This window comes from Musca vetustissima, unplaced genomic scaffold (assembly GCF_032173495.1).
Source record: "Musca vetustissima isolate MV318-11 ecotype Yass unplaced genomic scaffold, APGP_CSIRO_Mvet_v1 utg10133, whole genome shotgun sequence".
NCBI lineage: Eukaryota > Metazoa > Arthropoda > Insecta > Diptera > Muscidae > Musca > Musca vetustissima.
Genome location: NW_026889618.1, coordinates 1 through 130,958, shown reverse-complemented (window position 1 = coordinate 130,958; position 130,958 = coordinate 1). Strand labels below are relative to the sequence as shown.

At 37.5% G+C, this 130,958-nt stretch overlaps 19 protein-coding genes and 2 pseudogenes across 22 annotated transcripts; 10 read left to right on the top strand and 11 right to left on the bottom strand.

Moving 5' to 3' along the window:
- Window positions 1-3,574: 3,574 nt before the first annotated feature.
- Window positions 3,575-7,319, bottom strand: LOC133337294 (cytochrome P450 6a9-like). The gene is made up of 2 exons (XM_061545531.1): window positions 6,218-7,319; window positions 3,575-4,011 (listed from the first exon to the last, which is right to left on the bottom strand). The coding sequence occupies exons 1-2, from the start codon at window positions 7,317-7,319 to the stop codon at window positions 3,593-3,595; spliced, it is 1,521 nt and encodes a 506-aa protein (XP_061401515.1). The 3' UTR covers window positions 3,575-3,592.
- Window positions 7,320-10,118: 2,799 nt separating this feature from the next.
- LOC133337295 (probable cytochrome P450 6a21) lies at window positions 10,119-11,705 on the top strand. Its single transcript, XM_061545532.1, has 2 exons — window positions 10,119-11,223; window positions 11,287-11,705. The coding sequence occupies exons 1-2, from the start codon at window positions 10,119-10,121 to the stop codon at window positions 11,703-11,705; spliced, it is 1,524 nt and encodes a 507-aa protein (XP_061401516.1).
- A 3,593-nt stretch (window positions 11,706-15,298) lies between these two features.
- LOC133337284 (probable cytochrome P450 6a21) lies at window positions 15,299-16,877 on the bottom strand. Its single transcript, XM_061545524.1, has 2 exons — window positions 15,779-16,877; window positions 15,299-15,717 (listed from the first exon to the last, which is right to left on the bottom strand). The coding sequence occupies exons 1-2, from the start codon at window positions 16,875-16,877 to the stop codon at window positions 15,299-15,301; spliced, it is 1,518 nt and encodes a 505-aa protein (XP_061401508.1).
- Window positions 16,878-23,238: 6,361 nt separating this feature from the next.
- LOC133337303 (cytochrome P450 6a9-like) lies at window positions 23,239-24,826 on the top strand. The gene is made up of 2 exons (XM_061545539.1): window positions 23,239-24,337; window positions 24,405-24,826. The coding sequence occupies exons 1-2, from the start codon at window positions 23,239-23,241 to the stop codon at window positions 24,824-24,826; spliced, it is 1,521 nt and encodes a 506-aa protein (XP_061401523.1).
- A 102-nt stretch (window positions 24,827-24,928) lies between these two features.
- LOC133337302 (cytochrome P450 6a9-like) lies at window positions 24,929-28,363 on the bottom strand. Its single transcript, XM_061545538.1, has 2 exons — window positions 27,304-28,363; window positions 24,929-25,350 (listed from the first exon to the last, which is right to left on the bottom strand). Exons 1-2 carry the CDS (start codon window positions 28,361-28,363, stop codon window positions 24,929-24,931), a joined length of 1,482 nt encoding a protein of 493 aa, XP_061401522.1.
- A 5,971-nt stretch (window positions 28,364-34,334) lies between these two features.
- Window positions 34,335-42,915, top strand: LOC133337300 (cytochrome P450 6a9-like). The gene is made up of 4 exons (XM_061545537.1): window positions 34,335-35,409; window positions 38,850-39,264; window positions 39,588-40,681; window positions 42,497-42,915. Exons 1-4 carry the CDS (start codon window positions 34,335-34,337, stop codon window positions 42,913-42,915), a joined length of 3,003 nt encoding a protein of 1,000 aa, XP_061401521.1.
- A 4,469-nt stretch (window positions 42,916-47,384) lies between these two features.
- Window positions 47,385-50,475, top strand: LOC133337291 (probable cytochrome P450 6a21). The gene is made up of 2 exons (XM_061545528.1): window positions 47,385-48,480; window positions 50,057-50,475. Exons 1-2 carry the CDS (start codon window positions 47,385-47,387, stop codon window positions 50,473-50,475), a joined length of 1,515 nt encoding a protein of 504 aa, XP_061401512.1.
- A 4,053-nt stretch (window positions 50,476-54,528) lies between these two features.
- On the bottom strand, window positions 54,529-56,075 carry LOC133337288 (cytochrome P450 6A1-like; annotated as a pseudogene).
- A 345-nt stretch (window positions 56,076-56,420) lies between these two features.
- On the bottom strand, window positions 56,421-57,994 carry LOC133337286 (cytochrome P450 6A1-like). The gene is made up of 2 exons (XM_061545525.1): window positions 56,911-57,994; window positions 56,421-56,839 (listed from the first exon to the last, which is right to left on the bottom strand). Exons 1-2 carry the CDS (start codon window positions 57,992-57,994, stop codon window positions 56,421-56,423), a joined length of 1,503 nt encoding a protein of 500 aa, XP_061401509.1.
- A 3,134-nt stretch (window positions 57,995-61,128) lies between these two features.
- On the bottom strand, window positions 61,129-62,694 carry LOC133337299 (cytochrome P450 6A1-like). The gene is made up of 2 exons (XM_061545536.1): window positions 61,611-62,694; window positions 61,129-61,547 (listed from the first exon to the last, which is right to left on the bottom strand). The coding sequence occupies exons 1-2, from the start codon at window positions 62,692-62,694 to the stop codon at window positions 61,129-61,131; spliced, it is 1,503 nt and encodes a 500-aa protein (XP_061401520.1).
- Window positions 62,695-69,643: 6,949 nt separating this feature from the next.
- On the bottom strand, window positions 69,644-100,228 carry LOC133337283 (probable cytochrome P450 6a21). Of its 4 annotated transcripts, none has more exons than XM_061545520.1 (2): window positions 99,127-100,228; window positions 69,644-70,059 (listed from the first exon to the last, which is right to left on the bottom strand). In XM_061545520.1, exons 1-2 carry the CDS (start codon window positions 100,226-100,228, stop codon window positions 69,644-69,646), a joined length of 1,518 nt encoding a protein of 505 aa, XP_061401504.1. The 4 variants fall into 4 exon arrangements, with proteins under 4 accessions (XP_061401504.1, XP_061401506.1, XP_061401505.1 ...); XM_061545522.1 differs by lacking the exon at window positions 99,127-100,228 and adding an exon at window positions 70,121-71,228; XM_061545521.1 differs by lacking the exon at window positions 69,644-70,059 and adding an exon at window positions 72,733-73,142.
- LOC133337279 (probable cytochrome P450 6a13) lies at window positions 76,140-78,614 on the top strand. The gene is made up of 3 exons (XM_061545517.1): window positions 76,140-77,253; window positions 77,308-77,719; window positions 78,596-78,614. Exons 1-3 carry the CDS (start codon window positions 76,140-76,142, stop codon window positions 78,612-78,614), a joined length of 1,545 nt encoding a protein of 514 aa, XP_061401501.1.
- LOC133337281 (cytochrome P450 6a9-like) lies at window positions 83,815-85,418 on the top strand. The gene is made up of 2 exons (XM_061545518.1): window positions 83,815-84,940; window positions 84,997-85,418. Exons 1-2 carry the CDS (start codon window positions 83,815-83,817, stop codon window positions 85,416-85,418), a joined length of 1,548 nt encoding a protein of 515 aa, XP_061401502.1.
- Window positions 87,486-89,048, bottom strand: LOC133337287 (probable cytochrome P450 6a21). Its single transcript, XM_061545526.1, has 2 exons — window positions 87,965-89,048; window positions 87,486-87,901 (listed from the first exon to the last, which is right to left on the bottom strand). Exons 1-2 carry the CDS (start codon window positions 89,046-89,048, stop codon window positions 87,486-87,488), a joined length of 1,500 nt encoding a protein of 499 aa, XP_061401510.1.
- LOC133337282 (cytochrome P450 6a9-like) lies at window positions 92,620-94,223 on the bottom strand. The gene is made up of 2 exons (XM_061545519.1): window positions 93,098-94,223; window positions 92,620-93,041 (listed from the first exon to the last, which is right to left on the bottom strand). Exons 1-2 carry the CDS (start codon window positions 94,221-94,223, stop codon window positions 92,620-92,622), a joined length of 1,548 nt encoding a protein of 515 aa, XP_061401503.1.
- Window positions 100,229-102,395: 2,167 nt separating the features above from the next.
- LOC133337290 (probable cytochrome P450 6a21) lies at window positions 102,396-103,982 on the top strand. Its single transcript, XM_061545527.1, has 2 exons — window positions 102,396-103,500; window positions 103,564-103,982. Exons 1-2 carry the CDS (start codon window positions 102,396-102,398, stop codon window positions 103,980-103,982), a joined length of 1,524 nt encoding a protein of 507 aa, XP_061401511.1.
- A 3,925-nt stretch (window positions 103,983-107,907) lies between these two features.
- Window positions 107,908-109,504, bottom strand: LOC133337292 (probable cytochrome P450 6a21). The gene is made up of 2 exons (XM_061545529.1): window positions 108,388-109,504; window positions 107,908-108,326 (listed from the first exon to the last, which is right to left on the bottom strand). Exons 1-2 carry the CDS (start codon window positions 109,484-109,486, stop codon window positions 107,908-107,910), a joined length of 1,518 nt encoding a protein of 505 aa, XP_061401513.1. The 5' UTR covers window positions 109,487-109,504.
- A 4,528-nt stretch (window positions 109,505-114,032) lies between these two features.
- LOC133337298 (cytochrome P450 6a9-like) lies at window positions 114,033-115,613 on the top strand. The gene is made up of 2 exons (XM_061545535.1): window positions 114,033-115,131; window positions 115,192-115,613. The coding sequence occupies exons 1-2, from the start codon at window positions 114,033-114,035 to the stop codon at window positions 115,611-115,613; spliced, it is 1,521 nt and encodes a 506-aa protein (XP_061401519.1).
- Window positions 115,614-115,708: 95 nt separating this feature from the next.
- Window positions 115,709-118,090, bottom strand: LOC133337297 (probable cytochrome P450 6a21). The gene is made up of 2 exons (XM_061545534.1): window positions 117,031-118,090; window positions 115,709-116,136 (listed from the first exon to the last, which is right to left on the bottom strand). The coding sequence occupies exons 1-2, from the start codon at window positions 118,088-118,090 to the stop codon at window positions 115,709-115,711; spliced, it is 1,488 nt and encodes a 495-aa protein (XP_061401518.1).
- Window positions 118,091-122,198: 4,108 nt separating this feature from the next.
- LOC133337296 (cytochrome P450 6a9-like) lies at window positions 122,199-125,515 on the top strand. The gene is made up of 2 exons (XM_061545533.1): window positions 122,199-123,273; window positions 125,097-125,515. The coding sequence occupies exons 1-2, from the start codon at window positions 122,199-122,201 to the stop codon at window positions 125,513-125,515; spliced, it is 1,494 nt and encodes a 497-aa protein (XP_061401517.1).
- Window positions 125,516-125,819: 304 nt separating this feature from the next.
- On the top strand, window positions 125,820-129,021 carry LOC133337289 (cytochrome P450 6a9-like; annotated as a pseudogene).
- Window positions 129,022-130,958: the final 1,937 nt, after the last annotated feature.

Sequence of the window (130,958 nt, the reverse complement as noted above, 5' to 3'; positions counted from 1 at the left end):
AAATAACGACTGATTTTTATCAAAGAAGGTATACATATTCTTTGCACCGATCTCCCTCATCATGTAAAATTTCGTTCGGGCCATAATTGCGGTCTCTGGAGCGACCAGAAAACCCGACAAAAATTAAATATTTGGTCCATTTCATCCCCCGATCCTTACTAAAAACAATAGGGGTCTTCATTGGGCAAAACCCATCCTACATGTAAAATTTCGTGAAGATTGGTCCATAACTGTTGTCTGTATCGTGTTTACAAATTATAATGGACAAACGAACGGGCGGACGCACACGCATGTCTAGATCGACTCAGCTAGTCGATATATGACGATCGGTATACTTAAAGCTGGGTCTAGGACCAATATTTCGCGGCGTTACAAACTCTTGGGGCTACAAAAAGCTATAATACCCTGACAACATAGTTGTGGAGGGTGTAAAAATCGACGCCTTCTATGGTCTTGAAAACAAAAATTTTGAAAAATCCACGCCTTCTATGGATTTGAAAAAATATTCTTTGCAAAAATCTTGAAAAAATATTTAAAAATACGTCTTTTATTGTCTTGAAAAAAATATATGAATATATATATATATTTTTTTTTTTGAATTTTGAAAATCTCTCTTCTGGACAATAATTGATCTTCTTCGTAATTGATATAGAGTTCGATTAGGTCATACCCATTCAAATAGAGAACAAAACCTAAAATTTCATGTCTTATTGTTCTCAAATATATAATAAAAGCTTTCTCTTGCTGTGTGGGAAGCTTTTTGTCTAGTAGAAAATAAATAAATAAAAACAACTATTGTTTGTATGAAATTGTTAATGAATTAACCGAATAAAACGTAACTACTAATATGGGCTATGGACTAATCAGGCGCCTTTCTGTGGGCCTCTAAAAATTCCATGGGATAGACCATAAAAAATATTCTTTCAAAAAATCCACGCCTTGGGATAGACCATAAAAAATATTCTTTCAAAAAATCCACGCCTTGGGATAGACCATAAAAAATATTCTTTCAAAAAATCCACGCCTTGGGATAGACCATAAAAAATATTCTTTCAAAAAATCCACGCCTTGGGATAGACCATAAAAAATATTCTTTCAAAAAATTCACGCCTTGGGATAGACCATAAAAATATTCTTTAAAAAAATTCACGCCTTGGGATAGGCCATAAAAATATTCTTTAAAAAAATCCACGCCTTGGGATAGACCATAAAAAATAATGTTTAAAAAATCCACGCCTTGGGATGGACCATAAAAAATATTCTTTAAAATGTTACGCCTTGGGATAGGCCATACCAAATATTCTTTAAAAAATCCACACATTGGGATAGGCCATAAAAATATTCTTTAAAAAAATCCACGCCTTGGGATAGGCCATAAAAAATATTCTTTAAAAAAATCCACGCCTTGGGATAGGCCATAAAAATATTCTTTAAAAAAATTCACGCCTCGGGATAGGCCATAAAAATATTCTTTAAAAAAATCCACGCCTTGGGATAGGCCATAAAAATAATCTTTAAAAAATCCACGCCTTGGGATAGACCATAAAAAATAATGTTTAAAAAATCCACGCCTTGGGATAGGCCATTAAAAATAATGTTTAAAAAATCCACGCCTTGGGATAGACCATAAAAAATAATGTTTAAAAAATCCACGCCTTGGGATGGACCATAAAAAATAATGTTTAAAAAATCCACGCCTTGGGATAGACCATAAAAAATAATGTTTAAAAAATCCACGCCTTGGGATAGGCCATAAAAAATAATGTTTAAAAAATCCACGCCTTGGGATAGACCATAAAAAATAATGTTTAAAAAATCCACGCCTTGGGATAGACCATAAAAAATAATGTTTAAAAAATCCACGCCTTGGGATAGACCATAAAAAAATAATGTTTAAAAAATCCACGCCTTGGGATAGGCTTAAAAAATAATGTTTAAAAAATCCACGCCTTGGGAAGGCTTCCACAAATATTCCTTTAAAAAATCCACGCCTTGGGAAGGCTTCCAAAAATATTCCTTTAAAACATCCACGCCTTGGGATAGGCCATAAAAATAATCTTTAAAAAATCCACGCCTTGGGATAGGCCATAAAAGTTTATATTTATTGTTTTGTTAAAAAAAAATTAAAGGCCCCATCATTATTAGGCCCTTTATGGTTGCCATCAGAATTGTTTATATATATCTTGTTGACCTATAGATACACATTTGAAAATTATACTCTATGTGTTATTTGATGAATAACATTAATACGCTTTGTTTACAAACATTGTCAACAATGTTGCCACAGTATTGAAAATCGCAAATGTGTATTGAAAAAAAAGAAAAAAACTTCTCAATATATGTTTCTATGGAACATGATTTCGCAGAAAATTTTGACTTTATTGATATTTTTGTTGTTGTTAATTTTTGCTGTTATTACTTTACGACCAGTTTGATTAATCGAACTAATATACATTTTGTTAACAAAATTTTGAAATGCATTGCTATCTAATCGCCAAATATATTATCTATTTGATAGGAAATAAACATTTATTTTTTTTTTGTACGGTGATTCGGCATTTAAATATCAATTACGTACGGCAACTAGATTTAGTTCAAAGAACTTGTGATAACCTTATCAACATTTTCAAGGGTCTGAAATTTACAGTCTTTGGGGGCAATGGATAATAAGTTTTTAAAAAGTCATTGAAAAATATTTTTAAAAAAACCAGGCCTTAAAAAATATTTTTAAAAGACCACGCCCGTTCTTAGGCCTTGAAAACATATTTTTAAAAAATCCACTCCTCTTTTAAGGCCTTAATCCTTGCCCTTCTAAGGCCTTGAGAAAACATTTTCTCAAAATCCAGGCCTCTCCTTAGGCCTTGAAATAATATTTTCAAAAAATCCACGCTATTTTCTTAGGCTTTGAAAAAAATATGTTGATAAGATTCACGCCTCTTCTTAGGCCTTGAGGACATATTTTCAAAAAATCCAAAATCCGCCTATTGGCTACGAAAAAATATTTAAAAAAAACCCGCCTATTGGCTATGAAAAAATATTAAAAAAACCCGCCTATTGGCTATGAAAAAATATTTTAAAAAAATCCCGCCTATTGGCTATGAAAAAATATTTTAAAAAAATCCCGCCTATTGGCTATGAAAAAATATTTTAAAAAAATCCACGCCTCTTCTAAGGCCTTGAGAATATATTTGTAAAAAATCAAAGCCTCTACTAAGGCCCTGGATTTTTTTTTGCCCCATATAAGCCCAAAAAATCCATCAGGGATTGTAAAAATATTTTCAAAAAGTCGTTTCTAAGGCCTTGAGAAAATATATTTTTTTTTTCAAAATCTACGCCTCTCCATAGGCCTTGAAATAATATTTTTTAAAAAATATAATATTTTTAAAAACTATTTTTTTCTTAATTCGGCAACCCTATTTGCTTCTACCAAGATTACTATGTAATTGGACATTGAAATCACTTAACGCTCCACCAAAACTATCTATCACCCAAAAAATGAACGACAACATTCGATTACAAAGCAATTTTACAAAATCATTAGTATTTTATTATCTAATTTTTATTGTCCATTATTTACAAAAAAAATTACGTTTTAGATTTTTTCCACCTTCAGATAAATACCCTTATCGGTACTTATTAAAAATGCCTCCTTACTATAAGTCAGGGGAATTTGTGTCTCCTTACACACAGAGAATCGGAAATTTTTCATTAGCAATGCCAATCCAACTAGGGCTTGCATTTTACCAAAACGCATTCCGATACAATTGCGTGGACCCTCACCAAATGGTAAAAATAATACTGAATCACGTTCCGCTACCTTATCCGGAGAGAAGTTGTCGGGATTAAAGGTATTCGGTTGGGGATAATATTTCTCATCACGATGTATGGCTCCGGCTGGGATTAGTATTTGCATATCCTTTTTGATGACATATTTGGGATTGCCAGGCACGACATAATCTTCCAAGGCCATGCGGTTGAGTATGGGCAGGACTGTGTAGAGGCGGAGGGTTTCTGAAAAGGAAAATGTGGAAAGAAATATTTTTAATAAATTTATTTCAACATATTCGAAGATTTCCTGAAAAAAAAATATTATTAAACCAGTGAGCGGAGCAGTATAGTCGGGCGGGACCGACCTATGATACCCTACACAACTCCCACGAAAATCTAACTTTATGTGGCACTACATTCTGAGCTATGGTAATATTTCGCGATATTTGCACCCTCTTGACGACTAGAGGTCATTTCGTGAAGATTGGTCCATAACTGTGGCCTGTATCGTGTTTACAAATTATAATGGGCAGACAGACGGACGGAGGGACACATATGTCTCGATCGACTCAGCTAGTCGAGATATGACAATCGGTATACTCAACGGATCAATATTTCGCGGCGTTACAAATTCTTGGGGCTGCAGAAAGCCACGCCCCTTCTAAGGCCTTCAAAACATATTTTTAAAAAATCCACGCCTCTTCTAAGGCCTTCAAAACATATTTTTAAAAAATCCACGCCTCTTCTAAGGCCTTCAAAACATATTTTTAAAAAATCCACGCCTCTTCTAAGGCCTTCAAAACATATTTTTAAAAAATCCACGCCTCTTCTAAGGCCTTCAAAACATATTTTTAAAAAATCCACGCCTCTTCTAAGGCCTTCAAAACATATTTTTAAAAAATCCACGCCTCTTCTAAGGCCTTCAAAACATATTTTTAAAAAATCCACGCCTCTTCTAAGGCCTTCAAAACATATTTTTAAAAAATCCACGCCTCTTCTAAGGCCTTCAAAACATATTTTTAAAAAAATCCACGCCCCTTCTAAGGCCTTCAAAGCATATTTTTAAAAAATCCAAGCCTCTTCTAAGGCCTTCAAAACATATTTTTAAAAAAATCCACGCCTCTTCTAAGGCCTTCAAAACATATTTCTAAAAAATCCATGCCTTTTCTAAGGCCTTCAAAACATATTTTTAAAAAATCCACGCCTCTTCTAAGACCTTCAAAACGTATTTAAAAAAAAATCCACGCCTCTGCTAAGGCCTTCAAAACATATTTTTAAAAAAAATCCACGCCCCTTCTAAGGCCTTCAAAGCATATTTTTAAAAAATCCACGCCCCTTCTAAGGCCTTCAAAACATATTTTTGAAAAAATCCAAGCCTCTTCTAAGGCCTTCAAAACATATTTTTAAAAAATCCACGCCTCTTCTAAGGCCTTCAAAACATATTTTTAAAAAAATCCACGCCCCTTCTAAGGCCTTCAAAGCATATTTTTAAAAATCCAAGCCTCTTCTAAAAAAATCCACGCCTCTTCTAAGGCCTTCAAAACATATTTCTAAAAAATCCATGCCTTTTCTAAGGCCTTCAAAACATATTTTTAAAAAAATCCACGCCCCTTCTAAGGCCTTCAAAGCATATTTTTAAAAAATCCACGCCCCTTCTAAGGCCTTCAAAACATATTTTTGAAAAAATCCAAGCCTCTTCTAAGGCCTTCAAAACATATTTTTAAAAAATCCACGCCTCTTCTAAGGCCTTCAAAACATATTTTTAAAAAAATCCACGCCCCTTCTAAGGCCTTCAAAGCATATTTTTAAAAAATCCCCGCCTCTTCTAAGGCCTTCAAAACATATTTTTAAAAAATCCACGCCTCTTCTAAGGCCTTCAGAAGATATTTTTAAAAAATCCCCGCCTCTTCTAAGGCCTTCAAAACATATTTTTAAAAAATCCACGCCTCTTCTAAGGCCTTCAGAAGATATTTTTAAAAAATCCACGACTCTTCTAAGGCATTCAAAACATATTTTTAAAAAATCCACGCCTCTTCTAAGGCCTTCAAAATATATTTTTAAAAAAATCCACGCCTCTTCTATGACCTTCAAAACATATTTAAAAAAATCCACGCCTCTTCTATGGCCTTCAAAACATATTTAAAAAAAAAATCCACGCCTCTTCTAAGGCCTTCAAAACATATTTTTAAAAATCCACGCCTCTTCTAAGGCCTTCAAAACATATTTTAAAAAAAATCCTCGCCTCTTCTAAGGCCTTCAAAACATATTTTTAAAAAATCCACGCCTGTAAAGCTTTGGCAACCCTTTTTTACTTCTGCCGAGATTACTATGTAATTAGACATTGAAAGCATTTAACGCTTCTAGTCGTCTGTAGAAAATAATATTTTTTTTGAAAATACACTCTGCTTTAAAAAATTATATTTTTGTAAAAATCGATTCATTCCCTTACCCGACAATATCTGCTCCAAATATTGCATCTCCTTCAGACACTCATAGCTCAGCTCTCCTTGATATTTGTCCAATTTTTCCATGACCTCTCGTCTCGCCTTATCCTGTACCTCTTGATTCTGGGCCAATTCATACAACGTAAAACCCAATGTGGTCGACGAGGTCTCAAAACCCGCATTGAAAAATACAAAAGCCTGTGCGGCAATTTCCTCCAACGACAAATTTGTCAACTCATCACCATGATCGGATTTCATGAGCTTCTTATTTTTCAAATCAATCAACATATCCATAAAATCGTTGCGACGAATATTATTCTTCTCACGATATTCTACCGTCTCGCGGACAATGCGCATAAAGAATGCCTCGATGTCATCGGGGGTCTGTTTGAAACCCAATTTCCTGGCCAAATCCACAAAACTGGCCATGAAGGCAATTATCAAACGATTGTGCCTCTGTTCGACCAACGATTTTTTACCCATCACCCGGAATTCGGCATTTGGATCTTTTAGGCTACTGCATTCAATGCCAAAGGCACAAGTTCCAATGACATCGGTTGTAAATCTGGCCAGCAGATCCTTCACCTCTACCACACTGCCATTCTGCTCTACCATTTTGCCCAAAACTTCAATGAATTCCTCACCCACTTTGGTCACTGTGGGATACATAAATTTCATTTTACCCGATGTGAAGGTGGGCGATAATTTGTTACGCATATTTTTCCATTTGGCCCCATCCAAAAGGAATAACTGACCCGACAAGGGATCATCCTTTTCGTTGTGATAAAACCCACGATCGGTAAATTTACTAAAATCTTTAATCAAAACATTTTTGATTAACTCGGGATCCAGCACAAAGACAGCAGGTCGGAAGAACCAATAGAATCCGGCAAACGGTCCGGAACCCTTAAAGCGATTATAATATTCCTCCCAGATTTGCCAAAAGCCTCGGGTTTTCTGCACACCCCATAAACTGCCAAACGGGAAGTGAGGCTCTTCACAGGGTATACCCAAAGACTGCCAATAGTTTTGCTTCTTTTTTAAAACATGGACGAGATAGGCCAGTAGGCCACACACGGTCGTGAATAAAATAAACGATAAAGACATTGTTCCACGGTAACGATGAAGCCGGTCGAACACTATCCGCCGTATGCGTTCGCTAACAAACTGATCAGTAGAACCAGTCAGCAAGCTGATTTTAATTACGAAAGCTTTCTCATTCTCTGAGAGAATATGCGGGGTTTTTATTTGGGAGTCAACGTTTTTTATTAATAATTACAGGTTCTGCAGTATTGGGCTTCATTAACCGGCACTGTTTTTACTCTTCGTACGCACACACACACCCTCAGAGATTGGTTAACAGGGGGCCAAGACACACAGCTGATGAAAGATAATAAACAGAACGATAGTGTTTTTTTTTAATGACAGTGAATTTGTTGGGGAATTTGATATGAGGTATATAGCATGACGAAGCAGGCCAGTATTAAATTTTTTTTTAGATAATCCACGCTACTTGAAAAAATATTTTTTTAAAAAATGTACGTCTCTGTTGGCGTGACAAATATTAGGAATCGGAAAAACATTAGGAATTTGGTGCACCACTAAGGTCAAATCGGACGAATATATATATATATATATATATATATGTATATGTGGGAGCTATATCGAAATCTGAATCGATTTTTCCGAAACTTATCACACATCATTCTAGACTCCATTCAGTACGCTATGCCAAATTTCTTGCAAATCGAAGGATATATAGGGACTTCCGTGGAGCACTTACATAAAATCGGAGGAAAATATATATGGGAGCTATATCTAAATCTGAAACGATGTTCACGAAATTTAACACACATTCTTCTAGACTTAATTCAGTACGTTGTACCAAATTTCTTGCAAATCGAAGGATATATAGGGACTTCGGAGCACCATTTACATAAAATCGGACGAAAATATATATGGGAGCTATATCTAAATCTGAACCGATGTTCACGAAATTTAACACACATTCTTCTAGACTTAATTCAGTACGTTGTACCAAATTTCGTGCGAAGTGAAGGATATATAGGACCTTCCGAGCACGATTTACATAAAATCGGACGAAAATATATATGGGAGCTATATCTAAATCTGAACCGATTTTCACGAAATTTAACACACATCGTTCTACACTTAATTCAGTACGCTATGCCAAATTTCGTGCAAATTTAAGGATATATAGGTACTTCCGAACACGATTTAGATAAAATCGGACGAAAATAGATATGGGAGCTATATGTAAATCTGAACCGATTTTCACGAAATTTAACCCACATCGTTCTAGACTCAAATCAGTACGCTATGTCAAATTTCGTGCAAATTGAAGGATATATAGGGTCTTTGGTGCACTATTTACCTTAAATCGGACGAAAATATATATGAGGGTAATATTTAAATCTGAACCGATTTTCACGAAATTTAACACACATCGTTCTAGACTCATTTCAGTACGTTATGCCAAATTTCGTGCAAATCGAAGGATATATAGGGACTTTGGTGCACCATTTACATAAAATCGGACGAAATATATATATATATATATATATATGGGAGCTGTATCTAAATCTGAACAGAATTTTATGAAATTGAACACACATCTTTCTAGACTTAAATTAGCACGCTGTGCCAAATTTCGTGAAAATCGAAAGATAAATTGGGACTTTGGTGCACCATTTACATAAAATCGGACGAAAATATAAATGGGAGCTATATCTAAATCTGGGCCGATTTTTATGAAACTTAACACACATCATTCTAGACTCATTTTGGTACGCTATGCCAAATTTCGCGCAAATCGAAGGATATATTGGGACTTCCGTGCAGCATTTACATAAAATCGAACGAAAATATATATGGGAGCTATATCTAAATCTGAACCGATTTTCACGAAATTTAACACACATCGTTCTAGACTCATTTCAGTACGCTATGCCAAATTTCGTGCAAATCGAAGGATATGTAGGGACTTACGAGCACCTTTTACATAAAATCGGTCGATAATATATATGGGAACTATATCTAATTCCGAACCGATTTTCACGAAATTTAACACACATCGTTCTACACTTAGTACAGTACGTGGTGCCAAATTTCGTGTAAATCGAAGGGTATATAGGGACTTACGAGCACCTTTTACATAAAATCGGTCGATAATATATATGGGAGCTATATCTAATTCCGAACCGATCTTCACGAAATTTAACACACATCGTTCTAGACTCAATTAAGTATGCTATGCCAAATTTCGTGCTAATCGAAGTATATATGGGGACTTACGAGCACCTTTTACATAAAATCGGACGACAATATTTATGGGAGCTATATCTTAATCTAAACCGATTTTCACGAAATTTAACACACATCCTTCTAGACTCAATTCAGTACGCTATGCCAAATTTCGTGCAAATCGAAGGATATATAGGGACTTCCGTGGAGCATTTACCTAAAATCGGACCAAAATATATATGGGAGCTATATCTAAATCGGGACCGATTTTTCCCAATTTCAATAGGGTTCGTCCTTAGGCCAATGACAAATATTTAAAAATAATCGACATTTGAAATCTGCGTGGATTCTCTTAAATTCCAGACTTTAAATTGGGCATATCCAATTTTTTTTCTATGTTCGCCGAATATTGTCATTGTTTAGTTGTTATTGTTTTTATTGTTTACTAAATCGTAGACCGGTTATAAATATGTATGTTTGTGCGTTTGTATTTGTTATCTAAGTTGCAATTAAATTACCATTAAAAAATCTCAAAAGTTCTAAACCAAAATTTTTTGGCAAAAAGCTTTGCCAAAAACAATGATTTAGCATTCAGTTATCAATCGGCATTGGAGAAGTTTCGATCGGGAAAAAACCAACCACATGGAGTTATCGCTAATTCTATTAACCATTCTCACCGGTCTTATCGGCTATTTTATTCATTCGTTGTATAAAAGTCGCAGCTATTGGCAGTCTCTGGGTATACCCTGCGAAGAGCCCCATTTGATTTTTGGCAATCTGAAAGGTGTCCAGTTGACTCGTGGCTTCTGGGAAATATGGGAAGACTATTATCGACGTTTTAAAGGCACGGGACCATTTGCCGGTTTCTATTGGTTCTTTAAGCCGGCGGTATTTGTACTGGACCCCGAGTTGATTAAAAACATTTTGATCAAGGATTTTCAAAATTTTCCGGATCGTGGTTTCTTTCACAATGAACAGGATGATCCGTTGTCGGGTCAATTGTTTCTGCTGGAGGGATTGAAATGGAAACAAATGCGCCAGAAGTTATCACCCACCTTCACCTCGGGTAAAATGAAATTTATGTTTCCCACTGTGACCCAAGTGGCCAAGGAGATGATAGGGGTTCTCGGAAATTTGGTGGACGAAAAGGAGGGTAGTGTTGTGGAAATAAAGGAACTAATGGCCCGATTTACCACAGATGTCATTGGAACCTGTGCCTTTGGTATTGAGTGCAGCAGTTTGAAAGATCCCAATGCAGAATTTCGTGTCATGGGCAGCAGATCCTTGGTGGAACATAAACATAATCGCCTCATAATTGGATTTATGATCAGCTGTTGTGAGCTGGCTCGCAAGCTGCATATGAAACAGACCCCTGATGATATTGAGGAATTTTTTATGCGCATCGTTCGAGAGACAGTGGAATATCGCGAGAAGAATAATATTCGTCGCAACGATTTTATGGATATGCTGATTGATTTGAAAAATAAGAAGCTCATCAAATCGGAACACGGGGATGAGTTGACCAATTTGACACTGGAGGAGATTGCGGCCCAGGCTTTTGTATTTTTCAATGCGGGCTTTGAGACCTCGTCGACTACATTGAGTTTTGCCCTTTACGAATTGGCCAAGCATCCGGAGGTACAGGATAGGGCCAGGAAGGAGGTCATGGAGAAATTGGACAAATATCAAGGAGAGCTAAGCTATGAGTGCATGAAGGAGATGACCTATTTGGAACAGATTTTGATGGGTAAGCTGACATAATTTTCAAAATTAAAGTACCTTCAATTGGCATCCCTTTTTTGCTCTACAGAAACCCTGCGTTTATATACTGTACTTCCTGTCCTGAACCGTGTCGCTTTGGAGGACTATGTGGTACCGCAAAATCCCAAATATGTTATTAAAAAGGGTATGCAAATTATAATACCCTCTGGAGCCATACACCGTGATGAACGTTATTATCCCAAACCGCAGGAATTTAATCCCGACAATTTCTCCCCCGAGAAAGTGGCCGCACGTGATTCAGTTTTGTTTTTGGGTTTCGGTGAGGGTCCTCGAAATTGCATTGGCTTGCGTTTTGGTAAAATGGAGGCCACCATTGGACTGGCTTTACTTTTGCAACATTTCAAATTCTCAGTGTGTGAAAAGACCCAGATACCCTTGACCTATGGTAAGGTTTCGTATTTGATTGGTACCGATAAGGGGGTATATTTGAAGGTGGAGAAAGTTTAATTGAAAAATAAAAATAAAATTTAATGTGTGTGTGTTTTTTTAGCTAAAACTTTGAAATTTTAATTACACTGTTTCAAGGAGGTGTGGATTGTAAAATAATATTTTTTAAGTAGACTATCAGGCGTGAATTTTTTAAAGAGTATTTTTCAAGTAGACTTTCAGGCAAGTATTTAAAAAAAATATTTTTTAAAGAGTATTTTTTGAAGCATACAAATAGGCGTGGATTTTTCAAAAGAATATTTTATGAAGCATACAAATAGGCGTGGATATTTTAAAGAGTATTTTTCAAGCATGCAAATAGGCGTGGATTTTTTAATGAATATTTTTTTAAGCATACAAATAGGCGTGGATTTCGTAAAGAAATTTTTTCCAAGGCCCAAATAGGCGTGGATTTCGTAATGAATGTTTTTTCAAGCATACAAATGGGCGTGGATTTCGTAATGAATATTTTCTCAAGCTTACAAATAGGAAGATATTTTAAAGTAAACTTTCACTCATGATTTTTTTTCAAGCATACCTGCAGGCATAGTTTTTTAAGGGGGACCTTTAGGCGGACAATTTTTTAAGAAGCCTTTTTCAGTATTTCTACTCGTGACGGTTTTAAATATTTTTTCTTTGTTTAAGTTTTATAGCCACGGTGGGAATACCCTCAACTTATAGACTTCTACTATCAGCCAGTATGACGAAATATTTGTCGGGTGTGTTGAAATCTTCCCGATAACATTGGTAAACAATTATTTAACTGATTTATTTTTTTGTGGACTTCGTAACGATTTAGAAGATATTGTTGTTATTGAAAATTAATGAGTGTTCTGGAATAGTGGTTGTTGTTGTAATAACAGCTTTTGTTGTTTTGTTTAAAAGTAAAAAATTCTATTTATGGAAGCCCAATCGAATGTATAGAAATTCTGACCAGAAATTACCTGTACGAGATCTTTTGTCTGTAGACTGCCTGTATAGATCTTTTGTCTTTAAACGTTCTTAAGAGGTTAGTCTACATAAGCCCCATGAAAGGCTTAAAATCTATACAGGACCAGTTGAAGGTTTTTGTCCAAAGATTACCAGTCTATGGGCGGCCCAGAGAAGTCTTTTGGCGTTAGAAGTCCTCCCGAGGCCTTTTAGAGGTCTTTAGAAGCTTTAGAGGGCTCTAAAGTCCCTTTTTGACGGTAAGAGGCCTCTAGAGGACTTTGGCCCAGGTATGCTGTTTTGGAAAGATGCCTTCTGTCTACAGAAGACATTTATATGGCCTATAAGAGATCCTTAGGGGTCCATAGAAAGACTTTAGAGGACATCGAAAATGATTCTGTATACAGATGACAGGCATCTTGCAATAGGAAGCTTCTAAAAATACGAAGAAATTAAAGTTTTCAGTCTGAAGAAGTGTAGAAGCCACTTGTATACAGAACGTCGTTAGAGATCTTTAGAGAGTCTTTGGAGGACGTACATCTACAGAAGACCTCAAAAATGATTCTATATATATAGGACAGGCCTCTAGAGGCATTTTGACAATAGAAAGCAAACATTTAGAGCTACTGTGTCGATAGAAGGTCTACAGAGGATTCTTTTATTTGTAAAAGGCTTATCGAATACTTCTATCAAGCGAAAGTCTTGTAACTCTGTCTAAGAGTAGCCTCTAGAGGCCTCTTTTACTATGGGAGACTTATACATGTCTTCTGTCTAGTGAATATCTTGCTATTCTGTCTCAAGAAGGCATCAAGAGGCTTCTTTATTGTGAAGAAGGCTTCTAGTGGCCTACCGCCTGGCGAAGGTCTAAAAGATGCCTCTGGAGGCTCCCTTTATTGGTAGACGACTTCCAAAGGTCTTCTGTCTAGCGATGATATTGTGTGTAGATAGCTTTCGGTTTAATGACACAAGATGCAATCCATGGAAGGCATCTTGATGTCTTTGGTCTATAGAGGTCTGATGTCTATAGAAGTTCTTGAGTTTAGAAGTTCACACAATAGAAGGTCTCTAGAAGTCCTCTGTCTATACGAACCCTCCAGACTCTTGCATATATACTCTGTATAGAAGACTTGTATGGGTCTTCGGTTTATAGAAGATCATTAGAAGGTTCTCTGTCTTGTTCGGAAGCCTATTTAGATAGTCTGTCTATAAAATTGTGGGTCTCTGGTCGTATGTCTAAATAGAGCCCTTGAAGGAATCAACTGCTATATCTGTAAACTTGAAACCTCTAGATGTCACCAGTCTAGATAAGGTTTCTATGGCTCTTCTGTCAATAGGACAGCAGAACTCCAGGAGTTCTCTACAAGTCGTCTATCTACTTAGGGCAATAGGAGGCATCTATATGTCCTATGGGTATCGCTCTGGTCACTAGTGTCCTGGAAACCTCTGGATGTCATCACCTAGAGAAGGCCTCTAGAAGATCCTCAGTATGTAGAAAGCCATTACAGGTTGTCAGTCTATATGATCCTTCTAGAAGGTTTCTATGGGTCTTGTGACAATAGGACCTTACTAGTTTTTGCAGGTATCCCGAGGTATACTGTCCAGGAGGTCTCTAGAAGTCGTCTAGCTACTTCTGTCAGTTGGAGGCGTCATATGTCCTATGGGTATCGCAGGTCTTTAAGGCCCAGAAGTTCTCCACAGGTCATCTGCCTATATGAAACCTCTAGAATGTTTCTAGAAGGCTTCTGAATAGAGGAGGTCCCTGTAGGTATTCAGGGGACACTCTACAAATGTCTATAGGAACGACAGAAAATGTGATGGTATTTTGTCTATAGAAGCCCTCCTGAAGATCTTCTGTCTGTAAAAGGCCTCTTAGGGGTCGTCCCCCCTTAGGGTAGGCCTCTAGGGAGTAAACGAACAAAACTGAAGGTCTCCCAAGTATATTGTCAATTGGAGGTAGAAGAATAATTATTTCTTTCTGTCAAAAGGTAGCATCCAGAGGTATTTTGGGTATCACAGGCATTTAAGGCGTATTCTGTCTTTAGATGGCCTTTAAGAGTTCTCGCTCGAGGGTTCTCTCTATACGGGAACTTTACAAATGTCTATAGTAGGCATCTAAAGGAATAATAGAAAAAATGTGGATCTCTGGGGGTCATGAGTCTATGGTAGACCTCTAGATGTTTCCTAGGGGTATTCTGGTAATAGGAGGACTACAATGGTGTCTTTAGGGGGCTTCTAAAAGGAAATATTAAGGCCTAATGTCTATTGAAGGCCTTTTGGACTCTTCTTTTTGTACGACACCTATAGCAGGCCTTCAGTTGGACTATACTGGTATTCTGTCATTAGAAGATTTCTGGGAGAAAAAATAAAGGCTTCCAGAGGTCTAGTGTTTATAAAAATAACTCTAGTAGGTCTTCAGGCTAGTAGGTATACAAAATAAAAACTCGTCAGACTATGAAAGCCCTCCAGAAGGTATCCAGAGGTACTATGTCAGGAGGACTACACTGGTATCCTGGAAGTCTCTAAAAGAAATAAATGCTTTCAGAAACCTATTGACTATTGGAGGCCTCTAGAAGTCTTCCGCTTATGGTACGAGTATTGCGGGTCTTCAGTCTATGTGAGGCCTCTTTACAGGATATACAAAATAAAAACACATTTAATTTTCTCCAAAAAAACGTTTCACATTTTCTTTATATTTTTGTAACCTTCAAAACGACACCCCTTTCCGGGGTAACCAACATATTTTTCTTATCGAACTGCAGCGGAATTTGTGTCCTCTCACAAATCTCAAAACGGAAATATTTCAAAAGATATGCCAATCCGATGGTGGCTTGCATTTTACCAAAACGCATGCCAATACAGTTGCGGGGACCCTCTCCAAAGGGTATATACAAGATGGAGTCGCGTTCCGCAACAGCTTGCGAGGAGAAATTCTCTGGATTAAATTCCTTCGGATTGGGAAAATATTCCGGATCATGGTGTATGGCGGAGATGGGTATTAGAACTGGCATGCCTTTCTTGATTACATATTTGGGATTTCCAGGGACCTCATAGTCCTCCAAGGCCAGGCGATTGAGTAGTGGGGCCACGGTGTAGAGGCGAAGAGTTTCTAAGAAACAACTAAAAATTATTAAATATAAAAATTAATAATAAAAATTTGAATTCCTTACCCGATATAACTTGCTCCAAATAGCTCATCTCCCGCATACTCTCATAATGGAATTCATTATTGTGTTTCTCAAACACCTTCCGGACCTCCTGCCTAGCCTTTTCTTGGATCTCTTGGTGCCTTGCCAATTCGTAGAGAGCAAAACACATGGTCGTCGATGAGGTATCGAACCCGGCATTGAAGAAAACAAAAGCCTGACCCGTTATCTCCTCCATGGTCAGATTTTTCAAATCCTCTCCATGTTCGGCGGGGATTAATTTCTTATTTTTCAAATCGATCAGCATATCCATGAAATCATTTCTCCTCACATTATTCTGCTCACGATATTCCGCAGTTTCTCGAACAATTCGCATAAAGAAATCTATGACATCTTGGGTAAATAATTTCAGACCCAATTTGGCCGCCACTTCGGGAAAACTTTGCATAAAAGCCATTACCAACAGGCTGTGACGCTGTTCACTCATCCCCTTCTTACCCATTAGCCGAAATTCGGCATTGGGATTTTTCAAACTGCAGCAATCAATGCCAAAGGCACATGATCCTATTACATCGGTTGTGAAACGGGCCAATATATCCTTCACCTCTACCTCGGGGTACTCCGACGACATCCCATCCAACACCTCTATGAACTGTTCACAAATGTCCCGAATTATGGGGAACATAAATTTCATTTTCCCCGAGGTAAAAGTGGGCGATAGCTTATTCCGCATTACCTTCCATTTTGCGCCATCAATGAGGAACAATTGACCCGTCAAAGGGTCATCTTTTTCATTGTGATAAAATCCACGATCGCTGAATTTATGGAAATCCTTAATTAAAATATTTTTTATTAGTGATGGGTCCAGTACAAACACAGCTGGTCGATAGCCCCAATAGAATCCGGCAAAGGGCCCCGAGCCCTTAAATTTCTCATAATACTCATGGGTTATGTCACGAAAACTGCGAGTCTGATTAAGTCCCTTCATGCTGCCATAAAATGAATCCGGCTCCTCACAGGCTATACCCCGCTGCTGCCAATAGGAAAATCTCTTACGCAGGGAGTATACGAAATAAAACACAATAGCCACTAAAGTGGCTAACAAAATTGTTGTAAGTGACATGACACTTCTTTTGTTGTGGGTCACCGCGTTTCGCCACCACCGTATTTTATCGTCGGGACGTTTATGTTTCAACTAAACTTCGACTGTGTAGTATGTTTGTTCTCTACACACATATATACAGCTGAAATCTAAACAATTGGTCAAGATAAATATTTGTTAGGAGAGAGAGAGAGCGAGAGATCAAAAGAGTGAGAAAAGAAGAGAGTAAAATGAAAAAGCCATATGGGTATCATAAACTATCGAACAGTAATAAACAAAATACTGATGCAATTTTCAATACTCCGTTAATGGTGAGAGAGAGAGGGCAGAGAGGTTGATCAACAGAGTGTGAGAGAGGAGGAAAATGTTGTTTTGTTGTTGTAAAATAATATACAATGACGCAATGCCATTCCGCAACGTGTAATATCGAAAAACTTACTGTATAATATCAAATAATTATTGAAGGGCTGCGAAAAATGTTCTATGTAGAGGGGACCTACAGAAGCTTCTCAGGGTACCGATCAGCTCTAATATTCATGACCTCTAAAAGCTTTCCAGCAATAAAAATCTATGGCTATAGCCTATAGAAATGTAGTCCAGAGGCAATTTTTTTTTTTTTAAACGGACTTGAATATTTTTCTAATGGCGCCCAACAAGGCAACAACTGTTTAAGGACTACTTGTGAATGACGCCCAACTAGGTTTAGAGTTATTGAAGAATATTTGTGAATGGCGCCCAACAAGATATCATTTTTTTAAAGAATATTTGTGAATGGCGCCCAACAAGGTGCCACTTTTTATATAGAGGTCTTCTATAGAAAAATTAAATTTTACACAGCAGCTATTCTAGAAACCTTCTGTAATCGGGAAAATTTCTAGAATTCCTCTAGACAGACGATTACTTAGAGGTAATCAAAATACAAAAGTACTTGTGGAGGTCGAACAAATAACGTCCAGAGGTCTTCAAAATACATAAGACCTTCAAGAAGTATCATAGGGACAAAAATTTATTAGAGGTCGTCAATAGAAATCTTTTTGTTGACAGAAGGCACTTAGAGGTCCTCTAAAGACAGAAACACTTTTGTAGGTCGTTCATAGATATTAAACCTCCTAAAGGCTAGGCACCTCAGAGATTAATCTTCTTCCAGAGGCCAGATATACATTACTTAGAGATAATCTCAACACAGACAAATTTCTGTGGCTCTTCTATTGACCGAATAGATTGCAGAAGTCTTTTACAGACATTAGATCTTCTAGGGACAGAAATCCTGGTCGTCAGGTCTAGGGATATTCAATCGGTGGAAGGACTACACCAGAGGTCTAGTGTTTAGAAAAAGGAAACTAGAAGATTTTCTGCCAATAGTAGATCTTCAGGCTATGTGAGTCCTCTATAGGGTGTACAAAGTCTATGAAAGGCGTCCAGAATGTAGCCAGAGGTCTACTACAGAGGTCAATAGGAGGACTACACTGGTGTCCTATAAAACCTTACAGAAACCTGTTGACTATTGAAGGTCTCTTGAAGTCTTCTGCTAATGGGGTGCCCATTTGCAGGTCTTCAGGCTATGGAATCCCTTTAGAGGCTATACAAAATAAAAAACCCATTTATTTGTTCCCTTTCTTTATATTTTTGTAACCTTCAAAACAACACCCCTTTCCGGGGTAACCAACATATTTTTCTTATCAAACTGAGGCCAGATATAGATTACTTAGAGATAATCTCCGCACAGACAAATTTCTGTGGCTCTTCTATTGACCGAATAGATTGCAGAAGTCTTTTACAGACATTAGATCTTCTAGGGACAGAAATCCTATAAAAGTATTCTGAAATCGAATGTATTTAAAAATTTCCTCGAAACAGAACAACTTCTAGGGGACTTCTAGAATGACTTGTTAGAGGTTTTATATAGACACAAATAAATATACCAGGTTCCTTTGAGGTAAATGATCACATAGAGGTCCTCTGAGGACAGAAATACTTTTGTTAAAAGACAAATAACCAAATAACTTCCAGAGCTATTCTACAGGTATCATAGTGACAGAAAAATATTCCAGCTTTTTAGGCAAACTACCTTCCAGTGGTCTTCTTCTAGGGGACTTTTAGGCATATGACTTTCTAGAGATTTTCTAAGGACAAAAGACCTTCTGTGGGCAAGGCCTTAATGTAGTCTTTATATAAAAAAAAGATTTTCTAGAGGTTTTCCACAGACAGAATACCTTCTATAAAGAAAATACACCCAAGACCTTTCGGAGGCCTCATAGGCTTTCCAGAGGCATCTCTGGGACAGAAAATTTTCCATACAGTTACTTACTATCTTTTGTCGGCAGAAAATATTTTATGAAACTTCTGGGAATATAATCTTTTTTACGTCTTCTATGAATCAAAGGTCTCTGCTTATATATTCTTCATAGGAAGAATAGCTTCCATGAACAAAGTATACCCTAGATCTCCTTTATAGTATTCCATGGATCTCCCACAGATTTAGGGTGTATCAGACCTTCTGGAGATATCTCAGACACGGAAAATCTTCCAGAAGACTTCTAGATAGATAATATTTAGAGGTATTTTTTTTAGACAAAGGCCTTCTTAGTTTTATATCGTCTTCCGGAGGTCTTTCACAAACATAGGAAATTCTAAAGACACATTTAGGAGGCCTGCAACTCAGAATATCGTCTAGAGACCTTTGGTAAATAGAAAATCTGTTGGTAAATTTTTAGGAAGACGATGAGGTCTCTCATAGTTAGAAGACTTTCTAGAGACCTTCTATGACAGGGGACCTTTTCAGGCCAACGAATATCTATAGACAAAATAAATTCTAGACATCTTCCATAGACAAGAAAACAACGGAATCCCATTGCCCTTCTAAAAATTCCAGTTCAAAATGGGAGTAGATTTTTTTAGCCCCAAATGTTTGTAACGCCGCGAAATATTGGTCCTTTTAAGTATACCGATTATATCTCGACTAGCTGAGTCGATCTAGACATGTGTGTCCGTCCGTCTGTCCATTATAATTTGTAAACACGATACAGGCCACAGTTATGGACCAATCTTCACGAAATTTTGCATGTAGGATGGGTTCTGGCCAATGAAGACCCCTATTGTTTTAGGAAAAGATCGGTTAATATTTAGGGGATGAAATGGACCAAATACTAAATTTTTGTCGGTTTTTCTGGTCGCTCCAGAGGCCGCAATTGTGGCCCAAACACCGCGAATTTTTGCATGGAGAAGGGGATCGGGCCAGAGAATAAGCATGCATGTTTTGATAAAGATCGGTCAATATTTAGCGGGTCAAATGGACCCTGACTTTTGTGTGAAAAATGACAAAATTTGTATTCTATGGCATATATATTTACTCCTGGAGTATGTAGACCCCAGGAGTTGATAGTATATCCAAGAGGAGTGGTTTTTCTTTAAATTGATACCAAATATAGTGATGTATCTACTCAGATGTGGGAGTTACAGTCAAATATTTACAGGTGCTTACGTATTCAGATATTATTTAGTAACCCATTGCCACATTAGAGGGGGAAATATCGCGCTGATGGCTTTGAAATTTGTCATGAAGTTCCAGTTATGGTCAAGAACAACGCCCACAATTTTCGGTGATGATCAGATTAAAATTTTGGGATGAAATGGACCGAAAATTTTTTTGTGTGTTTTAGAGTAGAGTATAATTCACAACCTACCGTGAAGGTAATGTGGACAAGTAAATAGAAGGATTGTACTGAATATTCGAAAAAAGTAAGGAAGAGGTATTGTAAACCTCTAATCGGACAAGAGGGGGCAAATATCACGAAATATTACTCAGACTCGGAATAAACATCCTCAGAAAGTTAGAGTTCGTGGTAGTTGTGTAGGGTATCGCATGGTCGGCCCCGTCCGACTATACTGCTCCGCTCACTGGTTTTTATTATACCCTTCACCACACGGTGGTACAGGGTATTATGTCTTTGTGTATATGTAACATAATCGAAATAGACCCATGGTTGCTTTAGAGAATATGCATAGAATAACTTTCAGAGTCGTATTAAGCATGTTCGTCCGTCCGTCTGTCCATGTTAAATTGTAAACAAAGTACAGGCCGCATTTATGATCCGAATTGAATGAAATTTGGCACAGCTCATTTGTTTGGCCCAAGGACGACCCCTATTGAAATTGGGAAAAATCGATTCAGATTTAGATATAGCTCCCATATATATTTTCGTCCGATTTAAGGTAAATGGTGCACCAAAGTCTCTATATATGTTTCGATTTGCACGAAATTTAGCACAGCGTAATGAATAGGGGTCTAGAATGATATGTGATAAGTTTCATGAAAATCGGTTTAGATCTATATATAGCTCCCATATATATCATCGTCCGATTTATGGTACATTGTGTACCAAGGTCCCTATATATCTTTCCATTTTCACGAAATTCGGCACAGCATAATGAATAAGGTTTAGAATGATGTGTGCAAAGTTTCGTGACAATCAGTGCAGATTTAGATATAGCTCCCATATATATTTTCATTCGATTTTAGGTAATTGGTACACCAAAGTCTCTAAAAATTATTCGATTTGCCCGATATTTGTCATAGCGTACTGGATTGAGTCTAGAATGGTGTGTGCTAAGTTTCGTGAAAATGGGTTCAGATGTAGATATAGCTCCCATATATATTTTCGTCCGATTTTAGGTAAATAGTGCACTCAAGTCCCTGGAAATCTTTTGATTTGCACGAATTTTGGCATAGCGTACTGCATTAAGTATAGAATGATGTGTGCAGAGTTTCGTGAAAATCTGTTCAGATTTAGATATAGCTCCTATATATAGTTTCGCGATTTTAGGAAAATGGTCCACTATAGTCCCTGGAAATCTTTTGATTTGTACGAAATTCGGCACACAATAATGAATAAGGTTCAGATTGATGTGTGCAAAGTTTCGTGACAATCGGTGCAGATTTAGATATGGCTCCCATATATATTTTCATCCGATTTTAGGTAATTGGTGCACTAAAGACCCTTTATATCATTCGATTTGCCCGAAATTTGTCATAGCGTACTGCATTAAGTATAGAATGATGTGTGCAGAGTTTCGTGAAAATCGGTTCAGATTTAGATATAGCTCCTATATATAGTTTCGCCCGATTTTTGGGAAATAGTCCACTAAAGTCCCTGAAAATCTTTTGACTTTCACGAAATTCGGCACAGCATATTGAATATGGTTTAGAATGACGTGCGCGAAGTTTCGTGAAAATCGGTTCAGATTTAGATATAGCTCCCATATATATTTTCGTCCGATTTTATGTAATTGGTGCACCAAAGTCCCTATATATATCATTCGATTTGCACGAATTTTGGTATAGGGTACTGAATTAAGTCTAGGATGATATTGCTAAGATTCGTGAAAAGATCCATAGCTCGGCCGATTGACACAATGGACTGATGGAATATAAATTAGTCTCTGGCAAGTTTTCCTGAAATCGGTTAAGATATAGATATATAACAAATATATAGGATATATATGTAGAATATACCCAAAGAGGTGAAGGGTATCATATAGTCGGTGCAGTCCGACTTTATTACTTTTCATTACTTTTTTTTCAGGGTAGGAGCAGTTGCAGATTTGTTAAAGGAATTTTTCTCAGGGTCAGAATATGCGTAGATTTTTATAAAAAAAAACTCTCTGGGACAGAACAGGTGCAAAATAGGCAGAGATTCTTTACCGAATATTTTAGATATTATTCGGTAAAGAATCTATGCCTATTTTGAACCAGTAACTTTTTTCTCAAGTTCAAAATAGACGCAGATTGCTTGATGATTTTTTCTGAGGATCAGCACATGAGAATTCTTTCTCAAGGTCCAAATATACACAGATTTCTTTAAGAATTTTTTTCTGAAGATCAGAACAATCGCAGATTTTTTGAGGCTTGAAGAATACTCAAAATCTCTCATTCCATTGTAAATTTGTATTCTCCTATCTGTCGTTTCGATTAAAGTAATGCTGGGCAACCATGGGAACTGGTGCCCTTGTTTTGCATGTATCAATAAGATCGTTCTCTGCGTTCTCTTTTTGTAGGACATTTCATATGGCGGTTTCCCCTTTACTCTCCTCTCTTTTTGCACACCTCTAGAGTAAAGCATTGCTGAACAGCAACGTATTCTGGCGGCAATTGTTCTCTTTACTAATTTAATTTCTATGTGCTAATAAAAACAGCGAAAATTCCCCTCTCTTGTTCGCTCTTCAAATAAAAAAACACTTCACAATTTTGTTATCTCAATCTGCCACTCTCAGAAAGTTCTGGTCACTAACATTTAGCTTTGAATTATTTTATTAGTTGCATTTCGGGCATCGAACTGGGTGTATATAAGTGTCGTTAGAGGACCGATTTGTTGTGAATTTTATCATGGCTATCTCTTCGTTCCTTATTGCCGTAATCCTTCTCCTCATTGGCTATATTGTGCATCGTGTGCGGGAGCACTATAACTATTGGAAACGTCGTGATATAGCTCACGATCCACCCCATTGGTTATTGGGAAATTTTATAGGGGTTACCGCCAATCTTTCACTTGGCGAATGTGTGCGGAAGGTATATGACAAATATAAGAATACGGGCCCATTCTTTGGTTTCTATTGGTTTAGCCAAAAGGCGGTTGTGGTCAACGATCCGGATCTAATAAAACGGATTTTAATTAAAGACTTCTGGAAATTCAGTTCTCGTGGTATGTATCACAATACCGAAGATGATCCATTGTCGGGTCAACTATTCAACTTGGATGGTGGTAAATGGAAAAATATGCGGGTCCAATTGACACCGGCATTCACGTCGGGAAAAATGAAATTAATGTTCCCGTTAATGGAAAAAATTGGTCAGGAAGTGGTCAAGGTGTTCGGGGAGGAGTTAGAACACAGCGATGTTATTGAGGTGTGGGATGTTATGGCCCGCTATACATCCGATGTCATCGGCAGCTGTGCATTTGGCATTGAAACGAATAGCTTGAAAAATTCCAAATCGGAATTTCGTCAAATGGGTCGCAAGGCAATGGTGGAAGTGCGGGGTGGCACCTTGGGTGCGGCATTTCGTTTAAATTTCCCCCAGCTGGCAAGGCGGCTACATCTCAAGGAAACCATACCGGAGGTGGAAAAATATTTCCTAGAACTGATAGGCAGTACTGTGAAATATCGTGAGGAGAATAATATTCGGCGTAATGATTTTATGGATATGTTAATCGATTTGAAAAATAAGCCTATGGTAAAATCGGAGAATGGGGAGGAATTGAAGCAGTTGACTTTTGGTGAGATTGCTGCCCAGGCATTTTTGTATTTGTTGGCGGGTTATGAGACCTCGGCATCGACATTGGCATTTACACTTTACGAATTGGCTTGTCACGAAGATATACAGGAGAGGGTGCGTTCGGAAATCATGGAAGTTTTGGATAAACATGGACAGCAATTGACCTATGAGGGGATGAAGGAATGTGTGTATTTGGAGCAGGTGATAAATGGTAAGAGGAACCTCGCACCCATAGTTTTTATTTTGGATTAACTAATTTCCAATTTTTTTTTCTTTAGAGACCCTAAGGCTCCACTCAATTGCCCCCTTCTTGAATCGCGTGGCCCAGGAAGATTACCCCATACCGGATCAGCCAAAATTCGTAATACGTAAAGGTATGACCGTTATCATACCCATCGAAGGCATACAACATGACGAACGCTATTTCCCTCAACCAAAGGAATTCAATCCGGATAATTTTTCTGCCGAACGAATGGCACAACGTGATTCGATATTACACATCCCATTTGGGGAGGGTCCACGTAATTGTATTGGTATACGATTTGCTAGAATGCAAGTTATTATCGGATTGGTATTGATTTTAAAGAATTTTAAATTTTCGATTTGCGAGGAAACACCCAGACCTATGGAATATAGTAAACAGGGTATTATATTGGTACCAGGGGCCAAAGGTATTCCGCTAAAGGTGAAGAGGTTATAAAGAAAAAATAGAAAAAAAAAATAATTTTTATTATAAATTAAGAAATTGTATTAATTGAGCAATACATAAATAAATCGATGTCAAAATCGGCATTTTTTATTTTTATTCAATTTTCTCCACCTTCAAATAAATCGATTTTTCAGGATAATTCATAAAGTTCCGCTTCTTATATACCAATGGTATTGGTGTCAAATTACAAATGGAAAATTTGAATTTCCTCAACAGCAATGATAACCCAATAAGCGTTTGCATTTTGGCAAAACGTAGGCCGATACAATTACGTGGTCCCTGACCAAAGGATAAATTCAGAATTGAATTTCGGGATTTTAAATTTTCCATATTGAAATTGTCTGGATTAAAAATAGTCGGCTGAGGGAAGTAACGCTCATCGCGATGTATGGCTCCGGCGGGTATAAAAATGGGCATGCCTTTCTTGATGAAATGTTGTGGATAATCGGGTATGCGGTAATCCTCCAGTGCTTGGCGGGTCAAAACATAACCAATGGGATATAAGCGAAGGGTTTCTGAAAGGTAAAAAAAAATATTTAAAAAAAATCCACACCTTGTGTTAGATCCATATCTGAATTTAAAAATCCACGCCTTTTGTTAGACCCTAAAAAATATTTTTAAAAATCCACGCCTTGTGTTAGACCCTAAAAAATATTTTTAACAATCCACGCCTTGTGTTAGACCCTAAAAAATATTTTTAAAAATCCACGCCTTGTGTTAGACCCTAAAAAATATTTTTAAAAAATCCACGCCTTGTGTTAGACCCTAAAAAATATTTTTAAAAAATCCACGCCTTGTGTTAGACCCTAAAAAATATTTTTAAAAAATCCACGCCTTGTGTTAGACCCTAAAAAATATTTTTAAAAAATCCACGCCTTGTGTTAGACCCTAAAAAATATTTTTAAAAAATCCACGCCTTGTGTTAGACCCTAAAAAATATTTTTAAAAAATCCACGCCTTGTGTTAGACCCTAAAAAATATTTTTAAAAAATCCACGCCTTGTGTTAGACCCTAAAAAATATTTTTAAAAAATCCACGCCTTGTGTTAGACCCTAAAAAATATTTTTAAAAATCCACGCCTTGTGTTAGACCTTAAAAAATATTTTTAAAAAATCCACGCCTTGTGTTAGACCTTAAAAAATATTTTTAAAAAATCCACGCCTTGTGTTAGACCTTAAAAAATATTTTTAAAAATCCACGCCTTGTGTTAGACCCTAAAAACTATTTTTAAAAAATCCACGCCTTGTGTTAGACCCTAAAAAATATTTTTAAAAAATCCACGCCTTGTTTGAGACCCTAAAAAATATTTTTAAAAAATCCACGCCTTGTGTTAGACCCTAAAAAATATTTTTAAAAAATCCACGCCTTGTTTGAGACCCTAAAAAATATTTTTAAAAAATCCACGCCTTGTGTTAGACCCTAAAAAATATTTTTAAAAAATCCACGCCTTGTGTTAGACCCTAAAAAATATTTTTAAAAAATCCACGCCTTGTGTTAGACCCTAAAAAATATTTTTAAAAAATCCACGCCTTGTGTTAGACCCTAAAAAATATTTTTAAAAAATCCACGCCTTGTGTTAGACCCTAAAAAATATTTTTAAAAAATCCACGCCTTGTGTTAGACCCTAAAAAATATTTTTAAAAAATCCACGCCTTGTGTTAGACCCTAAAAAATATTTTTAAAAAATCCACGCCTTGTGTTAGACCCTAAAAAATATTTTTAAAAAATCCACGCCTTGTGTTAGACCCTAAAAAATATTTTTAAAAAATCCACGCCTTGTGTTAGACCCTAAAAAATATTTTTAAAAAATCCACGCCTTGTGTTAGACCCTAAAAAATATTTTTAAAAAATCCACGCCTTGTGTTAGACCCTAAAAAATATTTTTAAAAAATCCACGCCTTGTGTTAGACCCTAAAAATATTTTTAAAAAATCCACGCCTTGTGTTAGACCCTAAAAAATATTTTTAAAAAATCCACGCCTTGTGTTAGACCCTAAAAAATATTTTTAAAAAATCCACGCCTTGTGTTAGACCCTAAAAAATATTTTTAAAAAATCCACGCCTTGTGTTAGACCCTAAAAAATATTTTTAAAAAATCCACGCCTTGTGTTAGACCCTAAAAAATATTTTTAAAAAATCCACGCCTTGTGTTAGACCCTAAAAATATTTTTAAAAAATCCACGCCTTGTGTTAGACCCTAAAAAATATTTTTAAAAAATCCACGCCTTGTGTTAGACCCTAAAAAATATTTTTAAAAAATCCACGCCTTGTGTTAGACCCTAAAAAATATTTTTAAAAAATCCACGCCTTGTGTTAGACCCTAAAAAATATTTTTAAAAAATCCACACCTTGTGTTAGATCCATATCTGAAATCAAAAATCCGCACCTGTATGAACCCTTAAAACTATGTTTAAGGAATCCACGCTCAGCTAGGAGCTATGGAAAAAATAATGATTTAATTCACCTTACCTTGCATTATTTGCTCCAAATACACCAATTCCCTCAAGCACTCATATCCCAGACTTCCATTATGCCTTCTTAAGACCTCCATGACTTCATGTCTAGCTTTTTCCTGGACCTCCTGATTTTGTGCCAATTCATAGAGAGCATAGGTCAAGGTGCTCGATGTGGATTCATAACCGGCCAACATAAACAAAAATGCCTGGGCAGCCACCTCCTTTAGACTGAGACCATCTGCACCATTTTTCAGATCGATTAGCATATCCATAAAATCATTACGCCTCACAGAATTGTTCTCCCTATATGCGACAGTATCCTTAACCAAATCTATGAAAAATCTTTCCACTTCCGGTAGGGTTTCTTTTATGTGCAGCCTGTGCGACAATTTTGGAAAACACAGACGCACAAAATAACCCAGCAAACCATAACGATGTTGACCCAAGGCCTTGTGGCACATGTTACGGAATTCACATTCCGATTGTCTCAAACTATTTATTTCCAGGCCAAAGGAACAACTGCCGGTAATGTCACTGGTAAAACGATTCATAAAATCGGGAATATTCAAAATTCCGTTAGTCTTCAGTATTTCCTCCTCTAAGACTTGAACAAATTCCGTAGCAGGTTTTCTAATTATTGGAATCATGGCCTTAATTTTTCCAGAGGTGAAATTTGGTGTCAGCTTTTGGCGCATGGTGCGCCATCTATCGCCAGTTAGATTAAATAGCTGTCCAGTTAGAGGATCATCTTTTTCATTACAGTACATCATGTGGTTGTTGAATTTCGAAAAATCGGTAATCAATATTCGTCGTATTAATTCCGGATCCACTACAAATATCGTGGGTTGACTGAAACAATAGAAACCCACAAAGGGTCCTTGCAGCTTATATTTTTCATAATAATCCGCAAATAATTGACAAAGAGATTTTGAGGTTAATGCACTGCCGAAGTTGCCGAATATCCAATTGGGTACATCGGATGGGATGGCACAACTTTGCCAATACTGGAAATGTCTTCGAAGGTAATGGAAGGCCAGCAGCAAGATGAGAACTGTTAATAATATCCAAGTCATATTCTATCTTTAGTTTTTATTTAAAATTTATTTATTTAAATTTTCATTCCGAACTGTTTTGCTGTTATCGACTGGAGCTTAAAAACTTGACTGAAATATTTAACATGAAACTGGTTTGAAAATCATAGCAACTCGCATTGATCTTGACATTGAAAACTTGCAACATTTAATGGAAAATATAGAAGGTTAGGCTTAGTGACATGTTTGAGGATGTTATATGGAATTTAATTTAGAAATTATAATATGACTGCCGAATATCTTCTATAGAAAAATAAAACAACAGTTTTATAAAAAAACCCACGCCCTGTTTTACTTACTTACTTAGCTGGCTTGTTACAGAACGGCTGTTCCATAAGCCGAGCTTAAAAAAGATTTCCAAGTGCGTCGGTCTTGTGCGCAAGTCCACCAATTTGGAAGACCACGTTCCAAGATGTTGTTTTCTACTTGGTCTTTCCATCTAATTCGTGGCCTTCCCATTCGACGGGAACCATCAGTAGGCTCATTTTTGGTACAGGGTGCCTTTGCATATGTTTGTAACAGGCAAAAGGATTTAGACACATCAATATGCATAGAATCACTTTCTGAGTCATTTATCCGTCCGTCACAACATGGTCCGTCCGTCTAGTTAAATTGTAAACAAAGTACAGGTCGCATTTATGTCCGATTTGGATGAAATTTGGCACAAGTCACTTATTTGGCCCAAGGACGAACCCTGAAATTGGGAAAAATCATATAGCTCCCATATATATTTTCGTCCGATTTAATGTAAACGGTCCCTATATATCATTCGATTTGCACGAAATTTGGCACAGCGTAATGAATTAGGTCTAGAATGATGTGTGTAAAATTTCATAAAAATCGGTTCAGATTTAGATATAGCTCCCATATATATTTTCGTCCGATTTAAGGTAATGGGGCACCAAAGTCCTTTTATATCTTTCAATTTGCATGAAATTTGGCATAGAGTACTGAATTAGGTGCAGAACGATGTATGCCAAGATTCGAGAAAATCGGTTCAGATTTAGATATAGCTCCCATATATAGGTTCGTCCGATTTAAGGTAAATGGGGCACCAAAGTCCTTCTATATCCTTCGATTTGCACGAAATTTTGCATAACGTACTGAATTAGGTCCAGAATGATGTGTGCCAAGTTTCGAGAAAATCGGTTCTGATTTAGATATAGCTCCCATATATAGTTTCGACCGATTTCATGTATATGGTGCACCAAAGTCCCTATATATCCTTCGATTTGCACGAAATTTGGCATAACGTACTGAAATGAGCCTAGAGAGATGTCTGCCAAGTTTTGAGAAAATCGGTAAGAATTGTAGCTCCCATATATAGTTTCGTCCGATTTCATGTAAATGGTGCCCCAAAGTCCCAATATATCTGTCGATTTGCACGAAATTTGGCATAACGTAATGAATTAAGCCTAGAATGCTGTCTGCCAACTTTCGAGAAAATCGGTCCAGATTTAGATATAGCTCCCATATATAGTTTCGTCCGATTTCATGTAAATGGTGCACCAAAGTCCCTATATATCTTTCCATTTGCACGAAATTTGGCATAACGTACTGAATTGAGCCTTGAAAGATGTCTGCCAAGTTTATTTCGGTGATTTCTATATAGCTCAATATATATTTCGTCCGATTTCATGTAAATGATGCACCAAAGTCCCTATATATGTTTCGATTTGCACGAAATTTGGCATAGCGTACTGAATTAGTTTCAGAATAATTTGTGCCAATTTTCGAGAAAATCGGTTCAGATTTAGATATAGCTCCCATATATAGTTTCGTCCGATTTCATGTAAATGATGCACGATTTGCACGAAATTTGGCATAACGTACTGAAAATCGGTCCAGATTTAGATATAGCTCCCTTTTATTATAGATTGATTATAAGTAATTGACGCACCAAGGATCCAATAGGCTGATAGGAACAAAACGTTCTGAAATTAGTATAACCTAACCTGTGACAAATTTGTTTGAAATCGCTTAATATTTGGATAGAGCTTCCATATATATTTTCGCCCGTAAAGTGGGCATCAAACTCCTCATGTTAGTCAGATTGACATCAAAGTTTGCACAACGTACAAAATTGAGCATAGAATTACGTAGTTGCGTCTTCTAGAAGTACAGACATAGCCCAACGGATGACCTATTTATATTTGTTTGAAGTCGATTTACATACTTTATGGATAGATCCAGGTAGATTCATATTTAGATAAATATCACATATTTTATTTCATCCAATTTCATGTTAATCGTCCTGTTTAATATACCCATAGTGGTGAAGGGTATCATATAGTCGGCCCCGTCCGACTTTACTACTTTCCTTACTGGTTTTTATATGCCTTTTGAGCTGGGGCATTTTCATTCATCCGCACAACATGGCCTAGCCACCGTAGTCGCTGCAGCTCAATACGACTGACTATGTCGATGTCCGCGTATAAATTGTAAAGCTTGTGGTTCATTCGACGCCGATATTCACCGTCGACACAGATCGGCCCGTAGATCTTTCGGATAATTTTTCTCTCAAACACCCCATGAGCTGTCTTATCTGCTTGCGCAAGTACCCATGCTTCTGATCCATATAATAGCACGAGTAGTATCAGCGTCTTGTAAAGTGTGAGTTTGGTCTGGCGGGAGGTGGCCTTGTTTCTAAACTGCTTACATAGACCATAGTAGCATCTGTTGGCCATCACAATCCTTCTCCGAATTTCAAAACTAATGTCATCCGTTTTATTTATGGCGGTAGCAAGGTATATAAAGTATTTAACTACCTCGAAGCTGTAGTTCTCAAGTTCCACAGTTGGTCCGAGTCTACTGGACGCACGAGTAGTATCAGCGTCTTGTAAAGTGTGAGTTTGGTCTGGCGGGAGGTGGCCTTGTTTCTAAACTGCTTACATAGACCATAGTAGCATCTGTTGGCCATCACAATCCTTCTCCGAATTTCAAAACTAATGTCATCCGTTTTATTTATGGCGGTAGCAAGGTATATAAAGTATTTAACTACCTCGAAGCTGTAGTTCTCAAGTTCCACAGTTGGTCCGAGTCTACTGGACGTCTTGCGCGTTGATACCATCAGCTTGGTCTTCTCGCCGTTTACTGCCAGACCCATTTTGGCAGACTCCTTTTCAATTTGTTCAAAGGTGGCTGTTACCGCTCGCAATGTTCGACCCATTATATCGATGCCATCGGCGTAGGCGATTAACATGTGTTGTTTGGTGTACAGGGTGCCATTTCTGTTCACCTTTGCGTCTCGTATGACCTTTTCCAGTAGGATGTCTGAATCCTCGTTCGGTATTGAAGGGCTCCGATAGGTCCTTTCCTACTTTAACTGCTGACCTTGTGCCACTTAAAGTTATCCTGCATAGCCGTATTAATTTTGCAGGAATGTCGAACGCAGGCATGGCTTTAAACACCTCTGAACGCAGAGGTGAAAATGTGGTCAATCGTGGACTTGCCAGGTCTGAAGCCGCATTGGTATGGTCCGATAGTGTCATTGACCATTGGCTTCAGTCGTTTACACAGCACACTGTATAGCACTTTATATGCGATGGGAAGGATACTTATTCCTCTATAGTTGGCACATATCGTCTTGTCTCCATTTTTTGTGCCCGGGACACAGGATGCTGAGGTTCCAATCATTGGACATGCATTCATCTAGCCAAATTGTGCTAATCAGCTGGTGCATGCTCCTGACCAGCATCTGGCCACCAGTCTTGAATAGTTCGGCTGGTAACCCATCGGCTCCTGCTGCTTTGTTGTTCTTGAGCCGATTAATTGCTTTTATGACCTCATCTTGGCTAGGTGGTATACACTCTATACCATCATCTCTTATTGGTTCTGGGGTATCTTCTTCATCGCCACTATTTGATGCTAGAAGCTTTTCGAAATGCTCCTTCCAGATCCTCAACACGCTGTCTGTATATGTCACCAGGTTTCCTTCTTCATCTCTACAGGAGCATGTGCCTGCACCAAAACCTTCGGTTTGGTGTTTTACTCGTTGGTAAAATTTCCGAACTTCATTCTGACTCCTGTACATCTCGATTTGCTTACGCTCACGTTTTTCTTGTTCTTTCTTCTTTTTTCTGAAAACACGTTTCTCCCCTCTCCTTTTCTCCCGATAATTCTCCATCACGTTACGTGTTGCTACTTTTTGCAGGGTTGCCCTATACGCTGTGTTTTTCACATCAGTAGCATTACGACACTCCTGGTCGCACCATGGGTTTCTTGGTGGTGGTTTTTGGTACCCAATTGTTCTTTTTGCTGCAGTTTGTAGGGAGTGGGCAATTCTTTGCCATTGTTCTTCTATACTATTATCGGGACAAGAAGTGCTTTCTTCAAGCAGATGGGTAAGTTGAGCGGAGTAGGCCTCGGCTACCTGTTGTGTTTGCAGCTTTTTGACGTCAAGTTTCCGTGTAGTATTAGATCGCACCTTTGCTGCAACATTAAGACGGGTGCGTACCTTGGCTGTCACAAGGTAATGGTCAGAATCGATATTCGCTCCTCGGATCGATCGGACGTCTAAAACACTGAATGATCAATTTGATTTCTCGTTACTTGATCAGGAGAGATCCAGGTGGCCTTGTGTATATCGAGATGCTTGAATCTGGTGCTGCTAACTACCATGTTTTTTGCTGCCGCGAAGTCAATCAACCTCATGCCGTTGTCGGATGTTTCTTCATGAAGGCTGAATTTTCCGACGGTGGGGCTAAATATATTTTCCCTTCCGATTTTTGCATTAAAATCTCCTAGCAGAATTTTAATGTCATGGCCAGGGCAACGGTCATATGCTGTTTCTAGGCGCTCGTAAAATATGTCTTTGGTCTGTTCATCTTTATCTTCGGTCGGAGCATGGGCGCAAATAAGACTGATGTAGTAGAACTTCGCTTTTATACGGATTGTAGCAATTCGCTCATCTACTGGAGTGAATCTGGAGACAACGTCTTTTATTCTCCTGTTAACCATAAATCCGCAGCCAAATTTATGTCTCGTTTCATGGCAGCTATTAAACCGGGCGTAATCGTCTGATTTGCTTACGCCTGTCCCTTTCCATTGCATTTCCTGTAAGGCAATAATATCGGCTTTGTACTTCTTGAGTTTATCCGCCAAAGCGAACACTGCGCCCATTCTAGACCTAATTCATTACGCTATGTCAAATTTCGCACTAATCGAAAGATATGTAGGTACTTTGGTACACCATTTACATTAAATCGGACGAAAATATATATGGGAGCTATATCTAAATCTGAACCGATTTTCAGGAAACTTAACACACATCAATCTAGACCTAATTCATTACGCTATGCCAAATGTCGTGCTAATCAAAAGATATATAGGGACTTTGGTACACCATTTACCTTAAATCAGACGAAAATATATATGGAAGCTATATCTAAAGCTCAACCGATTTTTCCCAATTTCAATAGGGTTCGTCCTTGGGCCAAACAAATGAGCTGTGCCAAATTTCATCCAAATCGGATCATAAATGCGACCTGTACTTTGTTTACAATTTAACATGGACAGACGGGCAGATCGACGGACATGCATAAATCGTCTTAAAAAGTAATTCTATGCATATTTACAAACATATGCAAAAGTAACCACCACAGTGAGGTGAAGGATTGAAAAAATCCATTTTTGCCTGTTACAAAAAATCATATGTTATTTTCAAAAAATAAAATACCCTGTACCACAGTGTGGTGAAGGGAATAAGAAACACTGTGCGGATCAGCATAGTATTGTAAAGATGAATGAACTGCTGAACTGCATATCGTATAACGAACTTGAAGATATCATTTTTATTATTTTTTTTTGTATAAAATTTACACTGTGTCGAAAGAATTAAAAGCTCGCCGTAAAGCTTTCTTCGATTGGGATATTTAAATCCCCACTAAGCCAGTCATATCAGTTGTATATCCACATTTCCTAAAAAGAGGAAGCATTTTTTCGCATTCACAAAATGTCTGTAAGCGGAATTTTAATATCCGTCGCTGTTGTTCTCCTTTTATATGCCTGGCGATTATTCTATAAAAATATAACCTATTGGAAATCTCGTCATATTCCCTGTGATCCACCCCATTGGTTGGTGGGAAATTTAAGAGGAGTGGTAATTCAGAGACCCTTTTCACAAGTATGGCAAGAATATTATCTGAAATATCGGAATGCAGGACCATTTGCTGGATTCTATTGGTTTACCAAACCGGGAGTATTTGTTGTGGATCCCAAGCTTATAAAGTTGATACTCATTAAAGACTTCGCGAAATTTGCCGATCGTGGTATGTATTGCAATGAGGCAGATGATCCGCTGACGGGTTCCTTGTTCAATTTATATGGTCAACATTGGCGTTTTATGCGTAATAAAATAACACCAACATTTACATCGTCCAAAATGAAGGCAATGTTTCCATTGGTTAGGCGGGAGGCCCAAGAACTTGTGAAGCTATTTCGGGAAAATATCGCCATGGATCCCATTTTAGATATAAAAGAGTTGATATCACGCTTTACCATCGATGTCATTGGCAGTTGTGCCTTTGGCATTGAAATAGATAGTATGCGTAAACCGGATGCCGAGTTTCGGAAAATGTGTCGCCGAGCCTTCGTGGAACAACGTCCAGGAATTGCCTTACGTTTTAGTTATCCTCAATTTGCACGACGTCTGCACCTCAAACAAACTATGGCCGATGTTGAGAAATATTTTATGCGAATTGTAAGAGATACAATGCAATGTCGTGAGGAGAGTTCGACAAGGCGTAATGATTTTATGGATCTATTGATTGATTTGAAGAACAATAAAGGGGAGGATGGTTTGCCGACTCTGAGTTTTGGTCAGGTTGCTGCCCAGGTATTTTCTTTTCTATTGGCTGGTTTTGAAACCTCCTCGACACTTATGGGATTTGCATTGTATGAATTGGCCCAACACGTGCAGGAGCAGGAAAAGGTTCGGCAAGAAATTAGAGGGGTACTCGACAAGTATGACCAGGAATTTAGCTATGATTGTATGAAGGAAATGGTGTATTTGCAGCAAATAATTCAGGGTAAGTTACATACAAAATTTTATATAAATCGTTTAAATCGAAAGATATAAAGGGACTTTGGCATATTTACATAAAATCGGACGACAATATATATGGGAGCTAAATCTAAATCTGAACCGATTTTCAAGAAATTGTACTCATATCATTCTTGACCTAATCCAGTACCCTACGCCAAATTTCGGTGACTTTAATGCTCATTTATCTAAAATCGGACGAAAATATCTATGGGAGCCATATCTAAATCTGAACCGATTTTCACGAAACTTAGCACACATCATTTTAGACTCAATTAGGTGCGCTATGCCAAATTTCGTGCAAATTCAAGAATATATAGGGTCTTTGGTATATCATTTACATTAAATCGGACAAAAATTTATATTATCTATATATCTAAATCTGGACCGATTTTTAGGAAACTTAACACGCATCAATCTAGGCTAAATTCAGTACGCTGTGCCAAATTTCGTGCAAATCGAAAGATATAGAGGGACTTTGGTGCACTATTTATGTTAAATCAGGCGAAAATATATATAGGAGCTATATCTAACTCTGAATCGATTTTCACGAAACTTAGCACACATCACTCTAGGCTTAATTCCGTACGCTGTGCCAAATATCATTTAAATCGAAAGATATATAGGGACTTTGGTACTCCATTTACCCAAAATCGGACGAAACTATATATGGTAGCTATATCTAAATCTGAATCGATTTTCAAAAAACTTTGCACACATCATTCTAGACCTTATTCAGTACCCTCTGCCAAATTTCGTGCAAATCGAAAGATATATAGGGACTTTGGTGCTCCATTTACCTAAAATCGGATGATACTATATATGGGAGCTATATTTAAATCTGAACCAATTTTCAAGATATTTTACACACGTGATTCTAGACTTAATTCCGTACGCTGTGCCAAATTTTGTTCAAATCGAAAGATATATGGGGACTTTGGTGCAACATTTACATTAAATCGGACGAATATATGGGACCTATATCTAAATCTGAACCGATTTTCAAGAAATTTGTTTCACATCATTCTAGACCTAATTCAGTACCCTATGCCAATTTTCGTGCAAATCGAAAGATATATAGGGACTTTGGTGCACCATTTACCTAAAATCGGACCAAACTATATATGGGAGCTATATCTAAATCGGAATCGATTTTCACGAAACTTAGCACACATCATTCTAGGCTTAATTCCGTACGCTGTGCCAAATTTCGTGCAAATCGAAGGACTTTGGTATACCATTTACAATAAATCGGTCGAACATTCTATCTAAATCTGAACCGATTTTTCCTAATTATACCCTTCACCACACTGTGGTACAGGGTATTATGTCTTTGTGCATATGTTTGTAACAGGCAAAAATAATCGAGATAGACCCATGGTTCCTTTTGAGAATATGCATAGAATCACTTTCTGACGATTTACGCATGTCCGTCTGTCCGTCCGTCCGTCCATGTTAAATTGTAAACAAAGTACAGGTCGCATTTATGATTTGGATGAAATTTGGCATAGGTCACTTATTTGAAGGACGAACCCTATTGAAATTGGGAAAAATCGGTTCAGATTTAGATATAGCTCCCATATATATATTTAACCGATTTAATGTAAACAGTCCCTATATAACTTTCGATTTGCACGAAATTTAGTACAGCCTAATCATTTAGGTCTAGAATGATGTCTGCCAAGTTTCGTGAAAATCGGTCCAGATTTAGATATAGCTCCCATATATAGTTTCGTCCGATTTCATGTAAATGGTGCCCCAAAGTCCCTATATATCTTTTGATTTGCACGAAATTTGGCATAACGTACTGAATTAAGCCTAGAGTGATGTCTGCCAAGTTTCGTGAAAATCGGTCGATTTAGATATAGCTCCCATATATAGTTTCGTCCGATTTCATGTAAATGGTACCCCAAAGTCTCTATATATCTTTCGATTTGCACGAAATTTGGCATAACGTACTGAATTGAGTCTAGAATGGTGTCTGCCCAGTTTCAAGAAAATCGGTCCAGATTTAGATATAGCTCCCATATATAGTTTCGTCCGATTTCATGTAAATGGTGCCCCAAAGTCCCTATATATCCTTCGATTTGCACGAAATTTAGCATAACGTACTTAATTGGGCCTAGAATGATGTCTGCCAAGTTTCATGAAAATCGGTCCCGATTTAGATATAGCTCACATATATAGTTTCGTCCGATTTAATGTAAATGGGGCCCCAAAGTCCCTATATATCTTTCGATTAGCACGAAATTTGGTACAGCCTAATCATTTAGGTCTAGAATGATGTCTGCCAAGCTCCGTGAAAATCAGTCCAGATTTAGATATAGCTCCCATATATAGTTTCGTCCGATTTCATGTAAATTGTGCACCTACATCCATATATATCTTTCGATTTGCTCGAAATTTTGCACAACGTACTGAATTGAGCCTAGAGTGATGTCTGCCAAGTTTCGATAAAATCGGTCCATATTTCTATATAGCTCCCACATATAGTTTCGTCCGATTTCATGTAAATGGTTCACACAGTCGCTATATATCTTTCGATTTGCACGAAATTTGGCATAACGTACTGAATTGAGCCTAGAGTGATGTCTGCCTTGTTTCGTGAAAATCGGTCCAGATTTAGATATAGCTCCATTTTATTATAGATTGATTTTATGTAATTGACGCACCAAGGAACCAATAGGAACAAAACGTTCTAAAGTTAGTATAACCTAACCTGTGACAAGTTTGTTTGAAATCGCTTAATATGTGGATATAGCTTACATATATTTTTTCGCCCGATATCAAGCAAATTGGGCATCATACTTCATGCTAGTCAGATTGACATCAAATTTTGCACAACGTACAAAATTGAGCATAGAATTAAGTTTCTATAAGTACAGACATAGTCAACCGGATGCTCTATTTATATTTGTTTGAAGTCGATTTACACACTTTATATAGGTAGATTCACATTTAGATAAATATCACATATTTTATTTCATCCAATTTCATGTTAATAGTCCTGTTTAATGTATATGGTGAAGGGTATCCTAAATCTGACCCGATTTTTACTGGTTTTAATAGGGTTCGTCCTTGGGCCAAATAAATGAGCTGTGCCAAATTTCATCCAATTCGGATCATAAATGCGGCCTGTACTTTGTTTACAATTTAACATGGACAGACGGGCGGACGGACATGCATAAATCGACTCAGAAAGTGATTCTATGCAAATTCTCAAAAGGAACTATGGGTCTATCTCGTTTAATTTTGCCCGTTACAAACATATGCACAAAGACATAATACCCTGTACCTGAGTGTGGTGAAGGGTATAAAAATTCACGCCTATTGTAACAGCTTAGATTTTTTTATCTACGCCTCTGGTTATACTTTACAAATATTTTAAAAAATCCTCCTTTATTTTTTCCACTTTTTCCCTTACAGAAACAATGCGCCTCCATACCTCCCTCTCGGTACTCAATCGCATGGCCTTGGAAGATTATGTGGTACCCGATCACCCGGACTATATTATACGCAAAGGAATGCCAATATTAATACCCTCCGCAGCCATACATCGTGATGAACGTTATTACCCCCAGCCAGAAAAATTTAATCCCGATAATTTTTCCCCGCAAAAAATCACACAACGTGATCCGATACTCTATCTACCATTTGGTGAGGGTCCACACAATTGTGTTGGTATGCGTTTTGGTAAAATGCAAGTTATCATTGGCTTGGCATTGCTCCTGCGCAATTTTCGATTTTCTATATGCGATCGAACTATGATACCCATGGAATATGATAAGCAGAGCTTTTTGACATCACCGTCAGGGGGGATATATTTAAGGGTCGATATTATGTAAATAATAAAATTATGTTTTTTTTTGCAATAATTTATATGTTTTATTCGGATAATAATCTTCCCTCAAAAATTTAATAATTCAGAATTTCCATCTCTGTCTTTTCCTAATTAATTAATTTCTCACGTTGGACTCTCTGTTATTCTCAAAAGCTCATGTTTTTGAATGAGCTTCGATATTTCTATTTTTTAAGAGAAGAGACTCTATGAATATTTCTGTTGGACCCGCTGCCTGTTAGTATTGTTTGTATAGCAGCGGCGATAAGATCATCAATTATTATTTTAATTATTTTTTAATTAATAACCATGTTTGCCTTTCCGATTCTGTTCAGTATTCTATTCACATTGTTGGTTTACATCGCTCATCTCCTACGTGAACATTTTAATTATTGGCACAATCAGGGTATACCCTGTGAGCCACCCAATTGGCTGCTGGGAAGTCTGTCCGGCCTATCCACCACTCGTTCCTTCAATCAAATCATATTGGAATATTATGAAAAATATCGCAACTTCTCGGGTCCCTTTGTGGGTTTCTATTGGCTGCATAAGAAGGCGATTTTTGTATTGGACCCGGCACTCAGCAAACAGATACTCATAAAAGATTTCAATAAATTTGCTGATCGTGGTTTCTATAACAATGAGGAGGATGATCCGCTGTCGGGGCAGTTAATTAACCTAAATGGCAACAGATGGCGCAACATGCGTAATAAATTATCGCCAGCCTTTACTTCGGGACGTATAAAGGCAATGTTCCCCTTAGTGTTGCAGCTGGGTTATGAATTGGTGGAAGTGGTTGGGGAGAGACTACTGCGGAAGGAGGAAATTATGGAAATGAGAGATCTGGCTGGCTATTTTACCACAGATGTCATTGGCACCTGTGCCTTTGGTCTGAATATGAACTGTATGAAAAATGAGGATGTTGAATTTTTGCAAATGGGTCGCAAGGCCTTAAGTGAACAACGTTATGGTAACTTGGGCATAGTAATGCGTTTTAGTTTTCCCGAGCTATGTCGCAAACTGCACATCAAGGAAACCCTACCGGAAGTGGAAAATTATTTTATGAAAATTGTCAAAGACACAGTGGATTATCGTGAGCGGGAGAAAGTTCGGCGTAATGATTTTATGGACATGTTAATTGATTTGAAAAATCAGAAATTATTTAAGGAGGAGGAGGAGGGAGAGGGTGAGTTGACGAATTTATCATTTGGTCAAATTGCTGCCCAGGCTTTTGTGTTCCTTCTGGCGGGTTTTGAGACCTCATCGACCACCATGAGTTTTGCTCTCTATGAATTGGCGCAGAATTTGGATGTGCAGGAGAAGGCAAGGGAGGAAGTTTGCCGTGTTTTGGAAAATCACAACGATGTGTTTGAGTATGAATGCCTCAAGGAAATGGTGTATTTGGAGCAGGTGATACAGGGTGAGTAGAGATACAAACAAAAAAAACCGAATAAAAAAGCGTATTTATTACCTCTATTTTAGATGTAGATGACGCTAGGGTTCTACAAAAGGCCAGCCTATTTTTAAACCATTTTTATAGGCTACTAAAATAGGCGTGGATTTTTATATCCTTCACCACACTGTGATACAGGGTATTATGTCTTTGTGCATATGTTTGTAACAGGCAACAGGAAAAGAGATGGACACATGGTTCCTTTTGAGAATGGGCATAGAATCACTTTTTAAGTCAATTTATGCATGTCCGTCCGACCGTTCGTCCGTTCGTGTGCCTGTCCATGTTAAATTGTGAACAAAGTACAGGTCGCATTTATGATCCGACTTGGATGAAATCTGGTATAGGTCTCTTATTTGGCCCAAGGACGAACCCTATTGAAATTGGAAAAAATCGGTTCAGATTTAGATATAGCTCCCATATATATTTTCGTCCGATTTTATGTAAATGGTGTACCAAAGTACCTATATAATTTTCGATTTGCACGAAAATTGGCATAGCGTACTGAATTAGGTCTAGAATGATGTGTGTTAAGTTTCCTGAAAATCGGTTCAGATTTAGATATAGCTGCCATATATATCTTCGTCCGATTTAGGGTAAATGGTGTACCAAAGTCCCTATATATCTTTCGATTTGCACGAAATTTGGCATAGAGTACTGAATTAGGTCCAGAATGACGTGTGCCAAGTTTCGAAAAAATCGGTTCAGATTTAGATATAGCTCCCATATATAGTTTCGTCCGATTTAAAGTAAATGGTGCACGAAAGTCCCTATATATCTTTTGATTTGCACGAAATTTAGCATAGAGCACTGAAATAGGTACAGAATGATGTGTGTTAAGTTTCCTGAAAATCGGTCTAGATTTAGATATAGCTTCCATATATTCGTCCGATTTAATGTAAATGGTGCACCAAAGTCCCTATATATCTTTCGATTTGCACGAAATTTGGCATAGCGCAATGAATTAGGTCTAGAATGATGTGTGTTAAGTTTCCTGAAAATCGGTCCAGATTTTGATATAGCTCCCATATATATTTTCTTCCGATTTTATGTAAATGGCGCACCAAAGTCCCTATATATCTTTCGATTTGCACGAAATTTGGCATAGCGTAATGAATTAGGTCTAGAATGATGTGTGTTAAGTTTCCTGAAAATCGGTCCAGATTTAGATATAGCTCCCATATATATTTTCGTCCGATTTTATGTAAATGGTGCACCAAAGTCCCTATATATCACTTTCGATTTGCACGAAATTTGGCACAGCGTATGAATTAGGTCTAAGAAGGAAAATATATCTTTAGACTAGGTGATTTTAGATATAGTTTCTCCCATATATATTATATATTTTCGTCTGGTTTAATGTTAATGGTGTACCAAAGTCCCTATATATCATTCGATTTGCACGAAATTTGGCACAGCGTACTGAATTGGGTCTAGAATGATGTGTGTTTAGTTTCCTGAAAATCGATCCAGATTTAGATATAGCTCCCAGATATATTTTCTTCCGATTTTATGTTATGGGTTTATGGATCCATTTTCATGTTAATGGTCCTTCAAAAATTCGACGTCTGTTAGAATTCATCTGTTGAATATGACAAAGTGGTGAAGGGTATCATAAAGTCGGCCTCGTCCGACTTTACTACTTTCCCCGTCCGACTTTACTATTTTCCTGGTTTAAAAATATTTGTTAGAGACTATCAACAATTTTTTTTCAATGTCTAATGAAAGACGTGGATTTTTCAAAGATATTTTTCAAAATTTTTTTTATTTTTATTTTTTTAGAAACTTTGCGTCTCTACACCACCATACCGACCATCAATCGCTTGGCCTCTGAGGATTATGTGGTACCGGATAATCCCAAATATGTTATCAAGAAAGGCATGTCAATTGTTATACCCGCTGCTGCCATACATCGTGATGCGCGTTATTACCCACAACCGAATGAATTTAATCCTGACCACTTTAGTCCTACCGAAGTTGCCAAACGTGATTCCGTCTTGAATTTATCCTTTGGTGATGGACCCCGCAATTGTATTGGTATGCGTTTTGGTAAAATGCAATCAATGGTCGGTTTGGCATTACTCTTGAAGAATTTCCGTTTTGCGGTTTGTGAGCAGACTCAAATTCCCATTGTGCTGGATAAGAAAAGTATTATTGTTGCCCCGGAGAAGGGGATCTATTTGAAAGTTGAGAAAATATGAAATTGTAACTAAATGATAATTTAAATAAAATCATATCATATCGAGTCTCAGGTTCTAATAGAGAAGTGGTTGTAATTTGGAATTTTGGTTTCTTGGTGGGTACACAACATAGAATGCAGAACATGTGAAGAATTGGTCCATGTGTCGAATTAGTAATCAATTATTGAACCTTAATAAATTTGAGTATGCTAAAGACCATAGCAGAATTTTCAGGTTCGACCCGACCGAACATACCCATGCTTTTTAAGTTTGATTTTTTTCTTTTATTCTAAATTTCTCTCAATTTCTTCATCTGTGTGCTATAGGTTGAGAAGCGATTGTTAGAGTAGTTGCATCAATCTTATCTATCGATTGAACCCAGTTCAGTTCATTGAACAACAGACCACACATACACACACACAAACACATTCATCAATAGTCTGCAATCTATAAATTGGTAATGAGAGTGTATGGAAGCTGATCGACTGAAAGCTATGGTTCAGTTTTTTCTTAGCTTTTTTAATAAACAACATTAAAATATATATATATATATATATCCGATCCAAACCTCCCTCCCAAATATTATTTTAAACCAGTAAGGAAAGTAGTAAAATCGGACTGGGCCGACTATATGATACCCTTCACCACTTTGGCATATTCTACATATATATCCTAATAGACGTCACCTTTCGAAGGCATATTGACATGAAAATGAACGAACTTAAAAATCGACGCCTCCGAACCATAGTATGCTAAGTCGACTTAGCATGTTTTAAAGTTCTTTACGTTTTTAAATACTACGGTCCTTAATTTATATTTTCTGAAATTTTGGTAACCATCGGCCAATCCAAACCAAAGTTTTAAGCAAAAATGTACTTAGCATGGCCCGTAAAATATATGAAACTTCCATACTTTGAGAGCTTCTACTGAAAAACTCACTTTTCAGACTTAGCATACTATGGTTCGGAGGCGTCGATATGTGATCTTTATATGTGAACCGACTAACATGAATCCGTACATATATTCTGAAACCTATGCTCAGTCTAGGCAGAATTCAGTACGCTGAGCCAAATTTCGTGCAAATCGGATTATTTATAGGGACTTTGGTGCACCATTTACATTAAATCGGGCGAAAATGTATATGGGAGCTATATCTAAATCGGAACCGATTTTTAAGAAACTTAACACGCATCATTGTAGCATCAATTCAGTACGCTATGCCAAATTTCGTACAAATTGAGGGATATATAGGGACTTTGGTACACCATTTACATTAAATCGGTCGAACATATATATGGGAGCTATATCTAAATCTGAACCGATTTTCAAGAAAATGTATACACATCATTCTAGACTCAAGTCAGTACGCTATGCAAAATGTCGTGGAAATTGAAAGATATATAGGAACTTTGGTGAACCATTTACCTTAAGTTCGAACATATATGTGGGAGCTATATCTAAATCTGAATTCAATAGAGTTCGTCCATGGACCAAATAGACGAGCTCTGCCAAATTTCATCCAATTCGAATAATAATTGCGACCTGTACTTTATTCAATTTAACATGCCTGTACCACAGTGTGGTGAAGGGTATAACCAAATAGGATAATTTTTTCCGGCTTAGGTTGGGCGCCATATACCAATATCATAATAAAAAACATTTCCTTCCATTTTGTGGCCTCGTTATCTAAACTAACCAGTACTCTAAAGACAATTTTCCATATAGCTCTATATTTTTAGATGGGTCCTGAGTCGATTTATGCATGTCCGTCCGTCCGTCTGTAGAAGTTAAATTGTAAACAAAGTACAGGTCGCATTTATGATCCAATTTAGATGAAATTTGCCAGAAGTCACGTATTTCGCCCAAGGACGAACCCTATTGAAATTGGGAAAAATCGGTTCAGATTTAGATATAGCTCCCATATATATTTTCGTCCGATTTAAGGTAAAAGGGGCACCAAAGACCCTCTATACATTTTGATTTGGACGAAATTCGGCACAGAGTACTGAATTTGGTCCAGAATGATGTGTGGCAAGTTAAGGTAAATGGTGCACCAAAGTCCGTATATATCATTCGATTTGCAAGAAATTTGGTACAGCGTAATGAATAAGGTCTAGAATGATGTGTGTTAAGTTTCCTGAAAATCGGTTCAAATTTAGATATTGCTCCCATATATATTTTCATCCGATTTAAGGTAATTGGTGCATCAAAGACCTATATATCTTTCGATTTGTACGAAATTTGGTACAGCGTACTGAATTAAATTTAGGATGATGTACGCAAAGTTTCGTGAAAATCGGTTCAGATTTAGATATAGCTCCCATATATAGTTTCATCTGATTTAAGGTAAATGGTGTAACAATGTCCCTATATATCTTTCGATTTGCACGAAATTTGGCACAGCGTAATTAATTAGGTCTAGAATGATGTGTACAAAGTTTCATGAAAATCAGTTCAGATTTATATATAGCTCCCATATATAGTTATGTCCGATTCTATGTAAATGGTGCACAAATTATCTTATACTCGTTTCGATTTGTCTGAAATTTGGAACAGCGTACTGAACGCAACGAATAAGGTCTAGAATAAAGTGTGTTAAGTTTCGTGAAAATCTGTTCAGATTTAGATATAGCTCCCATATATATTTTCGTCCGATTTAAGGTAAATGGTGTAACATTGTCCCTATATATCTTTCGATTTGCACGAAATTTGATAAATCGTACTCAAATAAGTCTAGAATGATGTATGCAAAATTTCGTGAAAATCGGTTCAGATTTAGATGTAGCTCCCATATATAGTTTCGCCCGATTTTAGGTAAATAGACCACTAAAGCCCTTATATATCATTCGATTTGCACGAAATTTGGTACAGCCTAATTAATAAGGTCTAGAATGATGTGTGTAAAGTTTCGTGAAAATCGGTCCAGATTTAGAAATAGTTCCCATGTATAGATTCCCCCGATTTTAGGTAAATAGACCACTAAAGTCCCTATATATCATTCGATTTGCACGAAATTTGGTATAACCAACTTAATAAGGTCTACAATGATATGTGCTAAGTTTCGTGAAAATCGGTTCAGATTTAGATATAGCTCCCATATATATCCTCGTCCGATTTAAGGTAAATGGTGTAACAATGTCCCTATATATCTTTCGATTTGCACGAAATTTGGTACAGCTCTAGGTCTAGAATAGTGTGTGTTAAGTTTCATGAAAATCGGTTCAGAATCAGATATAGCTCCCATATCTATATATTTTCGCCGGATTTTAGGTAAGTGGTCCACCAAAGTCCCTGGAAATCTTTTCATTTGCACGAAATTTATCATAATGTATTGAATTAAGTCTAGAATGGCGTGTGCTGAATTTCGTGAAAATCGGTTCAGATTTAGATGTAGTCCCATATATATAGTTTCGTCCGATTTTATGTAATTGGTGCACCAATGTCCCTATATATCTTTCGATTTGCACGCATTTTGGTATAGTATATATACTGAATTAAGTCAAGAATGATGTTGCTAAGCTTCGTGAAAAGATCCATAGCTAGGCCGATTGACACATCGTACTGAAGTAATATAAATTAGTCTCTGGCAAGTTACCCTGAAATCGGTTCAGATATAGATATATAACAAACACACGACCTCTGTTAGGATACTTATGTAGAATATACCCAAAGTGGTGAAGGGTATCATGTAGTCGGTGCAGTCCGACTTTACTACCTTCCTTACTGGTTTTTATTAGATCTGAAAAAATTCTCATGGGGAGAGAGAGTCAGAGAGAGAGAAATAGTAGTGGTGTGGGTGTAACACACAGTTCACCATGTGCGTATATTTGTAAATGGGTAAATGTGTAGAAAGTTACATTGAATGTCAATCGCTGAAATCGCACGTATATATATTTTAGAAAAAAAGCCTCTTATAACAACCGAAATTTCATATATCCGTATTGGTCTGTATAACTCCTAAAATCAAATTATATATTATATCAAACAAATAAATCTGTGTGTTCTAAATATGTCTGAGAATAAGAAGAAAGCAAGAACAAAAAAAAACAAAATAATAACATGTTGTTGTTGTTATATTGTTTGCTCGACAATCTGGACAAAATTGAGTGTCAAGGTGTGTTATTGCATCCCCAGTGAACCGGCAATTACTTACATACAGACAGACAGATAAAAAAATTAATTTCCCTTTCATCTCCCAAATCGGCTAGCTAGCAGCCGAAACAACATTGTCATCGTCGTCGTTGTTGTCGGTGTCGTCGTAGAAATTTCAATACCAAAGTACATTGAGAATTATTTTATTTCTCAAACAAGGAAAGCTTTATAACATTTTGTTCGCAACGAATGGCTGTCAGTTTTAATTCTAATTTAGTAACGATCGTAGTCAAGTGAAAGAAGAAATATAATATTTATTTTTCTGAAAACTGATGTTTTTTCAAAATCGGTGTATTCTGAAATCGATTTTTTTATTGTGAAGGAAACATTTTTCAAACATGGATCTCACCACGATACTGTTGGCCACCGTCGTCCTGCTGTTGATGTACCTGGGCCTGATGCTGTACAAACGTTACACATACTGGGAGGCCCAAGGTGTACCCTGCGACCGGCCCAATTGGTTGCTGGGCAGCCTGGGTGGAGCCATGACCTCCAAGACTGTTGAACAAATTTTAAGGGAGTATTATCAAAAATATCGCAATTCTGGACCCTTTGTGGGTTTCTATTGGTTTACCAAGCCGGCTGCCTTTGTCACCGATCCTCAGTTGCTGAAACAAATCCTCGTCAAAGACTTTTCGAAATTTACCGATCGTGGTTTGTATTGCAATGAAGAAGATGATCCGCTGTCGGGTAATCTCTTCAATTTGGATGGCAATAAATGGCGGCATATGCGCACGAAGTTAACACCCACATTTACATCGGGCAAAATGAAGGGTATGTTCCCATTCGTGACCAAATTGGCCCATGACATGGTTGATGTTGTGGGTGATCGGATTATGGTGAATCCCATTTTGGATGTCAAGGATATGGCGGCCTGTTTCACCATCGATGTCATTGGTAGCTGTGCCTTTGGTTTGGAAATGAACTGTTTGAGAGGTAGGAACCCCGAGTTCCGCAACATGTGTCGCCGGGCATTTGTGGTCCAACGTTATGGCGTTTTGGGTTTGGCTCTACGTTTTGGCTTCCCTGAGCTGGCTCATAAGCTACACATCACCGAAACAATGCCCGATGTTGAGAAATTCTTTATGGGCATCGTCAAGGACACGGTGGAGATGCGTGAGAAAAATAATATCAAACGTAATGATTTTATGGATATGCTGATCGATATGAAGAACAACAAGCTGGTGAAGAGTGAGGATGGGGAGGAATTGACAAATTTGACATTTGGCCAGATTGCCGCCCAGGCTTTTGTTTTCATCTTGGCCGGTTTTGAAACTTCATCGACCACCATGAGTTTTGCTCTGTATGAATTGGCTCAGAATCAAGAGGCCCAGCAAAAGGCCCGAGAAGAAATTGAAGAGGTTTTGGGAAGACATAAAGAGTTCAGCTATGAGTGCCTTAAGGAAATGACATATTTGAGTCAAGTTATGCAAGGTAAGAGAGAGAAAAAGGAAAAAAAAAATATTTTGTTGAGATCCTGCAATAGGCGTGGATTTTTCTTTAAAAAATCGACTACTTCTAAAAAATCCACGCCTTCTATTTTTTAAGACTTTAAAAAATCCAAAAAAATATTCTTTAAAAAATCCATATGGGCTTTGAAAAAATATTCTTTAAAAAATCCACGCCTTCTATGGGCTTTGAAAAAATATTCTTTAAAAAATCACCGCCTTCTATGGGCTTTGAAAAAATATTCTTTAAAAAATCCACGCCTTCTATGGGCTTTGAAAAAATATTCTTTAAAAAATCCACGCCTTCTATGGGCTTTGAAAAAATATTCTTTAAAAAATCCACGCCTTCTATGGGCTTTGAAAAAATATTCTTTAAAAAATCCACGCCTTCTATGGGCTTTGAAAAAATATTCTTTAAAAAATCCACGCCTTCTATGGGCTTTGAAAAAATATTCTTTAAAAAATCCACGCCTTCTATGGGCTTTGAAAAAATATTCTTTAAAAAATCCACGCCTTCTATGGGCTTTGAAAAAATATTCTTTAAAAAATCCACGCCTACTGGGCTTTGAAAAAATATACTTTAAAAAATCCACGCCTTCTATGGGCTTTGAAAAAATATTCTTTAAAAAATCCACGCCTTCTATGGGCTTTGAAAAAATATTCTTTAAAAAATCCACGCCTTCTATGGGCTTTGAAAAAATATTCTTTAAAAAATCCACGCCTTCTATGGGCTTTGAAAAAATATTCTTTAAAAAATCCACGCCTTCTATGGGCTTTGAAAAAATATTCTTTAAAAAATCCACGCCTTCTATGGGCTTTGAAAAAATATTCTTTAAAAAATCCACGCCTTCTATGGGCTTTGAAAAAATATTCTTTAAAAAATCCACGCCTTCTATGGGCTTTGAAAAAATATTCTTTAAAAAATCCACGCCTTCTATGGGCTTTGAAAAAATATTCTTTAAAAAATCCACGCCTTCTATGGGCTTTGAAAAAAATATTCTTTAAAAAATCCACGCCTTCTATGGGCTTTGAAAAAATATTCTTTAAAAAATCCACGCCTTCTATGGGCTTTGAAAAAATATTCTTTAAAAAATCCACGCCTTCTATGGGCTTTGAAAAAATATTCTTTAAAAAATCCACGCCTTCTATGGGCTTTGAAAAAATATTCTTTAAAAAATCCACGCCTTCTATGGGCTTTGAAAAAATATTCTTTAAAAAATCCACGCCTTCTATGGGCTTTGAAAAAATATTCTTTAAAAAATCCACGCCTTCTATGGGCTTTGAAAAAATATTCTTTAAAAAATCCACGCCTTCTATGGGCTTTGAAAAAATATTCTTTAAAAAATCCACGCCTTCTATGGGCTTTGAAAAAATATTCTTTAAAAAATCCACGCCTTCTATGCGCTGAATCCACGCCTTCTATGGACTTTGAAAAAATATTCTTTAAAAAATCCACGCCTTCTATGGGCTTTGAAAAAATATTCTTTAAAACATCCACGACTTGAAAAATATTCTTTTGTAAAATATTTTTTCTAATATTGTTCTTCTCTCCTGATTTCCAGAAACCCTCCGTCTCTATACAATTGTTGTGTTCCTAAATCGCCAAGCCGTGGAAGACTATCCCGTTCCTGGCAATAGTAAGCTCGTGATCAAAAAAGGTATGCCTGTGATAATTCCTGCCGGTGCCATACATCGTGATGAACGTTATTTCCCCGAACCGAATGTATTCAATCCCGATAACTTTGCCCCCGAAAAAGTGGCTGCTCGTGACTCCGTCTTAAATCTTTCCTTCGGTGATGGACCCCGTACCTGTATTGGTATGCGTTTTGGTAAAATGCAAACTATGATCGGTTTGGCCCTGCTGCTGAAACATTTCAAATTTTCCGTCTGTGAAAGGACACAAATACCAATGAAATTGGATAAGACAAATATGTTGGTATCGGCCGATGGTGGTGTGTATTTGAAGGTGGAGAAAATTTAGAGAGATTAAGAATGAAAATAAATTTAAGAAAAAAATAAATAAATTGATTTTTAATTGCTTATATGAGGAGGGAGATTAGAAGATTTGAATTTTTTTACAATTCCAAAGAAAAATCTTCATTAAATGTAATATTGAAATTGGGCCTAATCCAAGAAATCCGACTCGAATAAAATAAACAAATATTCTACCTACCCAACAAAATAGTAAACAAAACTACCCAACTTATTGAGGTAGGTCTCGCTATGATTTTTCAGTAAATATTTATCATATGAAAGATAATTTACAGTGGCTCAGGGTAATTAAAAAAATTCATACAATTTGCAAATTCTCTCCAATCATTATGCCTTATCATCATATGACCCCCCACCCGGTATGGTCAGTATTTAAATGCCGTATAATTTCGTTGATAATTTTATTGCTATTGTTTTTGTGTATTTAATTAAATATTTTTTTCTATTTGAAAATTCTCATCTGTGATGGCCTTGGGCAAGGCCACCAGTTCCAAAAAAATGATATCATTCCAGTTGCATGAAAAAATACGACGTAGAAACACACAAAACATAAAACGAAAATAAACAAATTAAAAAAAAATAAAAATACAGCAACAACAAACACACAATTATTTGACAAACAAACATGTTAATGGTGAAAGCTTTCAGACCACACTGGGCAGTAGGCAAGACATTGTTCTAAAACAACAACAACAAAAACTTAATAACACACACATTTCATATGGCGCCGGACAGTGGTTCAAAACAAAAATTGTGTAAAAAAATCTGCGCATTGTGTTCAAACATGAAAAAAAAAAATTGAAAAAATCCCGCCTGTTGATAGATTCTAAAAAAAATATTTTCAAAAAAACCACGGCTGTTTATAGACACAAAAAAAATTTTTTAGAAAATCCCCGCCTCCTGGTAGACTTTAAATTAAAAAATAACCGGTTTAGAGCAAATCGAAGGATCTATAGGGACTTTGGTGTACCATTTACCTTAAATCGAACGAAAATAAGTATAGGAGCTATATTTAAATCTGAACCGATTTTCACGAAACTTAGCACACATCATTCTAGGCTTAATTCAGTACGTTGCGACAAATTTCATGCAAATAGGAAGATACCTAGGGAATTTGGTGTACCATTTGCCTTAAATCGGACGAAAATATGTATGGGAGCTATATCTAAATCTGAACCGATTTTCACTAAATTTAACACACATAGTTCTAGACTTAATTCAGTATGCTATGCCAAATTTCGTGCTATTCGAAAAATATATTCGGATTTTGGTGCACCATTTACATTAAATCGGACGAAAATATTAATGGGAGCTATATCTAAATCTTAACGAAACTTAGCACACATCATTCTAGGCTCAATTCAGTACATTATGCCAAATTTCGTGCAAATCGAAATATATTTAGGGACTTTGGTACACCATTTACCTTAAATCGGACGAAATTGTATATGGGAGCTATGTCTAAATTTGAACCAATGTTGACGCAATTTAACACATATCGTTCTAGACTTAATTCAGTATGCTATGCCAAATTTAGTGCAAATCGAAAGATAAGTTGGGACTTTGGTTCACCATTTGCTTTAAATCGGACGAAACTATATATGGGAGCTATATCTAAATCTTAAGCGATTTTGTCGAAACTTGACAGACATCATTCTTGCCTCAATTCAGTACCCTATGCCAAATTTCGTGCAAATCGAATGATATGTAGGGGCTTTGGTGCCCCATTTGCCTTAAATCCGACGAAAATATATATGGGAGCTATATCAAAATCTGACCCGATTTTCTTGAAATTTAACACATGTCATTCTAGACTCAATTGAGTACCCTATGCCAAATTTCGTGCAAATCGAAGGGTATACAGGGACATTGATGCCCCATTCACATAAAATCGGACGAAACTATATATGGGAGCTATATCTAAATCTGACCCGATTTTCTCGAAACTTGACACACACCATTTTCGCCTCAATTCAGTACCCTATGCCAAATTTCGTGCAAATCGAATGATATGTAGGGATTTTGGTGCCCCATTTGCCTTAAATCGGACGAAACTATATATGGGAGCTATATCTAAATCTGAAGCGATTTTGTCGAAACTTGACACACATCATTCTCGCCTCAATTCAGTACCCTATGCAAATTTCGTGCAAATCGAATGATATGTAGGAACTTTGGTGCCCCATTTACCTTAAATCGGACGAAAATATGAGAGCTATATCTAAATCTGACCCCATTTTCTCGAAACTTGGCACACACACATCATTCTAGTCTTAATTCTGTACCCTATGCCAAATATCGTGCAAATGGAAGGATATATCGCGACACTGATGCACTATTCACCTAAAATCGGGCGAAAATATTAATGGGACCTATATCTAAATCTGAACCGATTTTCACGAAATTTAATACACATCATTCTCGCCTCAATTCAGTACCCTATACCAAATTTCGTGCAAATCGAGTGATATATCGGGACATTGGTGCACCATTTACATAAAGTCGGACAAAAATATATATGGGAGCTATATCTAAATCTGAACCGATTTGTACGAAACTTAGCACACATCATTCTAGGCTTAATTTAGTATGCTATGCCAAATTTCATGTAAATCGAAGGATATGTAGAGACTTTGATGCACTATATACCTAAAATCGGACGAAAATATATATGGGAGCTATATCTAAATCTGAACCGATTTTCAGGAAATTTAACATACAACGTTCTAGACTTAATTCAGTCTGCTATGCCATGCATAATCGACTTAGAAAGTGATTCTATGCATATGCTCAAAAGGAACCATGGGTCTATCTCGATTATTTTTGCCTGTTACAAACATTTGAGCAACGACATAATACCCTATACCACAGTGTGGTGTGGCGAATTCGGTCGAAAAATGCTATCAAAACCTCTAAAATACAGAAAATTGGGGGTACCCTTATATGGGGGCTATCCGAAAAAATTGACCTTTATTTATAAGTTTTGGTAGGGAGATTTGTTACCCAATAAGAACTCAAAGTACCAAATTTCAGCGAATTCAGTTAAAAAATGCGCTCAAGAACCTCAAAATACCGAAAGCTTGGGGGTACCCTTATATGGGAGGTATGCCTAAACCTGGACCGATTTTCTCCAATTACAATAGGGTTCGTCATTGGGCCAATTAAGTGACCTGTGCTAAATTTCATCCAAATCGGATTTTAAATGCGACCTGTACTTTGTTCACAAAAATACATGGACGGACGGACGGACATGCATAAAGTGATTCTATGCATATTCTCAAAAGGAACCATGGGTCTATCTCGATTATTTTTGCCTGTTACAAACATATGCACAAAGACATCATACCCTGTACCACAGTGTGGTGAAGGGTATAAAAATCCACACCTGTTAGTAGTCTCTGAAAAAAATTAAAAAAATCCACGCCTTGTATTGGGCCTTGAAAAACTACTCTCTAAAGAAATTTTTATTATATTTTCTATTCAGTGTAGGTCAACTTTTGTTCTTTAGTGTGTTTTCATTAAATGTCTGTTTCAGTTTAACTTATGTTCGCACACAGTAGAGCTTTTGTACTTTAGCTGTATTTTATGCAAAGCTTTTACCTTAACGTCGGCTATAGTAACCTAGCATTATGCAAGATGGCGCTGTTCATTTTACGGGAAAATTTATTGACTACGCTAATAATTTAAAATATTTTTTGGAGACCTTCAAAAGGCGGAGATTTAAAAAAAATATTTTTTAAAGTCTAACAAATTTGGAATTTTTAAAAATGATTTCTGAAGGGATTTAATAGGCATGGAGATCTTCAATAGGCCTTGATTTTTTAAGAATATTTTTTGGAGTATTACAATGGCGTGAAAAAGGCGTGGAATTTTTAAAAAAAAATATTTTTTAAGATCTTCCAATGGCTTGGATTTTTTAAATATTTCTTGAAGATCTTCAATAGGCGTGGATTTTTTAAATATATTTTTTCTGGAGATTTACAGCATATATTTATTTATATAATTATATTTTTTTGTTTTAGTTTTTGTCGCACACTTCATTTTAGATCTCCTCAAAATTCAAATAAATCGGATCAACGGGACTCATTGTTGGTGATGTGGGATTAAACTGCAATGGAATCTTTGTCTTCGAGCTGAGCGTAAAACGATAACGACTAACCATGTTGGCCAATGAAAGACGCGATTGCAGTTTACCAAATCGTAGACCAATACAGTTGCGAGGTCCATCGCCAAAACCCAACCATTCCACTGATTCACGATTCTTTATTATTTCTGGGGCAAAACGTTCTGGATCAAAACATTCGGGATTTGGATACAGTTCAGGATCCCTGTGTATACCCAAAACGGGTATAATGGTCATGGTACCAGCTTCAATTTTATATTTCGAATGCTGGGGTATAACATAATCGTTCAAAGCTTGTCGCGTCAAAAATGGAGCAACGGGGTATTTGCGCAGAGATTCTAGGGAAAAAGCGGGTTATTATTATTTTTTGTTTTTTGAATTTTTTGGGGTGTGTTCCAACTTACCACACAGCACCTGATTGAGGTAGGGCATTTCTCCCAAACTTTCATAGGTAAATTCCTTGTACTTCTCCAAAGTCTCGGTGACCTCTTGCCTTAGCCTCTCCTGCATTTCCTGGTTTTGGGCCAATTCGAAGAGAGCAAATGTCACTGACTATGAGGAGGTTTCAAAACCACCCAAGAAGAAAACAAAAATCTGGGCAGCCATTTCCTCAAATGTCATGCCACCCAGGCCCGATTTGTCCTCCTTGTTGTTCTTCAAATCGATTAAAATGTTCACAAAATCATTTCGCTGGATTTTATGCTTCTCACGATATTCCACAGTATCCCTGATGGTTTTCATAAAGAACTGATGGACATCTTCGGGCAGGATACGCATACCCAGCTTCTTGGCCAATTTGGGGAAACTATCAATGAAAGCCATTATGGTCATATTGCGACGTTGCTGCTCAATAGATTTCCGACCCAGGCGAATAAAATCATCTTCGTCATTTTTCAAACTGTTGCACTCAATACCGAAGGCCACACGACCAATTATCTCCATACCAAGACGTCCGAGTAGTTCACGAATTTCCACCTCCTTTCCATGTTGGACCTGTTCGCCTAAAACTTCCATAAAATCCGCCACCACTTGGGTCACTGTGGGATACATAAACTTCATTTTACCCGACGTGAAGGCTGGGGAAACTTTATTTCTCATGTTGCGCCACTTCTGGCCATCGATGAAGAATAGATGACCCGTCAATGGATCATCCTTCTCGTTGTAGTACATGCCACGATCCGTGAAATTATTAAAATCCTTAATCATTACATTTTTAATGGTGGGTATATCCAAGAGCACTGCAACGGGACGCTGACCCATGTACATGCCGGCAAAGGGCCCCGTACCTTTATATTTCCTATAATAATCCATTAAAATTTCACCCAACGATCGGGTATTGCGATATTCTTGAATATTCCCCAATAGTAAGTGAGGTGGGTTATGAGGAATACCACGATTTTTCAATAGTTTAGATTACGACGAAAATATTAGACCAACAATGAAATGATCGCTGTGAGCAGATAAAAGAGCAGCAGTTAGTACGTCCATGTTCGCAAAGTTTTGAGGGTACGCGGTCGACTGATTTCGGTTTGCCGAAAATTATCTGCTTTTGTACCGAGCATATGTTTGGGCTATTTACTGATTATGTTTGTTAATCGGTTAATTATGCTATGACCAGGTAGAGATAAAATAGAAAATAGGCGAAACTTAGTAAATAGGTTTGAGACTGATTAGATATAAAGCACCCTATAGAAGGTAATGAAGAATAAGTAGTAGATTTTAGATTTTCTCAGGATGGTGGATTTTTTAAAAATATTTTTTGGAGTTTTTTTATTATTTATTTCCCTTAAATCAAATCTTAAAGCTAATCTCTAAATTTCTTCCACTTTCAGATAAATTTCGTGGATGGGTGTCAATACCAAAGGCTTGGCCTGGAATGCCAATGTCAGCGGCGTCTTTGGGCAAACACTGAAACGGAAACGCCTCAAGGCACTGGCCAATCCGAGGCGTGTTTGCATTTTGGCAAACCGAGCACCAATACAATTGCGGGGACCATCACCAAATGGCATCCATTCAATGGGATCCCGTTGCTTAACCATATCGGCTGTAAAACGTTCCGGATCAAATTCCTCCGGGTTGGGATAATATTCCGGATCATGTTGTATGCCCATGATGGGAATGAAAATCGGTGTACCCTTTGGTATAACAAATTTCGGATTACCCGGTACAACGTAGTCCTTTAGGGCCTGCCGATTCAGGAATGGTAAAATCGGATATTTGCGTAGGGTTTCTGAAAGGGAAGCGGGAGGAAAGGGAATTAATTCTAATTTTAAAATGGATGTTTTGTTTTAAATCCCTTACCCGATATCACCTGATCCAAATAGGTCATGTTCATAATAACATCATATGTCAGTTCCGGGGTGCTTTCATACACCTCATTGATTTCTTCCCTTAGTCGTTCCTGTAACTGCTGATTCAGGGCCAATTCATAGAGAGCATAGGCCATGGTCGATGATGAGGTTTCGAAGCCAGCCAAAAAGAAAACAAACACCTGAGCAGCCAACTCCTCCAACTCCATACCCTCCAGCCCCGTCTTACCATCCACCGAATTTTTCAGCTCAATTAAAATATGCAAAAAATCACTGCGCTGAATATTGTGCTGTTCCCGATAGGCCACCGTCTCTTTAATGGTGTTCATAAAGAACTCATGAACATCCTGAGGCAGTATCCGCATGCCAAGGATTTTCGCCAATCGCGGAAAGCTGTCAATCAAAATCATGATCAAGGCATTGTGCCGTTGAGTTTCAATGGACTTGCGGCCAAGTAGCAGGAAACTATCCTGCGAATTCCGCAGGCTGTTGCATTCAATGCCAAAGGCCACACTTCCGATTACGTCCACAGTGTAACGCGCCAAAATATCTCGAACATTTAAAATGGCATCTTTTTCCACCTTCTCAGCCAAAACAGTCATAAATCGATCCGCCACCTTCAGCACCGTGGGGTACATATATTTCATTTTACCCGACGTGAATGTGGGTGAGAGTTTATTACGCAAACTGCGCCATTTATCACCATCCACAAAAAATAAATGTCCCGTCAGCGGATCGGCTTTTTCATTATAGTACAGACCACGATCGGTAAATTGGGTAAAATCCTTGATGAGAACATTTTTAATGAGCTGCTTGTCCAGCAACACCACACCTGGCCTCTGGCCATTATATATACCCGCAAAGGGACCACAGCCCTTGAATTTCCTATAATACGTGGCCAAAATTTCACCCATACACCGATGAGTCCGTAAACCGGTCATATTGCCCATAAGTATGGTGGGTTCCTCGTGCGGTATACCCAATCGCTTCCAATAATTTAAATTTCTCCTGAGCAAATACACCACTGCCGAGGCAATGGCTATGATGAGATAGATTACAATTCCCGACGATTCCATTGTCACGACGACCTTCACGAAATCGATGTAACTGGCGCTATGGTAGATTCGTTCTAAATATTTATACCCTCATCAAGAGGGTCTATTCAGTTGTTACAGTTGTTATTGTGGCTGTTCTCTTATCTACGAAAATTAATCGTTTTTTTTGTTCTTGGTCAAAGCTCTATAAGTGCCCTATAAATTTGTTGTTGATTAAAAGGTCGAAACGGTCTAGTTGAGCCCTACACTTTAATAGGCGAGAATTTTTTTTTAAACGTCCATTACCAGGCATTGATATTTTAGAAATATTTTTTCAAGGTCTAAAGCAAATAAAGTCTCCAAAAAAATATTTCTTAGAAGTCCATGCCTTTTGATAGTCTCCAATAAATATTTTCCAAATTTCGTGCAACTCGAAGTATATAGAGGGACTTTGGTGCACTATTTACCTAAAATCAGATGAAAATATATATGGGAGCTATATCTTAATCTGAATCGATTTTCACGAAATTTTACGCACATCGTTATAGATTTAATCCAGTACGCTATGCCAAATTTCGTGCAAATCGAAAGATATTTAGGGACTTTGGTACATTACTTATCTAAAATCGGACGAAAATATATATGGGAGCTATATCTAAATCTGAACCGATTTTCACGAAACTTTGCACACATCATTCTAATCATAATTCAGTATGCTGTGCCAAATTTCGTGCAAATCGAAAGATATTTAGGGACTTTGTTACACCATTTACCTAAAATCGGTCGAAAATATATATGGGAGCTATATCTAAATCTGAACCGATTTTTCCCAATTTCAATAAGGTTCGTCCTTGGACCAAATAAGTGACCTATGCCAAATTTTATCCAATTCGAATCATAAGTGTTTACAATTTAGCATGGACAGACAGACGGAACGACGGGCGGACGGTCATGCATAAATCGATTTAGAAAGTTATTCTATGCATATTCTCAAAAGGAACCATGTGTCTATCTCGTTTCCTTTTGCCTGATACAAACATATGCACAAATTCATACCACAGTGGCGTGAAGTGTAAAAAGTCCACGCCTGATGATAGTCTCTAAGAAAATATTTTTAAAAAATCCACGCCTGTTGATAGTCTCTACAAATATTTTGAAAATATTTATAAAAAATGTCTACGTCTATCTCCGAATTAAATTATAGCCCCCCCTTGGTTTGCTTATCAAGCCAATATTGTTCAAACTTAATTGTTTGCTAGACAATTGATAATAAAACGCTTAACAGGTTTCGTTTTTTTTTGAATTTGTTGTACAGAGGCCAAAATGATTTAGCAAAAATTTTGTCTTGGGTTCCTCGTTGATAACGTCATGACTTTTCACATTTCAGTATTTAAATTGCGTTTATTTTATTTTAATAAGGAGACACACTTCGATAAGAAAAAAAAAATTCGGAGAGATTTCAGGGAATTGATAATAGTCTATTTTTATATTATAGAAATTAGACATATTTGCATAGCAGCTAGACATTAATGATAGTCATGGGAATATGGGTGGGAGAAATTGGAGAGGTGTCTGGGAACGATGGTATTTTCTGTTTAAATATTTATGGAGGGTATATATATTTTTTTCAAGGCCTATAACAAGACGTGGATTTTTATACCCTTCACCATGTTTGTAACAGGCAAAAATAACCGAGATAGACCCATGGTTCCTTTTAAGAATATGCATAGAATCACTTTCTTTTATGCATGTTCGTCCGTCCGTCTGTCCATGTTTAATTGTAAACAAAGTACAGGTCGCATTTATGATCCGAATTAGATGAAATTTGGCACAGCTCATTTGTTTGGCTCAAGGACAAACCCTATTGAAATTGGGAAAAATCGGTTCAGATTAAGATATGGCTCCCATATATATTTTCGTCCGATTTAAGGTAAATGGTGCACCAAAGTCCCTATATATCTTCCGATTTGCACGAAATTTGGCACAGCGTAATGAAAAAAGTCTAGAATGATGTGTGCAAAGTTTCGTAAAAATCGGTTCAGATTTAGATATAGCTCCCATATATATCTTCGTCCGATTTAAGGTAAATGGTGTACCAAAGTCCCTATATATCTTTCGATTTACACGAAATTTGGCACAGCGTAATGAATAAAGTCTAGAATGATGTGTGCAAAGTTTCGTGAAAATCGGTTCAGATTTAGATATAGCTCCCATATATATTTTCGTCCGATTTTCGGTAATTAGTGCACCAAAGTTTCTGAAAATCATTCGATTTGCACGAAATTTGGCATGGCGTACTAAATTAAGTCTAGAATGATGTCTGCTAAGTTTAGAGAAAATCGGTTAAGATTTAGATATAGCTCCCATATATAGTTTCGTCCGATTTCATGTAAATGGTGCACTAATGACCCTATATATTTGTCGATTTGCACGAAATTTAGTACAACGTACTGAAGTGGGTCTAGAATGATGTCTGCCAAGTTTCGTTAAAATCGGTCCAGATTTAGATATAGCTCCCATATATATTTTCGTCCGATTTAAGGTAAATGGTGTACCAAAGTCCCTATATATCTTTTGATTTGCACGAAATTTGCACAGCGTAATGAATGAGGTCTAGAATGATGTCTGCCAAGTTTCGTGAAAATCGGTTCAGATTTAGATATAGCTCCCATATATATATATTCGTCCGATTTAAGGTAAATTGTGTACCAAAGTCCCTATATATCTTTCGATTTGCACGAAATTTGGCATAGCGTACTAAATTAAGTCTAGAATGATGTCTGCTAAGTTTCGTGAAAATCGGTTCAGATTTAGATATAGCCCCCATATATATCTTCGTCCGATTTAAGGCAAATGGTGTACCAAAGTCCCCAAATATCTTTCGTTCAATTTCCTGTCAATGTTCTTTCGAAAAGGCGACATCTGTTAGGAGACTATGTAGAATATAGCCAAAGTGATGAAGGGTATCATATAGTCGGCCCAGTCCGACTACTACTTTCCTTACTGGTGTAAAAATGATTTTTCAAGGCCTATAACTTGGTGTAGAGTTTTTAGAATTATTTTTTCAAGGCCTATTACAAGGCTCTGTTTTTTTTTAAATATTTTGTCAGGCTTTATTTTTTCTTGCACTTTATTTGCTTTATTTTCATTTCACACACATACACAAATTCCTTACTTCAAATCTCCTCAAAATTCAAAAAAATCGGTTCGACAGGACTCATTATTGGTGGCGTGGGATTAAACTGCAATGGAATCTTTGTCTTTGAACTGAGGGTAAAACGATAACGGCTAACCATGTTGGCCAATGATAGACGCGATTGCAGTTTACCAAATCGTAGACCAATACAGTTACGGGGTCCATCACCGAAACCCAACCATTCTACTGATTCACGATTCTTTATCATTTCCGGGGCAAAACGTTCAGGATCAAAACATTCAGGATTGGGATACAGTTCCGGATCCATGTGTATACCCAAAACGGGTATAATGGCCATGGTACCAGCTTCAATCTTATATTTCGGATGCTGGGGTATAACATAGTCGTTCAAAGCTCGACGTGTCAAAAATGGTACAATTGGATATTTGCGTAGAGATTCTAGGGTAGAGGGAAATATAGAGGTTATTTTTTGGATTTTTTTGAGGTATTTTTCCAACTTACCACACAACACCTGATTGAGGTAGGACATTTCTCCCAAACTTTCATAGGTAAATTCCTTGTACTTCTCCAAAGTCTCGGTGACCTCCTGCCTTAGCCTCTCCTGTATTTCTTGGTTTTGGGCCAATTCGAAGAGGGCAAATGTCACTGTCGATGAGGAGGTTTCAAAACCAGCCAAAAAGAAAACAAAAATCTCAGCAGCCATTTCCTCAAATGTCAAGCCCCCCAGTCCCGATTTATCCTCCTTGTTGTTCTTCAAATCGATTAAAATATTCACAAAATCATTTCGCTGGATTTTATGTTTCTCACGATATTCCACAGTATCTCTGATGGTTTTCATAAAGAACTGATGGACATCTTCGGGCAGGATACGCATTCCCAGCTTTTTGGCCAATTTGGGGAAACTATCAATGAATGCCATTATGGCCATATTATGACGTTGCTGCTCAATAGATTTCCGACCCAGGCGAATAAAATCATCTTCGTCATTTTTCAAACTGTTGCACTCAATACCGAAGGCCACACGACCTATTATCTCCATACCAAGACGTCCGAGAAGATCACGAACTTCCACCTCCTTTCGGCGCTGAACCTGTTCGCCTAAAACTTCCATAAAATCCGCCACCACTTGGGTCACTGTGGGATACATAAACTTCATTTTACCCGACGTGAAGGCTGGGGAAACTTTATTTCTCATGTTGCGCCACTTCTGTCCATCGATGAAGAATAGATGACCCGTCAATGGATCATCCTTCTCGTTGTAGTACATGCCACGATCCGTGAAATTATTAAAATCCTTAATCATTACATTTTTAATGGTGGGTATATCCAAGAGCACTGCAACGGGACGCTGACCCATGTACATGCCGGCAAAGGGACCCGTGCCCTTATATTTCTTATAATAATCCATTAAAATTTCACCCAAAGATCGGGTATTACGATATTCTTGCGTATTTCCCAGTAGTAAATGGGGTGGGTCATGAGGAATACCACGATTTTTCCAATAGTTTAGATTACGACGAAAATATGAGACCAACAACGAAATAATCGCCGTGAGCAGATAAAAGAGCAGCGTTACTAGTTCCATGATCGCAGTGTGGTGAGGGTATGCGGTCGACTGATTTCGGTTTGCCGAAAAGTATCTGCTTTTATAGGGAGCGTTTTGGGGTGATTTGAGAATAGCCGAAATTTAGATTTTTTGTGTAAATAGATTGGAAAGTGATAAGACAAAAAAAAAAAACCACCCTACAGTGGGTAATGAACTATAATAAGAAGATTTTATAAGAATATTATCAGGGCTCTTCAAAAGGCATCGATGTTTTAAATTTTTTTTTTTGGGAGTAATAATAGCCGTGTTTTTTTTTCAAAAACCAAACAAAGTGTGGATTTTTATACCCTTCACCACACTGTGGTACAGGGTATTATGTCTTTGTGCATATGTTTGTAACAGGCAAAAGGAAAAGAGGTAGACCCATGGTCCCTTTTGAGAATATGCATAGAATCACTTTTTAAGTCGATTTATGCATGTCCGTCCGTCCGTCTGTCTGTCCATGTATTTTTGTGAGCAAAGTACAGGTCGCATTTATGATCCGAATAGGATGAAATTGGGCACAGCTCATTTGTTTGGCCCAAGGACGAACCCTATTGACATTGGGAAAAATCGGTCCCGATTTAGATATAGCTCCCATATATATATTTAACCGATTTAATGTAAACGGTCCCTATATATCTTTCGATTTGCACGAAATTTGGTACAGCCTAACCATTTAGGTCTAGAATGATGTCTGCCAAGTTTCGTGAAAATCGGTCCAGATTTAGATATAGCTCCCATATATAGTTTCGTCCGATTTCAGGTAAATGGTGCCCCAAAGTCCCTATATATCTTTCGATTTGCACGAAATTTGGCATAACGTACTGAATTGAGCCTGGAGTGATGTCTGTCAAGTTTCGAGAAAATCGGTGCAGATTTAGATATAGCTCCCATATACAGTTTCGTCCGATTTCATGTAAATGGTGCACCAATGTCCCTATATATCTTACAATTTGCACGAAATTTGGCATAACGTACTGAATTAAGCCTAGAAAGATGTCTGCCAAGTTTCGAGCAAATCGGTCCAGATTTCTATATAGCTCCCATATATAGTTTCGTCCGATTTCATGTAAATGATGCACCAAAGTCGCAATATATCTTTCGATTTGCACGAAATTTGGCATAACGTACTGAATTGAGTCTAGAGTGATGTCTGCCAAGTTTCGTGAAAATCGGTCCAGATTTAGATATAGCTCCCATATATAGTTTCGTCCGATTTCATGTAAATCGTACACCAAAGTCGCTATATATCTTTCGATTTGCACGAAATTTGGCATAACGTACTCAATTGAGCCTAGAGTGATGTCTGCCTTTTTTCGTGAAAATCGGTCCAGATTTCGATATAGCTCCCATATATAGTTTCGTCCGATTTCATGTAAATGGTGCACCAAAGTCGCTAAATATCTTTCTATTTGCAAGAAATTTTGCATAACGTACTGAATTGAGTCTAGAATGAATGTCTGCCAAGTTTCGAGAAAACCGGTCCAGATTTCTATATAGCTCCCATATATAGTTTCGTCCGATTTCATGTATATGGTTCACCCAAGTCTCTATATATCTTTCGATTTGCACGAATAGTCCTGTAATAGTCCTGTTTAATATACCCATCGTGGTGAAGGGTATCATATAGTCGGCCCCGTCCGACTTTACTACTTTCCTTACTGGTTGATTTTTTTTTTTTTTTTTTTTTTGAGAATAATAATAGCCGTGTTTTTTTTCAAAAACCAAACAAAGTGTGGATTTTTTTTTATGGCAATTTGAAAATGTCTACGCCTATGTCCGAATCTAATTATAGCCCCTTGGTTAGTGTAGAGTACACCTGTCCAAATGTTCTTATCAACCCCCCTCCTTTATTATTTGCTAGACATTTGATAACAGAACGCTTCGTTTGTTGTTGTTCTTTTGTGAACCTGTGGCACAGAGGAGGTCTTTAGCTCGCACGCCAAAATGATTTAGCAAAAATTTTGTGTTCGGTTCCTCATTGATAACGTCGTGACTTTCAATATTTAAATTTCGTCTGTTATTTTTTTGTTGTTTGATGATGAGGCACACTTTAAAAGAAATTCGGAGAGATTTCAGGGAATTGATAAAAATGTATTTTAGAACTACGCATTGAGACGGATTTGCTTAGCAGCAGGGTGTTGCTGATAAACGTGGGAATGTGGAAGGGAGAAATTGCAAAGCAGCCTGGGAACTATGGTATTTTCTATTTTTTTATATTTATGAATTGTCTGGGGAACCTCCTTGCAAAAATAATCCTGTCATCCACCAAAAGTACTTCAACTTGAATCTGATAACGTATTTCAAAAGTCATTATAATTTTATCAGCTGCATAGGCGATGCCTATTGACCTTGTTACCTACATTCAAGGTCTCTCTCCCTCTCTATCTCTCTCTCTCACCTGCTGAGTAATGTTAGAGATTTATTTGCTACTTTGTTAGGCTGATATGAGTTTATCGACTTTGTTGTATAAATGATGTACCCAAAATCCGATAAGACGTAGAATCGAGAGTAGATTGAAAGGTTCAATAACTTTTTTAAACACTATGTCTATTGTAATTAATATTCATATATCAAGTGTAGTCTACTTTAAGGCTGAAAGGTATATTGCATATTAACAACCAGTAAGGAAAGTAGTAAAGTCGGACGGAGCCGACGTTGTGCAAAATTTGATGTCATTCTGACTAACATGAGGAGTCTAATGTTCAATTTACTTAAAATCGGGCGATATATATGGAAGTTATATCGTAATATGAACAGATTTCAACGAAACTTGTCACAGGTTAGGTAATACAAATTTCAGAACGTTTTCCATATATTGGATCCTTGGTGCGTCAATTATTTAAAATCAATCTATAATATAACGGAGCTATATCTAAATCTCAACCGATTTTCACGAAACTTGGCACACATCAGTCTGGACTAAATTCAGTACGCTATGCCAAATTTCGTCCAAATCGAAGGATATATAGGGACTTTGGTGCACCATTTACATGAAATCGGAAGAAACTATATATGCGAGCTATATCTAAATGTGGACTGATTTTCTCGAAACTTGTCAGGCATCACTCTACGCTCAATTCAGTACGTTATGCCAAATTTCCTGCACATCGAAACATATATAGGGACTTTGGTGCACCATTTACATAAAATCGGACGATACTATATATGGGAGCTATATCTAAATCTGGACCGATTTTCACGAAACTTGGTACACATCAGCCTGCACTAAATTCAGTACGTTTTGCCAAATTTCGTGCAAATCGAAAGATATTTAGGGACATTGGTGCACCATATATGGGAGCTATACCCAAATCCGAACCGATTTTTCCCAATTTCAATAGGGTTCGTCCTTGGGCCAAATAAGTGACCTATGCCAAATTTCATCCAATACGGATAATAAATGCGACCTGTCCTTTGTTTACAATTTAACATGGACAGACAGACGGACGGACATGCATAAGTCGACCTTAAAAGTGATTCTATGGATATTCTCAAAAGGAACCATAGAAAATATTTTCTATCCAACAAAATTTGGATTTTGTGATCATCGTAGAGCGGAAGGTCTGGTAAATAATTTCAAATAATTGTAAATAAAAAAATTTCATTTTCAGCTACCTTATTTTCATATTAGATCTCAGATGTTATCAGCGGCAGAAACATCGCTTAAATGTGCGAGAATCAATTTGGAAATGAATGAGATCAACAAATACAATATACCCACAAACTAATGCGATTTTATAAATAAAACAAAAAAACAACAACACCACAAAGCTCAAAACTTGAAGCGTGCCAACCGGTTTTATTATGCCGGTCTCATATAACCAGACGCCCAACAAAGGCCTGCGACGACTTAATTGTTAATCATATTGGTTTGCATTTCGTTGTTTGAATCTGAATCTGCTGTGTCATATGGGAAAGTATATTTTGATGACTTGCAAATTGGGCGCCAGAGATAATTAAAATGTAAATAAATTAGAAAAAAAGGCAACAAGTGGATATTATCGCAAAAAAACACATTGCTGGTGAATATGCTACTCACTAACTCACTACTCTATCAGGTGTTGAGTGCTTCATACTATAATGCTTGAAACCAGTAAGGAAAGTAGTAAAGTCGGACTGGGCCGACTATAAGATTCCCTTCACCACTTTGGGTATATTCTACATATGTATCCTAACAGACGTAGCTTGTTATTATTATAGACGTAATTCAGTATGTCATGCCAAATTTCGTGCAAATCGAAAGATATATAGGGCCTTTAGTGGACTATTTACCTAAAATCGAGCGAAACTAATATATAGGAGCTATATCTAAATCTGAATCGATTTTCAGGAAACTTAGCACACATCATTCTAGACATAATTCAGTAGGATTTATCAAATTTCATGCAAATCGAAAGATATATAGGGACTTTTGTACACCATTTAACTTAAATCGGGCGAAACTATATATGGGAGCTATATCTAAATCTGAACCGATTTTCACGAAAGTTGGCAAACATCATTCTTGACCTTATTCATTACGCTGTGCCAAATTTCGTCCAAATCGAACGATATATAGGAACTTTGGTACACCATTTACCTTAAATCGGACGAAAATATATATGGGAGCTATATCTAAATCTGAACCGATTTACACGAAATTTGGCGTAACGTACTGAATTAGCTCTAGAATGATGTGTGCTTAGTTTCGTGAAAATCGGTTCAGATATATATAAATAGCTACTATATATATTTTCGTCCGATTTACGGTAAATAGTGCACCAAAGTACCTATATATCTTTCGATTGGCACGAAATTTGGCATATCGCACTGAATTAGGTCTAGAATGACTTGTGTCAGGTTTCGTGAAAATCGGTTCAGATTTCGATATAGCTCCCGTATATAGTTTCATCCGATTTTATGTAAATGGTGCAACAAAGTACCATATATCTTTCGATTTGCACGAAATTTTGCATAAAGTACTGAATTGAGCCTAGAGTGATGTCTGCCAAGTTTGGTGAAATTCGGTCCAGATTTAGATATAGCTCCCATATATAGTTTCGTCCGATTTTATGTAAATGGTGCACCAAAGTCCCTATATATCTTTCGATTTCCACGAAATTTGGTAAAGCGTACTGAATTGAGTCTAGAATGATGTGTGCTATGTTTCGTGGAAATCAAAATGATGTGTGCAAAGTTTCGAGAAGATCGGTTCTGATTTAGATGTAGCTCCCATATATATTTTCGTCCGATTTTACATAAATGCTGCAGCAAATTCCTAATGTTTGTCCGATTAACACGAAATTTTGCACAACGTATTAAATAGAGTTTCGAATGACGTTATTGGGTTCTGTTGAAATTGGTCCAGATGCAACCAAAGCTTTCATATATATTTTGAACGGGTGTCAAATTGACATTAAATTTTTAACAGTGCGGCGTACCGAAAAGCGTGCATCAATTTTGCTATAAATCATTTTCCATAAATTTGTCCCATGGTACGCAGACGACTCTAAATCTGGCCGAATGAAATTCAATTTATCATAGCTTGCAGAAAGACATGAGTATGTTCCTTCGAGGGAACATTGACATGCAATTGTAGGGATACATATGTAGAATATACCCAAAGTGGCGAAGGGTATCATATAGTCGGGCCAGTCCGACTATACTACTTTCCTTACTAGGTTTTAGCATGTTATCGAATATATTCCTATTATTCTGTTACTAAATTGTTGTTATTGTAATTTACAAGGTTTGAACGGGAAAATTGTCATCATGATCTAGCTATTATTCGGGGGTAACACTATGCACTTCTCTCAACATGCCAGTAAACAATTATTACAGCAATTAAAATTTCATGGTTAATAAATATTCTCTCAACTGTTTAACTCAATAAAAGTAAATAAAATAATAATTACAAAAAATTAAGTAAAAAACCAGTAAGGAAAGTTGTAAAGTCGGACGGGGCCGACTATATGATACCCTTCACCACTTTAGGTATATTCAACAGATGAATCCTAACAGACGTCGCATTTTTAAAAAACCAGTAAAATGAAATTGGATCCATAAACATGTCATTCTGCAAACGATACTAAATTTTTCATTTGGTCAGATATCGAAGCTATATCTAAATCTGAACCGAATTTTACGAAACTAAAAACACATCATTCTAGACCTAATTCATTACGCTGTGCTAAATTTCGTGCAACTCGAAAGATATATCGAGACTTTGGTGCCCCATTTACATTAAATCGGACGAATATATATATATATATGGGATCTATGTCTAAATCTGGACCGATTTTCAGGAAACTTAACACACATCATTCTAGACTTAATTTTGTACACTGTGCCAAATTTCGTGCAAATCGAAAGATATGTAGGGACTTTGGTATACAATTTACCTTAAATCGGACGAAGATATATATGGGAGCTATGTCTAAATCTGAACCGATTTTCACGAAACTCAGCACACATCATTTTAGGCCTAATTCATTACGCTGTGCCAAATTTCGTGCAATTCGGAAGATATATAGGGACTTTTTACAATAAATCGAACGAAGATATATATGGGAGCTATATCTAAATCTGAACCGATTTTTCCCAATTTCAATAGGGTTCGTCCTTGGGCCAAATAAGTGACATATGCCAAATTTCATTCAAATCGGATCATAAATGCGACCTGTACTTTGTTCACAAAAATACATGGACGGACGGACAGACGGACAGACGGACAGACGGACATGCGTAAATCGACTTAGAAAGTGATTCTATGCATATTCTCAAAAGGAACCATGTGTCTATGTCGTTTCCTTTTGCTGTTACAAACATATGCACAAAGACATAATACCCTGTACCACAGTGTGGTGAAGGGTATAATAAAAACAATTATTTTTTAATAAAAAAAACAATTTCAAAAAATTACTAATTTTTTCAAAACTTAATCCCATTTTTATTTCACTTCACATTACAGTGGTACAACTTTCAAATATAATCCATTTTTGGGCGAAGCCAAAAAATTCTTCTTATCCATTTCCAGGGGGATTTCTGTCAGGGGAGAACATTCAAAACGATAGTTTCTCAATAGGGACACCAGACCCACTTTGGTTTGCATTTTACCAAAACGTAAACCAATACAGTTGCGTGGCCCATCACCAAATGGCAAATAGGTGGAGGGATGACGTTTCAAACATTCGTCGGATGTAAAACGTGTTGGCCGAAATTCTTCAGGATCAGGATAATACTCAGGATCGTGGTGTATGGCATGTACGGGTATAACGGTCATAATGCCCTTTTCCAAAATGTGCTGGGTATTTGGTACTTGATAGTCGTTTTTGGTTAGACGGATGAGGTTGGGAAGTACCGGATAGATGCGAAGGGTTTCTAGGAGAAATTCAAAATTTTATTTATTTGGTTTTAAATTTTTAATGTTTTTTTTTCTTACCCGCCACAACCTGCTCCAAATATTGCATTTCATGCAACGACTCGTAGGTCAGTTCTCCCTGAGTCTTCTTCAAACTTTCCATAATTTCTCGTCTCAGTTCCTCTTGAACTTCCGGATTCTTGGCCAGCTCATAGAGAGCAAATGACATTGTGGTCGATGAGGTCTCGAAGCCGGCCAAAAAGAAAACAAATGTCTGAGCAGCCATTTGTTCCAACGTCAGGCCATGTGACAAATCGATGCCCTTCGTTTCTCGAGCCATTTCTTCATCTTTCGCCTTCATTTCAATTAACAAATCCATAAAGTCATTACATTTGACATTATTCCGCACCCGATATTCCACCGTTTGCCTTATGACACTCATGAAAAATTCGGAAATATCATCGGGAAATAGCTTCATGTGTAGCTTCTTGGCCAAATTACTATTGGTAATGGTGAAAAGTTGCACGAGGGGACTATGCCGGGGCTTAGAGAAAATGGCTCTGCCCTTTTGACGAAATTCTGCATCGGGATTTTTCAGGCTATTGCATTCAATGCCAAAGGCACAGGTGCCAATGACATCGGTTGTGAAGCGGGCACAGATATCTTTGATTTCCAATATCTGATCCGAGCTCTCCATTAACATTTCTTGCATGGCCTTGGCAAAATTTCCGCCCACCTTCACCACCGTGGTGAACATATATTTCATGCGTGCTGAGGTAAACACCGGTGTCAGTTTCGTTCTCATGGCCCGCCATTGTTCACCCTCCAAGGCCACCAAATTCCCCGTCAAGGGATCATCTTCGACATTATTGAACCCTCCACGATCATGAAAATTCGAAAAATCTTTGATGAGAATATTTTTAATTAAATCCAAATCGATAATTAACGATGCCCGTCTCACAAACATATAGGTACCCACAAAGGGGGCCTGGCCCTTGAATTTCCGATACAAACGTTGATTTATATCTCGAAAGTGATATTTACTGCCAATACCCAAAAAATTGCCAAACAAAGGCCATGGGGTCTCATACACCACGCCACGACGCTTCCAATACGTATAGAGATTATACAAATATCCGATCAATAGGCCAGCGGAGGCAAGCAGTAGAGTTTCGAGTAGCGACAACATCTCGCCGAAATTTTGCACCAAAACACACGGACAACACTTGAAAGCTTCAATTGAACTAAAGCAAGTATAAACATGACGACTCTCATATTTATATCTTTCAAAATCAGCAAGAAGATAATTACCCTCTCTCGCCAATGGCTGATGTAAATAATTTTGTTTATTGTTTAATATTTTCTAATCAGAAATAATAATGAAATCGATTAAATTTTAATCACAACCATTCATTAAAGAGATTAGTTCGGTATTACCTTTAAGAGAAAAGAGAAGATGTGAGAGAAGAGAAATAAAGGCACCATTGTTTTCTTGATCTCTGATATAAACCGTTGGGATGGTGAAGATAAAGAAAGGCATTGTTGTGTTACCCATACCCCATGATATATTTGCAAACAACCATAAGCCAGGGAGAGCAAAGAGAAAGCGAATGAGAGAAAGAGACTGAGGTATTAATTACAGCCGGTGTGGATATGCGGATGATTCATGAACGAATAATAGCGCAGCACTGTGGTTCTAGGGCTAATTTGAGACAAATTAAATAAAATGAAAATAGAAAAGGTTTTGTAAAATTAATTTTAAAAAATCCACGCCTATGGTTTCGCCTTGAAAAATTAATTTTAAACCAGTGAGCGAAGCAGTATAGTCGGACGGGGCCGACCATATTATACCCTACACAACTTCCAGGAAAATCTTACTTTCTGTGGTTCTATATTCTGAGCTCCCACATCCGAGTTCATACGCCAGACGATTACCAACTTCTTGGGTCTATGTCCTTCAGGAGTAATTATATACGCCATAGAATACAAATTTTGTAATTTTTTCCACAAAAGTCAGGGTCCATTTGACCCTTATCAAAACAGTCATGCTTATTCTTTGGCCCAATCCCCTTCCTTATGTAAAAATTAGCGATGTTTGGGATCCCCTAAATATTAAAAGATCTTTACCAAAAACAATAGGGGTCTTCATTGGCCGGAACCCCTACTATGGACCCATCCGTGAAGATTGGTCCATAACTTTGGCCTGTATCGTGTTTACAAATTATAATGGACAGACGGACGGAAGGACACACATGCCTAGATTGGTTCAGCTAGTCGAGATATGATATACTAGGACTAATATTCTAGGACCAATATTTCGTGGCGTTACAACCTCTGGGGGCTTGGGGCCCTGACAACATAGTTGTGTAGGGTATAAAAATAGTAGATCTCAAAAAGTTTTTTTTTTAATTTTTTAAATATATTGTAACCACTGTGCTTTAAAGAGTACACTTTTCTCATGTTAATGTGAAATATTCTCTCTTACGTTCTCTCTTTCAATTTTTAGCTCTTTGGAGAACTACGCATTAGCTTGTTTATATCGTACAAAATATTTAACATGGGTGCTTCGTCAAAAAATCAAATCCGATCTCAAGATCAGATTCATTAATATTCAATCGGTGTGTAGTCTAAAAATAAATAAATCCGCTAAGAAGAATTAAATATTTTTTATTTATTTTGTTTTCATTATTATATCATAATGGGGTAACTTTCAGGTACATCCCTCCCTTGCTGGTTAATAGAAAATTTTTCTTATCCATTATCAGGTCCGTCTGAGGGCAGATTTCAAAATGAAAATTACTGAGTAGGGTAACCAAACCGATTTTTGTTTGCATTTTACCAAAACGCAATCCGATACAGTTACGAGGTCCATCACCGAATGGTAAATAGGCACAGGAGTGACGTTGCTCAGTGTGTTGAGGATCAAAGTGGGAGGGGTTGAATTCATTGGGTTTGTTATAGTATTCGGGATCGTGGTGTATCGAATAAACAGGGATGGCTACTTGGGTGCCCTTCTCGAGGGTATAGGGAGAGTTGGGTACCCGATAATCATATTTGGTGCTGCGTATCAGGGTGGGTATGACGGGATATAGGCGAAGGGTTTCTAAGGGTGGAAGGGAAATTATTTTTTTTTATTAAAAAAAATTAAAACATAATATTTTTCACTTACCTGCCACAACCTGCTCCAAATACTGCATTCCGTGTATACCCTCATAAGTAATTTCATTATTATTTTCCCTCAAATTCTCAAGAATTTCCTGCCTCAGTTTCTCCTGTACCTCCTGATGCCTTGCCAATTCATAGAGGCAAAATGTCATGGTCGTGGATGAAGTTTCAAATCCCGCTGCAAAGAATACAAATGTCTGGGCAGCCATTTGTTCCAGAGTCAAGCCCTGTGACAAATCAATACCCCACGAACTGCGGGCCAGCTCCTCATCTTTTGTCTTCAAATCGATTAGCAGATCCAAAAAGTCATTACGTTTAATATTATTCTGCTCACGATATTCCACAGTCTCCTTGACGACATTCATAAAGAACTGCGTAATGTGATCGGGAAAAAATTTCATACGCAAACGTCTGGCCATTTTCGGATTGTTGAATATAAATTGTTCCAGCAAAGGATGATATCTGCGATCGGAGAAGATGGCACGACCACGTTGACGAAATTCCGCCTGGGATCTTTGAGGCTGCAACAATCCAGACCAAAGGCACAGGTCCCTATGACATCGGTTGTGAAACGGGCACATAGATCTTTCACTTCCACAACACCCTTCGCATCCTCTCTGCCCAACATTTCCTGAACCACCTCCCTTAGATTCTCCGCAACTTTCACCACTGTGGGAAACATATATTTCATGCGGGCCGAAGTAAACACCGGTGTCATTTTATTTCTCATGGCACGCCATTGCTCCCCCTCCAGGGTAACCAAATGACCCGTCAGCGGATCATCTCGGACATTATTGAATATACCACGATCATGGAAATTGGAAAAATCCTTTACCAAAATATGTTTGACCAAATCTAAATCCAAAATTACAGCAGATTTCCGCACAAACACATACAGGCCTCCAATGGGTGAATTAGGTTTGAATTTCATATAGATATTTTGTATCAGCTCACAGAAATGTAGAGAGGTTCCCAAACCTTTCATATTACCCAAAATCGGTAGAGGTGTTTCCTGGGGCACGCCATGTCTTTGCCAATAGCTGTAGTGTTGATAGAGAAAAAATAGAAGACAAATTACTGCCCCTATAAGAAGAGTTTCTAACACGCCGAACATTTTTTTGCGACGAACCGAACTTCACAGCTTAATGATCGGACTGAAAACAGGTTGGCAAAACTTTTTGCCTTAAACTCCCCTCTAAACGAGGAGGAGGAGACATCTTACAAGATAGAATGTTCCACTTGAAAAAAGCTTTCTCAAAATATAAACACGAATCTAAGAGCTAAAAGTAAATAGCCCTTAATAAATTTATTTTTACAAAATCCACGTAGATCTTGTAGAAATTATTTTAAAATTTCCACGTCTATTTACGTTTTTTTGTAATACAATTTTTTTTTCTAATTAGGTGCTATTTGAAATGTGATTTTAACTAATCATCTACAAGCTATATTCTAATAAGAATTATTTCAAAGAGAACTCCTACACTTGTTTTGTGAGATTGGAGCTTAACCATTTTCATTTGGCCTACCCATAACATTGGGGAGAGCATTAGTTGTTTGTTTACCTCTATGAGTTTCATTGTTGCTGGTGTTTGCATGGAGAACTATGGCTACCGCACAAACGAATGACCGGTATTGTATTTGGTATTTGTTCGTCTCTATGTGTGTGAGCCCTCAAACACAGAAATGCCACACGTAAGTGAGGGAGAGCCAGCCGAGTCTTGTTTATATCAATCGGTATTGCTTGTTTGGAGAGCCCCCCATTGTGGGAGCCATAACACAAAGTGTGTGAGAATGATAATGAGAGAGAGAGTATATTTTGTTTCATAGTTGTTATTGTTAGCATTGAATGGCATTGAGTTTGCCGGTGTTTGTCTTTATGTGTGTGTACCTACAACACACAAATGACATACGAAATGACTGCTCGGTTTAGCATTAACCTATTCGTGTGGCTACCGCAAACGAATGGACGAGAATGCATGCATTTGTTTGTCTCCCCTTTTAAAAAGGGTGGGAGAGTCTGTGTCTTGTTTACATTAATCGCGAATGTTTTTTTTTACATTGTTTTGCTTGTTTGGTAAGCCTTATGTGTGGGGGGACAGAATATAAATTGTGTGAGAATGGTAATGAGAGAGAACCAAATGAACTGAGAGCATAACTGCGTTCGTTTGGCAAGCCGAAAGAAATGGGGGATATTGTTTGCATTGATTTGCCTCTATGAGTGAGGCTCTAACACAAAGTGTGTATGAGGAAGAGAGTGAGTGTGTGAGCTTTGTATACTCCTCTTGGTTATATTGTTGGTATTGTACTGCTTGTTCTGAGCGCCCCCGTAAAAACCGGCATGCATTTCTTTGTCTCCCCTTTAAAAAAGGGCGGGAGAGTCTGTGTCTTGTTTACATTAATGGGGAATGTTTGTTTGTTTTGCTTGTTTGGTGAGCCTCACGAGTGGGGGACAGAATATAAATTGTGTGAGAATGGTAATGAGAGAGAACCAAATGAACTGGGAGCATAACTGCGTTCGTTTGGCTAGTCAAAATAAATGGGGGATATTGTTTGCATTGATTTGCCTCTATGAATGAGGCTCCAACGCAAAGTGTGTATGAGGAAGAGAGTGAGTGTGTGAGCTTTGTATATTCCTCTTGGTTATATTGTTGGCGTTGTACTGCTTGTTCTGAGAGCCCTCGTAAAAACCGGTAAATGAGAGTGTAATTTAAAATTGAGTTGATTTGTTGTTGTTGTGTGGGGAATGTGGGGGTTATATGAAAAAATGTAAACAAACAACTTGGTTGAAAATGAAGAAGAGTCCGAGTGGAAAGAGAGTACTTGTTCTCTTTCCCATTAGTCATTGAATTGAAGCGTTTCAAAATTAATGGTATTTTCATTCAGTTTCAGTTTATTCGAAGACATTAGAGGTCCAGCGGTTCGAACGTGATCAATTATGATATTTTTATCCTTGCTGGTACTCTCCGTGATAGCCTTATTCGTCTGGCTTAAAGAACATTATTCGTATTGGGAGAAACGTAATGTCCCCCACGAGAAACCATGGCCTTTTATTGGCAACATGCAGGGATTGGGTCGTAAATATCACTGGAAGGATATCAACGAAAGGATTTATAAGAAATTTAAAAACACCACACCTGTTGCTGGATTTTATACCTTCACCACACGAGCTGCCTTTGTCATGGATTTGGATATTATCAAAGATATTATGATTAAACAATTTCAAAGTTTTAGTGATCGCGGTTTATTTCATAATGTGCGTGATGATCCTTTGACGGGAAATCTTCTATTTTTGGATGGTGACAAATGGAGGGCATTGAGACATAAAGTTTCACCGGTATTTACGACGGGTAAAATGAAATTTATGTTTCCCACCGTGGTCCAGGTGGGTGAGAAATTGGAACCAGCCTGTTTGAAGTTCATAAATGAGGAGGCGGGATGTGGCATAATAGAGGCCAAGGATTTGTGTGCCCGCTATACCACCGACGTAATTGGAACGTGTGCTTTTGGTATTGAGTGCAATAGTTTAATAGATCCCCAGGCAGAATTTCGTAAAATGGGTAGATCGATATTTGAGAAGCCGCGCCATTCGGGTCCGGTTCAGGGATTTATGTTCACCAATCCCAAATTGGCACGAAAACTGAGAATGAAAACCTTTAGTGATGATGTGGCGGATTTCTTTATGAAGGCCGTAAAGGAAACGGTCGAATATCGTTTGAAGAATAATATTAAGCGTAATGATTTTATGGATATGTTAATTGAAATGAAACAGCAGCGGGATAAATTAATTGCCGAAGGCAAACAGGTGGATGAGGATGATATGAGTGGTGGCCTGACCTTGGAACAATTGGCTGCCCAGGCAATGGTATTCTTTTTGGCGGGATTTGATACTTCCTCAACCACAATTTCATTTTGTCTTTATGAATTGGCTTTGAATCCGGAGGTCCAAGAGAAATTGCGCCAGGAAATCGGGGAGGTTTTGGAGAAAAATAATAATGAACTGAGTTATGAGGTACTGAAGGAAATGAAATATTTGGATATGGTTATTTCAGGTGAGAATTTTAGAAAAAAAAACAAATATTTTTAAATTAATTTTTTTCGTTTAGAAACTCTACGAAAATATTCGGTAACCCCTCACTTGGTGCGTTTGTGTGTCAAGGACTATCAGGTGCCGAACACAGATATCGTTTTGGAAAAGGGTTTACGTGTCATCATACCTTTGGATTCGATACATCGTGATGGCGACTATTTCCCAGAACCGGAAAAATTCCAACCAGATCGTTTCTTGCCCGAAGAGGTAGAGAAACGCCATCCTTTCTCGTATTTGCCATTTGGTGATGGCCCTCGTAACTGTATTGGTATGCGTTTTGGTAAAATGCAAGCCCAAATTGGTCTCATCTGTCTTCTGAGGAAATTTCGTTTTGATCGCTGTCCCCAGACTCAGATTCCAATGCGTTATACTAAACTGAGTTTTCTGTTGGGTTCCGAGGGTGGGGTCTATTTGAAGGTGACCAAAGTGTGATGGGATTAAAGCAAAAGGGACAAATTGGAGATTCAAAATGGAGGTAATAATATAAAAAATATAAATTTAAAAATTTTTAATTTTTTGTTAATAAAAAAAAAATTAGAAAAACATTAAATTAACCAAATTTGGAACTTATATAATTTTTTCCAAAGTGCATAATTATTGATATGATTCACTCGATTTTTTTTCTAAAAATGTCCCCAATCCCCAATATCAATCAGGGCTCGACCGTGTGGGGCTTATGCAGTACATTTTTGCCTTTATCTATTAAAATTTGTGGCATATTTTTGTTGTTGTTTTCTTTATATATTTTAAGTATTGATATCTATTCGATAGAGATTATTTTTCAATAACAAAGAAAAAAATATTTGTTTATCGTTTTGTAATTGATAATTAACAGATACATATGAACACAATTATCACAGCTATTCAGGGTGGCCTCTTTTTACTTGTTTAAAAGAAAATGATCGGAAATGGATTTTACAAATATTTGTGAAAGCCTAATTTTAGGCGAAGAGTTTTTTGAAAAATATTTTTCCCAAACATCTTTTTGGTGTGAAAATATTAAAAAATATTTTTCTCAAGGCGTGGATTTTTAAAAATATTTTTTCCAAGTCCTAAAATTACTTCTTCAAGGCCTGGAACTTGTCGTGGATTTTTCAAAAATTATTTTTCCAGACCTAGAACTAGGCGTGTGTTTTTAAATTATTTTTTCACGGCCTTGTACTAGGCCTGGATTTTTTACAACAGTTTTTCAAGCCCTGCCCTACTTGGCGATTTTTGTATTATTTTTACTAGGCATGAATTTTTATACCCTTCACCACACTGTGGTACAGGGTATTATGTCTTTGTGCATATGTTTGTAACAGGCAAAAGGAATCGAGATAGACCTTCCTTTTGAGAATATGCATTAAATCACTTTCTAAGTCGATATATGCATGTCCGTCCGTCTGTCTATCCATGTTAAATTGTAAACAAAGTACAGGTCGCATTTATGATCCGAATTGGATGAAATTTGGCATATGTCACTTATTCGGCCCAAGGACGAACCCTATTGAAATTGGGAAAATCGGTTCAGATTTAGATATAGCTCCCATATATATATTTAACCGATTTAATGTAAATGGTCCCTATATATCTTTCGATTTGCACGAAATTTGGTACAGCCTAATCATTTTGGTCTAGAATAATGTGTGTCAAGTTTCGTGAAAATTCGGTCAGATTTAGATATAGCTCCCATATATAGTTTCGTCCGATTTAATGTAAATGGTGCACCAAAGTCCCTATATATCTTTCGATTTGCACCAAATTTGGCATAATGTAATGAATTGAGTCTAGAATTATGTCTGCCAAGTTTCGTGAAAATCGGTCCAGATTTAGATATGGCTCCCATATATAGTTTCGTTCGATTTCATGTAAATGGTGCACCAAAGTCCCTACATATCTTTCGATTTGCACGAAATTTGGCACAGCGTACTGAATTGGGTCTAGAATGATGTCTGCCAAGTTTCGTGAAAATCGGTCCTGATTTAGATCTAGCTCCCATATATAGTTTCGTCCGATTTAATGAAAATGGTGTATCAAAGTCCCCATATATCATTCGATTTGCACGAAATTTGGCATAGCACAATGAATTAGGTCGAGAATGATGTGTATTAAGTTTCCTGAAAATCGGTCCAGATTTAGATATAGCTCCCATATATAGTTTCGTCCGATTTCATGTAAATGGTGTACCAAAGTCCCTATATATCTTTCGATTTGCACCAAATTTAGCATAATGTAATGAATTGAGTCTAGAATTATGTCTGCTAAGTTTCGTGAAAATCGGTCCAGATTTAGATATGGCTCCCATATATAGTTTTGTTCGATTTCATGTAAATGGTGCACCAAAGTCCTTATATATCTTTCGATTTGCACGAAATTTGGCATTACGTACTGTATAGAGCCTAGAATGATGTCTGCCAAGTTTCGTGAAAATCGGTTCAGATTTAGATATAGCTCCCATATATAGTTTCGTCCGATTTCATGTAAATGGTGCACCAAAGTCCTTATATATCTTTCGATTTGCACGAAATTTGGCACATCGTAATGAATTAGGTCTGGAATGATGTGTGTTAAGTTTCGTGAAAATCTATCCAGATTTAGATATAGCTCCCATATATATTTTCGTCCGATTTCATGTAAATGGTGTACCAAGGTCCCTATAAATCTTTCGATTTGTACGAAATTTGGTGTAGTGTACTGAATTGGGTCTAGAATGATGTGTGTTAAGTTTCCTGAAAATCGGTCCAGATTTAGATATACCTCCCATATATATTTTCGGCCGATTTAAGGTAAATGGTGCACCAAAGTCGTTATATATCATTCGATTTGCATGAAATTTGGCATAGCGTACTGAATTATGTCCAGAATGATGTGTGTTAAGTTTCCTGAAAATCGGTTCAGATTTATATATAGATATCATATATATATATATATATATTCGTCCGATTTAAGGTAAATTGTGCACAAAAGTCCCTATATATTTCTCTATTTGCACTAAATTTGGCTCAGCGTAATGAATTAGGTCTAGATGTGTGTTAAGTTTCCTGAAATCGGTTCAGATTTAGCTTCTATATCTGAGCTTCTATATCTGACCAAATGAACAATTTAGTATCGGTTGCAGAATGACGTGTTTATGGTGTTTATTTTACTGGTCCTTTAAAAATGCGATGTTTGTTAGGATTCATCTGTTGAATATACCCAAAGTGGTGAAGGGTATCATATAGTCGGCCCCGTCCGACTTTTCTACTTTCCTTACTGGTTTAAATTAGTTTTCAAGTCCTGCCCATAGGCTTGGATTTTTTTAAATTATTAATAAGGGCCCCCTTGGGCCTCTGTGTCGAAATTTGGCTCACATAATAAACTGTGTCTTTTGGTTTTGTGTGTCCAGACGTAGACTAAAGCGTGACTAGTCTTGCAGTAAGATAACAAGACCCCTAGACCACAAAATAAATATTTTGATAAGGTTCACGTGTAATTCCATAGCACAAATGCCTCGGAGTTACACAGCAAGTCACTGCATGAATTACTCACAAACTGATGACCAGATGTTATCGACAAGTAGAATACTCGGAACCCCCAAATTAATTTTGTTGTTGTTGCCTGTTGTAATGGGTTGTAATGGGTAAGAAGATAGCTTAATCCGGAAACTTGCAAAACTGAATATTAAAGAATATTTTTCATCTTTTTTAAAAACCCTACGCAAATACTCTGTCCTGCCTCAACTGCAACGCCGTGCTGAGGTTGATTACCCCACCGATAAACCGGGTTATGTTATAAAGAAAGGCACCCTCGTCTACATCCCCGTCGATGCTATACAACATGATCCGGAAATTTATCCCGAACCTGAGAAATTCCGTCCGGAACGTTTCGAGCCGGATGAAATGCAACAACGTCACTCCATGGCTTGGCTGCCATTTGGTGATGGTCCCCGTAATTGTATTGGCATGCGTTTTGGTAAAATGCAAGTTCGTATATTGTTGGTATCGCTGTTGAGAGATTATTGTTTTACGTTGGGCGCCAAGACACCGAACACGTTGCCCATCAATGTTGCCCTGCCGTTGATAACACCCGATAAGGAGCTTTTGCTTAATGTCGAGAAATGTTGAAATTTAAATGAAATAAGCTATTTTCGAAAACCCTTAAATGTGTAAAAATGTATGTGTATGGACTTGAAAAAATATCCTTAAAAAATCCCCGCTGTCTATGGTCTTGAAAAAACAAGACGTACCAGTACTAAATACCAAAATTGTTCACACATACCCCTTCGCTTATTATTGACATAGCTGCATACTCAATTTCAGAGTTCTATTTCTAGCAGTTATTGCGTAATACAGTTTTTAGTACTTTTTAGTACAATTTTAGTACTGAAAAAAATGTTTGCACATCATTCGATTTGTAATAGCTTAAGCTTCATACCATGTTTCTGATATGTATCTCTACCGATTCTATTCAAATATAATGTTTAGTACTTTTTAGTACCTCTTAGTACTAAATTCCAAAATTTCATTTTCACACATACCACTTCGCTTATCGTCGGCAAAGCTGTAAACCAAATATGAGAGTTCTACACCTAACCCGCCTAATACAGTATTTAGTACTTTTTAGTAACTTTTAGTACGAATTTCAAAATTGTTCACACATACCCCTTCGCTTATTTTTGACATAGCTGCATACACAATTTCAGAGTTATATTTCTAGCAGTTATTGCGTAATACAGTTTTTAGTACTTTTTAGTACCATTTTAGTACTGAAAAAAATGTTTGCACATCATTCGATTTGTAATAGGTTAAGCTTCATACCATGCCTCTGATATGTATCTCTACCGATTCTATTCAAATATAATGTTTATTACTTTTTAGTACCACTTAGTACTAAATTCCAAAATTTCATTTTCACACATACCACTTCGCTTATCGTTGGCAAAGCTTTATACCAAATGTGAGAGTTCTACACCTAAACCGCCTAATACAGTATTTAGTACTTGTTAGTAACTTTTAGTACGAATTTCAAAATTGTTCACACATACCCCTTCGCTTATTTTTGACATAGCTGCATACACAATTTCAAAGTTATATTTCTAGCAGTTATTGCGTAATACAGTTTTTAGTACTTTTTAGTACCATTTTAGTACTGAAACAATGTTTGCCCATCATTCGATTTGTAATAGGTTAAGCTTCATACCAAGTTTCTGATATGTATCTCGACCGATTCTATTCAAATATAATGTTTAGTACTTTTTAGTACCTCTTAGTACTAAAATTTCCAAATTTTCATTTTCACACATACCACTTCGCTTATCGTTGGCAAAGCTGTATACCAAATGTGAGAGTTCTACACCTAACCCGCGTAATACAGTATTTAGTACTTGTTAGTAACTTTTAGTACGAATTTCAAAATTGTTCACACATACCCCTTCGCTTATTATTGACATAGCTGCATACTCAATTTCAGAGTTATATTTCTAGCAGTTATTGCGTAATACAGTTTTTAGTACTTTTTAGTACCATTTTAGTACTGAAAAAAATGTTTGCACATCATTCGATTTGTAATAGGTTAAGCTTCACCCTTTTTATGATATGTATCTCTACCGATTCTATTCAAATATAATGTTTAGTACTTTTTAGTACCTCTTTAGTACCATTTTAGTACTGAAACTATGTTTGCCCATCATTCGATTTGTAATAGGTTAAGCTTCATACCATGCCTCTGATATGTATCTCTACCGATTCTATTCAAATATAATGTTTATTACTTTTTAGTACCACTTAGTACTAAATTCCAAAATTTCATTTTCGCACATATCACTTCGCTTATCGTTGGCAAAGCTGTATACCAAATATGAGAGTTCTACACCTAATCCGCCTAATACAGTATTTAGTACTTTTTAGTAACTTTTAGTACGAATTTATAAAACCCCCGCCTTATCGCATGACTACACACCATACCCCACCTACATGCCAAATTTCAAGATTCTAGCCTTAGACGTTTCGTCTGGGCGTTGGTGATCAGTCAGTCACTTATAACGCAACTCTTTTATAGATTAGTGCTGGGCAAGCATATGCACTGGTGTCCTTGTTTACATGCCTCAACAAGCTCGTTCTTTGCGTTCTCTTTTAGTAAGCCATTTCATATGGCGGTTTCTCATTTACTCTCCGAGCATTTTCTCTTTGCGTGTGCAAAGAGTATAGATTATGAACACCCTCTTCCCAATTATTATTTAACATTTACATCACTAATGCACAAAATAGTACGATAGCGGTGATGGCTAACCATGTATTCTCTTTCTTTCTCTTTACGTAAGCCGTTTTTGTTGATGTTCTCTCAGTTCCGCTCCCACACATTTACTCTTTATTTAATTCTGTTCAACTCTGATTTACATTAACCCAACAACATTTCTCTCTCCTCTCCCCCTCTCTCTAAAAAAGCTTTCACTTTTCTGCAATTGATTTTTTTTTGTTTCTATCCAAAAACAAACAATACTCCTCAGTATCTAACGAAAACTGCGATATCTTCTGCGTGCCATACGCCTCAAAAACGCCATAAGATGTTGGTGTTCGGCATTCTAGTCGGCATTCTCGTCACCCTCATCAGCTATTTGTTGTTGCTGATGAGACGACGCCTTAACTATTGGCATTCGCGGCAGGTGGCATGTGAACCTCCACACTTGCTTTTGGGCAATTTCCGAGGGATGCGAACGAAATATTCCTTCCCCGAAATATGGATGAATTATTATAAAAAATTCAAAGGCTCTGGACCGTTTGCAGGGTTCTTCTGGTTTTCCCATCCCGCCGTATTTGTTTTGGATTTGGAATTAATCAAAAATATCCTCACCAAGGATTTTGCGAAATTTATGGATCGTGGGTTCTTTCACAATGAAGAAGATGACCCGTTGACGGGACATTTGTTTTTCTTGGACGGGCTGAAATGGAAATCGTTGAGGCAGAAGCTGACACCCACTTTCAGTTCGGGTAAAATTGCCAAAATGTGTCCCATGGTAAAGGATTTGACGGGGCGTTTGGTGGACACAATGGAGATGAAATTAAAGGAGTCCCAGGAAAGTGGTAATGAGGAGGAGAGAAATGTTTTGGAACTTAAAGACCTGTTGGCCCGCTTTGGTACCGATGTCATCGGCTGCTGTGCCTTTGGTATTGACTGTAACAGCCTTTCGAATCCCGAGGCCAAATTCCACATAATGGGCCAGCGTTTGTTTAGTGAACCGCGCAATGGCCAGCTGGGTAATGCTTTGGCCTTTAATTTCCCCGATTTGGTGAAAAAGTTCCACATGAAGGTTATACCCGATGAAATAAGTGAGTTTTTCATGGACCTGGTGAAAACGGCCATTAAAACTCGAGAAGAAAATCCCACGGAAAGGGATGACTTTTTGGCTCTACTAATGGAGTTACGCGAGGGTAATCAAATTAAAACAGAAGATGGGGAAGAATCGAAATCCCTGACCCTGGAAGAAATTGCCGCCCAAATTGTTTTATTTTTCTTGGCGGGTTATGAGACCTCCTCGACCACGGTGGGATTTGCCCTCTACGAATTGGCCAGACAGCAGGAGATACAAAATCGTTTGCGCCAGGAGAATACGGAGGTGTGGGAGAAATATGGAAAGAATTTCACCTATGAGAGTATCAAGGAAATGCCGTATCTGCAGCAGGTTATACAGGGTGGGTAGAAACTACAATTCTAAAAAATTCAAATTTAAAAAAGTTTGTCTTTCTAGAAACCCTGCGCCTCTACATACCCGTTCCTGTTTTAAATCGCAAATGCTTGGAAGATTATCCTGTGCCCGGACACGATGAAAAATATCTCATTAAAAAGGGAATGAATGTCCTGATCCCCGTGTTGGCCATACAACGTGATGAAGAATTTTTCCCCCAACCGGATGACTTTAATCCGGAGAATTTTTCACCCGATAACTGTAAGAGCCGGGAATCTGTAGTCTATATGCCTTTTGGAGAGGGACCACGTAACTGCATTGGCAAACGATTTGGTGAAATGCAAACGGCTTTGGTTTTGGCCACACTCGTCAAACATTTCCAATTCTCCACTTGTCCACAAACTCAAATACCAATTGTATTCAATAAGGAAACTTATTTCTTGGGTGCGGCACATGGCATCTACTTGAGGGTGGAGAGAATTTGAAAAAATTGGATACATATTTTTGGTGTTGTTAATTTAATTATGTACATCTGTTCAATGCGAAATTAATTTGTGTGGCATGAGATCATATTTGAAAGATTTTGAAGTTTTTGTGTATCCAAAAAAAAAAAAAAAAAAAAAAAATTGAAAATATTTTTTAAAAGACTAACACAGGGCATGGATTTTTTAAAGATCTTTTTTTTCAAGTTCTACCAAAGGCGTGGATTGTTTAAAGAATATTTTTTCAAGGCCTACCAAAGGCGTGGATTTTTTAAGGAATATTTTTTCAAGGCCTACCAGAGGCGTTGATTTTTTAAAGAATATTTTTTCAAGGCCTACCATAGGCGTGGATTTTTTCAAGATTTTTTTCAAGGCCTACCATAGGCGTGGATTTTTTAAAGAATATTTTTTCAAGGCCTGAGAAGGCGTGGATTTATTAAAGAATATTTTTCCCAAGGCCTGAGAAGGCGTGGATTTATTAAAGAATATTTTTCCCAAGGCCTGAGAAGGCGTGGATTTATTAAAGAATATTTTTCCCAAGGCCTGAGAAGGCGTGGATTTTTTAAAGAATATTTTTCCCAAGGCCTGAGAAGGCGTGGATTTATTAAAGAATATTTTTCCCAAGGCCTGAGAAGGCGTGGATTTATTAAAGAATATTTTTCCCAAGGCCTGAGAAGGCGTGGATTTATTAAAGAATATTTTTCCCAAGGCCTGAGAAGGCGTGGATTTATTAAAGAATATTTTTCCCAAGGCCTGAGAAGGCGTGGATTTATTAAAGAATATTTTTCCCAAGGCCTGAGAAGGCGTGGATTTATTAAAGAATATTTTTCCCAAGGCCTGAGAAGGCGTGGATTTATTAAAGAATATTTTTCCCAAGGCCTGAGAAGGCGTGGATTTATTAAAGAATATTTTTCCCAAGGCCTGAGAAGGCGTGGATTTATTAAAGAATATTTTTCCCAAGGCCTACCATAGGCGTGGATTTTTTAAAGAATATTTTTCCCAAGGCCTGAGAAGGCGTGGATTTATTAAAGAATATTTTTCCCAAGGCCTACCATAGGCGTGGATTTTTTAAAGAATATTTTTCCCAAGGCCTGAGAAGGCGTGGATTTATTAAAGAATATTTTTCCCAAGGCCTACCATAGGCGTGGATTTTTTAAAGAATATTTTTCCCAAGGCCTGAGAAGGCGTGGATTTATTAAAGAATATTTTTCCCAACGTGGATTTATTAAAGAATATTTTTTCAAGGCCTACCAAAGGCGTGGATTTATTAAAGAATATTTTTTCAAGGCCTACCAAAGGCGTGGATTTATTAAAGAATATTTTTTCAAGGCCTACCAAAGGCGTGGATTTTTTAAGGAATATTTTTTCAAGGCCTACCAGAGGCGTTGATTTTTTAAAGAATATTTTTTCAAGGCCTACCATAGGCGTGGATTTTTTAAAGAATATTTTTTCAAGGACTACCATAGGCGTGGATTTTTTAAAGAATATTTTTTCAATGCCTACCATAGGCGTGGATTTTTTAAAGAATATTTTTTCAAGGCCTACCATAGGCGTGGATTTTTTTAAGAATATTTTTTCAACGCCTACCATAGGCGTGGATTTTTTAAAGAATATTTTTTCAAGGCCTACTATAGGCGTGGATTTTTTAAAGAATATTTTTTCAAGGCCTACCATAGGCGTGGATTTTTTAAAGAATATTTTTTCAAGGCCTACCATAGGCGTGGATTTTTTAAAGAATATTTTTTAAGGCCTACCATAGGCGTGGATTTTTTAAAGAATATTTTTTCAAGGCCTACCATAGGCGTGGATTTTTTAAAGAATATTTTTTCAAGGCCTACCATAGGCGTGGATTTTTTAAAGAATATTTTTTCAAGGCCTAACATAGGCGTGGATTTTTTAAAGAATATTTTTTCAAGGCCAACCATAGGCGTGGATTTTTTAAAGAATATTTTTTCAAGGCCAACCATAGGCGTGGATTTTTTAAAGAATATTTTTTCAAGGCCTACCATAGGCGTTACACTTTCACACGTTTTCGAAAAAAAGAAACTCATAATTTATTTCATTTAAATTTCAACACTTCTCGACATTAAGCAGAACCTCCTTATCCGGTGTTATCAACGGCAGTGAAACATTGATGGGCAATGTATTTGGTGTCTTGGCGCCCAACGTAAAACGATAATCTCTCAGTAGCGATATTAACAAAACACGAACTTGCATTTTACCAAAACGCATGCCGATACAATTACGGGGACCATCACCAAATGGCAGCCAAGCCATGGAGTGACGTTGTTGCATTTCCTCCGGCTCGAAACGTTCGGGACGGAATTTCTCAGGTTCGGGATAAATTTCCGGATCATGTTGTATGGCATCGACGGGGATGTAAACAAGAGTACCCTTGCGTATTACATAGCCGGGTATATCGGTGGGGTAATCAACCTCAGCGCGGCGTTGCAGTTGAGGCAGGACAGAGTATTTGCGTAGAGTTTCTGAAAAAGGAAGAAATATTTTTTAAATAACTTTTAAAGGTCTCCTGATTAGCTTCTTCTTACCCATTATAACCTGTTCCAAGTATTTCATTTCCTGGGTAGCTTCATAGGTAATTTCCCCTTGATATTTCTCCAAAGTGTCACATATCTCCTGCCTTAGCTTATCTTGGACCCTTTGATTCTTGGCCAATTCATAGAGAGCAAAGGACAGGGTGGTTGAGGATGTCTCAAATCCAGCCACGAAAAATAGAAAAGCATTTGCTGTGATTTCCCGCATATTCAAACGTTCCGATTCGTTTTTCGAATTTTTCATTTCAATCATCATATTCATGAAATCATTACGTTTCACATTGTTCTTCTCGCGATATTCCACCGTTTCCCGAACAATGCGAAAATAGAATTTATCGGTTTCATTTAACATTTCACGCATTCGCAACCGTTTCGCCAATGCTGGAAAGGTATGCATGAAAGCATGCACAATTTTGGGATGACGGAATTTGGTGAACATTTCTCTATTCATAACCCTAAATTCCGCCTCAGGGTCTTTAAGGCTATTGCATTGCAAGCCAAAGGCACAGGTACCAATCACATCGGTGGTATAGCGGGCCATCAATTCCTTGACATCTACTTCTTTGGACACCCTCAGCATATCGTCCAATACCTCGCGGCAGTCATTGGCCACTTGGACCACCAAGGGGAACATTTGTTTCATTTTTCCCGATGTAAAGGTAGGCGAGAGCTTTGTACGCAAATTCTTCCACAGCGACCCCTCCAAATTGAACAGGTGACCCGTTAGGGGATCATCTTTGGCATTATGGAAAACAGCACGATTTTCGAAATGTTGAAAATCTTTAATTAAAATATTTTTCACCAAATCCAGGTCCATTACCAAGGCCACAGGTTGCACCAGCATATAGAAGCCGCAAAATGGTCCGGTACCTTTAAATTTATCATATACCTCGCGTAAGGGTTCATAGAAATGTCGCTTCACTCCGACATCTTTGACATTGCCCACCAGGAATTGTGGCTCTTCACAGGGTATGCCGAGGCGTCGCCAATACAACATGCGGGATTTCAGCCAGCCATACAGCAACGTGCAAAGGCCGATTACGGCATACATGACAATTGCCACTTCCAACTCGCCCATAATTCCGCTCTTTGCAACGATCTCTACTAACTTTCGATTAAAACTGAACCTTAACTACCTGCTTTTTTTGTCTACTAACCTATTAAATAATCTACAATAAATAACAACAACAAAATACAGTAAAAAGCTCTATGTTTTTTTCTTTGATTTTATCTAACCGAACCCCAACCGACCAGCTGACTCAACACCTTACCAAAAAGATATGCCCCAAAAAATCATGACAATTAAAAAAGTAAAAAATAAAAAATTGAGTTTTGGGGGTTCCGAACGTTCTTCGTTTTGAGAACATCTGGTATCAGTTTGTGAATAATTCAGCCGGTGACTTGCTATGTTGTTCGGAGTCACTTGAATCTAATCTAAATACTTTTTTGGTTGATAACAATTTAAGTTGTCCATGGGTCTTCAATGCAAGAATAGTCATGCTCGTGTGTACATCTGGACACCCAAAAAGAGTTATCACTATTCATTAAGCGGGTCAGTTTTAGGCAAATGGGCCCACAAGGGGCCTCCAAAGACGTAGATTTTTCTTGAAACAATTTTGAAATCCTCTGGAGGTCCACGCCAAATGTAGGCCTTGGAAAAATAAGTTTAAAAAATCCACGCCTAAATGTAGGCCTTGAAGCCCTAAGTTTAAAAATCCACGCCTAAATGTAGGCCTTGAAAAATAAGTTTAAAAAATCCACGCCTAAATGTAGGCCTTGAAAAAATAAGTTTAAAAAATCCACGCCTAATTGTAGGCCATGAAAAAATAAGTTTAAAAAATCCACGCCTAAATGTAGGCCATGAAAAATATTTTTAAAAATACCTCAACTAAATAAAGAAGATATAATTATTCCCATCTCTGACCTGTGATAGTAATCGCTTGAGAGCAGAGAAATGGAAGAGAGAATTGAGCACAAGGGTTTTATTTTTTCTAGTGTCCAACAGATTTTTGCTGGTTCGGTAAAAATCATTTCTTCAGCAGTTGCTTGCCTGCGCTCAGTGACAAAACATGATCTGCATACTGCTAACACTTGCTCTTCTCTTCCCCGCCTTCCTATGGCTTTCGCTGAAATATCATTTTTCCTATTGGCAGCGGCGTGGAGTACCCCACAATGTACCAAAAATCCCCAGGGGAAATATGCAGGAATGGATGTGGAGCAAACATTTTGCACAAATTTTTCGAGAGACCTACACCAAATTCAAAGGCAGCGGACCCTTTGTCGGCTTCTATTTCAATATGCAGAGAGCGGTGCTGATAACCGATCCGCAATTGGCGAAAAATATTCTGATAAAAGATTTCACAACATTCGATCGGCGTGGACTATTTCACAATCCCAAAGATGACCCGTTAACGGGAAATCTTTTTTCCATGGATGGTCCTAAGTGGAAGAAATTGCGAACGAAGCTGTCGTCCACTTTTACCTCGGGTAAGATGAGGTATATGTACCCGACTGTGGTCAAAGTGGGAGTAGAGTTACAAAAGCTATTCGAAAACTTGGTGGAGGAAAATGGAAGCCCTACACTGGAGCTAACTGAAATTTTGGGGCGTTTTAGTGCCGATGTTATTGGTGAGTGTGCCTTTGGTTTGGAGTGTAATAGCCTCAAGGATCCCATGGCGGAATTTTGTCAAATGGGCAGGAAATTCTTTACTCAACGGCGTCATAATCCCCTTGTGGATGGTTTGATACAGGCCTTCCCAGAGGTGGCCCAAACACTGGGTATGCGTGTTATACCCCAAGAGGTCCACGATTTTTATATGCGAATTGTGAAGCAAACCATTGAGTATAGGGAACGGGAGAATATTAAACGCTCGGATTTTATGGAAATGTTAATTGAACTTAAAAATCAGGTTGATGAGGAGGGTCAGGTAATCCTCACCGTGGAAGAATTGGCTGCCCAGGCCTTTGTATTTTTTGTGGCCGGATTTGATACCTCCTCAACGACCATGAGTTATGCTCTCTATGAATTGGCTCAGCATATGTGAGTGCAGGAGAAATTAAGGCAAGAAATCATGGAGGTTCTTGATAAACATCAGCAGCACTTTAGCTATGAGTGTATGAAGGAGCAAGGAGCAATTTTGGGAGCAATTTTTATAACCATAAAATAAAAACAATCCCCCTTTCCCTTTTCCAGAAACCCTGCGAAAATATCCCGTGGCCCCTGCCCTATTTCGTAAATCTACAGCCCGTTATGAAACCCAGCAACCAAAATATTTTATCGAGAAGGATACCATGGTAATAATACCCTCGGAAAGTTATCATCATGATTCCGACTATTTTCCTCAACCTGAAAAATTTGATCCGGAACGTTTTAACCCCCGTAATGTGAAGAATATTAAAGCCTGTACATATCTACCATTTGGTGATGGACCCCGCAATTGTATTGGCATGCGTTTTGGTCGAATGCAAGCCAGTATTGGTTTGGTCCAGCTGCTAAGGAAATTCCGCTTTGAAGTGTGTGAGAAGACGAAAATTCCAGTGGACTTTGTTATACCAAGTTTTAATTTGAATCCCATGGGTGGTATTACTTTGAAAGTTAGACGTATTTGAAAACAAGGAAATAGAAAAAGTGCCGATCAATTTGCTTTCACAATAAAAATTAAAATTCTTTTGCGTCCTGCAAAATTCTATAATTAAAAAAAAACACTCCTTGAAAAAATTTTCTTTAAAAAATCCACGCCTATGGTAGGCCTTGAAAAATTTTTCTTTAAAAAATCCACGCCTATGGTAGGTCTTGAAATAAGTTTCTTTAAAAAATCCACGCCTATGGTAGCCCTTGAAAAATTTTTCTTTAAAAAATCCACGCCTATGGTAGGTCTTGAAATAAGTTTCTTTAAAAAATCCACGCCTATGGTAGGCCTTGAAAAATTTTTCTTTAAAAAATCCACGCCTATGGTAGGCCTTGAAAAAATTTTCTTTAAAAAAATCCACGCCTATGGTAGGTCTTGAAATAAGTTTCTTTAAAAAATCCACGCCTATGGTAGGCCTTGAAAAAATTTTCTTTAAAAAATCCACGCCTATGGTAGGTCTTGAAATAAGTTTCTTTAAAAAATCCACGCCTATGGTAGCCCTTGAAAAATTTTTCTTTAAAAAATCCACGCCTATGGTAGGTCTTGAAATAAGTTTCTTTAAAAAATCCACGCCTATGGTAGGCCTTGAAAAAATTTTCTTTAAAAAATCCACGCCTATGGTAGGCCTTGAAAAAATTTTCTTTAAAAAATCCACGCCTGTGGTAGGCCTTGAAAAGATATTCTTTAAATCCACTCCTTTGGTAGGCCTTGAAAAAATATTATTTAAAAAATCCACGCCTATGGTAGGCCTTGAAAAAATATTCTTTAAAAAATCCACGCCTTTGGTAGACCTTGAAAAAAATCTTGAAAAATAAGATCTTTAAAAAATCCACGCCCTGTGTTAGTTTTTGAAAAATATTTTCAATTTTTTTTGGATACACAAAAAATTCAAAATCTTTCAAATATGATCTCATGGCACACAAATTTATTTTACATTGAACAGATGTACATTTCGACATACAAAAAAATTAATAAATAAATAAATTAATTAACAACACCAAAAATATGTATCCAATTTTTTCAAATTCTCTCCACCCTCAAGTAGATGCCATGTGCCGCACCCAAGAAATAAGTTTCCTTATTGAATACAATTGGTATTTGAGTTTGTGGACAAGTGGAGAATTTGAAATTTTTCACAAGGGTTGCCAGCACCAAAGCTGTTTGCATTTCACCCAATCGTTTGCCTATGCAATTACGTGGTCCCTCTCCAAATGGCATATAGACCACGGATTCCCGACCCTTACAGTTACTGGGTGAAAAATTCTCCGGATTGAAGTCATCCGGTTGGGGGAAAAATTCTTCATCGCGTTGTATGGCCATCACGGGGATAATGACATTCATTCCTTTTTTAATGAGATATTTTTCATCATGGCCTGGTACGGGATAATCTTCCAAACATTTACGATTCAGTGCAGGAACGGGTATGTACAGACGTAGGGTTTCTAGAAAGATGCACTTCTTTAAATTTTATTTTTTTAGAACTGTAGTTTCTACCCACCCTGTATAATCTGCTGCAGGTAGGACATTTCCTTGATGCTCTCATATGTGAAATCCTTTTCATATTTCTCCCACACCTCCATAATTTCCTGCCGTAATCGATTTTGTATCTCCTGATGTCTGGCCAGTTCGAAGAGGGCAAATCCTACTGTGGTCGAAAAGGTCTCATAACCCGCCAAAAAAAATAAAACAATTTGGGTGGCAATTTCCTCCAGGGTCAGGGATTTCGATTCTTCTCCATCTTCGGTTTTAATTTGATTTCCCTCCCGTAACTCCATCAGCATAGCCAAAAAGTCTTCCCTTTCCGTGGGATTTTCTTCGCGCGTCTTGATGGTCGTCTTAACCAAATCCATAAAGAATTCACTTATTTCATCGGGTATAATTTTCATGTGGAACTTTTTTACCAATTCGGGGAAATTAAATGCCAAGGTATTGCCCAGCTGGCCATTGCGCGGTTCACTAAACAATCGCTGGCCCATTATATGGAATTTGGCCTCGGGATTCGAAAGGCTGTTGCAGTCAATACCAAAGGCACAGCAGCCGATGACATCGGTGCCAAAGCGGGCCAACAGGTCTTTAAGTTCCAAAACATTTCTCCACTCCTCCTTACCACTTTCCTGGGACTCCTTTAACTTCTTTTCCATTGTGTCCACCAAACGTTCCGTCAAATCCTTTACCATGGGAAACATTTTGGCAATTTTACCCGAACTGAAAGTGGGTGTCAGCTTCTGCCTCAACGATTTCCATTTCAGCCCATCCAAGAAAAACAAATGTCCCGTCAGTGGGTCATCTTCTTCATTGTGAAAGAACCCACGATCCATAAATTTCGCAAAATCCTTGGTGAGAATATTTTTGATTAATTCCAAATCCAAGACAAACACCGCCGGATGGGAGAACCAAAAGAATCCGGCAAACGGTCCGGAGCCTTTGAATTTTTTATAATAATTCATCCATATTTCGGGGAAGGAATATTTCGTTCGCATCCCTCTGAAATTGCCCAAAAGCAAGTGTGGGGGTTCACATGCCACCTGCCGCGAATGCCAATAGTTAAGGCGTCGTCTCATCAACAACAACAAATAGCTGATGAGGGTGACGAGAATGCCGACTAGAATGCCAAACACCAACATCTTTTTGCGGGGATGGAGCGCGGAAGATAACGCAAAGAGTTTTCGTTAGATACTGTGGAGTATTGATGTTGGACAGAAAAACATCTATTGGAGACATTTGAAAGCGTCATTGTAGAGAGAAATATTATTCAGTGTCAAAGTTGAACTATAATTGGGAGCTCTTTATATCCCACAACAAGGCATTGGAATGTATCAAAAGCAAACGAGGCCCATATTATTTTATTGAGATCACATCGAAAAAATAGCCTTAAAGCTCTGGGTTATACAATAGGTGTGGGATATGGATTTGAAAAATATTCTTAAACCATTGAGCGGAGCAGTATAGTCGGACGGGGCCCAACTAGGGTATCGTATGGAATTGTAACCTTCTGCGGATGTTTATTCCGAGTCTGGGTAATATTTCGTGATATTTGCCCCCTCTGGCCGGATTAAAGGTCAACAGCACCTCTTCCTTACATTTTCGGATATATAGATCGACTCAGCTTGTCGAGATATGACGATCGGTATACACAAAGGTGGGTCTAGGACCAATATTTTGCGGCGTTACAAACTCTTGGGGCTGCAAAAGGCTATAATACCCTGACAACATAGTTGTGTAAGGTGTAAAAATCGACGCTTTTGATGGTCTTGACAAAATATTCTTTGCAAAATTCACGCCTTTTATGGTCTTGAAAAAACAATTCTTGAAAAATCCACGCCTTCGGTAGGTGTTATAAAAATATTCTTTAAAAAATCCACGCTTTTGTGGTCCTGAAAAAAATATTTAAAAAAAATCCACGACTTCTATTTTTTTTTTTAATTTTGGAAATCTTTCTTTTGGACAATAATTGATCTTCTTCGTAATTAGATATAGAGTTCGATTAGGTCATACCCACTCAAAAAGAGAACCAAACCTAAATTTGTATATCTCATTGTTCGCAAATTTATTATAAAAGCTTTCTCTTGATGTGTGGAAAGCTTTTTGTCTAGTAGAAAATAAACAAATAAAAACCAACTATTGTTTGTATGAAATTGTTAATGAATTAACCGAATAAAACGTAACTATTTTGACATTGGCAATGTGGACAAAGCAGGCGCCTTTCTGGGGGCTTCTAAAAAGTTCTTGAGACAGGCCATAAAAAATTTTTTACGCCTTGGAATAGGCCATAAAAAATATTCTTTACAAAATTTACGCCTTGGGATAGGCCATAAAAAATCATCTTTAAAAAAATCCACGCCTTGAGATAGGCCATAAAAAATCATCTTTAAAAATCCACGCTTTGGGATAGGTCATAAAAAATAATAACAAATATTCTTTAAAAAATCCACGCCTTGAGATAGGCCATAAACAATATTCTTTAAAAAATGTACGCATTGGGATAGGCCATAAAAATATTCTTTACAAAATCCACGCCTTGAGATAAGCCATAAAAAGTATTCTTTAAAAAATTTGCGCATTGGGATAGGCCATAAAAATATTCTTTAAAAAATATACGCCTTGGGATAGGCCATAAAAAATATTCTTTAAAAAATCCACGCCTTGAGATAGGCCATAAAAAATCATCTTTAAAAAATCAACGCCTTGAGATAGGGCATAAAAAATATTCCTGCATATGTTTGTAACAGGCAAAAGGAAACGAGATAGACACATGGTTCCTTTTGAGAATATGCATAGAATCACTTTTTAAGTCGATTTATGCATGTCCGTCCGTCCGTCTGTCTGTCCATGTTAAATTGTAAACAGGTCGCATTTACAATCCGATTTGGATGACATTTGGCACAGGTCACTTATTTTCGTCCGATTTTAGGTAAATAGTGCACCAAAGTCCCTATATATCCTTCGATTTGCACGAAATTTGGCATAGCGTACTGAATTAAGTCTAGAACGATTTGTGTAAAATTTCGTGAAAATCGGTTCAGATTTAGATATAGCTCCCATATATATTTTCGTCCGATTTTAGGTAAATAGTGCACCAAAGTCCCTATATATCCTTCGATTTACATGCAATTTGGCATAGCGTAATGAAGAATGATGTGTGTTAAATTTTCCGGAAATCGGTCCAGATTTAGATATAGCTCCCATATATATTTTCATCCGATTTTACGTAATTGGTGCACCAAAATCTCTGATAATCATTCGATTTGCGCGAAATTTGTCATTGCGTACTGAATTGATACTAGAATGATGTGTGTAAAACTTCGTGAAAATCGGTTCAGATTTAGATATATCTCCCATATATATTTTCATCCGATTTTAGGTAATTGGTGCACCCAAATTTCTGATAATTGTTCGATTTGCTCGAAATTTGTCATAGCGTACTGAATTAAGGCTAGAATGACGTGTACTAAGTTTCGTGACAATCGGTTCAGATTTAGATATAGCTCTCATATATATTTTGGCCCGATTTTAGGTAATTGGTGCACCAAAGACCCTATATATCTTTCGATTTGCACGAAATTTGGCATAGCGTACGGAATTACGTCTATAATAATGAGTGCAAAGTTTCGTGAAAATCGGTTCAGATTTAGATATAGCTCCCATATATATTTTCATCCGATTTTAGGTAATAGATATGTAGAATATACCCAAAGTGGTGAAGGGTGTCATATAGTCGGCCCAGTCCGACTTTACTAGTTTCCTTACTGGTTTTTATTTATTTCTTATTTTAAAATTAAAGGCCTCCTCTTTATAAGGCCTTCAATGATGACCGTTTGAATTGTTGATATATCTAGCTGACCTATAGATACACATTTGAAAATAACACTCTGTGGGTTATTTGATGAATAATATTAATACGTTTTGTTTACAAACATTGTAAGCAATGTTGCCACTGTATTGGAAAATTGCAAAGGTGTATTGAGAATAAAATAACAACTTCTCAATATCATTTCTTTCTTTGTGAACATGATTTTGCAAAAAGTGTTTGCCCATATTGATATTTATTTTGTTGTTTTCTTTCATTTTAAATTTTAGTTGTTCTAGGTTTATGGCATGTTTGATTAATCGAACTAATATATATTTGATAACAAACGTTAATGCATTCATATCTAATCAACCCGAATATTATCTATTAGAAATGAAATGAGAAGTAGTTTTTTTTTTGTATGGTGATTGGGCATTTTGATATCAAATACGTGAAACAACAATATTTAGTTCCGAGAACTTGTGATAACCTAATCAAAATTTTCAAGGGTCTGAAATTTATAGACATTGTGGGGTCTGAAATTTTAGACATTTAAAAAAATCCACGGCTTTCCTAATGCCTTGAAAAAAATATATTCAAATTTTCGTTGGCAACCCTTTTTGCCTTTTCAAGATTACTATGTAATTAGACATTGAAACCACTTAACGCTCCACCAAACCAACTATCACCCGTGAAATGAGCGACACCATTACATTACAAAGCAATTTTTAATTTTACAAAATTATTATTTTTATTATCTATAATTTTTATTATTCTTTGTTCACAAAAAAATTACAAAATTACGTTTTAGATTTTTTCCACCTTCAGATAAATACCCTTATCGGTACTTATTAAAAATGCCTCCTTACTATAAGTCAGGGGAATTTGTGTCTCCTTACACACAGAGAATCGGAAATTTTTCATTAGTAATGCCAATCCAACTAGGGCTTGCATTTTACCAAAACGCATTCCGATACAATTGCGTGGACCCTCACCAAATGGTAAAAATAATACCGAATCACGTTCCGCTACCTTATCCGGAGAGAAGTTGTCAGGATTAAAGGTATTCGGATTGGGATAATATTTCTCATCACGATGTATGGCTCCGGCTGGAATTAGTATTTGCATATCCTTTTTGATGACATATTTGGGATTGCCAGGCACGACATAATCTTCCAAGGCCATACGGTTGAGTATGGGCAGGACTGTGTAGAGGCGGAGGGTTTCTGAAAAGGAAAACATGTGGAAAGAAATATTTTTAATAAATTTATTTCAACATATTCGAAGATTTCCTAAAAAAAATATTCTTAAACCAGTGAGCGGAGCAGTATAGACGGGTGGGACCGACCATATGATACCCTACACAACTCCCACGAAAATCTAACTTTATGTGGCACTACATTCTGAGCTATGGTAATATTTCCCGATATTTGCACCCTCTTGACCGACTAGAGGTCAATAAATATTACTAATATTTAGTACAGCTCTTCTAATTACTTGTCCAGATTCCCTTGCCGGATTCTATGTTTGCAGCCTCTGGAGCGACCAGAAAATCAGACAAAAATAATGTTTTTGGTCCATTTTATCCCCTAAATATTAACCGATATTTTCATTAGCCAGCATCCATCCTACATTTCGTGAAGATTGGTCCATAACTGTGGCCTGTATCGTGTTTACAAATTATAATGGACAGAGAGACGGATGGAGGGACACATATGACTCGATCGACTCAGCTAGTCGAGATATGACGATCGGTATACTCAAAGGATCAATATTTCGCGGCGTTACAAATTCTTGGGGCTGCAGAAAGCCACGCCTCTTCTAAGGCCTTCAAAACATATTTTTAAAAAATCCACGCCTCTTCTAAGGCCTTCAAAACATATTTTTAAAAAATCCATGCCTTTTCTAAGGCCTTCAAAACATATTTTTAAAAAAATCCACGCCTCTTCTAAGGCCTTCAAAACATATTTTAAAAAAATCCACGCCTCTTCTAAGGCCTTCAAAACATATTTTCAAAAAAATCCACGCCTCTTCTAAGGCCTTCAAAACATATTTTAAAAAAATCCACGCCTGAAAAGCTTTGGCAACCCTTTTTTACTTCTGCCGAGATTACTATGTAATTAGACATTGAAAGCATTTAACGCTTCTAGTCGTCTGTTGAAAATTATATATTTTTTTTTTTGAAAATGCACTCTGCTTTAAAAAATTATATTTTTGTAAAAATCGATTCATTCCCTTACCCGACAATATCTGCTCCAAGTATTGCATATCCTTCAGACACTCATAGCTCAACTCTCCTTGATATTTTTCCAGTTTCTCCATAACCTCCCTCCTTGCCTTATCCTGTACCTCTTGATTCTGGGCCAATTCATACAACGTAAAACCCAATGTGGTCGACGAGGTCTCAAAGCCGGCAATAAAAAATACAAAAGCCTGGGCCGCAATCTCTTCCAACGACAAATTTGTCAACTCATCACCATGATCGGATTTCATGAGCTTCTTATTTTTCAAATCAATCAACATATCCATAAAATCGTTGCGACGAATATTATTCTTCTCACGATATTCTACCGTCTCGCGGACAATGCGCATAAAGAATGCCTCGATGTCATCGGGGGTCTGTTTGAAACCCAATTTCCTGGCCAAATCCACAAAACTGGCCATAAAGGCAATTATCAAACGATTGTGCCTCTGTTCGACCAACGACTTTTTACCCATCACCCGGAATTCGGCATTTGGATCTTTAAGGCTACTGCATTCAATGCCAAAGGCACAGGTTCCAATGACATCGGTTGTAAATCTGGCCAGCAAATCCTTCACCTCCACCACACTGCCATTCTGCTCCACCATTTTGCCCAAAACTTCAATGAATTCTTCACCCACTTTGGTCACTGTGGGATACATAAATTTCATTTTACCCGATGTGAAGGTGGGCGATAATTTGTTACGCATATTTTTCCATTTGGCCCCATCCAAAAGGAATAGCTGGCCCGACAAAGGATCATCCTTTTCGTTGTGATAAAAACCTCGATCGGTAAATTTACTAAAATCTTTAATCAAAACATTTTTGATTAATTCGGGATCCAGCACAAAGACAGCCGGTCGGAAGAACCAATAGAATCCGGCAAATGGTCCGGAACCCTTAAAGCGATTATAATATTCTTCCCAGATTTGCCAAAAGCCTCGGGTTTTCTGCACACCCCATAAACTGCCAAACGGGAAGTGAGGCTCTTCACAGGGTATACCCAGAGACTGCCAATAGTTTTGCTTCTTTTTTAAAACATGGACGAGATAGGCCAGTAGGCCACACACGGTCGTGAATAAAATAAACGATAAAGACATTGTTCCACGGTAACGATGAAGCCGGTCGAACACTATCCGCCGTATGCGTTCACTAACAAACTGACCAGTAGAACCAGTCAGCAAACTGATTTTAATTACGAAAGCTTTCTCACTCTCTGAGAGAAAATGCGGGGTTTTTTATTTGGGAGTCAACGTTTTTTTTTATTAATAATTACAGGTTCTGCAGTATTGGGCTTCATTAACCGGCACTAGTTTTACTCTACGTACGCACACACACACACCCTCAGAGATTGGTTAACAGGGGGCCAAGACACACAGCTGATGAAAGATAATAAACAGAACGATAGTGTTTTTTTTTTTAATGACAGTTAATTTGTTGGGGAATTTGATATGAGGTATATAGCATGACGAAGCAGGCCAGTTTTAAATTTTTTTTAGATAATCCACCCTACTTGAAAAAATATTTTTTAAAAAATTCACGACTCTGTTGGCGTGACAAATATTAGGAATCGGACAAACATTAAGAATTTGGTGCACCACTAAGGTAAAATCGGACGAATATATATATGTATGTATATGTGGGAGCTATATCGAAATCTGAACCGATTTTCACGAAATTAAGCACACATCATTCTAGACTTAATTCAGTACCTTGTACCAAATTTCGTGCAAATCGAAAGATATATAGGGACTTCCGTGCACCATTTACATAAAATCGGGCGAAAATATATATGGGAGCTATATCTAAATCTGAACCGATTTTCACGAAATTTAATACACATCGTTCTACACTTAATACAGTACGTAGTGCCAAATTTCGTGCAAATCGAAGGACATATAGGGACTTCCGAGCACGATTTACATAAAATCGGACGAAGATATATATGGGAGCTATATCCTAATCTGAACCCATTTTCCCGAAACGCACAATTCATCATTCTATACTCAATTTATTGCACTATGCCACCTTTCGTGCAAATCGAAGGATACATAAGGTCTTAGGTGCACTATTTACCTTAAATCGGGCCGAAATATATATGGGAGCTATATCTAAATCGAAACAGATTTTCACGAAATTTGACACACATTGTTCTAGACTTTATTCAGTACGTTGTACCAAATTTCGTGCAAATCGAAGGATATATAGGGACTTCCGTGCACCATTTACCTAAAATCGGAAGAAAATATGTATTGGAGCTATATCTAAATCTGAACCGATCTTCACGAAATTTAACACACATCGTTCTACATTTAATACAGTACGTTGTGCCAAATTTTGTCCAAATCGGAAATATATCGGGACTTCGCGCACGATTTACCTAAAATCGGACGGAAATATATATGGGAGCTATACCTAAATCTGAACCGATTTTCATTAAATTTAACACACATCGTTCTACACTTAATACAGTACGTAGTGCCAAATTTCGTGCAAATCGAAGGGTATATAGGGACTTACGAGCACCTTTTACATAAAATCGGACGAAAATATACATGGAAGCTATATCTAAATCTGAACCGATTTTCACGAAATTTAACACACATTGTTCTACACTTAGTACAGTACGTTGTGCCAAGTTTCGTGCAAATCAAAGAATATATAGGGACTTTGGTGCACTTTTTACCTTAAATCGGACGAATATATATATGGGAGCTATATCTAAATCTGAACCGATTTTCACGAAATTTAACACACATCCTTCTAGACTCAATTCAGTACGCTATGCCAAATTTCGTGCAAATCGAAGGATATATAGGGACTTCCGTGGAGCATTTACATAAAATCGGAGGAAAATATATATGGGAGCTATATCTAAATCGGGACCGATTTTTTCCCAATTTCAAAAGGGTTCGTCCTTGGACCAATGACAAATATTTAAAAATAATCGACATTTGAAATTTGTGGGGATTCTCTTAAATTCCAGACTTTAAATTGGGCATATCCAATTTTTTTCTATGTTCGCCGAATATTGTCATTGTTTAGTTGTTATTATTTTTATTGTTTACTAAATCGTAGACCGGTTATAAGTATGTATGTTTGTGCGTTTGTATTTGTTATCTAAGTTGCAATTAAATTACCATTAAAAAAAAACTCAAAAGTTCTAAAACCAAATTTTTTTGGCAAAAAGCTTTGCCAAAAACAATGATTTAGCATTCAGTTATCAATCGGCATTGGAGAAGTTTCGATCGGGAAAAAACCAACCACATGGAGTTATCGCTAATTCTATTAACCATTCTCACCGGTCTTATCGGCTATTTTATTCATTCGTTGTATAAAAGTCGCAGCTATTGGCAGTCTCTGGGTATACCCTGCGAAGAGCCCCATTTGATTTTTGGCAATCTGAAGGGAGTCCAGTTGACTCGTGGCTTCTGGGAAATATGGGAAGACTATTATCGACGTTTTAAAGGCACGGGACCATTTGCCGGTTTCTATTGGTTCTTTAAGCCGGCGGTATTTGTATTGGACCCCGAGTTGATTAAAAACATTTTGATCAAGGATTTTCAAAATTTTCCGGATCGTGGTTTCTTTCACAACGAACAGGATGATCCGTTGTCGGGTCAGTTGTTCTTGCTGGAGGGTGTAAAATGGAAACAAATGCGCCAGAAGTTATCACCCACCTTCACCTCGGGTAAAATGAAATTTATGTTTCCCACTGTGACTCAAGTGGCCAAGGAGATGATTGGGGTTCTCGGAAATTTGGTGGACGAAAAGGAGGGCAGTGTTGTGGAAATAAAGGAACTAATGGCCCGATTTACCACAGATGTGATTGGAACCTGTGCCTTTGGCATTGAGTGCAGCAGTTTGAAAGATCCCAATGCAGAATTTCGTGTCATGGGCAGCAGATCCTTGGTGGAACATAAACATAATCGCCTCATAATTGGATTTATGATTAGCTGTTGTGAGCTGGCCCGCAAGCTGCATATGAAACAGACCCCCGATGATATTGAGGAATTTTTTATGCGCATCGTTCGGGAGACAGTGGAATATCGCGAGAAGAATAATATTCGGCGTAATGATTTTATGGATATGCTGATTGATTTGAAAAATAAGAAGCTTATCAAATCGGAACACGGGGATGAGTTGACCAATTTGACGCTGGAAGAGATTGCTGCCCAGGCTTTTGTATTTTTCAATGCGGGCTTTGAGACTTCGTCGACTACTTTGGGATTTGCTTTATATGAATTGGCCAAACATCCGGAGATACAAGATAAGGCCCGAAAGGAGGTTATGGAGAAATTGGAAAAATATCAAGGAGAGCTAAGCTATGAGTGCATGAAGGAGATGACCTATTTGGAACAGATTTTAATGGGTAAGCTGACATAATTTTCAAAATTAAAGTACCTTCAATTGGCATCCCTTTTTTGCTCTACAGAAACCCTGCGTTTATATACTGTACTTCCTGTCCTGAACCGTGTCGCTTTGGAGAACTATGTGGTACCGCAAAATCCCAAATATGTTATTAAAAAGGGTATGCAAATTATAATACCCTCTGGAGCCATACATCGTGATGAGCGTTATTATCCCAAGCCGCAGGAATTTAATCCCGACAATTTCTCCCCTGAGAAAGTGGCCACACGTGATTCAGTTTTGTTTTTGGGTTTCGGTGAGGGTCCTCGAAATTGCATTGGCTTGCGTTTTGGTAAAATGGAGGCCACCATTGGTCTGGCTTTACTTTTGCAACATTTCAAATTCTCAGTGTGTGAAAAGACCCAGATACCCTTGACCTATGGTAAGGTTTCGTATTTGATCGGCACCGATAAGGGTGTCTATTTGAAGGTGGAGAAAGTTTAATTGAAAATATATATGATGTGAATATTTTTTATCAAGCTTAACTGTGGACTTTTTATTAAAATTTAACAACCATCGTTCTAGATTTAATTCAGTAAGCTATGCCAAATTTCGTGCAAATCGAAGGATATATATGGGGACTTTGGCGCACTATTTACCTAAAATCGGACGAAAATATATATGGGAGCTATATCTAAATCTGAATCGATTTTCACGAAACTTAGCAAACACCTCTCTAGACCTTATTCAGATCACACATCGTTCTAGACTTAATTCAGTACGCTATGCCAAATTTCGTGCAAATCGAATTATATATATAGGGACTTTGAAGCACTAATTACCTAAAATCGGACGAAAATATATGTGGGAGCTATATCTAAATCTGAACCGATTTTCACGAAATTTAGCACACATCATTCTAGGCTTAATTCAGTACGCTGTGCCAAATTTAGTGCAAATCGAAGGATATATAGGGACTATGGTGCACTATTTACCTAAAATCGGACGAAAATATATGTGGGAGCTATATCTAAATCTGAATCGATTTTCACGAAACGTAGCACACATCATTCTAGGCTTAATTCAGTACGCTGTGCCAAATTTCGTGCAAATCGAAGGATATATAGGGACTATGGTGCACTATTTACTTAAAATCGGACGAAAATATATATGGGAGCTATATCTAAATCTGAACCGATTTTCCCGAAACTTAGCACACATCTCTCTAGACCTTATTTAGTACGCTATGCCAAATTTCGTGCAAATCGAAGGATGCACTATTGACCAAAAATAGGGCACAGTTTTTTTTAAAGGGAACTTCTAGGCTTGAACTGTTTTAGGAAGGCTTTTTCGACCGGATCTCTATTCGTGACTGTTTTAATGATTGTTTTTCAATTATTTAAGTTCTATAGCCACAATGGGAATACCCTCCACTGCTATCAGCCAATATGACGAAATATTTGTTGGCTGTGTTGAAATCTATCCGATAAATGTTATCATATAAATGTAAACAATTATTTAACTGATTTTTTGTGGACTCGTAATAGGTATTGTTATTTTTGAAAATCAATGGTGTTGGTAAAAATTTTGAAATTTTGTTTAAAAATTAGAAAATAAAATTTCTTGCTACAGATTACCTATAATGATATCCGTCCGTAGTGGACCTCTTATGTCTATAGAATTCATTTATAAGACTTCACTCTTGAGAAATTCCCCCCAGGTCTTCTTCTGTCTATAGAAGACAGATTCTTAGAGGCAGTCAGACCTGTATATGCATTCATTTGCCTGTACTAAAGGTCTTCTGTCAAGGGTAGGCATTCTAGAAAGAATTCGTTCCATAGAAGGCTTGTAGGGGTCTATAGAATGATTTATGAGATCTTCGAAAGGCCTTTGGAGAATTTCTCTCTAGACAAGGTACTTCGGGTAGAAGCCTTATGTCTGTAGAACACCTCTAGAAGGTCAGTAGGGGTCTATAGAAAGTCTTTAGAGGACTCCTATCTATAGCAGACCTCTAAAACGATTCTGTATACAGAGGACAGCCTCTAGCGGTTGGAGACTTCGAGAAAAATAAAAAATAAAGGCCTTTAGAGATCTTCAGTCTAGAAAAGGACTTTTGTGTAGAAGCCTCCTATACAGAAATTATATAGAGGCCCGTATAAAGACTTTGGAGCACTGATACCTATTGTAGACCTCGAAAAGGATTCTGTCTACAGAGGACAGACCTTTAGAGTAATTCTGCCAAGAGAAATCAGAGCTATTGAATATATAAGTCATTTTTTTTGTCTGTAAAGGGCTTCTAGAGGTCTTTTGTCTAGGGAAGATCTTGTTATTCGGTCGGAAGAAGACCTCTAGAAAACTTTTTTTTATCGGTAGAAAGCTTCTAGAGGTCTTCAGTCGAGTGAGCAGCCTCTATAAGGTCTATAGAAGGTTCTTAAGGGACGTCGAAAATAATTCTATCTTTGGCCTCTGGAAAACTTTTTTTATCAGTAAAAAGCTTCTAGAGGTCCTCAGTCTATAGCTGGTTCTTATGGGACATTGAAAATAATTCTATCTTTGGAGGACAAGCCTGCATTATTTCAATAGAATCAGATCAGAGGTTTTCTGTCTTTCAAAGGTCTTGTTGTTCTTTCTCTGAAGAAGGACTCTTAAGCATCTTTTGTCTGTAGAAGGCTTATATAGGTGTTCTGCCTAGAGCAGGCCTCTGGAAGATCTATAACAGGTCCTTAGGGTACATTGAACTTGTGTATATATCAGATAATTTTGTCTCCAAAGAAAGGCCTGTAGAAGAAAATCAGTCAATATAAAGTGGAGCTATTGTGTCCATAGATGGCCTTTAGAAGCAAATTTAGCTGTAGAAGGTTTATAGAGGTCTTCTGTTTAGCGAAGGTCTTGTTGATCCGCCTGAAGAAGGCCTCTAGAGACCTCTTTTGTCTACAGATGACTTCTAGTGGTCTTCTGTTTAGCGAAGGTCTTGCATTGGAGTATATATGGCAAATTGGGGCCTCTGGTCTATAAGCGTCATGTCTAAAGAGGACCTTCGGAGGTATTATTTCTATAGAAGGACTCGAAAATAATCTGTCTATAGGGGGGCTCTATACTGAAATTATGAAATCTTCTGGAGGTCGTCAGTCAATGTAAGACCTTTAGAAGGTCCTCACTGGCTTTTAGATGTCGCCTTTCTATATAGTGACTCCAGAAGTTATTTAAGGGTATTCTGTCAATATTGTGCTGTCTTTAATAGGCTAACATGCCGTTTTAATTTTCTGTGGTCTAAAAAGGCATTTTAAAGACTTTGAACCCTTCGAGGAAAAACATGAGTGTCTCCTGGATATACTATCCATTGGAGTCTGGAAGCATTCTAAATACTTCTGTCAATCGGAACCAACTACAAGTTCTTTGTGTATCGCATGCCTTTCAGAGTATGCTGTCTTAAGGTTGTATTGAGGTGTTCTTCTGTTAATAAAATCTCTCCAGAGGTCGTCTGGCTATACGAAACCTATAGAATTTTTCTAAAAATCATTTAGAGATCGTCTATCTATATAATGCCTCTAAGGGTCTTAATTTAGATGGGAGCACTCTACCGGTATTCTGTCTTTATCAGATCTTTAGGGAAAAAACGAAAAGAAATAAAGATCTCCCGATAAGTATTGTCTATTGGAGTCCGAAGCAGAACTGTTCTACCTACTTCTGTCAATAGAAGGAATGTATCGGGGGCCTTTATAGAAGAAGTTCTCCAGAGGTCTTATGGCTACGTGAAACATATAGCAAGTATCTCTAGGTTTTCTGTATATAAAATAACCCTAGTCTACAGAGGGCCTTTGAGGGTCTTCTGTCTATAGAAGGACTCTGGAAATGGTGTGTGTATAAAAGGTATCTAGACAAAAAAAAAATAATAATATATAAATAAATCAGACCTGTGGAGGTCGTCAGGTCTATTATAAAAAGGACTCTAGAAGATTTTCTGCCAATAGTAGGTCTTCAGGCTGTGTGAGCCCTCTAGAGGGTATACAAAGTCTATGAAAGGCGTCCAGAATGAAGCCAGAGGTATTATATCAATAGGAGGACTACACTGGTGTCCTGGAAAACCTTAAAGAAGGGCCTAGGGATATTCAGTCGGTGGGAGGACTACACCAGAGGTCTAGTGTTTATAAAAAATACTCTAGAAGATTTTCTGCCAATAGTAGGTCTTCAGGCTATGTGAGCCCTCTAGAGGGTATACAAAGTCTATGAAAGGCGTCCAGAATGTATCCAGAGATATTATGTCAATAGGAGGACCACACTGGTGTCCTGGAGAACCTTCCCGAAACCTATTGACTATTGAAGGTCTCCTGAAGTCTTCTGCTAATGGGGTGCCCATTTGCATATCTTCAGGCTATGGAATCCCTTTAGAGGCTATACAAAAAAAAAACCCATTTATTTGTTCCAAATATTATATTTTTGTAACCTTCAAAACAACACCCCTTTCCGGGGTAACCAACATATTTTTCTTATCAAACTGCAGCGGAATTTGTGTCCTCTCACAAATCTCAAAACGGAAATATTTCAAAAGATATGCCAATCCGATGGTGGCTTGCATTTTACCAAAACGCATGCCAATACAGTTGCGGGGACCCTCTCCAAAGGGTATATACAAGATGGAGTCGCGTTCCGCAATAGCTTGCGAGGAGAAATTCTCTGGATTAAATTCCTCCGGATTGGGAAAATATTCCGGATCATGGTGTATGGCTGAGATGGGTATTAGAATAGGCATGCCTTTCTTGATAACATATTTGGGATTTCCAGGGACCTCATAGTCCTCTAAGGCCTTTCGATTGAGTAGTGGGGCCACGGTGTAGAGGCGGAGAGTTTCTGGGAAACAATTAAAAATTATTAAATATTAAAATTAATAATAAAAATTTGAATTCCTTACCCGATATAACTTGCTCCAAATAGCTCATCTCCCGCATACTCTCATATTGCAACTCATTATTGTGTTTCTCAAACACCTTCCGGACCTCCTGCCTAGCCTTTTCTTGGATCTCTTGGTGCCTTGCCAATTCGTAGAGAGCAAAACACATGGTCGTCGATGAGGTATCGAACCCGGCATTGAAGAAAACAAAAGCCTGTCCCGTTATCTCCTCCAAGGTGAGATTTTTCAAATCTTCTCCATGTTCGGCGCGGATTAATTTCTTATTTTTCAAATCGATCAGCATATCCATGAAATCATTTCTCCTCACATTATTCTGCTCACGATATTCCACAGTCTCTCGAACAATCCGCATAAAGAAATCTATGACATCTTGGGTAAATAACTTCAGACCCAATTTGGCCGCCACTTCGGGAAAACTTTGCATAAAAGCCATTACCAACAGGCTGTGACGCTGTTCATTCATCCCCTTCTTACCCATTAGCCGAAATTCGGCATTGGGATTTTTCAAACTGCAACAATCAATGCCAAAGGCACATGACCCTATTACATCGGTTGTGAAACGGGCCAAAATGTCCTTGACTTCTACTTCGGAATTTTCCTGCGCCATCCCGCCCAATACCTCAATGAACTGTTCACAAATGTCCCGAATTATGGGGAACATAAATTTCATTTTCCCTGAGGTGAAAGTGGGTGACAGCTTATTCCGCATTACCTTCCATTTTGCGCCATCGATGAGGAATAGTTGACCGGTCAAAGGGTCATCTTTTTCATTGTGATAAAATCCACGATCACTGAATTTATTGAAATCTTTAATGAGAATATTTTTCATTAAAGATGGGTCCAATACAAACACAGCTGGTCGATAGCCCCAATAGAATCCGGCAAAGGGTCCTGAGCCCTTAAATTTCTCATAATACTCATGGGTTATGTCACGAAAACTGCGAGTCTGATTAAGTCCCTTCATGCTGCCATAAAATGAATCCGGCTCCTCACAGGCTATACCCCGTTGCTGCCAATAGGAAAATCTCTTACGCAGGGAGTATACGAAATAAAACACGATAGCCACTAAAGTGGCTAAAAAAATTGTTGTAAGTGACATGACACTTCTTTTGTTGTGGGTCACCGCGTTTCGCCACCACCGTATTTTATCGTCGGGACGTTTATGTTTCAACTAAACTTCGACTGTGTAGTATGTTTGTTCTCTACACACATATATACAGCGAAAATCTAAACAATTGGTCAAGATAAATATTTGGTAGGAGAGAGAGAGCGCAAGAGAGATTGAGAGATCAAAAGGGCGAGAAAAGTAGAGAGAAAAATTAAAAAAGCCATATGGGTATCGTAAACTATCGAACATCAATAAACAAAATACTGATGCAATTTTCAATACTCCGTTAATGGTAATGGTGAGAGAGAGGGCAAAGAGGGAGATCAACAGAGTGTGAGAGAGGAGGAAAATGTTGTTTTGTTGTTATAAAATAATATACAATGACGCAATGCCATTCCGCAATGTGTAATATCGAAAAACTTACTGCATAATATCAAATAATTATTGAAGAGCTGCGAAAAATGTTCTAGGTAGAGGGGACGTCGAGAAGCTTCTCAAGGTACCGAATAGCTCTAATAAGTCTTTTTCATATTTATGAGCTCTAAAAGCCTTCCAGCAATAAAAATCTATGGCTATGGCCTATAGAAATGTAGTCCAGAGGCATTTTTTTTAACGGACCTGAATATTTTTCTAATGGCTCCCAACAAGGCAACAATTGTTTAAGGACTATTTGTGAATGACCCCCAACCAGGTTTAGTGTTATTGAAGAATATTTGGGAATGGCGCCCAACAAGCCAACAATTTTTTAAGGAATATTTGTGAATGGCGCCCAACAAGGTACCACTTTTTATATAGAGATCGTCTATAGAAAAATTACATTTTACACAGAAAACTATTCTAGAAACCTTCTGTAATGGGAAAAATTTCTAGAATTCCTCTAGACAGACGATTACTTAGAGGTAATCGAAATACAAAAGTACTGGTGGAGGTCCTACAAATAACATCCGGAGGTATTCAAAATACATAAGACCTTCAAGAAGTATCATAGAGACACAAATTTATTAGAGGTCGTCAATAGACAGAATATCTTTTAGAAATCATTTTGTTGACAGAAGGCACTTAGAGGTCCTCTAAAGACAGAAACACTTTTGTAGGTCTTTCATAGATATAAAACCTCCCAAACTCTAGGCACCTCAGAGATTGATCTTCTTCCAGAGGTCAGATATAGATTACTTAGATATAATCTAAGCACAGACAAATTTCTGTGGATCTTCTATTGACCGAATAGATTTCAGAAGTCTTTTACAGACATTAGATCTTCTAGGGACAGAAATCCTGGTCGTCAGGTATTTCAGGATATTCAGGTCGTCAGGATATTCAATCGGTGGAAGAACTACACCAGAGGTCTAGTGTTTAGAAAAAGGACACTAGAAGATTTTCTGCCAATAGTAGGTCTTCAGGCTATGTGAGCCCTTTAGAGGGTGTACAAAGTCTATGAAAGGCGTCCAGAATGTAGCCAGAGGTCTACTACAGAGGTCAATAGGAGGACTACACTGGTGTCCTATAAAACCTTACAGAAACCTGTTGACTATTGAAGGTCTCTTGAAGTCTTCTGCTAATGGGGTGCCCATTTGCAGGTCTTCAGGCTATGGAATCCCTTTAGAGGCTATACAAAATAAAAAAAACCATTTATTTGTTCCAAAAAAGTTAATCTCTTTCTTTATATTTTTGTAACCTTCAAAACAACATCCCTTTCCGGGGTAACCAACATATTTTTCTTATCGAACTGAGGCCAGATATAGGTTACTTAGAGATAATCTCCGCACAGACAAATATCTGTGGCTCTTCTATTGACGCAATAGATTTCAGAAGTCTCTTACAGACAATAGACTGTCTAGGGGCAGAAATCCTATAGAATTATTCTGAAACCAAATAATTTAAAAATCTTCTAGAAAAAGAACAGTTTCTAGGGGACTTCTAGGATGACTTGAAAGAGGTTTTATGTAGACAAAAATAAATATACCAGGTTCCTTTGAGGTAAATGGCCACATAGAGGTCCTCCGAGGACAAAAATACTTCTGTTGGAAGACAAATAACCAAATAACTTCCAGAGCTATTCTACAGGTATCATAGTGACAAAAAATTATTCCAGCTTTCAAGGCAAACTACCTTCTTGAGGTCTTCTTCTAGGGGACTTTTAGGCATAGAGGACAAATGCCCTTCTGTGGGCAAGGCCTTAATGTGGTCTTTTTATAAAAAAAAAAGATTTTCAAGAGGTTTTCCACAGACCGAATACCTTCTATAAAGAAAATACTCCCAAGACCTTTTGGAGGCCTCATAGGCCTTCCAGAGGCATCCCAGGGACAGAAAATTGTCCACCCTCTTACTTACTATCTTTTGTAGCCAGTAAATATTTTATGAAACTTCTGGGAATATAACCTTTTATACGTCTTCTATGAATCAAAGATCTCTGCTTATATATTCTTCATAGGAAGAATAGCTTCCATGAACAAAGTACACCCTAGCTCTCCTTTATAGTATTCCATGGATCTCCCACAGATTTAGGGTGTATCAGACCTTCTGGAGATATCTCAGACACGGACAATCTTCCAGAAGACTTCCGAACAGATAATGTTTAGAGGTATTTTTTTAAACAAAGGTATTCTTAGTTTTATATAGTCTTCCGGAAGTCTTCCACAAACATAGGAAATTCTAAAGACACATTTAGCAGGTCCGGCACTCAGAATATCGTCTAGAGACCTTTGGTAAACAGAAAATCTGTTGGTACATTTTTAGGAAGACGATGAGGTCTCTCATAGATAGAAGACTTTCTAGAGACCTTCTGTGACAGGGGACCTATTCAGGCCAACGAATATCTATAGCCAAAATAAATTCTAGACATCTTCCATAGACAAGAAAACAACGGAATATCATTGCCCTTCTAAAAGTTCCAGTTCAAAATGGGTGTAGATTTTTTTTGAGAATATTTTTTTTATTATACCCTTCACCACACGGTGGTACAGGGTATTATGTCTTTGTGTATATGTAACGTAATCGAGATAGACCCATGGTTCCTTTAGAGAATATACATAGAATAACTTTCAGAGTCGTATTAAGCATGTTCGTCCGTCCGTCTGTCCATGTTAAATTGTAAACAAAGTACAGGTCGCATTTATGATCCGAATTGAATGAAATTTGGCACAGCTCATTTGTTTGGCCCAAGGACGACCCCTATTGAAATTGGGAAAAATCGATTCAGATTTAGATATAGCTCCCATATATATTTTCGTCCGATTTAAGGTAAATGGTGCACCAAAGTCCCTATATATCTTTCGATTTGCACGAAATTTGGCACAGCGACCTAAATAAAGTCTAGAATGATGTGTGCTAAGTTTCGCGAAAATCGATTCAGATTTATATATAGCTCCCTTATATATCATCGTCCGATTTTAGGTAAATAGTCCACTCAAGTCCCTGGAAATCGTTTGATTTGCACGAATTTTGGCACAGCATAATGAATAGGGTTTAGAATTATGTGTGCAAAGTTTCGTGACAATCGGTGCAGATTTAGATATAGCTCCCATATATATTTTCATCCGATTTTAGGTAATTGGTGCACCAAAGTCCCTAAATATCTTTCGATTTGCACGAAATTTGGCACATCGTACTGAATTAAGCCTAGAATAAAGTGTGCTAGGTTTCGTGAAAATCGGTTTAGATTTAGATATAGCGTCGATATATTCTGCATATATATCCTAACATATGTGCAGAATATATCCAATATATCGGTGCAGTCCGACTTTATTACTTTCCTTTGTTATAGGATTTTTCTCATGGTCAGAACATGCGTAGATTTTTATAAGAAAATTCTCTGGGACAGAACAGGTGCAAAATAGGCATAGATTCTTTACAGTATATTTTAGATATTATTCGGTAAAGAATTTATGCCTATATTGAACCAGTAGCTTTTTCTCAAGTTCAAAATAGACGCAGATTGCTAGATTTATTAAGAATTCTTGCTCAAGGTCCAAATAGGCACAGATTTCTTTAAGAATTTTTTTTTTCTGAAGATCAGAACTGGCGTAGATCATCTTATAGGATTTTTTGAGGCTTGAAGAATACTCAAAATAGGGAAACGAGCAGCCATCTCATTGTAAATTTTTATTCTCCTATCTGTCGTTTCGATTAAAGTAATGCTGGGCAACCATATGAACTGGTGCCCTTGTTTTGCATGTATCAGTAAGCTCGTTCTCTGCGTTCTCTTTTTATAAGACATTTCATATGGCAGTTTCTCCTTTACTTTCCTCTCTTTTTGAACACCTCTAGATTAAAGCAATGCTGAACAGCTTCGTAGTCTGGCGGCAATTGTTCTCTTTACTAATTTAGAACATAGAAATGTGCTAACAAAAACAGCGAAAATTCCCCTCTCGTGTTCGCTCTTCAAATAAAAAACACAATTTTGTTATCTCAATCTGCCACTCTCAGAAAGTTCTGGTCACTAACATTTAGGCTTGAATTATTTTATTAGTTGCATTTCGGGCATCGAACTGGGTGTATATAAGTGTCGTTAGAGGACCGATTTGTTGTGAATTTTATCATGGCTATCTCTTCGTTCCTTATTGCCATAATCCTTCTCCTCATTGGCTATATTGTGCATCGTGTGCGGGAGCACTATAACTATTGGAAACGTCGTGATATAGCTCACGATCCACCCCATTGGTTATTGGGCAATTTTATAGGGGTTACCGCCAATCTTTCACTTGGCGAATGTGTGCGGAAGGTATATGACAAATATAAGAATACGGGTCCATTCTTTGGATTCTATTGGTTTGCCCAAAAGGCGGTTGTGGTCAACGATCCGGATCTTATAAAACGGATTTTAATTAAAGACTTCTGGAAATTCAGTTCTCGTGGTATGTATCACAATACCGAAGATGATCCATTGTCGGGTCAATTATTCAACTTGGATGGTGGTAAATGGAAAAATATGCGGGTCCAATTGACACCGGCGTTCACATCGGGAAAAATGAAATTAATGTTCCCGTTAATGGAGAAAATCGGGCAAGAAGTGGCCAAGGTGTTCGGGGAGGAGTTAGAACACAGCGATGTTATTGAGGTGTGGGATGTTATGGCCCGCTATACATCCGATGTCATTGGTAGCTGTGCCTTTGGCATTGAAACGAACAGCTTGAAAAATTCCAAATCGGAATTTCGTCAAATGGGTCGCAAGGCAATGGTGGAAGTGCGGGGTGGTACCTTGGGTGCGGCATTTCGTTTAAATTTCCCCCAGCTGGCAAGGAGGCTACATCTCAAGGAAACCGTACCGGAGGTGGAAAAATATTTCCTAGAACTGATAGGCAGTACTGTGAAATATCGTGAGGAGAATAATATTCGGCGTAATGATTTTATGGATATGTTAATTGATTTGAAAAATAAGCCTATGGTAAAATCGGAGAGTGGAGAGGAATTGAAGCAGTTGAATTTTGGTGAGATTGCGGCCCAGGCATTTTTGTATTTGTTGGCGGGTTATGAGACCTCGGCATCGACATTGGCATTTACACTTTACGAATTGGCTTGTCACGAAGATATACAGGAGAGGGTGCGTTCGGAAATCATGGAAGTTTTGGATAAACATGGACAGCAATTGACCTATGAGGGGATGAAGGAATGTGTGTATTTGGAGCAGGTGATAAATGGTAAGAGGAACCCATAGTTTTTATTTTGCATTAACTAATTTCCAATTTTTTTTTTCTTAGAGACCCTAAGGCTCCACTCAATTGCCCCCTTCTTGAATCGCGTGGCCCAGGAAGATTACCCCATACCGGATCAGCCAAAATTCATAATACGTAAAGGTATGACCGTTATCATACCCATCGAAGGTATACAGCATGATGAACGCTATTTCCCCCAACCAATGGAATTTAATCCGGATAATTTTTCTGCCGAACGAATGGCACAACGTGATTCGATATTACACATCCCATTTGGGGAGGGTCCACGTAATTGTATTGGTATACGATTTGCTAGAATGCAAGTTATTATCGGATTGGTATTGATTTTAAAGAATTTTAAATTTTCCATTAGCGACGAAACACCCAGACCTATGGAATATAGTAAACAGGGTATTATATTGGTACCAGGGGCCAAAGGTATTCCGCTAAAGGTGAAGAGAGTGTAAAGAAAAAATAGAAAAAAAAATAAATTTTATTATAAATTAAGAAATTGTATTAATTGAGCAATACATAAATAAATCGATGTCAAAATCCGCATTCTTTATTTTTCTTCAATTTTCTCCACTTTCAAATAAATCGATTTTTCAGGATAATTCATAAAGTTCCGCTTCTTATATACCAATGGTATTGGTGTCAAATTACAAATGGAAAATTTAAAATTCCTCAACAGCAATGATAACCCGATAAGCGTTTGCATTTTGGCAAAACGTAGGCCGATACAATTACGTGGTCCCTGACCAAAGGATAAATTCAGAATTGAATTTCGGGATTTTAAATTTTCCATATTGAAATTGTCTGGATTAAAAATATTCGGCTGAGGGAAGTAACGCTCATCACGATGTATGGCTCCGGCGGGTATAAAAATTGGCATGCCTTTCTTGATGAAATGTTGTGGATAATCGGGTATGCGGTAATCTTCCAGTGCTTGGCGGGTCAAAACATAACCAATGGGATATAAGCGAAGGGTTTCTGAAAGGTAAAAAAAAATATTTTTAAAAAATCCACGCCTTGTGTTAGACCCTAAAAAATATTTTTAAAAAATCCACGCCTTGTGTTAGGCCCTAAAAAATATTTTTAAAAAATCCACGTCTTGTGTTAGACCCTAAAAAAATATTTTTAAAAAATCCACGCCTTGTGTTAGACCCTAAAAAATATTTTTAAAAATCCACGCCTTGTGTTAGACCCTAAAAAATATTTTTAAAAATCCACGCCTTGTGTTAGACCCTAAAAAAATATTTTTAAAAAATCCACGTCTTGTGTTAGACCCTAAAAAATATTTTTAAAAAATCCACGCCTTGTGTTAAACCCTAAAAAATATTTTAAAAAAATCCACGCCTTGTGTTAGACCCTAAAAAATATTTTTAAAAAATCCACGCCTTGTGTTAGACCCTAAAAAATATTTTTAAAAAATCCACGCCTTGTGTTAGACCCTAAAAAATATTTTTAAAAAATCCACGCCTTGTGTTAGACCCTAAAAAATATTTTTAAAAAATCCACGCCTTGTGTTAGACCCTAAAAAATATTTTTAAAAAATCCACGCCTTGTGTTAGACCCTAAAAAATATTTTTAAAAAATCCACGCCTTGTGTTAGACCCTAAAAATATTTTTAAAAAATCCACGCCTTGTGTTAGACCCTAAAAAATATTTTTAAAAAATCCACGCCTTGTGTTAGACCCTAAAAAATATTTTTAAAAAATCCACGCCTTGTGTTAGACCCTAAAAAATATTTTTAAAAAATCCACGCCTTGTGTTAGATCCATATCTGAAATCAAAAATCCGCACCTGTATGAACCCTTAAAACTATGTTTAAGGAATCCACGTTCAGCTAGAAGCTAGGGAAAATAATGATTTAATTCACCTTACCTTGCATAATTTGCTCCAAATACACCAATTCCCTCAAGCACTCATATCCCAGACATCCGTTATGCCTTCTCAGGACCTCCATGATTTCATGTCTAGCTTTTTCCTGGACCTTCTGATTCTGGGCCAATTCATAGAGAGCATAGGTCAGGGTACTCGATGTGGATTCATAACCGGCAAGCATAAACAAAAATGCCTGGGCAGCCACCTCCTTTATACTGAGTCCATCTGCACCCTTTTTCAGTTCGATTAGCATATCCATAAAATCATTACGCCTCACAGAATTGCTCTCCCTATATGCGACAGTATCCTTAACCAAATTCATGAAAAATCTTTCCACCTCTGGTAGGGTTTCTTTTATGTGCAGCCTGTGCGACAATTTCGGAAAACACAGACGCACAAAATAACCCAGCAAACCATAACGATGTTGACCCAAGGCCTTGTGGCACATGGTACGGAATTCACATTCCGACTGTCTCAAACTATTTATTTCCAGGCCAAAGGAACAACTGCCGGTAATGTCACTGGTAAAACGATTCATAAAATCGGGAATATTCAAAATTCCGTTAGTCTTCAGTATTTCCTCCTCTAAGACTTGAACAAATTCCATAGCAATTTTTGTAATCATTGGAACCATGGCCTTAATTTTTCCAGAGGTGAAATTTGGTGTCAGTTTTTGGCGCATGGTGCGCCATCTATCGCCAGTTAGATTAAATAGCTGTCCAGTTAGAGCATCATCTTTTTCATTGCAATACATCATGTGGTTGTTGAATTTCGAAAAATCGGTAATCAATAGTCGTCGTATTAATTCCGGATCCATCACAAACACCGTGGGTTGACTGAAACAATAGAAACCCACAAAGGGTCCTTGCAGCTTATATTTTTCATAATAATCCGCAAATAATTGACAAAGAGATTTTGTGGTTAATGCACTGCCGAAGTTGCCGAATATCCAATTGGGTACATCGGATGGGATGGCACAACTTTGCCAATACTGGAAATGTCTTCGAAGGTAATGGAAGGCCAGCAGCAAGATGAGAATTGTTAGTAGTATCCAAGTCATCTTCTAAGTTTAGTGTTTTTTTTTTCAAATTTATTTACTTAAATGTTCGTTCCGAATTGTTATGCTGTTGTCGGCTGCAGCTTAAAAACTTGACTGAAATATTTAACATGAAACTGGTTTGAAAATCATAGCGACTTGCATTGATCTTGACATTGAAAACTTGCAACATTTAATGGATAATATAGAAGGTTAGGCTTAGTGACATGTTTGAGGAAGTTATATGGAATTTAAATTAGGAATTATAATATGACTGCCGAATATCTTCTATAGAAAAATAAAACAACATTTTTATAAAAAAAAAACCCACGCCCTGTTTTGCTTACTTACTTAGCTGGCTTGTTACAGAACGGCTGTTCCATAAGCCGAGCTTAAAAAAGATTTCCAAGCGCGTCGGTCTTGTGCGCAAGTCCACCAATTTGGAAGACCACGTTCCAAGATGTTGTTTTCTACTTGGTCTTTCCATCTAATTCGTGGCCTTCCCCTTCGACGGGAACCATCAGTAGCCTCATTTTTATATGCCTTTTGAGCTGGGGCATTTTCATTCATCCGCACAACATGACCTAGCCACCGTAGTCGCTGCAGCTCAATACGACTGACTATGTCGATGTCCGCGTATAAATTGTAAAGCTTGTGGTTCATTCGACGCCGATATTCACCGTCGACACTGATCGGCCCGTAGATCTTTCGGAGAATTGTTCTCTCAAACACCCCATGAGCTGTCTTATCTGCTTGCGCAAGTACCCATGCTTCTGAGCCATATAATAGCACGGGTAGTATCAGCGTCTTGTAAAGTGTGAGTTTGGTCTGGCGGGAGGTGGCCTTGTTTCTAAACTGCTTACATAGACCATAGTAGCATCTGTTGGCCATCACAATCCTTCTCCGAATTTCAAAACTGATGTCATCCGTTTTATTTATGGCGGTAGCAAGGTATATAAAGTCTTTAACTAACTCGAAGCTGTAGTTTTCAAGTTCCACAGTTGGTCTGAGTCTACTGGACGTCTTGCTCGTTGATACCATCAGCTTGGTCTTCTCGCCGTTTACTGCCAGACCCACTTTGGCAGACTCCTGTTCAATTTGTTCAAAGGTGGCTGTTACCGCTCGCACTGTTCGACCCATTATATCGATGTCATCGGCGTAGGCGAGTAACATGTGTTGTTTGGTGTACAGAGTGCCATTTCTGTTCACCTTTGGTTCTCTCACACGACAAACTGTCACCTTGTCTGAATCCTCGTTCGGTATTGAAGGGCTCCGATAGGTCCTTTCCTACTTTAACTGCTGACCTTGTGCCACTTAAAGTTATCCTGCATAGCCGTATTAATTTTGCAGGAATGCCGAACGCAGACATGGCTTTAAACACCTCTGAACGGATAGGGCTGTCGAATGCGGCTTTATAGTCGACAAATAGGTGGTATGTGTCGATGTGTTTTTAGTGGGTCTTTTCCAGGATTTGGCGCAGAGTGAAAATCTGGTCAATGGTGGATTTGCCAGGTCTGAAGCCGCATTGGTATGGTCCGATGATGTCATTGACCATTGGCTTCAATCACAGCACACTGTATAGCACTTTATATGCGATGGGAAGGATACTTATTCCTCTATAGTTGGCACATATCGTCTTGTCTCCATTTTTTGTACACGGGACACAGGATGCTGAGGTTCCAATCATTGGACATGCATTCATCTAGCCAAATTATGCTAATCAGCTGGTGCATGCTCCTGACCAGCACCTGGCCACCAGTCTTGAATAGTTCGGCTGGTTACCCATCGGCTTTTGCTGCTTTGTTGTTCTTGAGCCGATTAATTGCTTTTATGACCTCATCTTGGCTAGGTGGTATACAGTCTATACCATCATCTCTTATTGGTTCTGGGGTATCTTCTTCATCGCCACTATTTGATACTAGAAGATTTTCGAAATGCTCCTTCCAGATCCTCAACACGCTGTCTGTATATATCACTAGGTGTCCTTCTTCATCTCTACAGGAGGAGAATGTGCCTGCACCAAAACCTTCGATTTGGTGTTTTACTCGTTGGTAAAATTTCCGGACTTCAATCTGACTCCTGTACATCTCGATTTGCTGACTCTTGACTCCTGTACATCTCGATTTGCTCACGCTCACGTTTTTCTTGTTCTTTTTTCTGAAAACACGTTTCTCCTCTCTCCTTTTCTCCCGATAATTCTCCATCACGTTACGTGTTGCTACTGCCTGCAGGGTTGCCCTATACGCTGCGTTTTTCACATCAGTAGCATTACGACACTCCTGATCGTACCATGGGTTTCTTGGTGGTGGTTTTTGGTACCCAATTGTTCCTTTTGCTGCAGTTTGTAGGGAGTGGGCAATTCTTTGCCATTGTGCTTCTATACTATTATCGGGACAAGAAGTGCTTTCTTCAAGCAGATGGGTAAGTTGAGCGGAGTAGGCCTCGGCTGCCTGTTGTGTTTGCAGCTTTTCGACGTCAAGTTTCCGTGTAGTATTAGATCGCACCTTTGCTGCAACATTAAGACGGGTGCGTGCCTTGGCTGCCACAAGGTAATGGTCCGAATCGATATTCGCTCCTCAGATCGATCGGACGTCTAAAACACTGGATGAATGCCTTCCGTCTATCACAACATGATCAATTTGGTTTCTCGTTACTTGATCAGGCGAGATCCAGGTGGCCTTGTGTATATCGAGATGCTTGAATCTGGTGCTGCTAACTACCATGTTTTTTGCTGCAGCGAAGTCAATGAACCTCCGTTGCCGTTGTCGGATGTTTCTTCATGAAGGCTGAATTTTCCGACGGTGGGGCTAAAGATATTTTCCCTTCCGATTTATGCATTAAAATCTCCTAGCAGAATTTTAATGTCATGGCCAGGGCAACGGTCATATGCTGTTTCTAGGCGCTCGTAAAATATGTCTTTGGTCTGTTCATCTTTATCTTCGGTCGGAGCATGGGTGCAAATAAGACTGATGTAGTAGAACTTCGCTTTTATACGGATTATAGCAATTCGCTCATCTACTGGAGTGAATCTGGAGACAAGGTCTTTTATTCTCCTGTTAACCATAAATCCGCAGCCAAATTCATGACTCGTTTCATGGCAGCTATAAAACCGGGCGTAATCGTCTGATTTGCTTACGCCTGTCCCTTTCCATCGCATTTCCTGTAAGACAATAATATCGGCTTTGTACTTCTTGAGTATATCCGCCAATGCGAACACTGCGACCATTCTAGACCTAATTCATTACGCTTTGCCAAATTTCGTACTAATCAAAAGATATATAGGGACTTTGGTACACCATATACATTAAATCGGACGAAAATATATATGGGAGCTATATCTAAATCTGAACCGATTTTCAGGAAACTTAACACACATCATTCTAGACCTTATTTATTACGATGTGCCAAATTTCGTGCAAATCGAAAGATATATAGGGACTTTGGTACACCATTTACTTTAAATCGGACGAAAATATATATGGAAGCTATATCTAAAGCAGAACCGATTTTCCCCAATTTCAATAGGGTTAGTCCTTGGGCCAAAGAAATGAGCTGTGCCATATTTCATCCAATTCGGATCATAAACGCAACCTGTACTTTGTTTACAATTTAACATGGACAGACAGGCAGATCGACGGACATGCATAAATCGTCTTAAAAAGTATTCTCAAAATGAACCATGGGTCTATCTCGATTATTTTTGCCTGTTACAAACATATGCACAAAGACATAATACCCTGTACCACTGTGTGGTGAAGGGTTGAAAAAATCCAGGGCTTGGGTTGCCTCCAGAAAAAAATCCAGACCTTGGGTTATTTTCAAAAAAATATTTTTATAAAATCCATCCCTCTATTTTTCCATTTTGAGATTCAATTTTATATGAAAGAGAAACACTGTGCGGAGCAGCGGAGTATTGTAAAGATGAACGAACTTCTGAACTGCATATCGTGTAACGAACTTGAAGATATCATTTTTATTTTTTTTTGTATGGAATTTAACACTGTGTCGAAAGAATTAAAAGCTCGCTGTAAAGCTTTCTTCGATTGGGATATTTAAATCCCCACCAAGCCAGTCATATCAGTTGTATATCCACATTTCCTAAAAAGAGGAAGCATTTTTTCGCATTCACAAAATGTCTGTAAGCGGAATTTTAATATCCGTCGCTGTTGTTCTCCTTTTATATGCCTGGCGATTATTCTATAAAAATATAACCTATTGGAAATCTCGTCATATTCCCTGTGATCCACCCCATTGGTTGGTGGGAAATTTAAGAGGAGTGGTAATTCAGAGACCCTTTTCACACGTATGGCAAGAATATTATCTGAAATATCGGAATGCAGGACCATTTGCTGGATTCTATTGGTTTACCAAACCGGGAGTGTTTGTTGTGGATCCCAAGCTTATAAAGTTGATACTCATTAAAGACTTCGCAAAATTTGCCGATCGTGGTATGTATTGCAATGAGGCAGATGATCCGCTGACGGGTTCCTTGTTCAATTTATATGGTCAACATTGGCGTTTTATGCGTAATAAAATAACACCAACATTTACATCCTCCAAAATGAAGGCAATGTTTTCATTGGTTAGGCGGGAGGCCCAAGAACTTGTGAAGCTATTTCAGGAAAATATCGCCATGGATCCAATATTAGATATAAAGGATTTGATATCACGCTTTACCATCGATGTAATTGGCAGTTGTGCCTTTGGCATTGAAATAGATAGTATGCGTAAACCGGATGCCGAGTTTCGGAAAATGTGTCGCCGAGCCTTCGTGGAACAACGTCCAGGAATTGCCTTACGTTTTAGTTATCCTCAATTTGCACGACGTCTGCACCTCAAACCAACTATGGCCGATGTTGAGAAATATTTTATGCGAATTGTAAGAGATACAATGCAATGTCGTGAGGAGAGTTCGACAAGGCGTAATGATTTTATGGATCTATTGATTGATTTGAAGAACAATAAAGGGGAGGATGGTTTGCCGACTCTGAGTTTTGGTCAGGTTGCTGCCCAGGCATTTTCTTTTCTATTGGCTGGTTTTGAAACCTCCTCGACACTTATGGGATTTGCATTGTATGAATTGGCCCAACACGTGCAGGAGCAGGAAAAGGTTCGGCAAGAAATTAGAGAGGTACTCGACAAGTATGACCAGGAATTTAGCTATGATTGCATGAAGGAAATGGTGTATTTGCAGCAAATAATTCAGGGTAAGTTACATAAAAATGTTTATAAAAATCGTTTCAATCGAAAGATATATAGGGACTTTGGCACATTTACATAAAATCGGACGAAAATATATTTAAGAGATATACCTAAATTTTAACCCATTTTCAAGAAATTGTACTCATATCATTCTTGACCTAATTCAGTACCCTACGCCAAATTTCGAACAAATCGAAAGATGTATAGGGACTTTAATGCTCCATTTATCTAAAATCGGACGAAACTATATAAGGGTCTTTGGTATACCATTTACATTAAATCGGACAAAAATATATATGGGAGCTATATCTAAATCTGGACCGATTTTCAGGAAACTTAGCACACATCACTCTAGACTTAATTCCGTACGCTGTGCCAAATTTCGAACAAATCGACTTTAATGCTCCATTTATCTAAAATCAGACGAAACTATATAAAGGAGCCATATCTAAATCTGAACCGATTTTCACGAAACTTAGCACACATCATTTTAGACTCAATTAGGTGCGCTATGCCAAATTTCGTGCAAATTCAAAAATATATAGGGTCTTTGGTATACCATTTACATTAAATCGGACAAAAATATATATGGGAGCTATATCTAAATCTGGACCGATTTTCAGGAAACTTAACACACATCAATCTAGGCTAAATTCAGTACGCTGTTCCAAATTTCGTGCAAATCGAAAGATATAGAGGGACTTTGGTGCACTATTTATGTTAAATCGGGCGAAAATATGTATAGGAGCTATATCTAAATCTGAACCGATTTTCACGAAACTTAACACACATCAATCTAGGCTAAATTCAGTACGCTGTTCCAAATTTCGTGCAAATCGAAAGATATAGAGGGACTTTGGTGCACTATTTATGTTAAATCGGGCGAAAATATGTATAGGAGCTATATCTAAATCTGAACCGATTTTCACGAAACTTAGCATACATCACTATAGACATAATTCCGTACGCTGTGCCAAATTTCGTTTAAATCAAAAGATATATAGGGTCTTTGATGCTCCATTTACCTAAAATCGGACGAAACTATATGTGGGAGCTATATCTAAATCTGAACCGATTTTTACGAAACTTAGCACATATCAATCTAGTCTTAATACAGAACGAGGTGCCAAATTTCGTTTAAATCAAAAGATGTATAGGGACTTTAATGCTCCATTTATCTAAAATCGGAAGAAACTATATAAAGGAGCCATATCTAAATCTGAACCGATTTTCACGAAACTTAGCACACATCATTTTAGACTCAATTAGGTGCGCTATGCCAAATTTCGTGCAAATTCAAGAATATATAGGGTCTTTGGTATACCATTTACATTAAATGGTATACCAAAAATGGTAAATCAAAATATATATAGGGACTTTGGTACACTATTTACAATAAATCGGTCGAACATTTATATGGGAGCTATATCTAGATCTGAACCGATTTTTCCCAATTTCAATAGGGTTCGTCTTTTGACCAAGCAAATAAGCTGTGCCAAATTTCATTCAATTCGGATCATAAATGCGACCTGTACTTTGTTTACAATTTAACATGGACGGACGGATGGACGGACGGACGGACATGCAAAAATCGACTCAGAAAGTGGTTCTATGCATATTTTCAAAAGGAACTATGGGTCAATCTGATTATTTTTGCCTGTTACAAACATATGCACAAAGACATAATACCCTGTACCACAGTGTGGTGAAGGGTGTAAAAATCCACGCCTATTGTAGCAGCTTAGATTTTTTTAATCTACGCCTCTGGTTATACTTTAAAAATATTTTAAAAAATCCTCCTTTATTTTTTCCACTTTTTCCCTTACAGAAACAATGCGCCTCCATACCTCCCTCTCGGTACTCAATCGCATGGCCTTGGAAGATTATGTGGTACCCGATCACCCGGACTATATTATACGCAAAGGAATGCCTATATTAATACCCTCCGCAGCCATACATCGTGATGAACGTTATTACCCCCAGCCAGAAAAATTTAATCCCGATAATTTTTCCCCGCAAAAAATCACACAACGTGATCCGATACTCTATCTACCATTTGGTGAGGGTCCACACAATTGTGTAGGTATGCGTTTTGGTAAAATGCAAGTTATCATTGGCTTGGCATTGCTCCTGCACAATTTTCGATTTTCTATATGCGATCGAACTATGATACCCATGGAATATGATAAGCAGAGCTTTTTGACATCACCGACAGGGGGGATATATTTAAGGGTCGATATTATTTAAGTAATAAAAATAAATATTTTTCCCCAATAATTTATATTTTTTATTCGGATGATCATCTTCTCTCAAAAATTTAATAATTCAGAATTTCCATCTCTGGCTTTTCCTAATTAATTAATTTCTCACGTTGGACTCTCAGTTATTCTCAAAAGCTCATGTTTTTGGATGAGCTTCGATCTTTCTTTTATTTAAGAGAAGAGACTCTGTGAATGTTTTTGTTGGACCCGCTGCCTGTTAGTATTGCTTGTATAGCAGCGGCGATAACATCATCAAGTATTTTGTTTTAATTATTTTTTAATAAATAACCATGTTCGCCCTTCCGATTCTGTTCAGTATTCTATTCACATTGTTGGCTTACATCGATCATCTCCTACGTGAACATTTTAATTATTGGCACAATCAGGGTATACCCTGTGAGCCACCCAATTGGCTGCTGGGAAGTCTGTCCGGCCTATCCACCACTCGTTCCTTCAATCAAATCATATTAGAATATTATGAAAAATATCGCAACTTCTCGGGTCCCTTTGTGGGTTTCTATTGGCTGCATAAGACGGCGATTTTTGTATTGGACCCAGCACTCAGCAAACAGATACTCATAAAAGATTTCAATAAATTTGCCGATCGTGGTTTCTATAACAATGAGGAGGATGATCCGCTGTCGGGACAGTTAATTAACCTGAATGGCAACAGATGGCGTAACATGCGTAATAAATTATCGCCAGCATTTACCTCGGGACGTATAAAAGCAATGTTCCCCTTGGTTTTGCAGCTGGGTTATGATTTGGTGGAGGTGGTTGGGGAGAGACTACTGCGGAAGGAGGAAATTATGGAAATGAGAGATCTGGCTGGCTATTTTACCACAGATGTCATTGGCACCTGTGCCTTTGGTCTGAATATGAACTGTATGAAAAATGTGGATGCTGAATTTTTGCAAATGGGTCGCAAGGCCTTAAGTGAGCAACGTTACGGTAACTTGGGCATGGTAATACGTTTTAGTTTCCCCGAACTATGTCGCAAACTACACATCAAGGAAACCCTACCGGAAGTGGAAAAATATTTTATGAAAATTGTCAAGGAGACAGTGGATTATCGTGAGCGGGAGAATGTTCGGCGTAATGATTTTATGGACATGTTAATTGATTTGAAAAATCAGAAATTATTTAAGGAGGAGGGGGTGGAGGGTGAGTTGACAAATATATCATTTGGTCAAATTGCTGCCTAGGCTTTTGTGTTCCTCCTGGCGGGTTTTGAGACCTCATCGACCACCATGAGTTTTGCTCTCTATGAATTGGCTCAGAAATTGGATGTGCAGGAGAAGGCCAGGGAGGAAGTTTGCCGGGTTTTGGAAAATCACAACGATGTGTTTGAATATGAATGCCTTAAGGAAATGGTATATTTGGAGCAGGTGATACAGGGTGAGTAGAGATACAAACAAAAAACCGAATAAAAAAGCGTATTTATTACCTCTATTTTAGATGTAGATGGCGCTAAGGTTCTACAAAAGGCCAGCCTATTTTTAAACCATTTTTATAGGCTACTAAAATAGGCGTGGATTTTTATATCCTTCACCACACTGTGATACAAGGTATTATGTCTTTGTGCATATGTTTGTAACAGGCAAAAGGAAACGAGATGGACACATGGTTCCTTTTGAGAATGTGCATAGAATCACTTTTTAAGTCGATTTATGCATGTCCGTCCGACCGTTCGTCCGTTCGTGTGCCTGTCCATGTTAAATTGTGAACAAAGTACAGGTCGCATTTATGATCCGACTTGGATGAAATCTGGTATAGGTCTCTTATTTGGCCCAAGGACGAACCCTATTGAAATTGGAAAAAATCGGTTCAGATTTAGATGTAGCTCCCATATATATTTTCGTCCGATTTTATGTAAATGGTGTACCAAAGTACCTATATAATTTTCGATTTGCACGAAATTTGGCATAGCGTACTGAATTAGGTCTAGAATGATGTGTGTTAAGTTTCCTGAAAATCGGTTCAGATTTAGATATAGCTGCCATATATATCTTCGTCCGATTTAGGGTAAATGGTGTACCAAAGTCCCTATATATCTTTCGATTTGCACGAAATTTGGCATAGAGTAATGAATTAGGTCCAGAATGACGAGTGCCAAGTTTCGAAAAAATCGGTTCAGATTTAGATATAGCTCCCATATATAGTTTCGTCCGATTTAAAGTAAATGGTGCACGAAAGTCCCTATATATCTTTCGATTTGCACGAAATTTGGTATAGAGCACTGAAATAGGTACAAAATGATGTGTGCTAAGTTTCCTGAAAATCGGTACAGATTTTGATATAGCTCCTATATATACTTTCTTCCGATTTTATGTAAATGGTGCACCAAAGTCCCTATATATCTTTCGATTTGCACGAAATTTGGCATAGCGCAATGAATTATGTCTAGAATGATGTGTGTTAAGTTTCCTAAAAATCGGTCCAGATTTTGATATACCTCCCATATATATTTTCTTCCGATTTTATGTAAATGGCGCACCAAAGTCCTATATATCATTCGATTTTTACGAAATTTGGCATGGCGTAATAAATTAGGCGTAGAATGATGTGTGTTAAGTTTCCTGAAAATCGGTTCAGATTTAGATATAGCTCCCATATATATTTTCTTCTGATTTTATGTAAATGGTGCACCAAAGTCCCTGAAGTTAGTATAAGCCAGAGATAGGATATAAATGCTTCAACAAGGTGGGTCCAATCGGCACAAAATATAGCACTACGTACTGAAGTTACTATAACATAAGAAGCAACCCTATATCTGACCAATTGAAAAATTTAGTATAGGTGACAGAATGACATGTTTATGGATCAATTTTCATGTTAATGGTCCTTCAAAAATTTAGACCTCTGTTAGAATTCATCTTTTGAATATGACAAAGTGGTGAAGGGTATCATATAGTCGGCCCCGTCCGACTTTACTACTTTACTTACTGGTTTAAAAATATTTTTAGAGACTATCAACAATTTTTTTCAAGGTCTATTAAAAGACATGGATTTTTCGAAAATATTCTTCAAAAGGCTGATTTTTCAAAAAATATTTATATTTTTATTTTTTTAGAAACCTCTCTACACCAACATACCGACCATCAATCGCTTGGCCTATGAGGATTATGTGGTTGCGGATAACCCCAAATATGTTATAAAAAAAAGGCATGTCAATTGTTATACCCGCTGCTGCCATACATCGTGATGCTCGTTATTACCCACAACCGAATGAATTTAATCCTGACCACTTTAGTCCTGCCGAAGTTACCAAACGTGATTCCGTCTTGAATTTATCCTTTGGTGATGGACCCCGCAATTGTATTGGTATGCGTTTTGGTAAAATGCAAGCAATGATCGGTTTGGCATTACTGTTGAAGAATTTCCGTTTTGCGGTTTGTGAGCAGACTCAAATTCCCATTGTGCTGGATAAGAAAAGTATTATTGTTGCCCCGGAGAAGGGAATCTTTTTGAAAGTTGAGAAAATATTAAATTGTAACTAAATGATAATTTAAATAAAATCATATCATATCGAGTCTCAGATTCTAACAGAAGGCGTTGTAGTTTGGTACTGTGGCAGAATGCAGAATATGTGAAGAATTGGTCCATGTGTGGACATAGTAATCAACAATTTAACCCTATGAAATTTAAGTATGCTAAGGACCATAGCAGAATTTTCAGGTTCGACCCGACCGAACATACCCATGCTTTTTAAGTTAGAGTTAGTTGTTAGAGTAGTTGCATCAATCTTATCTATCGATTGAACCCAGTTCAGTTCATTGAACAACAGACCACACATACACACACACACACAAACACATTCTTCAATAGTCTGCAATCTATAAATTGGTAATGAGAGTGTATGGAAGCTGATCGACTGAAAGCTATCGTTCAGTTTTTTCTTCGCTTTTTTAATAAACAACATTAAAATATATATATATATATATATATATATATAAACCTCCCTCCCAAATATTATTTTAAACCAGTAAGGAAAGTAGTAAAATCGGACTGGGCAATCCAAACCAAAGTTTTAAGCAAAAATGTACTTAGCATGGCCCGTAAAATATATGAGCTTCTACTGAAAAACTCACTTTTCAGACTTAGCATACTATGGTTCGGAGGCGTCGATATGTGATCTTTATATGTGAACCGACTAACATGAATCCGTACATATATTCTGAAACCTATGCTCAGTCTAGGCAGAATTCAGTACGCTGAGCCAAATTTCGTGCAAATCGGATTATTTATAGGGACTTTGGTGCACCATTTACATTAAATCGGGCGAAAATGTATATGGGAGCTATATCTAAATCGGAACCGATTTTTAAGAAACTTAACACGCATCATTGTAGCATTAATTCAGTACGCTATGCCAAATTTCGTACAAATTGAGGGATATATAGGGACTTTGGTACACCATTTACATTAAATCGGTCGAACATATATATGGGAGCTATATCTAAATCTGAACCGATTTTCAAGAAAATGTATACACATCATTCTAGACTCAAGTCAGTACGCTATGCAAAATGTCGTGGAAATTGAAAGATATATAGGAACTTTTGTGAACCATTTACCTTAAGTTCGAACATATATGTGGGAGCTATATCTAAATCTGAATTCAATAGAGTTCGTCCATGGACCAAATAGACGAGCTCTGGCAAATTTCATCCAATTCGAATAATAATTGCGACCTGAACTTTATTCAATTTAACATGCCTGTACCACAGTGTGGTGAAGGGTATAAAAAAATAGGATAATTTTTTCCGGCTTAGGTTGGGCGCCATATTCCAATATCATAATAAAAAACATTTCCTTCCATTTTCTGGCCTCGTTATCTAAACTAACCAGTACTCTGAAGACAATTTTCCATATAGCTCTATATTTTTAGATGGGTCCTGAGTCGATTTATGCATGTCCGTCCGTCCGTCTGTAGAAGTTAAATTGTAAACAAAGTACAGGTCGCATTTATGATCCAATTTAGATGAAATTTGCCAGAAGTCACGTATTTCGCCCAAGGACGAACCCTATTGAAATTGGGAAAAATCGGTTCAGATTTAGATATAGCTCCCATATATATTTTCGTCCGATTTAAGGTAAAAGGGGCACCAAAGACCCTCTATACATTTTGATTTGGACGAAATTCGGCACAGAGTACTGAATTTGGTCCAGAATGATGTGTGGCAAGTTAAGGTAAATGGTGCACCAAAGTCCGTATATATCATTCGATTTGCAAGAAATTTGGTACAGCCTAATGAATAATGTCTAGAATGATGTGTGTTAAGCTTCCTGAAAATCGGTTCAAATTTAGATATTGCTCCCATATATATTTTCATCCGATTTAAGGTAATTGGTGCATCAAAGACCTATATATCTTTCGATTTGTACGAAATTTGGTACAGCGTACTGAATTAAATTTAGGATGATGT

Excerpts from the sequence above, each read along its gene's own strand:
- LOC133337284 (XM_061545524.1), bottom strand. The coding sequence starts at position 16,877 with ATGTCACTTACAACAATTTTGTTAGCCACTTTAGTGGCTATTGTGTTT. Across the intron at positions 15,718-15,778 it reads TTTGGAGCAAGTTATATCGG|AAACTCTTCGCCTCTACACC; the intron begins GTAAGGAATTCA and ends GTTGTTTCTTAG.
- LOC133337303 (XM_061545539.1), top strand. The coding sequence starts at position 23,239 with ATGGCTATCTCTTCGTTCCTTATTGCCGTAATCCTTCTCCTCATTGGC. Across the intron at positions 24,338-24,404 it reads TTTGGAGCAGGTGATAAATG|AGACCCTAAGGCTCCACTCA; the intron begins GTAAGAGGAACC and ends TTTTTTCTTTAG.
- LOC133337302 (XM_061545538.1), bottom strand. The coding sequence starts at position 28,363 with ATGACTTGGATATTATTAACAGTTCTCATCTTGCTGCTGGCCTTCCAT. Across the intron at positions 25,351-27,303 it reads TTTGGAGCAAATAATGCAAG|AAACCCTTCGCTTATATCCC; the intron begins GTAAGGTGAATT and ends TTTACCTTTCAG.
- LOC133337282 (XM_061545519.1), bottom strand. The coding sequence starts at position 94,223 with ATGTTGGTGTTTGGCATTCTAGTCGGCATTCTCGTCACCCTCATCAGC. Across the intron at positions 93,042-93,097 it reads CCTGCAGCAGATTATACAGG|AAACCCTACGTCTGTACATA; the intron begins GTGGGTAGAAAC and ends GCATCTTTCTAG.
- LOC133337283 (XM_061545522.1), bottom strand. The coding sequence starts at position 71,228 with ATGTTGTCGCTACTCGAAACTCTACTGCTTGCCTCCGCTGGCCTATTG. Across the intron at positions 70,060-70,120 it reads TTTGGAGCAGGTTGTGGCGG|AAACCCTTCGCATCTATCCG; the intron begins GTAAGAAAAAAA and ends AATTTCTCCTAG.
- LOC133337300 (XM_061545537.1), top strand. The coding sequence starts at position 34,335 with ATGTCTGTAAGCGGAATTTTAATATCCGTCGCTGTTGTTCTCCTTTTA. Across the intron at positions 35,410-38,849 it reads TTTGCAGCAAATAATTCAGG|AAACAATGCGCCTCCATACC; the intron begins GTAAGTTACATA and ends TTTCCCTTACAG. Across the intron at positions 39,265-39,587 it reads TATTTAAGGGTCGATATTAT|TCTGTTCAGTATTCTATTCA; the intron begins GTAAATAATAAA and ends TGCCTTTCCGAT.
- LOC133337279 (XM_061545517.1), top strand. The coding sequence starts at position 76,140 with ATGATATTTTTATCCTTGCTGGTACTCTCCGTGATAGCCTTATTCGTC. Across the intron at positions 77,254-77,307 it reads TTTGGATATGGTTATTTCAG|AAACTCTACGAAAATATTCG; the intron begins GTGAGAATTTTA and ends TTTTTCGTTTAG.
- LOC133337287 (XM_061545526.1), bottom strand. The coding sequence starts at position 89,048 with ATGGGCGAGTTGGAAGTGGCAATTGTCATGTATGCCGTAATCGGCCTT. Across the intron at positions 87,902-87,964 it reads CTTGGAACAGGTTATAATGG|AAACTCTACGCAAATACTCT; the intron begins GTAAGAAGAAGC and ends TTCCTTTTTCAG.
- LOC133337292 (XM_061545529.1), bottom strand. The coding sequence starts at position 109,486 with ATGTCACTTACAACAATTTTTTTAGCCACTTTAGTGGCTATCGTGTTT. Across the intron at positions 108,327-108,387 it reads TTTGGAGCAAGTTATATCGG|AAACTCTCCGCCTCTACACC; the intron begins GTAAGGAATTCA and ends ATTGTTTCCCAG.
- LOC133337297 (XM_061545534.1), bottom strand. The coding sequence starts at position 118,090 with ATGACTTGGATACTACTAACAATTCTCATCTTGCTGCTGGCCTTCCAT. Across the intron at positions 116,137-117,030 it reads TTTGGAGCAAATTATGCAAG|AAACCCTTCGCTTATATCCC; the intron begins GTAAGGTGAATT and ends TTTACCTTTCAG.
- LOC133337294 (XM_061545531.1), bottom strand. The coding sequence starts at position 7,319 with ATGTCTTTATCGTTTATTTTATTCACGACCGTGTGTGGCCTACTGGCC. Across the intron at positions 4,012-6,217 it reads TTTGGAGCAGATATTGTCGG|AAACCCTCCGCCTCTACACA; the intron begins GTAAGGGAATGA and ends TTTCCTTTTCAG.
- LOC133337299 (XM_061545536.1), bottom strand. The coding sequence starts at position 62,694 with ATGGAACTAGTAACGCTGCTCTTTTATCTGCTCACGGCGATTATTTCG. Across the intron at positions 61,548-61,610 it reads CCTCAATCAGGTGTTGTGTG|AATCTCTACGCAAATATCCA; the intron begins GTAAGTTGGAAA and ends CCTCTACCCTAG.
- LOC133337290 (XM_061545527.1), top strand. The coding sequence starts at position 102,396 with ATGGAGTTATCGCTAATTCTATTAACCATTCTCACCGGTCTTATCGGC. Across the intron at positions 103,501-103,563 it reads TTTGGAACAGATTTTAATGG|AAACCCTGCGTTTATATACT; the intron begins GTAAGCTGACAT and ends TTTGCTCTACAG.
- LOC133337286 (XM_061545525.1), bottom strand. The coding sequence starts at position 57,994 with ATGGAATCGTCGGGAATTGTAATCTATCTCATCATAGCCATTGCCTCG. Across the intron at positions 56,840-56,910 it reads TTTGGATCAGGTGATATCGG|AAACCCTACGCAAATATCCG; the intron begins GTAAGGGATTTA and ends CTTCCCTTTCAG.
- LOC133337296 (XM_061545533.1), top strand. The coding sequence starts at position 122,199 with ATGTCTGTAAGCGGAATTTTAATATCCGTCGCTGTTGTTCTCCTTTTA. Across the intron at positions 123,274-125,096 it reads TTTGCAGCAAATAATTCAGG|AAACAATGCGCCTCCATACC; the intron begins GTAAGTTACATA and ends TTTCCCTTACAG.
- LOC133337295 (XM_061545532.1), top strand. The coding sequence starts at position 10,119 with ATGGAGTTATCGCTAATTCTATTAACCATTCTCACCGGTCTTATCGGC. Across the intron at positions 11,224-11,286 it reads TTTGGAACAGATTTTGATGG|AAACCCTGCGTTTATATACT; the intron begins GTAAGCTGACAT and ends TTTGCTCTACAG.
- LOC133337291 (XM_061545528.1), top strand. The coding sequence starts at position 47,385 with ATGGATCTCACCACGATACTGTTGGCCACCGTCGTCCTGCTGTTGATG. Across the intron at positions 48,481-50,056 it reads TTTGAGTCAAGTTATGCAAG|AAACCCTCCGTCTCTATACA; the intron begins GTAAGAGAGAGA and ends CCTGATTTCCAG.
- LOC133337298 (XM_061545535.1), top strand. The coding sequence starts at position 114,033 with ATGGCTATCTCTTCGTTCCTTATTGCCATAATCCTTCTCCTCATTGGC. Across the intron at positions 115,132-115,191 it reads TTTGGAGCAGGTGATAAATG|AGACCCTAAGGCTCCACTCA; the intron begins GTAAGAGGAACC and ends TTTTTTTCTTAG.
- LOC133337281 (XM_061545518.1), top strand. The coding sequence starts at position 83,815 with ATGTTGGTGTTCGGCATTCTAGTCGGCATTCTCGTCACCCTCATCAGC. Across the intron at positions 84,941-84,996 it reads TCTGCAGCAGGTTATACAGG|AAACCCTGCGCCTCTACATA; the intron begins GTGGGTAGAAAC and ends TTGTCTTTCTAG.